This window comes from Neovison vison, chromosome 2 (genome assembly GCF_020171115.1).
Source record: "Neovison vison isolate M4711 chromosome 2, ASM_NN_V1, whole genome shotgun sequence".
In the NCBI taxonomy this organism is placed as follows: domain Eukaryota; kingdom Metazoa; phylum Chordata; class Mammalia; order Carnivora; family Mustelidae; genus Neogale; species Neogale vison.
The window spans coordinates 82,599,923-82,737,223 of record NC_058092.1 but is presented as its reverse complement, the minus strand read 5'-3'; the positions used below and the strand labels follow the sequence as shown (position 1 = coordinate 82,737,223).

The 137,301-nt window shown below is 34.4% G+C and overlaps 1 protein-coding gene across 4 annotated transcripts; it reads right to left on the bottom strand.

Moving 5' to 3' along the window:
* Nucleotides 1-23,848: 23,848 nt before the first annotated feature.
* On the bottom strand, nt 23,849-107,603 carry PTBP2 (polypyrimidine tract binding protein 2). 4 transcript variants are annotated; one of them, XM_044238738.1, is made up of 14 exons: nt 107,485-107,603; nt 105,765-105,795; nt 83,210-83,285; nt 62,399-62,571; nt 61,382-61,525; nt 55,987-56,151; nt 55,785-55,895; nt 49,582-49,777; nt 32,539-32,693; nt 31,041-31,074; nt 30,531-30,623; nt 25,802-26,018; nt 25,626-25,703; nt 23,849-25,452 (listed from the first exon to the last, which is right to left on the bottom strand). In XM_044238738.1, the coding sequence occupies exons 1-14, from the start codon at nt 107,490-107,492 to the stop codon at nt 25,320-25,322; spliced, it is 1,614 nt and encodes a 537-aa protein (XP_044094673.1). In that variant the 5' UTR covers nt 107,493-107,603; the 3' UTR covers nt 23,849-25,319. The 4 variants fall into 4 exon arrangements, with proteins under 4 accessions (XP_044094673.1, XP_044094670.1, XP_044094671.1 ...); XM_044238735.1 differs by having other exon boundaries at nt 23,849-25,449; nt 107,485-107,567; XM_044238736.1 differs by having other exon boundaries at nt 32,539-32,678; nt 107,485-107,567.
* Between the last annotated feature and the right edge of the window lie 29,698 nt (nt 107,604-137,301).

Genomic DNA, 137,301 nt, shown 5'->3' with positions numbered 1-137,301 from the left:
TACTGGCACAAAAAAGGACACATAGATCAATGGAACAGAATAGAGAGCCCAGAAATAGACCCTCAACTCTATGGTCAACCAATCTTCGACAAAGCAGGAAAGAATGTCCAATGGAAAAAAGACGGCCTCTTCAATAAATGGTGTTGGGAAAATTGGACAGCCACATGCAGAAAAATGAAATTGGACCATTTCCTTACACCACACATGAAAATAGACTCAAAATGGATGAAGGACCTCAATGTGAGAAAGGAATCCATCAAAATCCTTGAGGAGAACACAGGCAGCAACCTCTTCAACCTCAGCCGCAGCAACATCTTCCTAGGAACATCACCAAAGGCAAGGGAAGCAAGGGCAAAAATGAACTATTGGGATTTTATCAAGATCAAAACTTTTGCACAGCAAGGGAAACAGTTAACAAAACCAAAAGACAACTGACAGAATGGGAGAAGATATTTGCAAATGACATATCAGATAAGGGGCTAGTGTCCAAAATCTATAAAGAACTTAGCAAACTCAACACCCAAAGAACAAATAATCCAATCAAGAAATGGGCAGAGGACATGAACAGACATTTCTTCAAAGAAGACATCCAGATGGCCAACAGACACATGAAAAAGTGCTCCACATCACTCGGCATCAGGGAAATACAAATCAAAACCACAATGAGATATCACCTCACACTAGTCAGAATGGCTAAAATCAACAAGTCAGGAAATGACAGATGCTGGCGAGGATGCAGAGAAAGGGGAACCCTCCTACCCTGTTGGTGGGAATGCAAGCTGGTGCAACCACTCTGGAAAACAGCATGGGGGTTCCTCAAAATGTTGAAAATAGAACTACCCTATGACCCAGCAATTGCACTACTGGGTATTTACCCTAAAGATACAAACGTAGTGATCCGAAGGGGTATATGCACCCGAATGTTTATAGCAGCAATGTCTACAATAGCCAAACTATGGAAAGAACCTAGATGTCCATCAACAGATGAATGGATAAAGAAGATGTGGTATATATACACAATGGAATGCTATGCAGCCATCAAAAGAAATGAGATCTTGCCATTTGCGACGACATGGATGGAACTAGAAGGTATCATGCTTAGCGAAATAAGTCAATCAGAGAAAGACAATTATCATGTGATCTCCCTGATATGAGGAAGTGGAGATGCCACATGGGGGAGGGCGGTTAAGGGGGTAGGAGAAGAATAAATGAAAGAAGATGGGATTGGGAGGGAGACAAACCATAAGTGACTCTTAATCTCACAAAACAAACGGAGGGCTGCTGGGGGGAGGGGAGTGGGGTTGTGGACATTGGGGAGGGTATGTGCTATGGTGAGTGCTGTGAAGTGTGTAAACCAGGCGATTCACAGACCTGTACCCATGGGGATAAAAATACATTATATGTTTATTAAATAAATAAATAAATATTTTTTAAAAAGAGAGATATGCATTTGTTCTTATTTTAGTAAGTGATTTCTCCTAACATTATCATGGATATATCAAGTATTAGACTTGGCTTCAGTAAATCATGGTTGTTATAATAATCACAACTGCCAAAATAACTTCACAGTCAAGTTAATTCCAAACTGGAAAACATTTTTTTACTGAACCTAATATTATCTTTCACCGTTGTTAAATAAATGGCTGAAAATCAGCCATAATCATAGATTTTTGGGTTAATAAGTATTGTGTTCAAATCTTTTTTATTATCACTACACAACTAAAATGTGTGATATGTAGAATATGGCAAACTTCCTGAGGTATCCACAGTTAGGTAAAGGTATAGATACACATGTGAAAAAAGTATCAATACTCCAAGTACTTACCCTCAGAGAATGTTAAAATGAAATTTATATTAAGACATAAATATAATAGACAATAAAACTTCTGTGATTGACTGGTAGGCATTCCCCAAGAGTTATATGAATAAATCTGAACCCCAGAGTTAAAGTAGGATTTTAGCACTGAATGATTTCCTATGATAAAATAGATTTCCTGAGATTTAACTTGAGAATAAATGAACTTTTCTACCAGCTTCATTATAGCAATAAGACAACTTTAAGACAGCACTTCTTGAAATTATAATCATGTTTGTGAATTTCAGATAAAGCTCATGTTGAAAATGCCTCAAGGTCATGATTATATCTTTTCCTTTAAAGTAGTTTTAAAGATTGAATGAAAACCTAAGAGTCTGTAATCTGAATGCTGTTTTGGTGCCATAATATATATTTTAAGATATAATACCCTGGGAAAAACAAAATGCTGAGTAGGACAACTCCAAAGTTTCCAAACACTTTATAAATCAGATCACTAATAATATCAACGAAGCACTGCAATTTGTCAATAACTGTAAGAAATATACAGTTGCTAGTTCTTCTTATTGGTTTGAAAACTATGGAGTAACTAATGTTGTGAAATGCTTATTACAAACTTGACAGTTATACAGATATGTATTAAGAACTGGCACAAAAATTATAAACTGAACCATAGAAAAGACATTTTGAAGTAATTACTAATCAGGAAAAGATTCTAATAAATCAATCAGCATTAAGCTTGCTCTTCATCAGCTAGATTCATGGTATTGCAAATTATTTACATTTTTAAATGGCTCACCTGGCTTAGCAATGATATTCAAATAATTTCCATAATGTCTCCTGACAAGGACATCTTAGAAAATTGCTTATTTAACTCTGAGATTTTAAGGGAACAAGGAGAGTATGAAGAAAAAATGAAAGAAGGCAAAAACCCCACTAAACCAAATAAAAGGAAAATTCAAAGAAAAAAAATGCCAAATCTTAATGAATAGAATTTTAAGTATCAACAAATATAGATTCAGCCTATCTCCCTAGAATGTAGGTGTAGGTATAGAATTGTATAATTTCTCTATGAGAATATATCTGTAAGTAATTTATATCACTACAGAGTAAACACTGGTGGTCTAAGCCCTTTTTCATATACTTGGTACAAACCACATAGTACATAGACCTGTTTGTATTTTGTGGCCTTTCTGATTAGGATTTATTTAAATTTCAAAGCCAAACAATAGAAGTAACAAAGCAGCATTAACATTACTCCCCCCCCCCCAAAAAATAGTAACTTTTCTATGTTCTTGAAAAGCCTCTAAGGTGAAACTGTGTCTGACGTTATATAGTAAGTTCCACGGAGCATTCAAATTTTTCCCTGTGGTGGAATTTCATTACATTATACACCTTGCCAGAGATTACTTTCCAAATTACTCTCTGTGCTAAATTGAAGAAAGATTGCATAAGCAAAGAAAGACAAATCCTTCAAGGAAAGAGAGCAAAGAAAGGGGTAAAGTTCTTGAGCAAATACTCCTATTATTTTCTTCTGCGGGGCTCTTAGAAGCATATGAAATTTGACTCAATTTCAGCTTTTAATGGGACACAATTTATTTGGACAGAGGACCAATAGAACAGATAAAAATAAAAATCTCTTCCAACTCTCTATAGATGATCTTATCCACTCTTATTTCTTAAACTGTTACATAAAGTGTATGGCCAAAAGACTTCCGGGATATTATCTCAACTCCTACCTCTTTTCTGTGCTTCATATATGCTTTTACAACCTAAATGGGTATTTTGACAGTTCTTTTAACTGATGGTATAGAACCACACTACAAGAGCTAATTCTTTACCTACTTTGTTAATATAAATAATAGCATAACACTCTGATTATTAACTCTTCCTTTTCCTTCACATCCTTTCATTTAATTGGTTCCCCAACCCATCTCTGAAAATTGTTCCAAATTCTTTCCATTTCCACTGCCCAAGTTCACAGCATGATCTTTGGCCTATACTGTTCCAAGAGTTTTCCCAGTTGATCTCAATTACTCCAGGCTCTCTTCACAGCAATCTGTCCCTATTCTTCCTACCAGTATCTAATACAAATCTAACCACATAGAACCCCTTTGGAAATTATTTTTAATTTAAAAAATAATTTATTGAAATATAGTTGACACATAATGTTATATCAGTTTTAAATGTACAGCACAGTGATTCTACAGTTCTGTATGTTATGATAGTCTCACCACAAGTGTAGGTACTGTTTGCCACCATATGACCTATTATAATACTATTAACTATACTCCCTAGGCTGTATTTATAGCTCCATGACTTCCTCATTCCATGACTAGAACCCAGTATTTCCCACTTCTGTCACCTATTTTGACCATCCCCTTCTCCTCTGGCACCATCAGTTCTCTGTATTTATCTGTTTCTGCATTTTTTATTTATTCCTTTTTTGTTGTTAGATTCCATATAAAAGTAAAATTGTATGGTATTTGTCTTTCTCTGTATGACTAATTTCACTTAACATAATACCCCCTAGGTCCACCCATGTTGACGCAAATGGCAAGATCTCGTTCTTTTTTTATGTATGAGAAATATTCCAGAGTGTATGTTTATCTTCTTTATTCATTCATCCCTCTGTGGATGCTTGTGTTCCTTCAATATTATTATAATATAAATAATGCTGCATTAAACATAGGGGTACATATATCTTCTCATAAAAGTGTTTGTATGTCCTTTGATTAAATATCCAGTAGCGGAATTACTGGTTCATATTTTTCTATGTTTATTTTTCGGGGACACCTCCATACTGTTTTCCATAGTGCCCACACCAGTTTTCATTCCCACCAGCAATGCATGAGGATTCTTTTCTCTCCAGATCTTCACCAATACTTGTTATTTCTTGTCTTTTTGATACTAGCCATTCTGACAAGTATAAGATGATATCTCATTGTGGTTTTGATTTTCATTTCCCTGATGATTAGTGGTGTTGACATCTTTTTATGTCTGTTGGCCAACTGTATGTCTTCTGAAGAAAAGTGTCTTTTCATGTCTCTGTCTTTTTCCTCAATTATTTGGTTTTTTGTTTTTGGGGTGTTTTTTTGGTTTTTTTTTTTTTTTTTGGTTTCTTAGTTTGAGTTGTAGGAGTTCGTTATACATTTTGGATATTAATCCCTTATCACATATGTCATTTACAGATATCTTCTGCATTCAGCAGGTGGTCTTTTCATTTTGTTAATGGTTTCCTTTAGTAATCAAAGCTTTTTATTTTGGCATAGTCTTGATAGTTTTAGTTTTTATTTCCATTGCCTAAGGAAGACATCTAGAAAAATGTTGCTAAGGCTGATATCAGAGAGATTATTATCTGGATTTTCCCCTAGGAATTTTATGGTTTCAGTTTTAACATTTAGTCTTTAATCCACTTTGAGTTTATTTTTATGATGGTATAAGTGGTCCAGTTTCATTCTTTTCATGTTGCTGTCCAGTTTTTCTAGCACTATTTGTTCAAAAGACTGTCTTTTACCCATCATATATTGTTGCTTATTTGTTGTAACTGACAACATATGCATCAGTTTTTTGAGCTTTCCATTCTTTTCTATTGATCTATGTGTCTGTTTTTGTGTATCACACCGTTTTGATTCCTATAGCTTTGTAGCATATCTTGAATTCTGAAATTGTGATTCCAGCTTTGTTCTTTTCAAGATTACTTTGGCTATTTGAAGTCTTTTGTGGTTCTATACAAATTTTAGGGTTAATTTTTCTGGTTTTGTGCAAAGATGCCATTGGGGTGGTGCCTGGATGGCTCAGTCACTTGGGTGGCCAACTCGTGATTTTAGCTCAGGTCATGATCTCAGGACATTGGGCTCCACGAGGGCATGAAGCCTGCTTGGGATTCTTTCTCCCTCCCTCTTCCCCTCCCCCCTATGCACATGCTCTCTCTCTCTTTAAAAAAATGCTGTTGGCAGGGCACCTGGGTGGCTCAGTTGGTTAAGTAGCTGCCTTCAGCTCAGCTCATGATCCTGGAGTCCTGGCATCAGGCCGTATTGGGCTCCCTGCTCAGTGGGAGGCCTGCTTCTCCCTCTCGACTCCCCTGCTTGAGTTCTTTGCTCACTCTCTCTCTCTCTCTCTGTAAATAAATAAATAAATAATCTTTTTTAAAAAATGCTGTTGGTATTTTGAATGGGATTGCATTGAATCTGTAGATCGCTTTGGGTGATGTGTACATTTTAATAATATGAATACTTCCAAGAGCATGGTATATCCTTCCATTTGTTAGTGTTTTCAATTTCTTTCATCAGAGTTTTATAATTTTCAGAATACAGGTCTCTCACCTTCTTGGTTAAGTTTATTCCTAGATATTTTATTCTTCTCGGTGCAATTGTAAATGAGATTGTTTTCTGAGTTTTTCCTTATGTTACTTTGTTGTTAGTGTATAGAAAAACATTTCTGAATATTAATTTTATATCTGGCAAATATACTGAATTTAATTATTCTATCAAGTTTTTTGATGCAGTCTTTGGGGCTTTCTATGTATATTATCATGTCATCTACATATAGTGACAGTTTTACTTTTTCCTTGTCAAGTTTAATGATATTTATTTTTCTTTTCTGACTGTTGTGGCTAGGACTTCAAGTACAAGGATACTTGTACTTGATGTAGGATAAAAGTGGTGAGAGTGGACATCCTTGTCTTGTTCCTGATCTTTGAAATGCTTTTTCTGCATCTATTGAGATGATCATCTCATTTTTAACACTTAATTTTATTTAATGTGTTTTGTTGATTGATGTGCAATTATTGAACTGTCCTTGCATCGTCAGAATAAATCCCACTTGGTTGTGCTGAATGATCTTTTTAATGTATTGTTTAATTTGGTTTGTTTATATTTTGTTGCCAATCTCAGAATCTGTTTATCAGGGATAGTGGCCTGTAATTTTCTTTTTTTGTAGTATCTTCCTCTGGGCTTGGTATTAGGGTAATTCTGTCCTTGTAGAATATATATATGGAAATTTTCCTTCCTCTTCAGTTTTTTGACTTTTTGTTTTGTTTTGTTTTGATTGTTTGAATACTTTGGTGAGAGTAAGTCTTAACTTTTCTTTAAATATTTGTTAGAATTCACTTGTGAAGCTACCTGGTCCTAGAATTTTGTTTTCTGTGGATTATTTTATTACTGATTCAATTCTGTTACTAGTAATCATTCTGCTCGATTTTCTATTTCTTCTTGATTCAGTTTTGGAGACTTGTATGTTCCTAGAAATTTATCCATTTCTTTTAGGTTGTCCAATTAGTTAGCATACAATTTTTCATAGTAATGTCTTATATTCCTTTGTATTTTTGTGGTGTTGATTTTTACTTCTCCTCTTTCCTTTTTGATTTTATTTATGTTCTTTTTTTTTTTTTTTTTGGTTATGATATGTCTGGCTAAAGTTTTATCAACCTTCCCCCCCTACTCCTCCCGAGAGAACCAGATCTCGGCTTCATTAATCTTTTCTATTTTTCTATTCTCTACATCATTTATTTCTGCCTTAATATTCACTATTTCCTTCTTTATATTAACTTTGAGTTGTCTTTGTTTTCTTTTTCTAGTTTCTTTTATCAAGATTTTTCTTGTTTCTTGAGATAGGACTGTATTGCTATAAATTTCCCTCTTAGAAATAATTTTGCTGGGTCCCAAGATTTTGGACCTTTGTGCTTCATTTTCATTTGTCTCCCATGGAATTTTTCTATTTTTTCTTTGATTTATTGCTTGATCCACTGGTTGTTTAGCAACATATTGTTTAGCATGTTGTGTGTTTTTTCCCCTTATAATTGATTTCTAGGTTTGTATCATTGTGGTCAAAAAGATATTTGAAATGATTTCTATCTTAAATTTGTTGAGATTGTGTTTGCAGTGTGGCTTAACATGTGATTTATCCTGGAGAATGTTCCATTTACACTTGATAATAACATGTATTCTGTTGTTTTTGGATGGAATGTTCTGTATATTTCTCTTAGATCCACTTGTCCAGTGCATCATTCAAAGATACTATTTCCTTATTGATTTTTTGCCTGGATGATTTATCCATTGATATATAAGTGGGGTGTTAATACTATTAATACTATTCTCCACTTCTCCACTTATCTGTTAAATTTGCTTTATGTATTTAGGTGCTTCAGTGTTGGGTGCATACATATATATAGTTCTTTTATCTTGTTGCAGTGATCCCTTTATCATTCTGTAGTGCCATTCTTTGTCTCTTTTTACAGTCTTTGTTTTAAAGTCTATTTTGTCTGATACAAGTAACTCTGGCTTTTTTTGTTTGTTTCTATTTACATAGACTATCTTTTTTTTTTCAATTTATTTATTTTTAGAAAAACAGTATTCATTATTTTTTCACCACACCCAGTGCTCCATGCAATCTGTGCCCTCTATAATACCCACCACCTGGTATCCCAACCTCCCACCCCCCGCCACTTCAAACCCTTCAGATTGTTTTTCAGAGTCCATAGTCTCTCGTGGTTCACCTCCCTATCCAATTTACCCCAACTCCCTTCTCCTAACACATAGACTATCTTTTTCTGTCTCTTCAGTTTCAGTCTGAAACTGAAAAAAACTGAAAAAAAGTGTCTTTTTTTTTAAATTCAATTAATTAACATATAATGTATTATTGTTTTCAGAGATGGAGGTCAGTGATTCATCAGTCTTATATAATGCACAGTGTTCATTATATTTTGTACCCATTACCCAGTTATCCCAATCCCCTACCTCCCTCCAACAACCTTCAGGTTTTTTTCCTATGATTAAGAGTCTTTTCTGGTTTGTTACCCTCTCTGATTTTATGTTTCTCTCTCTTACCCTATGGCCCTCTGTTTTGTTTCTTAAATTCCACATATGAGTGAAATACTATAATTATCTTTTTCTGACTAACTTACTTCACTTAGCATAATACATTCTAGTTCCATCATATCATTGCAAATGACAAGATTTTTTTTTTGATGGCTAGTAATATCCTATTGTATATAAATATCACATCTTCTTTGTCTATTCATCTGTTGATGGACATCTGGGCTCTATCCATAGTGTGGCTATTGTGGACATTGCTGCTATAAACATTGGGGTGTCGATGCCCCTTCATATTACTACATTTAAATCTTGGGTGTAAATATCCCATAGTGCAAATGCTGGATCATAGGGTAGCTCTATTTCTAACTTTTTGAGGAACTTCTATGCCATTTCCAGAATGGCTGCACCAGCTTGCATTTCCACCAACAGTGAGAGGGTTCCCTTTTCTCTGTATTCTCACCAGCATCTGTCATTTCCTGACTTGTTAATTTTAGCCCTTCTGACTGGTGTGAGATGGTATCTCATTGTATGTTTCCCTGAGGCCAAGGGATACAGAGCATTTTTTCATGTGTCTGTTGGCCATCGGTATGTCTTTTTTGGAGAAATGTTTGTTTATGTTTTCTTCCTATTTCTTGATTAGTTGTTCTTTGGGTGTTGAGTTTGTTAAGTTCTTTATATATTTTGGATACTAGGCCATTATCTGACCTGGTGGCATCACAGTCCCAGACTTCAAGCTCTATTACAAAGCTGTAATAATCAAGACAGTATGGTACTGGCATAAAAACAGACACAAAGTTCAATGAAACAGAATAGAGAACCTAGAAATAGACCCTCAACTCTATGGTCAACTAATCTTCAACAAGGCAGGAAAGAATGTCCAATGGAAAAAAGATAGTCTTCAATAACTGATGCTGGGAAAATTGGATAGCCACATGCAGAAGAATGAAACTGGACCATTTCCTTACATCATACACAAAGATAGACCCAAAATGGATGAAAGACCTAAATGTTGAGACAGGAATCCATCAAAATCTTAGAGGAGAACACAGGCAGCAACCTCTTGCTAGACATGTCTCCAAAGGCAAGGGAAACAAAAGTGAAAATGCACTCTTGGGACTCCATCAAGATAAAAAGCTTTTGCACAACAAAGGAAACAGTCTACAAAGCCAAAGAACTGACAGAATGAGAGAAGATATTGGCAAATGACATATCAGTCTGCATGTATCTTTAGGTCTGAAGTAATTTTCTTACAGGGAGCATATAAATGGGTCTTGTTTTTGTTTTGTTTTGTTTTGTTTTTATCCAGTCTATCACCCTACATATTTTGATTGGAACATTTAGACCATATACCTTTAAAGCAATTATTGAAAGTTATATACTTACTTCCATTTTTGTCATTATTTTCTGCTTTTGTTGTTATTGTTTTGTATTTCTATTCCTTTCTTTCTGGTGCTCTTCTCATTAAATGTCATTTAATGGCATTTCTTTTCTTTCTTTTTTAGTGTTATACTTGGATTCCTTTCTCTCTATTGTTTGTGTACCTATTATAGGTTTTTGGACTGTGGTCACCATTAAGTTCATATATGACATCCTAAATATATAGCTGTCTGCCACATTCTAAAAGGATTTTTTATCTTCCCCTCCACATTTTATGTATGTATTGTCATATTTTACATCTTTTTATTTTTTGAGTCCCCTTAACTAATTTAGATAAAATTAATTTTACTACTTTTTTTAACCTGCATAATAGCTTTATAAGTGATTGCTATGCTACCTTTCCTGTGTGTTTGCTTTTACTCATGACATTTTTTCCTTTCCTAATTTTCGTGATTATAATTATAGCATTTCTTTTCCACTTTAAGAAGTCCCTTAAGCTGGGCACCTGGGTGGCTCAGTCGGTTGAGAGGTTGCCTTTGGCTCAGGTCATGATTCCGGACTTCCAGGATCGAGTCCCACACTGGGCGCCTGGCTTCTTGGGGAGTCTGCTTCTCCCTCTGACCTTCTTCTCTCTCATGCTCTCTCTCATTCATTCTCTCTCAAATAAATAATAAAATCTTTAAAAAAAGAAGGAGAAGGAGAAGGAGAAAAGGAGAAGGAGAAGGAGAAGAATTAGTCCCTTAAGCATTTCTCACAATGTTGGTTTAGTGATGATAAAATCTTTTTTTTTTTTTTTTTAATCTGGGAAACTCTTTAACTCATCTTTAATTCTGAATAACTTTACCAGGTAGACTATTTTTGCTTTTCTTTCTTTCTTTCTCTCTTTCTTTTTTTTTCTTGCTGCACTTTAGGGATGCTGGGCTGCAGTTTCTGTTGAAAGATAAGCTGATCACCTAATGGGATTTCCCTTGTATGTAACTAGTTGCTTCTCTCTTATTGCTTTAAAAACTCTCTCTTTAATCTTTGACATTTTAAATATTACATGGTGTGTGGACCTTATTAGGTTCATGTTTGAAGCTCTCTGTGATTCCTGAACCTAGATATCGGGTTCTTTCCACAGATTAGGGAAGTTTTTAGTTATTTCTTCCAGTTAAGTTTTCTGCCCCTTTCTCTTTTCTCCTTCTGGGATCTCTATAATGTGAATGTTTGCTTGATGTTGTCTAAGAGATTCCTTATTTTATCCTCATTTTAAAAATCCTTTTCTTTTTGCTGTTCAGATTGGATGCTTTCCATTATCTTATTTTCCAGAACATTGATCCATTTTTTCCACATTCCCTCATCTACTGTAAAATTCCCTCTAGTGTATTTTTCATTCTGGTTATTATATTCTTCAATTCTGATAGTTTTTGGTTTTATTTTTTATTTTTTATCTTTTTGTTGACGTTCTCATTGAGTTCACCCACTTTTCTTTCCAGTCTGGTGAGCAGCTTCACGACCATTACTTTGAACTCATTATCATGTAGATTGCTTGTCTTAGTTTCATTTTTTTTCCCCCCCTGAGTTCTTTTCTTTCATTTGGAGCATATTTCTTTTTCCCCATTTTGCTTGCATTTGTGTTTGTTTTGGTAAATTAGATGGAAGAGTTACCTCTCTTAAACCTGAAGGAAAGATCTTGTGTTTTGTCATCCCTTGAGTAGACTGTGTGTGCCTGGTGACTTTGGTTGGCTAGCTGGAGATGTAGCTGCATAGGCTGGGAGTCCGAGAGTATTCTGTGTTGGGGTCTCCCTGGTGGAATGGCTGGAGCTGAAGTGGGCACAGGCTGGGATAATCCCTGTGCTCTCCATGCAGGGGGCATACTGACAGGACAGCTGAAGCTGAATTGAGTATGAGCTGGCAGGTCCTGTTGCTCTCCATTCAGAGGGCGTTTTACCAGTACAGCTGAAGTTTAGGGAAGGCATGGGGCTGGAGGTCTCCTAGGGTTTTCTGTGAAGAAAATAACCTCAAGGGCAGCTGATGGTGAAGGTTCCTGAGACCACAGAGCCCCAGTTTAAAGAAGACTAAAATCCTTAGTATAAAAGAGGAAACTAACCAACTTTTCTAGACTTACCTCTTACCACTCCCCATCTCCCATACTACATTTCATCAATACTGTGCTATCATATGAGCTAAAAATAGTATGTCTTTCCATTCCTCTGTTCCTCTGCCTAAATCTTTCACCAGTAAATAGAACAAAGGATTTAGATTTTGATATCAATCTAACTCGAGATTTGCTGGGCAGGTATGGCATAAATAGACAAGTATAAGAGAAATGAAGATTGTAGTGAGGTAGTTCAGAAGAGGTATCAAAACTGGAAGAATCAAGAGACACAGGCTATTTCCAAAAGTCTCATATATTGGGATCAAGAAATTAAAGTTGTAATTTGCTGGGGCACCTGGGTGGCTCAGTTGGTTAAGCATCTGACTCTTGATTTCGGCTCATGTCGTGATCTCAGGGTCATGGGATCGAGTCCCGCATTGACCTCTGTGCTCAGCACAGAGTCTGCTTGAGATTCTCTCTCCCTCTCTCTCCCTCAAATAAATAAAATCTTTAAAAAGCCAAACGTTTTAATTTGTGGATCCAATAGGTAATTATTAAACACTTACTATTTGCCAAATACTGTTTTAAGAACAGGGAAACAGCAGGTTTTTTTTTTAAGATTTTATTTTATTTATTTGACAGAGATCACAAGTAGGCAGAGAGGCAGGCAGAGAGAGAGGGGGAAGCAGCCTCCCTGCTGAGAGCAGAGAGCCCAATTCGGGGCTCAATCCCAGGACCCTGAGATCATGACCTAAGCCAAAGGCAGAGGCTTAACCCACTGAGCCACCCAGGTGCCCCAAAACAGATTTTTAAAAAGACAAGAGTTCCCAAGGTATTTGCCAAAGTTCGTATTTTTGGAGGTAAAGCAGTTCTGGAAGATTCAAAGATCAGAGAGTGTGCCTTTGAAGAGTTGGCTGAAGTGTTGTGGTCTGGGTCACTAGAGTTTAGAAAAGCAAGAAACTCTAAGGAGAATAGATTCCCTAAGCTATAAACATGGACAGGAAATCAATCAGGACACTGTTGACACTTGGGTGTTAAGAAAAAAGCCAGGTGCAAAAATCTTCAATGAATGTAAGGGAGTGAACAGGAGGTTGCTATATTGTAGAGATGGAAATGGGCGGAAAGTATAGTGAGATACAAAAGTTTCAATGGAATGGTAATGTTTACTTGAAAGTAGTAGAAGCAGTAGTTGAAAAAAAAGAGCATGCCCTACCTTCTGACCCTGTGGGAAACATGTAAAATAAGAACCAGTTTTAATTAAGGAAGTGGAAAGACATTATATGAACTCTCTAAGGGATTTGTTGACCATGGAGTGAGGAATAAGGTTTCTACAGCCCAGTGAAAAGAGAAAGCACAGAAAAGTATGAGGATGAATATACAGCAGAATTTACACTTTGGGCAGTGTTCGAGGAATGGACTTAGCTGACTCAAATATTTCAAAAATGTCTCAAATAAGTACAACAGATTGAGTCCAGGTTCTAGAGACAGACTTTCTAAGGTAGATTTCAGCTTTCCCACTTTATATAGATTCTGTGACTGGAAATTATATAAAATGCTTTGTATGGAACTCACACAGAGCAAATCTTAATTAGGTATTATCAAGATTCTGAAGTTCAAAGAAGTTGTTGGAAGCGAAATGAAGTAGCCACAGGCCTGTTTTATAAACTGGTATAGGCTGAGGCCCTAGAAAACAAAGGTCTGATCAATAGACTTTTAAGCCAGTCCCAGATAAGGTCCCTGGTAGAAATGGAGGCCAATATTTTGAGAAACTCACAGGACTTGAGGCCTCATGATATTGATGTGAATAAAAACAGAAATAGCTTAAAGACTCAATAGCAAAGCATACCATCACCTGGACCCTGATTAAAACACTCCCACTGAAAAGTGTGCCTAATTTTGTGTTTATCTGCCCCATTACATAGCTCTGAACCTTAGAGCCCAAGGTAGGCAGGGCAATAAGACAGGCTTAAAAGTAAATGTGTTAAAACATTCATATTTATGAAGGCATATGATAAAGTACAATTGCTAATGGTTTCTGAGCTAAGATGATAGTGGATTAGTTTTTAAAACATGAGCTCAGGCTTTGCCATTTACTATGTGACTTTGATAGTAACATTGACGAATCTTCATTTTCTCTAATATGGAAATAATTGTTTCACACTGTTACCACAGGAATTAGTTGTACAAATGCATATAAGGTCAGCATATATGTGTTACTAGAAAATATTTTATAAATTCTAGCTAGTATTTACTACAGGACCAGAACTAATCAGACCTACTGGACATCAGATTTGTTTTCTGTCACCACTGCTCCAACATGTTTGTTATTTCCTAAAATTCCCCATTATATGAAAAGCAAAAACAGATGTTGCCATGCTCATCCTTTGGGAGAGAAGATGGACGGTAGCTTAGAGGAAGTTCTGACTCCCTAGTGCAAAAATCCATTTAGATCTTATGATAAAAATGTACAAGATTTACATCCAAAGGACAGAAAAAATGTTAAGTAATGTAAAATTGTGTCAATGATAAGAGGTAAGTGACCAAGACGGATAGATTCAGTAAAGGTCTTTTCTTCATCTCTCTTTGATTGAAGAGCTATCATATGGATAATTTGCTTTTAGTTATAGTTGTATAGACAAATTAAAGGAATTTGTTTTCTTTTGGCACTGTGTATCTAACAAAGTTGTAAGTTATAAGGCCCATGGTTGACTCTGATTATGTCTTTATCCAGCAAATTAGGTTCTTAAAGAATACATACTTTCTCCCTTCACTTGAAGAAAGAAATGGCAAGAAAAGAGTTCACCCTGATTTCAGATCTCCATGCATGAAGTATTAAGTACAGATATAAAAGAGGGAAAGGACACACCTAACCGTTTCTGTTCTTTTAGAAATCATTACATGATACATGACTTTGCTTCATCTGTGTCTTTATAAGCTAAATGATTTCCTAGCATTTGCTTCAATGAATCTATAAGGAAGGAACCATGTACTTCAGCTCTCCAACCCCCTCAGAAGACAATATTCTAAATACTATTGAAAAAAATTCTTGTGTACTTGTATATAATCCTTGCATATATCAGGCTCAGATTTAGAATTTAATAAAAATATATAGTAAATGAAAACAAAATTTGGATGGATTTTGCCAGTTATTTTATACTTATTAGGCCAAGATGGTCTGAAACTTATGCAGTAAATATATTAAAGAACAAACGAGAATTTTTTGATCTTCTTAGATGAAGCAGTATTAAACTTATTTACATGTAAATTACATCTGTTCAAGAGCAATTCATTTAAAGTAGGTGTCAAAAATGTGAGTCTTTTGGAGTTCCTAAACTAGAATTTGGCCTGGATATCAACTCCATACATCATCCCAGTTAAGAATGGTTAATAAAAACCAAGACACCAAAAGAGAAGATACTTGAGAGAGAATATATTGTTTAAGGAAACTTTATATGGAGTCTAAGTTAAGTATGATAACTCCGTAATCAGAAAGCCAGCAAACGCTAGCACAATTATTTTTGGACATTCTGTTTATCTATTATGAAGTTAAACATCCCCAAAGATATCTTGCTTTCTTGACTTCAAATAATTTTCACTAAACTCAATTACATATGGCTTTTGTATACAAAATGAAAAGTCAAGATAGGTAGCAAATTTAGAGACACAGGTGTAAAGAAAAGGATGTTGAATTTTCAATCATTAAACTGGTTTTGAGTGTGGTTTTAAACTCAGTATGTTGCAAATATAGTTGTACTTGAACTAAAAGATAAATTATGGTTAACATAGTCTATCTTTTCTATCCTATTAGCAAATAACATTTAAGAGACTTCCTTTTTAATGGTTAAAATGTTTTTTAAAGGGATTATTTGCTTATATACACCAACTCTTTTGAGTCAACTAAATTGACATTTCAGATTTTTAAAAAAACTTCTGTATTACTTAAGGATTCTCAGAATTCTAAAGCCAAACAGCAGCCTGAACAGGACAGAAATGTGAACCAGTATTCCTGGGTTATCACAGTCTAAAATGGTCCTTAAAGCATGGTGGCTAAAATGACTTTGAAATTTCATTTTAAGTCTTATGTTGTAACTCACAGGCCTTATGTTTTGCATTCTTCCACTGATATATCCGTGTTGGTTTTAATAGGAAAATAGTTTTAATTACCATTAAGAAAATTCAAAAACACATGGCATTCCATGGCTTTGTCTAATCCTTATATAATTAGAAAAGCATGGTCATGGGGTTTAGATTGTCAGGATAATGAATTAGAGTAAGTGTCTTTCTTTTAAAGGCATTTGACAAAAAAATTCTGTAAGTCTTAACTTTGTATTCTTTAAAATAATTTAATATCGAATTTTGAGTCTTAGATGAGTAAGTTTAAATAAATTTTATGTGTTTTTTTTAGAATTAGAAAAACTTCGTATTTAGAAGGGATATTTTTTAATAAGCAGGGTAAATTTACCAGTGTTGTCATATCATCCATATTACCTCTCTTAAATCCATGTTACCAGTAATTGTTTAAAAACCCCTGATCTGGGGCGCCTGGGTGGCTCAGTGGGTTAAAGCCTCTGCTTTGGGCTCAGGTCATGATCCCAGGGTCTCTGCTCAGCAGGGAGCCTGCTTCCTCCTTTCTCTCTGCCTGCCTCTCTGCCTACTTGTGATCTGTCAAATAAATAAATAAAATCTTTACAAAAACAAAAACAAAAAACAAAAGACTTGATCTTAGAGTCCAAATTCTTTAGAATGGCTTATCTTCTGACCTTTTCCTATCAAGACACATTTTCTCTAGCTTCCCTGTTTCATAATCTACAACCTAGCCATGTTAACTTTTAGTTTCTCTAGGGTGCCATAAGCTTGATTTGGTTATCTCTTCATTTTTTAAACACACTATTTCGGTCTTCAACAGTTCCCTTCCTCATTCCTCCCTCCAACCCAACTCTAAATTATAACTACCTTCGAGAATCCTTACCTGATAAAGGTTAAGTATGATATAATAGCACCCAGTAGTTGCTCCACAAAACATATCAATCTATCTAAGTGCTTGTTTACTTAGAGCAGACTGAAAGCCCCATGATAAAAAGGAACTGTGTTTTTTGTGCCATTTCACAGCACTTTAGGTGTGGCACATGGCTAACAGGTAGTATTTGTTGAATGAAAGAATGAATGAATTCTCAGGAGGTTAAAAGAGGTTACCAGATGAAGTATACATTCATTTATATCTCTAGTTGGTAGAAAACACAGTTTTAGGAGTTAGTATTTCATTTGAAAGCACACTTGGATTTTTTATACTGACCATCTTTAAAGCTAGAATCTACCTCTTCAAGGTGCTCTCCTGTAGTTAATTTTAAAGGTAAATTGAACTTTTTAAAAAAACAAAAGTAGTAAGAGAATAAATTAACCACAAGTAACTTATATACACTCTGTTATTACTAACCATGGTATTAAGTAAAAAGAGCATGGGCTTTGAAGTTAAAAAATACCTCCATTAGCTCAAAAATTTTTATAATTGCCCCCCCTTAAAATTGGCCCAAAAGGCAATTTTTATATACTACAGACATTCCCAAAGCTATCATTTCTACAGGTGTTGATATTTTATCCAGTGCTTGCAGAAATTATCTTGGCTGAAACTAAAAATAACAGAAACTAAAAAATAAAAGAAAGGATATGGATGAGAAAAGGGTCTCAGAAAACTAACTGGCCTTGCTCTAGCTACCATGATTAGTAAATGGTGATATCCAACATCAAATCCGGTTTCCTGATATCTCATGTCCAGTATTTTGCCATATATTGTCTTATCATGTGAATTAGACTAGAAGCTCCTTGAAAGTAGACAGTTCTACTAAAACATAGCATAAACATTTCCAGAAACTTCCCCATTATGCAAAATCACAAAATAAAAAATGGGGTTGGGGCACAATTCAAAAACTTTATCAGGAACAAAAAAGTAAACAGTAAAAAACGGCAGCACAGTTTTACATATGTTAAGTGGTTAAAAAAAATAAATACTGCTATAAATAGGACTTCATCTTGAAAAAGGTCTTAAGTTGCTTTTGTGAAAGATGGTATGGGAAGTGGTGTTAGAGCTTATTAGTTATTACTGTAAAGTGTTGGTTAAGTTACCTGAAACTAGACCAAAAGTTAACATCAAATCTGGTGTTAACTGTGGCACCTAATATATTTGGAGAACTGAGGTAGACAACAGATGTCTAAGGAGTATAGATGAGCACATTTTAAATTTCTAGATCGTTCTACACAGCTGCTTTAGCTGGCTGCAGTTTTTAGCTTTTATCAATGTTTCCCATGATGAGTGAAATTCATGTAATGTTTAAATTATTCCCTTTTATCAAGTATGTTGGAACAAGTTTGCCTTTTCCAAGTGTTATAAAGCTATATTGTGGTTCTATTTAATTCCCTACAATGCATGTAGCAAGTGTCCAATGCCTTTTGAATAAGAGGTCTAATACTTACAAAGAAAGAAAAATAAATCGTCCATAAATGGAATGCAAAAATCTTCCCCAAGCAAGGGAAAAGAAAAACTATGAATGGGATTTCACATTGTAGTTCACACAAATCTGCATAGTGCATATTTGAGGCACATGAGATCTCCATTTTACAGATGGGAAAGTTAAGGCTTGTAAAGGTCTCACAGATACTAGGTGGCAGAATGAGGCTTGAATACAGTTTGCATCCATGCCTATGCTTTATCCAAAAAAACCACCACCCAGTATCTCACATTGTAGGGAAGAGAGAGCTATTTTAATGTTATTATTTCCCTCTGGAGCTCTTTCACTTACATCTTTAGAAAATATTATTACTTCTATGATCATGTATGCTTTACTTTCTTGGAATCATGACTAAATGAATTAGAATTATCTTTTAGAAGTTTATGAGTCTCCTTCAAGGAGCTCTTTTAACCACAATTCTTTGACAGATCCCCCTCCACTAGAATTGAACATAGTGATAAATATATGAATGCTACAGGTTTCTGAAAGACTTCTAGTTATTTGAACCATCTGGAATTGTAACAATCCCAAAATTTAAAAAGAAAAATAAAGGCAAAAGGATTTTAAGCTGAACCAGACGAAAACAGGGAAACATCTGAATATTATATAGGGCACAGTATCACTTGTCAGTTCATTAACCAGAAGTAAAAAGGGATAATGTAATCAGTTATGGTTATAAAAACAAAAAGTCACATGAGCAAGAAACTTAACCGCAGGGAAGAAAAGAGAATGGATGAAAAATGAAGAAAGAAACAGTGTAAATGACAGCTAAAGCAGCAAGGTTTAGGGACAGCAATAATGATGGAAAGCAGGAAAAAAATCAAGCAGGACAGGATACTGGAGAAAACTGCTAGCCACAAAATCATTAAGAACTATGCTAAGAGTATATTAAGAGTCCCTAAAGGCATGCTATGGCAAAGCTCAATCTGTACTCAGCTCTAACTATGAGTATCAGCAATATCACTCAGCGAAGCTTAGGTATTTCACCTACAAAACTGCTATCCAGTTGGAGTCAGGAAATGGATTGAAGAGGCATTTGGTGAATAGAAAAGCTGCCTATTTACTAAAATGATCCATGGGGATAACTTTACTATACCATACTTTGAGTCAGCACTTAAAAAAAAGATTGTTCATTTCTAATTGTTTAAAATCAGTTCACATGGAATTTCTTTCCTTGTCAAGCTAAATTTGAGGTTTAGAACTAAATAAAAAAATCATACTGACTTCTACTATTAGCTGTTTAGCTTTTGACTTGTAAAACTAAATTAGTTTTGAGAAATAGCAGGACTGTATTTCCTTTAACTGGTAAAACACACTGGAGGACGGGCCTAGGAAGCCAAGAATCTGTATTCTAATTACAGGTCAGTCAAGAGAAATAGGTTGTGAAACAATTCTTTTGACTTTTCTAGAAGTCTGTATTTAAAATGAGATTTGAAACAATAACACATGTATCATAGAGTACTTTTCAGTTCCAGTTATTCCTTTAATGTTATTAACAATATTTATCTGAGTAACTTAAAATTACTAACAAATTTTCCCTCAGAAAAAAATTTCATGAAACTGGAAAAAAGTATATTCTACTAGAGTCCTTCTCAAACTTTAATGTCCAAATGGATCTGACCTGCCAATCTTGTCAAAATGTATTCAGCAGGTCAGAGACAGGGCCAGAGATTGAGTTTCTAATAAGCTCCCAGGTGATACTAATTGCTGCTGATCTGGGGACTGCATTTTTAGTAGCAAGCTTCTAGGATCTTAAGAAATTGTAATGCTGACAAGTGAGGCTATCCCAGACATTACTATACAATAGTGACTATGACCAGAAATGCAAGGAAAATATATCAGAAAGTCTGATGATGAAATATATTTGGAATTTGTGTTAATATGGGAGATGCAAAGTGGGTAGAGGAACAAGAAAAGTTGGTAAATGAAGCTGAATAACGGGGGTTATAGTCCTCTGTTATTTAAATGTTTGAAATGTTTCATAATAAAAAGTAACATGCCTTCACTAAAAAATCCTATACAACACTAACACCAATTAAAGGGATGCAAAGCACCTTTCCACTGAAATGGGGAGAGTGGGAAGAAGTTGGAAGAAGGGTGGCTTTAATGGCTACCAAGAAAGGATGTATTTTTAAGAATCTTACACATAATTTCAGCTTTTAAGATACTATCAGCAATTCCTTGCTTTTCACATCTTTATACTCCAACAACTTATTCAATATTTGTTAAAAAATGATTTAAAAGCCTTAAAATTGGTTAAATGTCATGAGATTTGGTGAGAGGAGTATAGATGTCCAAATATCTCAATCCTAAAAAATTTAGGCTACAGAATACAGAACAAATATAAGACAAGAGCAACCGCTGAATTTTTTTTAAAAAATCAAAAAACAAAAACAAACACTCAATTCAAGGTAATGATTACCTCTGGGGAAGGTATGGCGTAGGGACTATATCAGGAAGTACACAGGGATGTCAGTTCAATCTAATGTTTTATTTAAGTTATGTTTAAAATTATAAAGTATGGAAAGTGTTAGGTGTGAAACAATCAAGTGCTAAGTGCATAGCGTTCATTTTATGTTCTCTGTATTCTTCTGCGTATCTGAACACTTCTTGTCCTTAATGTGAATAATCTGATATTTCAACATGTATACTTTCATTTGCAAAACCTAAAGTGAAAAAAAAAAAACTTAAATGCTGTGTATTTAGAATAGAAAATAACTATAAAATAAGATTTTTGATAAGTACACAAATTCTAAGACTGTGGCTTAAAATATTTTTCTAGAAACATATAGCTACAAAAGAAACCTATGTATGCTCAAGTTCACTAAACAATATTGTACCCTTTTTTCCTGAATGAACAATTCAGATTCGTTTTAAAATGTGTCAGTGAGGAAACTTAGTTCTAACTAGTCATAAGAATATCTTTTCTTTTCATAGCCTTCAAAGTCTGTAAGTGTTAGAATTACGTCCAAGTTTCACAGCAACCTTTCAAGTTTTTTTTGTGTATATATATATCCCACTTATAAGTAGAGCCTATAATTAAATACATATCTATGTTCAATTATCGGGCTATCAAATAGTTCAAGCAGAAAACTTAAGAATAATAAATCTAGTCTCCTTTCATTTGGTTTTGGGATGCATTATATAGCATTCTCCATCTTTTTGCTTTACTGGACTGACACTTAAAAAATAATTTTAAGCCATTAAAAAATACTTCCTTGTAGCAAAAAAGGCAGTAGGATATGATTTATTGTTGGTAAGTTTTCTACAGGCTAATCTAGCAGTCCTAGAACTTTGGCATTGTTACATTTTCTCTTACACAGCGTTTCTGCATTTATCTTGTTTGAGCTTCACAATAATTCTGAGACCTGGACAGAGCAGAATTTATTGCCTCCATTTTATAGATGAAGGTTACTGAGGCTTAGAAAAGTGACTAGTCCTTTGCCTAGAAACTATATGGTGATCCAAACAGAACTACAAGAACAAATTAAGTTTACTGTAATTTGGTTAGACTAATTTTAAATCTTAAACTGCCTCAAAACATATTCCTAACATAACGAAAAAAATGATTTGTTACCCTTCCTGGTTAAGCCAAGGTATTCTTAGTGGCTTTCAAATGCTACATTACATTTCTAATGTTAAATATAAATACATATGAATCCATTCCTTAAGTAGATGCTTTGAAACCCATTTCCAAATAAATCTTAATGTCAAAAAACCAGGATTTCTACCACAGTCATAAAAAAACCTAACTATTCAAGGTAAGGCCTATTAACAAGTAGCTAAGTTCACTGTTCACTAGTTCACTGTAAAAGACTGAGGCATATAAAGGTAATGACAACAATGCTGACAGTATTTTCACCTAGTACTTCAACAACTTAGATATGACAAGGACTGGATTAATTTAATACACCAAATTTTAAATATTCTACAATGTCAAAATTACCACTTCACTGACTTGGTGCTTTGGAAGGAAGGCTGTGTTATCAATCACAGTGTACTCTAAGAGACTGAAGAACCTGCCATTCCCTGGGGAGGAAGAAATTTGGTGTCTGGTTATCCTCTGTCAGAAGTATTGTGAACTCTCCCCAGCTCAGCAACTGAAGCAATCCAGCTCCTGTGCACATTTCAGGACCTTCCTTTCTTCATTCAACCCAAAGCCAGCCACAAAAAGTACTTGAAAAGTGGCTAAGTACCTACTTTCAGTGTTTCAACCACCACCCAATACTGAGATAGACGTTCTCTTAGAAGAAATTTTGTTCAGTTACTATTCATTAGCCATGGTATTTATTGGTTTTTTATTTTAGGCACATCTGCTGTTGCTTTGAGTGATTCTGCTGTATAATCCCACTTTAAGAAGAAAAAAATACGAGATCACCTAGCCTCCAAAGAACCCCAAGTTGTTGACTCAAATGTAAGCAACTGTCTTATTTACTAAATTCTTCTTTCTTGGAGGTAACTGAATTGTTGTATTAATATAGCACATTTACAGTTATTGCCTACTCCTTCATTTGTTTCTTTTTTCTCCTACTATATGAGTTTTGCATAATTCTTAGTTATATCATAGCGAAACAAACCTATGGAACATGTATTAACTCCAAAGTTACCAATATATTTTTAAAAAGTGACCAAAAGTATTATGAGTTACACATAATAGCACCCTAGCTGAACTCCTTAAAAATAAAAGTAGAAGTTGTAACATCACAATTACCCTTAAGTTTTAAAAATACCTGAATGTATTATCTTCCCACCCATGGCAAAAAACAGACCAAATGTTACTATTTCTTCCCAATAACATCTAGTACCCTTTGTCAAAACTCACAAGGTAATCTAAGATTAGCAGGAAATCTTTAGCAGACACAAAAGATGAAAGATGAAACTGCAGCAAGAGAGCATGGCAAATCCAAAAGATCTATTAGTGCATAAATCTACTGGAAAAAAAAACAACAACAACAAAAGAGATAGAAAGAATTAACAAGATACAGTAAAAGTTATGTCTTTAAAGCAGTAGATTATAACAGGGTGGGAAATGTTTAATATGTGTCCTCCTGAAAAGCAGTTACCGTCTTTTAAATTAAAAAGAAAACCAGCTGGTATATTTTCACAGCATCTAGATTTATTTATGGTATAAAGCCATAGAATTGTAATAGTATTACTCCTTTCCCACCCTGGCAGAGAATAAACATGAATTCAGAAGCACAGTGGAGTGAAAAACAAAGAAGAGGAGAGAGAAAAGGCAGCAGAGAAAGACAGAAAAGGTGAATACAGAGCTACAGAAGTGTTTATTGAGCATGCTACAGAGGTAAGCAGAGTACACACAAAAGGAAATTAAACAACCATCAAACCTCCCAACTTTGTTAGAAAATTAATTTTTAATTGTGCCACTTTCAAACTATACTGAATTTTACATTTCTAAAGATGTAAAAACTCAACTAATAGAAAATATACATGACCATTCTGTCTACATAGATAACAGAATCTATGAATCTTGAAACTAAGTACATCAATTTCAAAAAGTATTGGTCATTTAAACAGAATCAACAATTCAGATTGACAAGAACTGTTCAAATTAATTTGACCTGTAGATTCTGAGCCATGTTTTTATTAAAGTCAGATCTATTCCTAAATACAAAATATTTTGAAGATTTATTAAAACTGAATATTACAATGCAAGGTAAATTAAGACTAAAGGCACATAAACTTTGGTCCCACCTGGTTGTCAGTTTTAGAAAACTGCCACAAAATTAATCTTCCTGCAAATTTTCGCAGTACACTTTCTTTATCTTTGAAAAATACATGCACCAGTTCCTGAACTAGCTAGACCAGTCTGCACATGCTCAGAAATCCACAACCATATTCCAAATCTTAATTACAAACTAAGGATGGCAATATATATTTAAATGCACGTAAGTCATGTCAACTTCAAAAACATCTACGAAAAATATTCAGCCACAAACAAGACATTACTTAGTGCTGACATTTATATGATACGTCCCACAAGAGTGTGTACAAAAAGGTTAAGATTCCACAATGCTTTCCACATAGGGCTCAAACTTACAGAAATCACTTTGTTGTCTTAAGAAATTAATACTCTGCATCTTGTTAATTTTAACTAATGCCTACATTCATAACTGAATCTAGACCAGAATTGTGAGATACAAAAGGCCAATGTTTTTTTAAAGCAATAAAGCCTAAGGTAATAAAAACTAAAAAAAATGCTGCTTTAATTCTTTCAGTATCATGTATCTTATTTGATTAAATAGAAAGAAATGTGACAAGCCAATAATTCAAAATAAGTTCCAAGCAGGAGAAACAAAACTTAACCTTTTTACACACCCCTGCCTAAACATATTGTAATTCCCATATAACAATGTGCCCTAGACAACCAATTCCTTTTTCCTAGTAAATGCACAATAGCAACACTAGTTTTCCTTTTTAAGGCACGTATGTCAACTAAGTTGAAAAAGGAAAGTATAATTAAACTATAATTAAACTAAAATCATAAACAGACAATAAAAATGGCCTCCCTATAGAACAGATGAAATACAGCAGTTAACAACTCTGCCTTTACGTATGCCATTTCATTTTTATAACCAAGGAATGATAACAGCATGGGGGAAAAAAAAAAGGAAACACCAACAAAAAAATCAAACTCTGGTCCCCACTTTTCTGAACAGTCAATAGGTGATGACACCAAACAATGTGATACACCCTCAAGCTTCACCTCCCCCTTTTTAAATTGTTGACTTAGAGAAAGACACTCTCAGATGATGGTTTTCACCAAGGTTGTAATTATGAAGATCAATCAAGGCCTGGATAGCTTCTTCCACTGTTGCCATCTGAAGAAGAGCCATTTTGTGATCTCTTCTGAAACAAAATTATGAAATTAGATACTTCATAAAAATTAGGAAGGGCTTAAATACTTGAATTTTTACCCATTCTAGAATCAACTTCCATAAACATAAAGGGTAAAAATTACTATGAAGACAGTTTTTAACTTATATGAAGTCACTAATTTAAAGACAAGAAAGCTTGCTTACTGAAAAAACTTAAATGCTTTCACAGTGCCCCCAGTGTTAGCAAACAGTGTTCGTAGATCCTCTTCTGCTACTGAAGGACTAGGAAAACAGGATGGAAAAAAAAAGGGTAAAGATTAATAATACATTTTATGTTTTACTCTTAAAATGTACTCCCTTAAAAAACTCCAAGTACTTACGGGATATTGGATAGGTGAAGGGTTGCAGAAGGAGGAAAAATGTTCTGAAAATTTTTGGATCCAGGTTTCTTAAAACGATGCAATGGGGAATTACCAAAATCCTTTGTTAGCCCTTGATCATCAAGTCCCTCTCGAGGTAGTTGTACAGTCTGATGTTTAGACAGAGTAACACGAATAATTTTGCCATACATTTTCTGTCCATTAAGATGGTTCATGGCTGTAAAAAGAAAAAATGCTTATTAAAAAACAGTATTAACAAAGTCCAAAAGCAAAAAGAATTCTTTAGAATAGCAGAAATACTGAATTCTATGATTTTTAAAATAAATCTTAAGTTTACAACAGCCCTTGGTGACAAGATGATTTAAATTTATTTGCACTAGACAAGCATTCAGGCAAAAAAGCCAGTTTTCTGTCATAGGATGAAAATCCTGATTATGAATCTCTCTCTTCCTTGCCAATCCTGCTGATAAGTCATATACTTAGTTGCTGCAGAAGGAAACTTCGTACTCATCTATAACTTTTTCTCCCTTCTGCCCCACAACCTAATTGCCAAGTCCTAGATTACCCTTCTTCCTAATTATCCCTCAATTCATCTCTCTATTCTCCACTTTTCACTGTCACAAAGTTTTGATCCGTATAAATCAGTCTCCTAATTTATCTTCCTGTTGGATTTTTTTCTACTTTTCTCCAACCCATTCTATTATACAGCAGCTAGATGAACTCTATAAATTCCAAATCTGATGTCATTACTGCTTAAAATCCTTAAGGTCAGATGAGGAAAGGTATAAGCTATATTAAAGAATGAAATCTCCTCAGCCTCTCTGAACATATTTCCTGATGATGTAAAACAATACCCACTACTTTGTTAGTACTGATAATCAAGTGTAAGACAAAACCATCCTATCCCTCATGGAACTTGTGGTTTTTTAGTACTATACTTCCTTGCACTTTAAGCTTCAGCTATATAAAACCTATCTCCTTGACATGCTAGTTTTTCTCACCTTTAGCCCTGTGTGTATGCTGTTCTATGTATAACAATTTCCCAATCATCTAAAATCATCTGAGTCCCGAATTTTCTCACTAGTTCCACTGCATTTCACATACTTTTAATTTTCACTTATAAAATCATTATTCATAGAGATGGTACATACAACTATTAAAATTAACTTGAATTGCAAAACATTTTTAAAGTTCCATCATTCTGTTGCTTATGATAAAGTGCTATTAGCTTACACAAATGTGTTTTAAGGAATGAATCTAGGGTATAAAGTGGTTTAAAGAAGTAGATTAAGGCTGTTATAAAGAAAGCTGTCTTAGTCCAGCTTTGAAAAGTTATGAAAAGACTGCACAAACAGCTGAGTTTTGATATAATGAAGGGCAGAAATAAGAAAACAATAAACTCCTAGGCGCAGTACCTCTACTATGTACCTGTACCAAGAGGAGATAGATGATGAGAGAACTGGGATTTAAATAAAGCAAAATAACCAAAGAGCTAACTCTGGAAGTAGTCAGGTAGTGAGAGGTATTCTAGTCAGTAATCTCAAGTGGATGAGGGCTCAAGATGAGGAGTCAAGCATCATGGTTTTTAAGTATTTTTAAAAAAGAAGCTTGTCAAAAACTGAGGCACAATAATAATTATCAAACAAAAAGCAGATTACTTGAATTACTAACTTAAGCGGAATCCAGTTTAAATAACAGGATTCTACCTTGAAATCGGTTTTAAGAAATATGGGGTAGGGGCGCCTGGGTGGCTCAGTGGGTTATGCCACTGCCTTCGGCTCAGGTCATGATCTCAGGGCCCTGGGATCGAGTCCCACATCGGCTGGGCTCTCTGCTCGCGGGGAGCCTGCTTCCCTTCCTCTCTCTCTCTGCCTGCCTCTCTGTCTACTTGTGATCTCTGTCAAATAAACAAAAATCTTAAAAAAAAAAAAAAGAAATATGGGGTAAATGGGCAAAGCAATCAATGATAAAGGAGGAAATGGCCAATGCTGCACAGTGGAAATGGCACTTTCGGTGGAAAATAATCTTTTACTTTTCCCTTAATCTCTGAAGAAGATATTAAAAACAAATTCAAGAGATGGTTAAAAAAAATTTTATAGATTTTTATACAGGAGTTTATAAAATGTGGAACTGAAGTTTATCAGTAAGTATCTCCTTTATAATTCAAAGTATTATTTGTGTTGCCTCTCATTTTTAAAAAAATGAATCTCAACATCCACTTCTCTATTTTATTAACTACTCAAAGACCCAGCTCCTTTTTTTTTTCTCTCAACTGTCTTTTATACCAATGATTTCTAGTCCTATCTATTATTATCATCATCTCCTTTCCTTGGGTTTATACCAACATATAAAGTTAACTTCCTATTAAAACATCACTTTCACTGTACTATACATATCTACTTTGTATAGTACCTTTGGGAAATTCTAAATATATCTTTTTGTTATCAACTCTAAATTGTGCAACAGAGAATAGGGTCTACAGGATACTTACTCTTTGCCTTACTGAAGCCTGCTTTTGTAAATATTCCCATATGCACTTAAAAAACAAATGCATAAATCTATATATGTATAATTCTGTTAAGGTAATTGTGTCATACCACTTGGAAATATTATTTCATGATATAAGTAGATTTTTTTTTATGCTTAGGAAGTAGTATGAGAGAAATACAGAGAATTAAAAGATAGTAGTGTTTAAATGTGAATGAGATTGTTGCAAACCTTTGAGGCCATGTTAAATCACTTGAGACCACAGTTTAAAGATTTGCAAACACTAAGAATTTTTAAAATAAACATTCTACCATGCCTATTTTAGTGTTTTCTTAAATTCGATGTTTTAAGAATAATTTGTATATGTTATCCTTAAATGGTATTCTGTTAAAATTCTTCTACTAAAGTTCAAAGAGTAGTAGCTCCTTCATGTTGTATTTCCAAATAGAGTCCTATGAAAACCAAAAGAACAGTGCCCAGAAATAAAGCATATTAAATTTTTAAAATTCTCACTAATTTTTTTCAATATTAAAGGTATTAATGGTGTGAGTAACATATATTTATGGTCATCTACTTCGGAAAAGCAAAATCTAGCAATTAGAAATATATTTACTATTACATATAGTTCAAAAAATATAATTTGTCAAAGCTTTATTAAACAGGTCTTAAAAGAAGCAGGCATAAAAGATTTACAAATGCTAAGTACTGTTATGCACTGAATTATATCTCCCAAAAGTCATATATTGAAGCTCTAATCCTAGAAGACAGGGACTTTGAAAGGTAAATGAGGTCATAAGGATGAGGCCCTCATTCAGTTAGATCAGTGTCCTTATAAGAGGGAGAGAAACCCAGGGAGCTCAAAAGTCCATGTGAGGACACATGGAGAAGTAAGTCAACTGCAAGCCAGGAAGAAAGCCCTTAGAAACAATCTGCTGGCACAAGTTTCTGTTGTTTAAGACACTCAGTCTGTGATATTTTGTTTTAGCAGCCCAAACAAACTAATACAATTATAGTAAAAATTAAAATGCAACTTATATGAAATAGTCCTTATATAAAAAATATCCAGAAGAGTTTGGTTAAATTCTACATCGGGTACTTCTCAACCATGATACCTGTATATCCTTTATATGAAGGGTAATGCCACCCACAGCAAAAACAGTGATGGAAAAAATGAAACATCTGAGAAAGTTTTAATGCTTTGTAAAATGCTACTTACAAACGGCCATGACTACCCCTACCAGAGCACAGACATACACACAGCAGAAGAAGAAAGAAACATTTACTAGGCATCTAGGACATGATTAGCACTTTTATAAATCTTTCACTGAAGATGGATATCTCCATTTTAAAAAGTAGAGAGCCAGATGTATAGTTTTATATGTTGTCTGAGCTACCATGATAGCTGGTAGGAAACAATGAAATTCAAACTTACTTTTCTATCTGCTACCAAAGGCCAAATATATCACACTGTTCAAGTTTATGAGTTTTACTGGGTGTTAAGAGCAAAAATACATAGCCCTCACATGAAAAATGACAAATTTCAGAATTAACAATGTGAAGACAACCAACGTGTGGCATTATCATCCCTGAATCTCAAAGAACAGAATTATAAGAACATGATATTTACAGTCTTAGCTCATTGTGAATATGCAGTTGTATTCCAGATTCATGTGATCTGACTTTGTATATAAAGACAAATGAAACATTAATTATTTACTTAAGTAGAGAATATATGTGTAATTTGACTCAAGTACATTTTAAAATTCCAAAAGGGATTACCAATGGTATATGTGGCACAAGTTTTTCATTTTGTAAAAACCCAGTATCTTTGAAATACATTTTACATGGGACTTTCTCCGTTACTAAGTTTAGACAAATACTTAGAATAATTAAAATCAGGATTCCATAGATTATATGAACAGTTAACTTCTATTATAGAGAGTAACCAGGAAAGAAAAATACTAAAGATCTTTAATGTAAGTAGTATCATTATTATGTGAAACTGTTACTGCAATTTTGGACTCCAAACCTTTTTCCATTAGATTGTACTTAAGGACTGGTAAGAAGACAGCAGAATATGCAAACATGTTCATCATGTATAAATACATTAAAATAAGAAAATTAACATGACATTTTGAGCTCAGCTATAAAAAAGAATGATTTTCTACTTCCATAAAGGGGTTTGTTTTTATTAAAAGATTCAGATTTAAAGATGTATAGCTAACACACGGTTTAATCTTACCAAGTTGTGATTGGTTTCCATCAGCCATCTGTATCAGAGCACTGTCTTTCTTATTGTACAAAATCTTCACACGCTGCACATCTCCATAAACACCTTTTTTGGAGCCACAGAGAGGTAATCCAAAAATGGAATTAATTTTACATGCAAGTCAGCTGAAGATTATCTTTCTGACATATTAATGAAACATTCAGACATCAACATGATCACTCATTCAAACTCATCATTCTCACAAATGAATAAAGAAGATCAAGATTTTGAACAGTGAATTTTGAAAAGAATAATTTTTGATAAACCCTCAAAGCTATGTGAATGATATTAAATTAAAGACCATGCAAAATAAATCAGCATGCATTAAAACAAATTTTGTGTCTATGGAGAGTTTTAAATAGCAAAGAAAAATAGCAAAAGATTTACTATTCAACTTTAAGCCAAAGTGCTAGCTACAAATAAGAATTAAGGTGAAACAAAAATCAAATCAATAATAAAAGTATAGTGCTAACAATAACATACCGAAGAGGGTAAACAGACTTTGGGGCGTAACCATCTTTAGAAGGAGAGAAGAGCAAGCAGCGTAAGACAAGAAGAGAGAAGAGTCGAGGAAGAGCGGAGATGAACAGATCATCCATAACGAAGGGTGGTTCCCGCAGAATGGTGAGGTGGTCATGGATCATGGTTCAAGGCGGTTAATTGGGGCAAGTTGGTCCGAGGAACATTTGTTCAAGCACAGAAGCATGAACATAGGGAATGGAGACAGGGAATGAAGACAAGGACAAGGAAAATAAAGGATAAGACAGGGAAGGGAATGGGCATTTGGGAAAAGACAAGGAAAGGGAAGGTGAACACACAGGGGAAAGGATGAAATGGGGAAGGGAAACAGCAATGCAGAAGAAAAAAATAAGGAATTGGGGAACAAAAAAAAAATAAAATATAGGTCAGTACATAGGAAATGCAGGAATTTGGTCAGAAAATGGTTGGTTTATGTACTGTACAAGAAAAACTGAGTAAAATGTAGTCATCCAAGACAAATATGGGTAAAGTACATCTATATCAAAGAGTAAATTACAGCATTTCATCTCAACATAGGGAAGGAAAGCATGCACAGGAATTTTAAACTTTGAACTTTAACTGCATAAGCATGGCTGGTTATGAAATGCAGGCAAAATTCTTAAAAGAAAAACAAAGGCACTCTGATTCAAACATTTTAGCATGCAGAACTGTGAATGACAACAGTATTAAATGATAAAATAAGCTTAATGTTCGTATTAACAGAGGCCAATTAAAAATGAAACATATTAAAATTGGACATTGTAAACTGATACATTGAGCTTCCCACATTTCATACCAGCTTTCATAGCAATCAAAATAAAATATACCAGACATAAAATGTACAACTAAAGAAAATAACTCAGCAATAAATTTTATTTAATGGGGGGGGGAAATAAAGTTGAAAATTATTTTTAGAAGACAATGACTAATAACTGCAAAGAAAAAATTACTAAGAAAGACTGGAAGATTGCCTCGTCAAGATCTTTGGAAGAACCTTCAAAGAAAAATGTATTAGAGTAGTTCACATAAAATAAGATTTAAAAAAATGCAATGACACATAAGCATGAAATGAACAAGCAAATAATTAGAAAAGGCAAAGAACAAAATTGTTTTACAGTTAAATCTGCAAATTAGATCACATTTGCCTTTGAGAACAACAAAAAGAAAAAGCAATACTATAGTACTTCACCATATTTTTCTTAGGAAAAATAGGTAGTTAGGTTAAAAATAATAATAATAATAATAATAGTAAATATATATATATATAGATAGATATGACTGTCTAAGGAAATATTACCTAAACAAATACATAGATTTTATTCAGAAGTAGAAACATACAGAAAATACTTTGACTAATGAATGTACATAAAAAGAAAGGCAAGTGCAAAATGAAATAAACATGAGAAACTTTCACAAATGAAATGGAGTTAAAAAATGAACATTAGAAAATTATTTTACTAACCTCTTCATTTAAATTGCTAACCAACAGGACTGTATTGCCACCAGCTGAGACTCCAGGCATACCCACTCGGCCAGCAGCAGCTGCAGCAGCTGCTGCAGCAGCATTTGGAATAGCCAAAGGACTCAGAGCTCCTGGAACAGCTGCAACAGGAAGCCCTAATTTTAAAATAAAGCATATTTTACGAAACACACACAAGTCGTACAAAAACCAATTTAAGCACGATGGCTGCATGGCTTAGGGCTGACCATTCCAAATGGTTCCTGAAAGTTAATTTTTATAACATTTAGAAAAATGGTTTGCTAATAATGTAGCAGAGAAAATTAACTGGTTTCAATGAAATCATTAAATATTAGGGCTAAGGTACATACCTGTAGTATGCTAAAAAATTAAATACACAATATTCCATTTCCTATGGAAAAGCAAACAAAGCATAAAGAATATGATATTTCTAAGTCAGAAACCTGAAAAATTCACTTCCATGGTTCATAGCAAGAAGGCACATCTAAAATAAATATCTTCAACAATAACTCAACATACTATACAAATGCTATCTTCTTCATAAATTCATATGTGAAATCAGATGATTACAGCTTATGAAACAAATATAATAAGCTCTTCAGTTCTTGGGGACATATCACCCGGAACATCATTATTCAATTCATTCAAATGACCTAAAGAAAAACTTACCAAAGTTTATTTGCCTTAATTTCACATTCAAGTAGTTAAAATGAACACAACAAATTTCTCAAACACAACATTTCCCCAGTCTGTTAATATACAAGCTTTCTCTTTCTTCCTATCTTTAGCCTACCAGTTTTAACATTTCATTATTTCTGTTGCTCTACTTTCCAGTCTTACTGTTGTTCTAGCATCTTTAAGATACTCCATTTATTCTAGAGAGAATTGTCTCAACCTTTTTTATCCACATTGTAATTAATAAACCGCAAATCCTTCCCTCCCTTCAATTCTTAGATACCAGTTTATATCTCAATAAATACTAGTTCACTAATGAATTATTTTTCTCCTTCCCATGAAAAAGGAAACATCCAACCTACGTAAAGTTAACGCATGACCTACCTGGATAGACATGACCCTGAGTACTGCTGTCCCGTTAAGTTCATGTTTTATTTCTTCTTTTCTCTTTCCACCAGCCTTCTTGTATATGTCATAAGGATGTGCTGTCGCCTTTGGTTTCAGATCTCTTTAATATTTTAGCCAAGTTTTTTAAAAAATCTTTTTACTTTATAGAAACTATGATTTCACTGATAGTCTGAAGGGTTAAGATTCACAATTCCTAATCTCTTCAGTTCCTGACTTACAAATTTTTCCCTCCAATTTCTTTTTATCTTTTCTCTCTAAGCAGTTCAACAGTGGAATAATACTTTTTTTTTCAATCTTTTTGTGGATGAGTTTTAATGCCTTTTTCCCACTTTCCAGATTCCCCTTTTTTCTTATTTCTCCATTTTCTTTTTTAGATTTTACTCTTTGTTATGGAAATTATCCAACATTAAAGAGAGAGACAGAGAGAGACACACACTAGAATAACAAACCCCACATACCCATCACACTGGTTTATCAAGTATTAACTCATGGCACTCATGGCCAATCTTGTTCCATCCACTCATCCATTTTATGTATTTATTATTTATTCTTTCATCCTTTTTATTTTAAAAGTAAATCCCAGGAAATTTTTAAAATAAAATCTTCTCATGTCGTTAGTAGTCTTTGATGCCTTTTTGGATTCACTAGTGTGAATCTTTGTAACCAACTATTCTACAGCATGTCGAACTCCCCATTTTAAATACTGTAGTTCTCATTACACCCTACAGGTTGCTTCCATTTAACATTCAATGTATATCTTAATTTGTTGCCAATGACAAGTATACAGATATATTACCAATTCTTACACATACACTCACTGTAGTTTTGTTTTTGAACACTCTTAGAAAATGACCCCTCCCCCTCCTCTTTTAATTATCATTTCTTGAAAGTATTTTTCAGATAGCTGTGGCTAAATGAATGTACATAGCATTCAACTTAAGTTGGTAACACAATTATTCAATAGTGGCAGAAACTCTAAAGGTAGGCATTGCATTGTCAAATCATTCCTTTGTTTCCCTGTGTTTAATTGGCTACTCTTCAGTAGAAAAAATAACTTAAAATTCTGTTAAATTCCTTGGTCTTAATAGGATCCAGTCAGTGGCCTAAGACAAATACCAGAACCAATACATGGTGTGCAGAAGAAAAAAGTTCGGTACTAATTCTCAAATTTCGTTAAGAATACAATATTTTTTTAAAATCCATCAAAGACACCTAAGCAGCTCTTCTCCACAACCAAAGATTAAATCAGTTTAATTTCTGGTTTCATTTCCAACTCTACCAAAGACTTTTTAGGTCTTCCTAAACCAAAATAATTTACTGAACTAATTATAATTAGATACCAAAATTAATATTCAAAATTCCTAAATCCCTAGCATTTTTCCCTGTAAATCTCTTGACTCTTACCACCGCCTTCTGTTTATTAAAACAATCCTATTTATCTAGTAGAACTGTCTTCAACTTTGTATCCCCACACTGAAAACGTTCTCAATCTTTTAGGTCTCAGGACCCCTTTACACTCTTAAAAATTACTGAGGAACACAAAGACCTTTTGTTTGAGTTATATCAATTGATAGTTAACACATCAGAAATAAAAACCAAGAACTGTTTTAAAAAGAACAAGAACACATGATCATATATTCTATTAGCCTTCAGAGAAATGTATGCTAGGTGAGAGTAAGAGTCAAAAGACAAATAATATTTTGGTATTATCATGAATATAGTTTGGACTTTGCTAAGAGTCTGAGAGATCTCCAGATATTTCGTGAACCACTGCCATGTATACTTCATATGATGTTTTATTCATATGTGGTTCTGAAGAAATACAAGGGAATTAAAAAGATACATTTATTCATTTCAAAGAAAATGCTGTAATAGAGTTTGGGTATATTAAAAAAAAAAAAAAAAGAAAGAAAAAGAAAAAAAAATGTGAGACACACAGATAGATTACAAACTACTGACACTTCCAGAATTAAGTTCTAAGTCATCTATCACTCGTCTTTCCCTGTGGACATTTCAAGGAAAATTATTAATTCATGAAATATAAAATACCAATCTACCTAAATTTGACATATCAATCTAAACAAGACAGTCTAAGCTTAATACTTCATTTTTGCAGAAAGCTTCTGAAATACATCTCTACAATGTCAATATACAACAATCTCATGAAAATTTCACCAAAATATTCAAAGGTGACAGAAAATTTGTTCAAGACAATTGTTTTTTGAAATACATTTTCTGTTGAAATTTGGGTTTCATAATGAAGATAGGTAACTTGGTGGCACAGTATTTTTTAAAACATTAAGATTTATGGAACAATGATCACTGAAGACTTGAGAGAACTGAAATTAATCTAAAATATTAACTAAAAATTAAAAGTCCAGGCTGGAATCCTTTTCAGTGTGACAGACTGCAAGACTTCTTTAAAATGCCACTTTAATTAAACAACACTGCTCTTTAGTTAACAATAAGACTGCAAATTTTCTAGTGAGAAAATGGGCTCAAAGGAGATGCAATTTACCTCCTTCCTATAAGGAGATAATGCGAAGCTTAGCAAAAAGTGGAATGTTAACTGTGAGAGCCCCACTGTTGTTACTACAATCCAAATGCTACTTCAGTGTCTCCCCAATTTTTCATTTATTATCATGGCCACTGTGCTAGTATGTCAGGTTATGATATATTCTTCTACCAAGTCATTTTTTTTTTTTTTTTCCATTTTAGGAAGCCCAGAGTATGGTGTAAGAGTAAGAGATTAGGGCAATCACTGTCCTTGATGCCATTAGAATGTACTTTTCTTCCACTATTTCCTCCCTCAGGCTGAAAACTTAGAAAAGCTATTTAAGCCATCTTTACACAGTTCTAAATCCCTGGAATTAGTCTTCAGTTTTTACTGGACTTTTAAACCTCTAATGAATGATTCCACAATTTCTCTCAGTATGCTCTTTCCTGAAAAATTACTATCAGAGAATTTTTTAAAAATTAGGTTTAACCTAAATGTTTCCTACAACAAAAACAACCTACAAAATATTTCATGATGCACTATTTATACCATAATGATAAGTTCTGAAAAATTCTGTATTGTATTTTTCATACTAACTCCTAGCTATTAAGTCAATAAATTTACCATCTTCCCTTTATAAAAACTGTTTAAAGCGTATTACATACACTGGGTCCAATAAAATTATTTTTAGCTCTAATTTTAATGATTTACATTTTAGCTAAGACATCAGGTAGGTATGCTGGAAAAAAATCATTAATGCATTTTGATGATGAGAGATCAAAAACGCTTATTCTACTTCCAGGATTGTTACAACAACAAAATAATGTTGAAGAGCTTCATAAACTGCTATACAAAGGTATCACAGGGTTAATTTTCCATGTGAAATGATCTTCATTAGGTGGGCCATCCAGCCATTTTGAGTAATTCAGCAAGTTTATAAATTTCTCATTTTAGTTCTGACACATTATTATTACTAACCCTTCCTTCACGGAAATGGATGAACACACAGCCATGTATATGATATGAAGTCCAGTGGGATGAAGTGATTTTACTTACTTATCCCTCATTCCTTAAGGTCACATAAACATTTTTCTCAGAAGAATTAAATAATTAAACTCTTTGTTAACTTACTTTAAACCATTTACAAATTTATCTATGACTTTAAATAAAGTTTATATTTTAGATTTACAGAAAAACTGAAGATTCTACAGAGTTCCTATATAACCTGGGTACTTCCTTTTCCCTCTATTATTAACATCTTACATTAGTATAGTATAGTTGCTCCAATTAATCAGCCAAAATTGATATATTATTATTATCTAAGGTCCATACTTCATCAGATTTATTTGGTGTGCATCTAATATCCTTTTTTGTTCCAGGATCCCATATTACATTTAGTCATGTCTCCTTCAAAAATGACAAACACTATTCTTTCCTGAAACAATCCACTCCTCCTCTTCTACCACCTTCCTTTCAATTCCTTATTTTGTCTGCTGGAATCCATCCTCCTCTATCATTAACAATTGCATTTTTATTCAATGTGTTCCTTAGGGAAACTTTTTAATTGAAAGCTTGCTTTATCCCAATGAAACTTTTCTTATAATTCTCTTAAAAAGTCATTTTTATCTCCCTAAACCCTTCCCCAAAGGAAGGAAAAAGGATGCATTATTCATCATTCTACCCTACCACCCAATGTTGCTTACATAACTGCAGTTCTACCACCATCAATTAAGATAGATTCTGCATCCAATCATTTCTCATCAAAACAACCATTAGGCCAACATTTTCTCTCATCACAGAAGACTTCAGCACCTGGCTTTATTTCCTCCTTCTCTCCCAGCCCATCATCATCTTGTGATAGGTCAAACACCCTTAGTCCATAATTTCTTTAAAACTTCAACTTTGACGGGCGCCTGGGTGGCTCAGTGGGTTAAGCCGCTGCCTTCGGCTCAGGTCATGATCTCAGGGTCCTGGGATCGAGGCCCACATCGGGCTCTCTGCTCGGCAGGGAGCCTGCTTCCTCCTCTCTCTCTGCCTGCCTCTCTGCCTGCTTGTGATCTCTCTCTGTCAAATAAATAAATAAAATCTTTAAAAAAAAAAAAAAACTTCAACTTTGACGATTTTTACTACATTAATCCATTTTAGCAACTTCTCTTGCCACATCTTTGATTTTTCTTTCTTTTTTGTGTTACACCATTCATTTCTAGTATTTAAAATCCCCTTTCCTGACTATTCTTCCATCTTAATTCTCCTACTACATACAATTACTGAACCCACTTTTTGGCCTCTATGTTGACTAGTTCCCTATTTTTCCTTGGCTTGATTTTACAGTATAGCCCAAGTTTTTTTATTTTTTTTTTTTTAATGTTCTTCAGTGCCAGACATGGATAAATCCAATCTTGTATTCTAGCTAAACTTTCATCGGGGTAAGTACTAGAGTGAAAACATTTCAATTTTAGTATATGTGCTGCCCAAGTGAGCACTAGAGTGAAAAAACAGATACAACACTCCAAAATTTATTCCACAAACATTTTAGTATTTAACACTAGCTGATATTCAAGTCTATTTTCAGGTCCCCTATAAATCCACCAGACTCAAGTGCCACATCCTACTCTCAATCTTGTTATGTTCAGTAAGTCTAAGAATGAGATCAGAATTTCAAGTTTTGGGGCATCTGGGTGGCTCAGTGGGTTAAAGCCTCTGCCTTTGGCTCAGGTCATGATCCCAGGGTCCTAGGATCAAGCCCCACATAGGGCTCTCTGCTAAGCCTGCTTCCCTTCCTCTCTCTCTGCCTGCCTCTCTGTCATCTCTGTCAAATAAATAAATATAAACTTTAAAAAAAAAAAAAAAGAATTTCAAGTTTCTCAACCAACTTAAAAAGTACTCCCTTCTTCAATCTGTTTCCCCTTTCTCCCTTTCTTCATAAAAACAAATAATGGTGATTAGAAAGAATATGGACTACACAGCTGATAACTTCAGATCTGGCCCTTGCTCCACCCTTGGCATTTCCCCCCGACAATTCTATGTGAGCTTGATAATAATCTCTTCTAGTTCTCAGGGTGATCCTAAGCAAGCAAGTACTTTTCTATTTTTTTAGGCTCCAGCATTTAAACTATACTCTAGAACCAATCCTCTATAATCAGTTCTAGGACTTATGCTAGCCTTAAAAACAAATACTAGGGGTGCCTGGATGGCACAGTGGTTAAGCATCCAACTCTTGGTTTTGGCTCAGCTCATGATCTCAGGGTCTTGAGATCAACCCTGTGTCAGGCTCTGCACTTAACATGGAGTCTGCTTAAGATTCTCTCTTCCTCCTCTCCTCCCCCTCCCATTCATGTTCTCTAAAATAAATAAATCTTCAAAAAACAATCCACAAAAAAACACATACCAGTTTATAAGATGAGCATTCACTGTATGCCAAGCACTATACAAATTGCACTCATTAATACATTTAATCCTCACAATGGCCTTGCAACACTGTTATTATATCCATTACAAATATGGAGGACAAGACAGTGAAGCTGAGACAGATTTTGAACTCAGGACATCTGGATTTGGAGCCCCTATGATTATATATAGTTCCTCAGTGCAAACACATCTCCTCCCACCCTGCTTTACTCCTCAACTACCATTCCATTTCTTTTTCCTTTTTTATAGCACACTTCTTCAAAGAGTAATAAATGCTTCCTTATCACACTTATATCCTTAATCCATTTTAATTTGATTTATACCCACCCCTCATGAATAACCTTATGGGGAACTACTGAACTGAATAGGAACTTCAAATTTTAATCCTATTTATTTCATCCCTCAAGTTCTTGCTTATTTTCCCCCACAATATAAATGGGCACTGCTCAAGTCTCAATTTTAATTTCAAGTCATTAATCCTCTTGCCCTCTTATACCTGAAGAATCTTAAGCCAAGCTTTTAAAATATCACATCTGTTCTCCCAATTCACAAGTTCATGGAACTACTGTCCAAGTTGTAGGCAGAATTTCCTACTGTCTAGTGGACTTCTCCCCTAGTTTAATTTTTTGTTGACATATCAATATTGATATTGACATATCAATAAAATGTCAAGTACTATTCTTTTATGTTTACTTTTTTCCATATTTGGTTTTCATTCACATTTCATGTCCCTGGATTAGACTCACAACAGTATCTTACTTAGACAGCGTCTCCAGTCTCCAATATGGCTTATTAATAACTGAATGCTTGTCACTCTCTAAACATGATATATATTTTATCACATCTGCTCATGCTCTTTTTTCTTATTCATAACCAAATCACATGGCCTTTGGCCCATTAAACCCTCCCAACTTCTCCTTCAGATAATGAATCTCATCATGCATTTCATTATGCTCTAATACCACACCAACTCTATTACAGATTTCACTTTGCCTCCCATTAGAGCTATTCATTTGTTTGCTGCCTCCACCAGATTGTAAACCAAATTACAGAACAGAAACCCTGTAATTCTTCTGAATTCCTGCAGTGCCTAAGATAGTGCTAAAATGAATGCTGAATAATTCAATAAATTATTTAACCAGGATGCCACTGAGGTGAGGCAGAATCCTATCAGGGATATGAAATACTCATGCAATTACTTAACAAGGGTATCAGAAATATCTAGGAAGTGGGGCATAGAGGAAAGGTAGAAGAATAGTATCTTTAATCTGAAATCAAGATCAACAGGGAAAATAAAGTATAGAAGATAAAAGGGAAGCTAAACATGAAGTTAGAAAGAACTCAGAGGGGAAAAGATCAAAAAAAGGAGAATCCAAATGAGATTTCCTGTATGTTTTCTAGGTGTATCTTTAGAGGAAGTAGGTAGGAAAATCTTCTGCCTAATTTTTACCTGCTTTAGATAGAGGCACATTTTATACTGTGGTCACGAACACAGTAATTCTTCTATTAATTATAGACACAACAGTAACATACTTCAGAAAGGTTTTTCTTTGGTTTAGCCATACAATGTAACTGTCAACTCTTAAAAACCAACACTTTTTCATTTGAAAATCTACAGTCTGATTTAATTTAAACCTACCTTTTATATCCAAAGGCTATAATTGATTACTAGCCTGAAAAATATGAATAACACTAGGATAAATTCAAATATCTGACAGACTATCTTGAAAATGAAGGTAAATGAAATTTCTTAAAACTATAGCTGAGAATAATATAATGGGTGAACCTAACAGATTAGTTCAAGCAAAAACTATGTGATCGTCCATTAAGAACTTTATATGAAATTTTTACCTCGGATAGTCAAAAGGCAATCTATGAATAACATTTTAGTCCTACAAGAATAAGCTTATCCTATTTGAGAATGCTAGCAAATAAGTAAATATGCACCAACATGATAATGTTATTTCTTCTAATGTTCACATCACATCTGTGGCCTGTTATACCTCCAAAGCATGCAACTACTACCAACACCTTTCCCTTGCCAAGAAAACAAAAATAATTCCAGATTTAAAACACATTCATTCAAATATTATTTTAAAAGGGCACAAAGAGTTAAACTCTCTAAAGGTTATTGTTTCAAGTTAATTTTTGATTTAGAAGTTAAAATATTATCCACTGACAGGTATTTAAAATGAACAATTCTATTTCAGCTCATTACTTATTTTCTAAAGTAAATATTTTAAAGACTGAGAAATATTTTTAAAATTTAGCCACAGCAAAATGGAGGATAGGTCAATAATCCAAAGAATTCAACATCATTTTCTAGTAATGCAAACATAAGAGAAGTTTCAACTCAACTTCTATAGTTTCTTCTTATATGTTAAAATAGAAATAAATGAGAAAGCCGAAGTTATGGGACAGTGAGTTAGTACAAGTATTTTCATAGGACTTCTGACCAAAAGTATGATTTCTACTGAACATGATAAAATACTGCTTTTCTAATTATATGGCTTTAAAAATTTTTTTTAATGTTTTATGGCATTCAGTGATACACTCTAAAAATCTATGTAGTTTATTATTTCTAGGAAATATTTCTAGAATGTTTGTGTATTTGTAAATTTAGTTTTTGTTGGACAATGACTCGCAAATGTGTAACAGATGAATTATTCAGTCTGATTTTATGACCATAACTTTCTTTGCTATAATGCAGTCTTATAATGAGATATTATAGATTAGGCTTTTGCAAAAATTAGAATTTTGGTTTTTAAGTTTTAATGTACAATTTGTGAAAACAAAAACACAAATTCAGTTTACTATAGTTTGGTTTGCATGTTATATATATATATATATATATTTTTTTTGTATCCAATTTTGAAAAGACATATGAACAATACCCTTGGTTTTACAATCATAAAATAATCAGGTTAAACATGGAATGGGCTGGGCAACAAAAAACAATCTGTCTTAGCAACAGAAAATACCTTAGTATATGCAGGAAAAAGGAAATTAGTATATGGGGGATAATTAAAATAATAGGACTTACATATTGACTACATGTATAACACTGTTCTATTATTAGCTCCAGGGAGAAAAGGAGACAGGCTAAAAGGCCCAGCTAATCTGTAGTATATTTTATTCAATTGTTTGTTAGGAGCATGAACTTTGGAGCCAGACTGCCAGAATGCCTAACTATCTCAGCCACTCACTAATTATGTTAGTTAATACTAACTAATTAGTATTAGTTAATACTAATTATGGGACTATGAGCAAACTGCTTATCTTTTTGTGTCCCACTTCCCAAATCTATGATGTGGGGGACAATAAGAATAACTTCTTTTAGGGATAATGTAAGGATTAACTCATAAGGGCTAAGAATGATACAGGCACTTAATACATAGCCAAGAAATGGCTAGTGATTAGTATCCATATGCATCAGACAAACTTTTGGTTCCAGGCATTGAGACAATTTCATTCTAAACCATATATTTTGTTTTTTGCTACAAAATATATGAAATAAAGAACTGTAGCAATTAAGGTGGCACCTAAGTAACTTCTTTCAAGCTAGTAATTTCCTAAGTATTTATTCCTATCTTAGGAATTACCCCAAAAGACAGTGCAGTCAAATTTTTATAGGCAAAACAAATAGTGGTAGAAAAAACAGCTAATTCCTTCCACCAACACCAATCATCTAAAAGACCCCACTTTTTACAAGCTGGTATAAAGTACCCTTAAAACTCATTTCTACCAGTGTTTCTTTTTAGGAAAGTCTACTTAATGGCCTACACATCACAATAACTAACTGAAAAGTAGCCTTATAAAATACTGAGAAATACTTGAAAATACCAAGTATTTGGAAGAACATAATTTTGTTCTTCCTAATCTCTGTGGGTACTGAATGGTTCAGTAGAAAAACAAGTAAGAATTTCCAAATGATATTCAACTTGGAAGATACTGAAACAGCTTAAATTTACTAAATACCTAATAAACAATGAATGTTTTATTTTCTAAAAATACACACATGGGAAAACATAGGTATCACTTAAATATAAGAAAATATATGAGTACTGCTCTATTAGCTCACTGCTACCTACTAATTAAGTTCGAATTAGTCTAGCTTTGCCGTTTCCTCACCAATCTACTGAAATAGCATATAGTAAGGCAGCAATGTTCACAAAAGATGTTTGTTTTTACTGCACATCCTACAGAATATTTAAAAAGTATAAACAGACTACACATACACATGAATACAAGGAAAAACACCACCTGAGGTATTTTAATCCTTTGAGAAAACAACTCACACTGATCTGTAGATCATTTTTTCTCACACTTAGCTACAAGAGAGAAGAGATTTATATTCTATTGGTATTTAGTAAGGAAATACTATTGCTTCCTGGTTCTTTATTTTAGGAGGATGAATTCCTTCCTAAGAGAAACATACTAAATTTTAGTTAACTTTGTTTAGTCCCTTATCTACCACCCATTCCCTTTTTTGGACCACTAGGTAAGACCAAAATAAAAAATAATTATTACATTAATAAACAAAACTACTCACCTCTGGAATAAAGTCACTATCTCAAATCACTGTGGGGCTACCAGAACCTGAAGGCAACCTGCAGTCTCTAAAGTTTAAAGGAGTACTAGGAAGAATCTAGGCTGTACCAACTCACACACTGGTTTAAATAATTAATGGAAAAAAAAAAAAAAAAAGCTGGGCATTAATTTCTTCCACCAAAAACCAACAAATAAATCCAACAATTTAACTGTCCTGTACAAATTGTATTACAAAGTAAATAGACCTAGTTGATGAAGGAAAACTCTAAGATTTTCAACTAACTAATGTAAAGAAACATGTGAATTAGAGGGGAAAGGCAACATTCGCAACTCCCAAATGAAATAAATTAAGGCACAAATCATTGGTGGATACTCAAACCATTAGTAGAAAAATATAATGGAAGGATCAGAATATCACCACCTGAACCACAATTCATCTTAAAGCATCACTAAACATGGGATAACTAGATGTTTTATGAAACACAAGAATACCTATAAAGTATTCTTGCTTGAAAAATATGAATAAATAACAGAACCTAAATCTAATGAAGCTTTTGGAGCTAAATTCCGGTTTACATAAAAAATGCCAATGGACAGAGGAACAGGTTAAGATGACACTACAAAGAACAGCCACACCAGTCAAGACTAAAGGATTTTTTTTCAAAATAACTAGGTTTCTTCATTAAGTCAGTGGAACTGAGGGTGAAGATGGAGAGGACTACCACAGATTAACAGTCTTAGGAGAAATAACAAACAAATGCTATCTATGGCTCTTGAGAAGATCCTATTCTGAACAAATCAACTCTTAAAATACATTTTTTTGAGACAAATGGGGAAATTTGAAGCTGGATTGGGTATTCAACGACATTAAGAAATCACTGTCAAATTTGATGGGTATGATAATCATATTATGGTTTGATAAGAAAATGTCATTATTTTAAAGATATTATGATGATGTTTGAGATGACATGACATGATGTCAAGGATGTGCTTCAAAATACAATAGAAAAAATGAACAGATGAAACAAGTGTAGAAACTACTAAATCAAGATGATGAGAATGTGGGATTCACTATATTGCTATATAATGACTGAACTCTGACAGTAGAAACTTTTTAAAAAATTACCATGAATAACCCACTCAAAAGTAACAAGTTTCAGAAATCACTTAAAAACAGCTTTCAAAGAAAATTTCAAAGCTTATTTGTTAATTTTATGTATCATGAACACATAGAAAACAACAAATTCAAATTATCAGCTAACCAATTAATCAGAACAACTATACCAAGATATATTTATTTGGCATGAATAAATGTAGAAAGTATAAAATACTGTTCAATGGCTATTAAAAAGTTTCTTTTGAGAACACTCTTAACTTTGCTAAAAAGCTAAAACTTAGGATCTAAAAATTACAAACTTCTCAATAGCAGTAATTATCAATTCACATTACATAGTAAAACCATCTTGAGATCTTAAAAAACTACAAACTCCTAGGAGACTCTATTCAAGATTCTCAAGTCTAGGGTAGGGCCTGGTGATTTCTGGTGCAGAAAAACCTAAGACACTATCCAATGAACTACAGATTTGCCCTTATGAACAAAGGTTTATTATACTTTCTCCATTATCAATTACTTTAAGGTCAACATATTTCTCATAAAAAATTTGTTTAGCCTTTCTGTTAAGGCCATAAGATGGCTGACTGCTACTTTATTCAACTCAAAATGCACAGAAAGCTTTAACATAATTATCCTTGTATATATTATCTTCCCTAATTTTTAAAAGGTAGACAACATGATCATGAAAAATTATTTCTAGAAATTTTTTCTAAAAGTGAGCCACCCCTTAATAAATGAACTACACTTCTTAAACATGATAAAATGATCATAGTAACAATGTCTCAATTTATAAATCTCAAGAATTTTTATCACCTTGTTCTATGAAGTAGAATATGTGAATAATTAATACACTGCCAGATTTTGATTATGTATTTAGATGTCAGATTTCCAATTAATTACAAAGCCCTCAGTCTTCCTTCCTGGAAAAAATTATATTTTCTGAGACACTGTAATCCTTAGTTACCAAAAGAAAAAAGAGAAGCTAAGTATAAAAGCTAGTCTTAAAAAAATTACTGTGTAAAATAAACCAATTAAAATGTATTATTGTATTGATTCCAAATTCAGTCAAGTTCTTAGATATAAAAATTATACAAGGAAAAGTGAATCCCCCAAAATATTTGCAGAAAAGAAGGATCACTTAAGTACTTGTGTTCTTATACAATCTTTGAAACAAAGGGAGATCTATTATTTCATTTTGAACAAGTACTGTCTGAGGAAGACTCAGCAGGAAATGGATCCCATCGATACTAGTGAGTTGTAGGCTGAAGTCACCTGACTTATTAAATTTCACTGGAGGCAAATAAGCATAGAGAAGATTTAGTTACCATTCCAGAAGACATGACCTCACTAAGGTAATACTGGATTTTGCTATAAAGTGTGTTTGAAAACTACTTTAAAAGGCAAAACATAGATGGTTCCTTATAAAGATGACAATATCCACAAATGTATGGGAAAAAAGTTAACTTCATGTTCCATAAATGGATATTTTTGGATTGAGATAATTTAAAAATAATTTTTCTATAAACTGGCTAGTCTTAAATATTGTAATATCAAGTTGGAGACTCAGCTTATACTAAGTATGAATACCCTTAATACACACTTTACATGTATTGTACATCCCAACAGAAAGAACCTAGACAACCCATTCAGAGACTTGGAAAATGTCTAATAAGCACTTAAAAACTGTAAGTTGGCTCATAAAATAATAAAGATTAAAATAATTTGACACATTCCTATTCCTATCTAATTAATATCCTAGCAAATCCAAAAAATAATACTCAATGCTGGTAAGCAAAAAAGTGGAATAGCCAGTCTCATATACCATTCATATTAGTTTAGTATCATCTTTCTAGAAAGAAATTTGCAGTAAGAATCAGGAGTCTCTAACATTTTCTTTGATCCAATAAATCTAGCTCTAGAAATCTAGTCTCAGAAAATAATCTGAAAGATAAAAATGTTATGCACAGGGTGTTTGCCACAATGCCATGTATATATTTTAAAAAGTATGGAAGTAAATTAAAATAAAGGTACTTTCAAAAGTACTACAAATCCACTAGCATGCTAGACAGCTATTAAATTTTTTTAATAGCTGTAATTACAATACAGTAATTAAAAATACAGTAATTACAATAAAACATAATAAAGAACTGCACATAGTGATTTTAATTTTGTACAAAATATGTTTTTACACAGAAAATGAAAAATTTGTTACCTCTTGTAAATTATCAAAACTACCAAAGTCCATACTATCATTTGATTTTTGAAACTTTCAACTTATCTAACATTCAAAAATTATCTGAGGATACTTAATATAAAAACCAAATTATAACAAGATGCAAAACCATTAAAACATATAAACAATAAAGTCATTTAGTAAAAAAAAAAAAAAAAGTGTTCACATATCTTCACTTTCATCTTTCTTATCAAGCAGAGTGAAGAAATAAAGATATACTGAAATATTTAAAATAGAGCTAGAAGATGAAGACAAATTTATTAAGTAGTGGGCAACTTTACTCATATGCTTTTAATGCAAAAAATGCAAAACACCTGAAAAATGAATAATGAAAGTATAGAGGAAGATAAAATTATGCCAGGGACTCATGATCTTTAATGAGAAAGACATTTCATTATTACTTAAAAGAAATTTCACTGGGGCCATGAGGTTACAAGGAAAAGAGTGATGAATTCCCTAGAAAAATCAGGTGACTTCTAACCAGGACTCCACCCAGAATCCAAACACACACAAACATGTCTAACTATACCCAAATGGGCAAAATGCACAACTCCTCTGAGTCCAAGGAAGTGACTGTTAAGGTCTGTGCTTGATGGTAACTGGAATTTCTTGATATTCTATACTTAAGTTGTTTAATGAGCTGCAGGTGAATTTTTAAACTTCTCAGAAACTGTATGTAAAACCTTGATGTTACTTATTTTGTGTTAAGGATTAAATAATGTATCTGATCCAGTAGGACTGTTGTGCCTAGCAGAATGCCTAGGACCTGGGAATTATTCAATAAATGTAGATTTTTTTTCTCTTCTATAAAATAATTTCTATCAGTAAATAATTTAAGAATCTATAGTAATAATTATAACTTTGTATCACTCATTGTCTCACTCTTAACTTTACCTTTAAAAATGGCACATTATGAAACAGTCAACTTAACAAGCCAAGCTGAGGAAATAAAGGTTTAAACTAAGCCCACACAGTGATAAGAGATTCTGTCAGAAAAGAATGTTATTAACCTAAAGAATCTTTAAAATCATGATAAACAATTATGGCTTGTGCTAGATGTATTAGAAAATTAGAATTAAAGGGTAAATTTTGTCTATTACCAGAATTAATTTCAAATATCAATTGCTTCTCTTGTGTATAAGGTGTCTCTGTTAATGGAAGTATCACTTACATTACTACATATTTATAATGGATAGTACAAGTGTTACATATCTACAAATATATATATATCTACTTGCAAGAATTACTTCATTATAATACACTTTTTCTTTTTCTGAGGGGCATAAACTAAACTCTAAGAGCTAGTTTGTAACTCATTAATCTTGGGTTCCATATGGACAGGAATGCTGATTTAAAGATAATCTTACAAATATATAAGAAATCAATTACCAAACACAGCAAATAGAACTGTAAAATTGCATCTTTAAGTTATAGATCACTCCACTCATTCTTTTTTTGCAAAATAACATTTTCCCTTATTTTTTTTTCATCTTGACTCCATCTACCAGTAGTTGCAAATTTTTGCATTGTTTTTCTTCTGTGTGTGAGGTGAGTCAAATCCATCGCAGAATGAGATGAAATATAAATGAATAAGAAAAAACATAAATGCCAAAATAAATTTAATAGAAAATTCTTCCTAGTTTACATTGTTTTTTAAGAGACACGCTATAATATATTGAAAAAGTATGACTACTTCCGTTACGTGTTTTGCCTCTTCACTTTTCACGGTTTCTATGCAGTGCTAAATTGTAACATTCAGATTAGCCCTGAAGAATATGCACAAGGACTCTAAACCTGGGCTTAGAATGTAGACAGTGTGACATCAAATTTAACATGAAATAACAACTCTACAGTATAGTATCTCTTCATTAGAGCTTTTCTTCTCTTATTTTGGGAAAGAAAATGAGGATGGTGAAAGGAATACAGCTGACAGAATTTTCATAACACTTTAGGTTTTTCTCCCAACAGCATTCAAATGCCCCTTATCTTAAAAAAAAAAAAAAAAAAAAAAAAAAGTAAAACCTAACACAATTTCTTAAATTCCAAAATGGGGTATTCGTTATACTTACTGGGAGTTTAACAGGCACCTTCCCACGTGGCAAATTGGGAGAAAAGTGGTATAGACAATAAAAATCATACCTAAGAGGGATGTCTCCTTGGCAAATGCTGCAGCAATAGCTGGGTCCAATGCAGGCTGTCCATCCCCAGATGGAAGATCAGGTCGAGTATAATCCCTACTTTTATCATTGTTGTATTTTACATTCAAATTCACAAGTTTGGAAAAATCAATCCTTAGGGTACAGCAAGCATTATAAATATTCTGACCATCTAGGGCCTGTAAAAGTGAATAAAGTATATCAGCAGTCTTAAGGAATGAAAATTAGTAAGAAACAGGACTTCGACAACAAAACCCAGCAATGAAGACCTGCATATAAAAGACACCAGGAAAGGGATCATATATTATACATTATTCTTTGTTATCCCAGTTGTACATGTATTTGTTTCCACAAATACTATCTTTTTAAAATAGAAAATGCTACTTAAATCTAAAATACAACCAGTTAAATATATGTGCTAATGCTTTTAATTCAAAAAAATCTGCAAATAATTCAATTTAAAAAAATAAACAAGGATTACAAATATAGTCAGTCCTGCCAAAAGTCATACCATAATAGCCTGCATAATACTTTAATTTTATTATACATACACATTTTTTTGCTGGATGGTAGTACTTAAAAGAATTGGTGTAATTTTATTACATAACTTTTGTTTGAGGTCACATTTTATGAAGTGCCTCAAGCCAAATAAGTATCACTATAATGCATAGTAGTAATGCAAACACTATTATTTCCTTAACTTGAGGTGTTCAACCTAGATCCAAATAGATTGTTGAATTAGAAAATGCAACATTATCCCAGGAAAGTTCAGGAATAAAGAGTGCAAGCTCTAGATCTGAAAGCCTACACTCAGATCAGGTCATCTTGAACAAGTTACTTAACCTCTTTGAATCTCGGGATCTTTCTTAATCTGGAAAACAGAGAAGATAATGGCTGCCAGGATCCTCACAAGAGTACCTTGAGGATTAAATAAAAGATCACATATGTGAAAGTACAATGTGAGTTATAATTGCTGCTGTTATGATTATTATGAGTTTTTTTTCCTGGCACTATATAATCACCATTTCTATTCCAACTGGATAGAAGGCTAGAACAAACTAAGGAACAAGGGAATATATTGTTAATTTTTTATTAGAAGAATAAACATTTACTGTATAAAATAATGGTTCAGAAATGAAAAATATGTTTACCTCTATTAATCACTGTGAAAGTGACAGTTCTTCTGATAATACATCAATAGACTTAAGCCTAATGTTTATACAGACCAAGATCCATTAGGTATGTAAAGCTAGAACTATATGATTTTAATAGTAGACCAACATGTTTTTGCATGACCTTTTTAGAAATGGGACTGAAATATACATGAACCTTAGGACAAATTCAAGAGATTGTTGAATTTTCCTCTCCAACCCTCACTACTAATACCTCCATTGTTAGTCTTTTTCTGAGTTGTTCTTCTCTTATAAAGCAAAATGCTAGGGGGCAAAATTTTCCAATTAACTGAAAATAACTGCCAAAAATTTTAACCAGTGTATAAAAAGAATTTCGTTGACTCTATCACTCTAGCTGCCTTTATATAGCAGTGGTACCCAGAGCTTTCAAAAACAGAGTACTGAGCTGCCATCCCCAAAGATTATGATTTCTTAGTTCAGGATACTGAAGAGTCCCAATGTTTTTTGTTTTTTTTTAACAAGCAATCTACATGACAAGAACCTAGGTGGGCTCTAGACCACAGAAGAAAACTATAAATTCTCTTAAACCTAAAGGTACACTTTGCCAGCTAACTGAATTCCAAGTGCTTAAGATGTATTTTTCATCTCCCACTCATATGGAACTGTCACTAAAAGATGAGACGGTAGGCTTGAGATTCTCTTTCTAAACTTGTATTCTTTGCCCATAATTATATATAACTTCTATTGTTTTTACAAACATAAAAATGTAGCAACTGAACTACAAAGTTTAGAACCAACTCATTCCATAACATACTGAGATATATAAGGATGACTGTAAAATGGGAAGAGATTTGTAACACAGCAGATGCTGGGAGAGTTGTGACATGAGAGGAAAGTTCTAATACCAACAATGTGCCATATATTGTGTTGTGTTCTAGCAATACAGCAGAGAAAAAAGACAAAGTACCCACTTTTATGTGACTTACAGTAAAACCTGGAAATACAGACATCTAACAAATACAAATTTGATTTGTGGTAGTAAGAACTAAGAAAGGAAGAGATATAATGTAGATGGAAGTTTATGGAAGACCTCTCTGAGACCTGCAAACCTGAAAGACAGGAAGAGTTGGGACATAAAAAGACAAAGAGAAAGCCGTAGAAGCAAATGGAACATCCAGCTGTTAAGCCTAAGAAATCAGAGAAAATGCTGCACATGAAAGCTATTTTTAAAAAGTCCAATACAGTAAAAGGCAAGACAAGCTGTGGACTGATTAAGTTTTGTAAGCCACGTTAAGGACAGCACTTTATACTAAGGACAAAAGTCAGTCACTAAGGGCACTGAGAATGGAAGTTATAGGACTTTTTTTTTTTTTTTTTTTTTTTTTTAAAGATTTTATTTATTCATTTGACAGACAGAAATCACAAGTAGTCAGAGAGGCAGGCAGAGAGAGGAGGAAGCAGGCTCCCCGCTGAGCAGAGAGCCCGATGTGGGGCTCGATCCCAGGACCCTGGGATCATGACCTGAGCTGAAGGCAGAGGCTTTAACCTGCTGAGCCACCCAGGTGCCCCGAAGTTATAGGACTTTAAGTTGAGATCATTCTTAGTACTCTGGAAAAACAGGAGTGGGGGAAGAAGTCAAAGTTGTGAGCTGAGTGAGAAGGCCACTGATGTAAGGATTTAAGAGATGACGGCTTGGATTGGTGCTTTACTCAAGCTGTGATGCATGGACTAGCAGCCGAAACCTATCTGCCTAAAGATAAGGAGTCTATGTCAGAATCTGTATCAATATCACACTAAACACATTATAGCTAGAAGTACGTTGACTTGTATTTTGGCAAAAGCTCCTGGTAACATCAGAGACCAGCACTCTGAGTAACACGTGGTTTAGACCAGGGTGGTGGCAAGCTGGGAGACAAAAGGATAGGTACAACAGAAATTTAGGATGAGAATCAGTAAGATTTGTTGATAGACTGAAAATAAATAAATAAATGGAATAAAAGTGTTTTCTGGCTTGTTACTGATGTGAAATTTGGTACCCTGAGACTTACTACCACAGTGAACAACACAGAGGCAGGGTTTTTTTGGGGGGAGGGAGCGAGGCGAGGGGGTGGCCAGGAAAGTTAAGTTACAGGAGTTAAACTGAACACACTAATTTGGAAGGTTCCTAATGGTCCATTAATTTCCCAGTCTGGGTCTCTTAGAAAGGATCTGATGCTAGAGAGTCATGTGGACACTGTCAGAGTCACAAAGGTGTAATTCAGCGGTGAAAACAGATGAAGTCCCCCCTGCAGAAGGGATATAATAAGATAGTCAGAGAGGTAAAATATAATCTAAGCGAGAAGTGTTAGAGACCAGGAGAAGAGATGATTTTAAGAGAATGGCTCAGAGTCAAATGTTACCTAGAGGAAGGGGACAATAAGGACTGAATAAGATTTAGCACTGTGGCAATCACTGGTGACAGTAGGAAGAACAATTTGGGTAAAGGAGGGTCGAAACCAATATGCAAGAGGTAGAGGAAATAAAAAGGAGGTAAGTATAAACAGCAAACAAAGGGCCTATTTATTTAGTAAATCTGGCTATAAATGACAAGAGAGAAGAATAGGGGAATAGCTGAAGAGTTATGTGGAGTTCAGAGTAAATTCACATACAATGAGAGATTTAAGGATGTTTGAAACGCTGTGAGAAATAGCCAACAGAGAGGAAAATATGAGAAAGAGTGGATGACAGTGCAAAGTCTCTTGGAGGGCAGAAAAGGATAGGATGGGGTGTTTACTCATCTTTGAAATAGCTATGCCTTTTAATAGAAGATAAAGATAGGGGTGGTATAAGTAGATTTTGTGAGAAAAGCTGATGGGAGTGTCCACCTATTTTTCCTAAGAAGCAGGAGGCAAGCTCATAAGGGGGAGTGTAAAGAGAGACTTGGTGGAATGAGAATTTTCTGATACAGTCACTGTAAAAATGGGACAGCATGCTGACTGGAGAAATAGGGTAAGATTTTTTCAAGTAGAGAGCCTAGTCTAGTTGTAGTTGATGATGATGAATTTCGACCGGTAACAATTGCTAGATTATAGGATATTCTCTAGGTATACTCAACATACAGGCATGAAGAAAGATTACTACAGTCAGGTGTCAGGGTTATAAAATAATGGGGCAAATTTGAGAAATAAACTTTTTTCCTTCTCTAATAATAGTGAAATGAAGTTAAAATACCAAAATAGTTCATTAATAATTAATACTAAATAATTACCTGCTCTCTTGGAATTGCAATTATACACCTTTGTGGAAAAGACCTGAGTAAGTGTATTCAATATTCACAAATACCTGATGCTTATTATCTGTACACAGAAGATTGGTTAAATGAAAACTTCAAGTATCTGATTTAAGATTATTAAAGGATAATCTTTTGTCATGATTATAGATTATTTCAGATGAAACACACACATAAACTACTTTCCCCTTGAATTATAGCCCAAATACAGTGTAATTTCAAATCAAATTCCATTTCATTGGTCTTTTACCAAATACTCTTCCCTCTGCACCAGAAGAGATGATAAAAAAATATTCCACATTAAGGAAAACATACACTATATTTAAATATGTTGTCAAGGTGGGGAAAAAAAATGCCATAAAGATCATGGCATCTAGATTTTCTCTGCTACTAACCAAACCTCATACCACATGGATTTTGGCTACACTCTAAATATAAAATATCTCCAAAGTTGGAGGGCTGGGACATGTAAAGAGAAATCATTATTTTTGGAAAAAAGAATTCCAAATGTTAATGTGTGCCTGAAAAGGAAAATATAGAAGATTAGGTAATGTAACTTAAGAACCAGTAAGTAGCAACATATTGGAGAAAAACAGGCTGAAAATATGTCTACCTCAAATAATTTAAGTTCTAGTTTTTACCTCTTTAAATATTAGCCTCCCCTTGTAACACAAGAAAAATTCCTGTTCTATTTACAACATAAAATATCAGAAATATCAGAAAAAAATGAGAAACCAGCACTTGCTAAACCATTTCAATTATGCCAATATTAACAGTACAGACTTTGTGCTACTTGAAGCTATATCAGCTCCCCAAATGAGATTCTGAGGATGGAAACACAATGAAACAATCAAAAATGGTCTAAGTTCCATTTAATCAATCTATCTTAATCTAGAGGAAGCACTGAAGTATTACACAGCATAACTGGTTTAAAGTAAGAATAAAAGGGAGAAAAAGAGTCAAGACGGAAGGTAAGTAAAGACAGTTGATGTAATGGTTTAATAATGAATATGTAATGGTTTAACAACAGAATAATAATTACAATGAGATAATATGACCCAAGAACTTAAAGAACTAGAGCGAAGGCAGATTTAAATATGATACACAAACATAAGATTAAGGCATTTAGAAGCAAAGATAGGATATGTAGTTTTCATGGGTGGCCATGATATGAGAACATACTTTACTTCTTTTAATAGTTTCTTACCCTCCATATATAACAATAAAAATATAAAGGATGTAAATAAGAAGTAGACTAGGAACCTATTTTAAAAAGCTGTCTTTTTAAAATAATCTTCAAAAAGAATATTAAATATACTGTAGTCTTACATAAACTGAGAGCCTATCATAACATCTGAGCCACATGTGTGATGATATATTTTAGCCAAACTCTCTTGACAGCTAAATTACTCTGAAACTCCCACTGGAAAACACTTAAAATCTTTACTGGTGTGCGTGTACAATTTAATCCTGCTCTATCCTCAAGAGCTTAAAACTTTGGACCTAAGTCAAACAAAAAATGCAAAATAACAAAAGTATATATTATAGGTAACTACACATATCATTATCCTTAAAAAGAAACACTTCTTTATCACAAATTTAAGCTTTCCTAATAGTATCTAAATGACACCAATTTGTGCCATCATAATGCTATAAGGTATTGCCAAGTTATGTCAGTATTACTAATGTTAGCTCTGTGTGTGTGTGTGTGTGTGTGTGTGTGTCTATTTGCCACTGAAAAATATCGCTATATCCGAAAGAAAAAAAAAAATGCTCCAGACTTACTAGTTTTGCTTGTTGAGCATTTACTGGATCACCATACTGAAGAAGAGCTTGAAACTGGTTATTTTTAGTAAATGTGATTATCTTCAATACAGCACCAAACTTAGAAAATATCTGTTAAAAACATTAAAATCAAAGTATTATTTATCTACTGTACATTATTGCTCCAGTTCATAGGTAAACATGAAAATTAAGTTAAACTTACTTGGTGAAGAACATCAAGTGTTACAGGGTAGTACATATTGTCAATAATTATTCTAAGCACTGGACTCTGGGCTGGAGTCACTGCACTCTCACTAACTGTGGTGCCACTAAGAGGTGTATTTGCTGTCTGGACAGCTGTCACAGCTTGAAGAACTGCTTGAGCACGCTGAAAATTGAAAGATAAACAAGTTAGAAACACAGTATTTCCACTTAAACTCTGCTGTATGTTATACTACTAGCTCATTTCTTTTCTAGAACATATACAGAGTAAACGAAATTTAATAGTCACTTAATAAATAATTCTGAGCATCTGCCATGAGCCAGGTACCACCTGTTTATAATTCAAGTATTCTAATAGTATTTACTTAAAAGCAATTATCTAGGGTTTGGGACCTATACTGAACAAGCAAAGACAGATAATGTAATTTATTTTCAAAAGAGAATATAGTTGGGCCGATTCACATAATCAGAAAATGTTTTAAATAGAAAATTTTAGAGAATAAAACTTCAACCTAACATTATTCACTCCATAAAAAAGGCACATGGTAAACCTCAGCAAGATTACTAGATTACCCAAAAAAACTCCCATAAAGCTTATTATTTTTAATACAATCTTTAAGGAGGAATACATATTACCATAACTTCTAAGATACTATTAAATTAAACCAGGAGAGATGTACTACTGTTAAGACACCTCTTAATTTCTGATTTTTTTTAATTTATGAGATTTTAATATGTGAAAAAAAATACAGAATAGAGTATTACTACTGTAACAGATTCCATTAAAAAGAAAATAATTTTTCTGAGTCAAAAAACCTACATAAAGGCAAATAATTGTTAATAATAATGACAAATACTGTTATATCGCTTTAGAGTTTAAAAAAGCTATATTAGCAGATGAACAGAAATATCAACTGAAACCTTGATAAAAGAAAAGGATAACACAAAAGAATTAGGCCAACACTTATAAGAATAAACAAAAATAGTGCTCCCTCTAGCAGCATATTTGCTATGGCGGTAAACACTCTGCAATATATGTGTATCAAATCAACACATTATATATCTTAAATTATACAATATATTCATTATATCTCAATAAAGCTGGAAACAAAAAATAGTTCACTGAAATATCACATAACCAGGAGATCACAGAGTTTGGAATTCAAAGGACCACATGCCTATATGGTTAAATCTCAATATTTAAATGCTAATGAAATAATATGGCCTATAAACTTCTATACTGGCTAACGTGACTCAAAGTATCTTAAATAATGTACTGCAATATTACTTCTTTCATTAGTAAACCATGTCCTTGGATATATTTATGTTACTACAAGCAAAGAAATATCACAATATAGGAAAATACTAACATCTCTTTCAAATAATGGAATGTCTTTTTAAAATAGGAATCACGTGATCATGATATATTATCCAAATGGTACAAATGGTTAAGTTTCCTCTGCAACCCTATCACCCTAGCTGCTTTCCCCAACCCATTCCTCACCAATATTATCATGGGTATCCTTCCAGAGATACCATCTACACACACGAGCATATATGTATCTAGTCTGTATAAGTACATAGGTGTATGTCTACTCCATACATTCTTCCCCAATACTATTCACTTTTCTCCATCTTCTTTTATAGCTTAATAATTAGGTTCTCCATTAACAACTTTCTGTATTTTTTTTAGTTGATAAAACAGTGCTTGCCAACCTAAGTTTTATTTAAACTTAGTGAACCATTACATACACACATAAAAGGACACAAATCAGAAGTGTATAAGCTCAATAAAACATCACAAGTTGGATCTATGAAATGACTAGATGAAAAACAGAACATTATCAAAGTTCCAAAAGCTACATTCATGTTTTCTCTCAGTTATATAAATTGTATCATAGAATACATATGATGTGTTCTACTTAGTTTTGGCATTTTTGTTTTTTGCTTTTTTGGGGGGGATTGGCTTCTTTCAGTAAATATTACTTTCATGATGTGCATCCATGTTTTGCAGGTACCAGCAGCTTGGTCATTTTTTTGTATTCTAACAAATTCCAATGAATAAATATGCCACAGCATATTCCGCTGCTGAACATATGAATCATTTCTATCTTTGCATTAGTGTTCCATGAATTTTCTCATACAGATCTTTTGATGTACATACAATGTGTTTTCTCAGGTATGTAACTAGGAGTAGATTTACTGAGTCAAAGAATACATGTATATGCTCACCTTCACTAAATATGTCAAGTTTTTAAACATGATTCTACGAACTTACATTCCCACACGTATATACGAAAGTTCTAGCTTCTCTATCTTGTTACCAAAACTCGGCATCACTATTCTCATCGATCTGATGATACATGGTAGTATCTCACTGTGATTTTAATTTGCGTTGAAGTTTTTTACTGCAAACCTAAACCACTTTTTATAGATCAAAAGATAGCCTTCTGGAGGAAACTAAGGTGAGATGTGAAGATGTGTAGCAACTGGTCATGTGAAGTGTGTGTTGGAAAACTAATACAAAAGCAGGCAGGCCATAATATTCCAGGCAAAGTAACATCACAGAAACACAGTGGTTGGAAATAAGAGAAAGCATGCAAGGTTTACAATTACTTTTGGGTAGAAGCATAGGCAAATATATAGCAAATAAAACAGAAATAGTAGCCACCTCTTCTGAGGCCCTTTATCATGAACATGAAAAGAATCTGCTGCAGGATAGTAACCGAAGTCAGATTTGTTAGACAGGGAGAGAGAAAATGAGAAAGGGGGGAAGGAAAGGAAGAGAAGGGAGGTACTAGGGAGAAAGAATTCAAGAGGGGAAAGTAAAAAAGTAGATCAGTAAGAGAGCTATTACAACAATACAGCCAAGAGGCGACTGAGTGTGTTTGAGCTATTCAAGTAACAAGAAAGATGATGAAAACTAGGCAGACATTTAAAAAGAGTATACTGAAAAGACTTAGTAATCTGATGAATGATCACAGAAGAATTCATTGTTGACTCATATTCATTTGCCTCTATTATGAATGCCCATGAAAATGCCTAAAAATGAAGTGATGGGGATGAAAGAGTACACTGATCATGATGAGCAATGAGTAATGTATAAAACTGTTGAACCACTATACTGTACACCTAAAACTAGTGTAACACCATATATTAACTATACTGGAATTTTAAAACTTAATAAAAAATGCCTGTAAATCAATACAAAATGGAATAAACCCAAATACTGAATAGAGAGAACGTCATCATTGGCTGAGAACACTTTCATCAAATTCCTGGAATACACAAAATTAATAGAAACGAATCACACAGAAGACATAGTGAACACATAGCAAACAGGGTTTGCAATGACAGCCACATGAATCATACTAGTAGAATACTTGAATTATAAACAGGTGGTACCTGGCTCATGGCAGAGAAACTGGGAGAGTTACAGAGGGTGGGGGGGGAATAAAAGGGTTAAAGTAAAGTCAGCCTAATGAACAAATAATTAAACTCCTCTTCCTCCCCTCCCCCATCATCTCTCTCTCTTTTAACCATTAAAAAACAAAAATAACAAAATGCTCCCTTAAAGAAAGAGGAATTCTAAAGAGAGTTCTATTGGCCCAGGCCTTTCTGGGGAATCCCAGTTTAGTATCCAAACTCATTACTTAATCTGAAGGAAAGTATACCAGTATAACCAGTAAAACCTAATTCTGAAATATGAATAGACTACTGGGGGAGGAGGGGCAGAAAGATGGATACATGATAAACATAACAGCTAACAGTGAAGGAAATTCAGTAATTGACACATAGTGAAGTATTTTTTTTAATACTGTTAATTAGGGGCACCTGGGTAGCTCAGGTCATGATCTCAGTGGTCCTGGGATTGAGCTTGGAATCAGGCTCCTGGCTCAACGGGGAGTCTGCATCTCCCTCTGCACACCCGCCCCCCCTCTCCGCCTTCTCCCTCTCAAATAAATAAATAAAATCTTTTTTTTAAAAAAAAGTATGTTTTTTTTTTTAAACTAATAAATAAATAATAAAACAAAGCACTGTTAATTCAAATCCTTAAAGAACTATGAAATCATAAAACATGATGAACTGCAACCAAAAAAAAGATCAGAAAAGATTAAAGGGCTTCTGAAAACTAAATGTATGGTTGCAAAACCACGTTCTTTTTTTTCCCCCCCAACAGAAGCAACTTCGCATTGATTGTTCCCTATATCTACCTGGAATAACCTAGACCAGAATAAGTACATTTACTTCTAACCACTTTTAAGTTTGTTATTCAAATGTCCCTTCTTCATGGGGCTTTCACTGTTTATCCTATTTAAGATCATAAATAAAGATGCCTTATATTTATCTTTTTCATGTTCCTTGCATTGGAAGCTTTTAAAATGAGAATGCCTTCATGAATTACTTTACTAAAAATACTAATATGTAAAATAAAATTGATACCATTTTAAATTCTAAGTAAAATGAAAACAGAGTATTTTCTTTCAGAATATTTCCAATGTAAATTTTTGGAAATACAATTTCTGGTTCAAAAGTAATAAAAATTAATACCAAATTAAAACAAAGAAAAAAACAGCAGAAAATTTAGTCTTATCTTCAGACAGAAAGTTTTAAATGCTTATTTACATATAAACTATCAAAATGATCTTGAAAGGTCACTTTTTATGATGGTTAAAAATCTATGAGGAATTATTAGTCCATTACATTTTCTGTAAGACAAAGAGTAAGACATAGTTTAGATTTTACTGAAATAGAAAAGATATAATTAGCTAAAAACTATATTAAAAGAGCTAGTTTTTCCTTCCCTGTGATGCTCTGTATTTAGGTATAAACCCATTCCTATATTACTTTTTTTAAATATTGATTTTAAGTAATTAGTATCTTCTACATCACATTTTTAAGAAATACATCAATATATTCATATACTCTCAATTCTTACATTCCCTCCCCAAGGAAAACCATTAACAGATCTTCAATAAAAATATTTCCATGAGAAACCCAAGTCCTATAAAAAGTTATAAAAATAACTAAAGGCATTAAACATCATTCTTTAATAAAAGTCTAAGCAGCAGAGTTCTACAGTTTATGTTAATAGTGAGCCCAATCTCATGAACAGTTTCTATACAGCAATCTAAACTTGCAACATGAAAATGAACATTCTGACTAGAACCTTAAGACTTTGAAAAAATATTTAACTAATTCACCAGGAACATTTAGAACATGAAAATAATAGACTGTACATACTTTTTGTAAATTAACATAATATTTAATATTTAGGGACATACTGCAAGAGAATATCTTAAAAATAATAAGAAAATACCCATAATTACATCTTTCTGTTATAAGTTTGAGATTCTTAATATGTCCATTTTATTTATGTACCTACACATACTTACTTGGTTTAATGTATTATCTGTTTTTAGTTCTTTGTGATTGGAGTACTGGATATAAATTGGTTGGTTACGGAGATGAGGTGTCACAGCAGAATAGTAATTAACCATAGTAATAGCTGCTTCCTCTGTTGCTAGTTCCAAAAATGCCTGTAAAATAAAGGGCAAAAATTGGAATACCATGAATTATATTCAAGTAAACCTCAATACCTGTGTAATCTATTCAGCTAATGAGAAAAATCAGTATCGAGAGTATAACCTTCCCAGTTACATTTAGACACCCAAATAAGTTATCTTTAGTTATCTTTATTTTCCATACACCACAAATGTGACCAAACAAAAGCTAGAGAAAATAAAATCCAAACATTTTCAGTATCAGAATTTTACCATTCCGATACTAGAGAACACAAAAAGGGATTTCAAAGTCATTTTTAAAGCAGTATAACTCAGAAAAGGGAAAAAATTAAAAATTAAATATAAGATTAGTGACATTAATTATATTTAAATGAATGTTGAATTTCATAATTTCTTTTAAATGGTATCACTAGAAATTTTAAAACCAACTCTCATTTTTAATATGTCTGCATCTTTCTGCCACAGGTACATTTATTCAATGAAGAATACCTAGGATTAGTGACTATTTTCTTCTAATGCTAGCAGATAAATATTTCCATCTGATAAACTTAAAGGATAAGATGCTACTAATGCCCCCACTAGTTTGTGTTATTACGAAGTAGAGCCACAATAAAAGAAATCCTTCATTTGTATTTTTCACAATCTCATTATAACAATCCAAAAGTGAATTCAAAAGGCAAAATGTGAAAACTACACTGGCTCATTTTGGCTCCCTAGAATTAGTTTCTCAAATAGCATTACCAGGAAAGGTCAAAATAAGACTTCTGTTATGTTCTTTTAGAAAAGTTAAGACCTACTATATTCTATTCTTTTATTAGGAATTAGCTAATTCCCTCATACGGGGTAGTTTGGGGCTTAACATTTTACAGGACCTGAAAGAAGCATTACCTGATTTTTTCCTTTCAGCATAAGGATATTGGTCACCTTACCAAAAGGCAAACCTAAAGCAATAACTTCAGTTTCTGTCACTTCACCAGGTAATTTTCGAATATGAAGTACACGAGAAGGAGCACCATCCATTTTATCTTCTCCTTTAAATTTTTTGCTATCATTACCATTGGCTGAAAGACATTTTAAAAAGTTATTAATTTTCCTCATTTGCATTAAAAACCCACACAAAACAAAGTTTAAAAAAGAACTTAAGAACATAGCTGAGTAAACCTGAATATTTCCTAAAAATTCAAAAGCCAGGCTTCCAAAGAAATAGAGAAAATCATATTCACCAATTACTATTAAATAAGATTACATTATCAATTAAGATAACTATTGGGTAAATGTTTCTGAACAGAACAGTTTCTGTTACTGTCACAGAGTAACAAATGAGAAGTAAAAATATTAAAATGCAATTTTATAAAGAAATTGTCCAATGGCTAAAGAACACAATTATCTTATAATTTAATCATTTTATTACCGACTAACAAAAATGGAAAAAAATAAGTTAAACTTCTGACCTGGCAAAAATTAAGGAGATTGTAATTTTACCTGGGAAAATTATAAATGGTTCAATTTAGAAAATATACTCAAACCTGGGAACAAAGAAGGCAATGCTATAAAAATAATTATGCAGTCAATCCACAGGCTTACCTACAATGAGCCTCTCCTAATTTATTCATAATACCACTTAATCTACCTAAATATTTTGTCACTATCAACATCTATATTCTATAAAACACTCATGGACTTGATTAACTTTTTCTGTTACTCTGACCTTAAAGTAAACTGATACATTTTAATCAAAAAATTAGTTATCTGCCTTGATTCCAAAGCCTCACCAAAAATAAAAGTCCTACTAAAGACACAATAGAATAGGTGATGTTTTATGTAAAACCATTTGAAGAACTTGCAGTCTATCCACTATCCCATATCAGTGGTTCCAAATGGTCTATGGACTAAAAGATGTTTCTGAAACTAAAACAAAGGACACTTAATAAGTTGAGAAAATACATGTACACTCCACTTGTGTGTAACTTTACGTACTTCATGGTACTCCCCAAATCAAAACTACCCATAAACCTATGTGTGCTCTGTGTGTGTGTGTGCGCGCGTTGTGTGTATGTATGTATATATACAACAACATCTATAAAATTCCAAGATCAATTTGATTTCTAAGTGTCTTTGAAGTTCATTCACACACTGATTCCTTATGAGTTACTGAGTATTGGGGCACCTGCGAGGCTCAGTCAGTTAAGCGTCTGACTCTTGATTTCAGCTCAGGTCATAAGATCCTGCCCCAGATTAGGCTCTGCACTAGGTGTGGAGCCTACTCTTAAGATCCTCTCTCTCCCTCTACCTCTGCCATTCCCCACGATTGGAGTGTGCATGCTCTAAAAATAAGTAAATCATAAACAGAAAAGTTAATTAGTATCAAGAACGTGTTTAGCACTGTTTGAGGCTCTGGGGGTACAGCAGTGAACAAGATAATTAGTAAGATCCCCAATGTTCTCTTACAGTCTATTGGTAGAGATAGACTAACTAGTACACTATACTACAGGAGGATCTCCAAAACAAATATCACATTAGATACAACTGCCAACAAAGATTTATACTTTTCTCCCAAAGATCATGTAACATCAAAACCTACATTCTCTTCATACTCTGTTATTCCCTCAGTTGGTGACTATTTTTAGAAGGGGTGGCTAATAAAAATTTTTATTTTAGTGTAAATATTGTGAAAATTTTCATTTCAGATGAGAATATAAGAACATGAAATGAGGGGAGGGCTAGCAAGATGGTGGAAGAGTTAGAGACCTAGATTTCATCTGGTCCCGGGAATTTAGCTAGAGAGTTATCAAACCATTCTAAGCACCTACGAACTCAACAGGAGATCAAAGAAAAGAAAAGCAGCAATTATGAACAGAAAAGCGACCACTTTCTGGAAATCATATTCTATCCCTTTGCTGTATTTAACCTTATTTTTTTGTATATAAGTTCTTCTTTCTTTAAAATTTTAGGATACAGTTTCTTCTAACAGACCAAAATATACCCTAAGTCTAGTGTATGGCTTTGTTCTATTTACCTGTCTGATCACATTCTCTTTTTTTATTATTAAATTTTTCCTTTCTTTGTTCAACCAACTTTTTATCTTACCAATTCTTTTTTTTAAATCTTTTCTAGTTTTCATTTTTATAGTCATATTCCATCCCTTCATTATATTTACCCTTATTTTTGTTTATCTATGTGTGTGTATATACACACACACACATATACATATACACACACATACATTTTTCTTTCTTTTAAATTTGGGAGGCAGTTTCTTCTAACAGACCAAAATACATCCCAAATCAAATCTAGTGTGTTCTATTCTCTGTTCTATAGACTCTGTTCTATTCACTAGCCTGATCATATTCTCTTTCCGTGGCCCCCCCATCAAGTGTTGGGTCTCTTATTGGTTAAGTGTGTATTTTTCTGGGGTCACTGTTACCCTTTAAGCATTTTGTTCTCTCATTCATCTATTCTTCTCTAGACAAAATGACGAAACGGAAAAACCTAAAAAAAAAAAAAAAAGAAGAACGAGGCGGTACCAACTGCCAGGGACGTAATCAACATGGACTTAGTAAGATGTTGGAACTAGAGTTCAGAATGACGATTATAAAGATACTAGCTGGGCTTGAAAAAAGCATAGAAGAAACTAGAGAATCCCCTTCTGGAGAAATAAAATCTAACACAGTTGAAATCAAAAAGGTTATTAATAAGGTATAATAAAAAATGGAGGCTCTAACTTCTAGGATAAATGAGGCAGGAGAGAGAATTAGGATAAAGAAGACCAAATGATGGAAATAAAGATGTTAAGGAAAAGAGAAATGAACAACTAATAGAACACGAAGGGAGAATTCAAGAGAAAAACTGTAAAAATTTTAGAATTGGTATCCCAGAAGAAGAGAGGGGGACAGAAGGTATACTGGAGCAAATTACAGCAGAGAACCTCCCTAATTTGGGGAGGGCAACAGGCATCAAAATCCAGAAGGCACAGAGACGTCCCTTCAAAATCAGTAAAAAATAGGTCAACACCCTGACATCTAATAGTAAAACTTAAAATCTCAGAGACAAAGAGAAAATCCTGAAAGCAGCTTGGGACAAGAGGTCTGTAAGCTACAAGTATAGAAACATTAGAATGCCAGCAGACCTATCTAGAGACCTGGTGGACCAGACAGGGCTGGCATGATATATTCAGGGTAGTGAACAAGAAAAATATGCAGCCAAGAATACTATACCCAGCTAGGCTGTCAATGAAAATAAAGAGTGATATAAAAAGCTTCCAGGACAAATAGAAACTAAAAGAATTTGTAATCACCAAACCAGCCCTACAAGAAATATTGAAAGTAGTCCTCTAAACAAAGAGAAAGCTTGAAAGTACCATAGACCAGAAAGGAACAGAGACAATATACAGTAATAGTCAACTTACAGGTAATACAATAGCACTAAATTCCTAACTTTCAATAGCTGCCCTGAGTGTGAATGGGGCTAAATGCCCCAATCAAAAGACATAGGGTATCAGATTGGATTAAAAAAAAAAAAAAAAAAAAAACAGGAACTATCAATATGCTGTCTGCAAGAGACTCATTTGGACCTCTAGATTTCAAGTGATGGGGTCGAAAACCATTTACCATGCTAATGGACATCAAAAGAAAGCTGGGGTGGCAATCCTTAGATCAATTAGATTTTAGTTAAGCCAAAGACTCTAATAATAAGAGATGAGGAAAGACACTATATCATACTTTAAAAGATTTATCCAACAAGAAGATCTAACAGTTGTAAATATTAACGCCAATATGGGAGCAGCCAATTATACAAGCCAATTAATAACAAAATCAAAGAAACACATAGACAATAAAACAGTAATAATAGGGGACTTTAACAGACCCCTCACTGAAATGGACAGATCATCCAAGCAAAAGATCAACAAGGAAATAAAGGCTTTAAATGACACACTGGACGAGATGGACTTCACAGATATATTCAGAACATTCCATCCCAAAGCAACAGGATACACATTCTTCTCAAGTGCACATGGAACATTCTCTAGAATAGATCACATCCTGGGTCACAAATCAGGTCTCAACCAGTACCAAAAGACTGGGATCATTCCCTGCATATTTTCAGACCACAATGCTTTGAAACTTGAACTTGATCACAAGAGGAAAATTGGAAAGAATTCAAACACATGTAGGCTAACGAGTATCCTACTGAAGAATGAATGGGTCAACCAGGAAATTAAAGAATTTTAAAAATTCATGGAAACAAATGCAAATGAAAACAGAACTGTTCAAACTCTTTGGGATCCAGCCAAAGCAGTTCTAAGAGGAAAGTATATAGCAATACAAGCCTTTCTCAAGAAACAAGAAAGGTCTCAAATATACAACCCTAAACCTAAAGGAGCTGGAGAAAGAAGAGCAAAAAAACCTAAACTCAGCAGAATAGAAATAATAAAGATCAGAGCAGAAATCAACGAGACAGAAACCAAAAGAACAGCAGAATGATCAACAAAACTAAGAGCTGATTCTTTGAAATAATTAATAAGATGGATAAACCCCTAGCCAGACTTATCAAAAATAAAGGATCCCCCCCCAAAAAAAGTCCTGAATGAAAGAGGAGAAATCACAAACAACACCAAAGAAATACAAACAATAACAAGAACTTATTATGAGCAACTATATGTCAACGTATTAGACAATCTGGAAGAAATGAATGCATTCCTAGGAACATATAAACTACCAAAACTGAGCTAGGCAGAAACAGAAAACCTAAACAGACCCATAATCAGCAAGGAAATTGAAGCTGTAATTTAAAAAATCTCCCACAAACGAGAGCCCAGGGCCAGATGGCTTCCCAGGGGAATTCTACCAAACTTTTAAAGAAGAATTAATACCTATTTTCTGGAAACTGTTCCCAAAAACCGAAATGTAAGGAAAACTTCCAAACTCGTTTTTTGAGGCCAACATTACCCTTGATCCCAAAACCAGACAAAGACCCCATCAAAAAGCAGCACAGACCAATATCCCTGATGAACATGGATGTAAAATTTCTCAGCAAAATACTAGCCAATAGGATCCAACAGTACATTAAAAGGTTTGTTCACTACAACCAAGTGGGATTTATTTCTGGGCTGCTAGGTTGGTTCAACATGCACATATCAACCAACATGATACAATATATTAATAAAAGAACAAGAAACATGAGATACTCTCAATTGATACAGAAAAAGTATTTGACAAAGTATAGCATCCTTTCTTGATTAAAACTTCACAGTGTAGGGTTAGAGGGAACATACCTCAATATCATAAAAGCCATATAAGAAAAACCCATATAATGAGAATATAATTATAAATGGAGAAAAACCAAGAGCTTTTCCTCTAAGGTCAGGAAGATGGCAGGGATGTCCTCTATCACCACTGCTATTCAACAGTACTAGAAGTCCTAGCCTCAGTAATCAAGACAACAAAAAAAAATAAAAAGCATCCAAATCAGCAAAGAAGTCATGAAACTCACATTCTTTGCAGATGATATATGACATATTACGTGGAAAACCCAAAATTCTCCACTTCAAACCTGCTAGGACTCATACAAGAATTCAGTAAAATGACAGGATATAAAATCAATGCACAGAAATCAGTTGCATTTCTATAAACCAACAAGACAGAAGAAAGAAAGTAGGGAGTCGAACCCATATAATTGCACCCAAAATCATAAGATACCTAGGGATAAATCTAACCGAAGGGGAAAAGAATCTGTGCTCACAAAACTATAGAATACTCATGAAAGAAATTGAGGAAGATACAGAGAAATGGAAAAATGTTCCATATTCACAGATTGGACGAACAAATATTGTGAAAATGTCCATGCTACCAAGAACAATCTACACATTTAATGCAATCCCTATCAAAGTACTGTCAACTTTTTTTACAAAATGGAACAAATAATCCTAAAATTTGTATGGAAACAGAAAAGCCCCTGCATGGCCACAGAAAGGCTGAAAAAGAAAACCAAAGCTGCAGGCATCACAATGACTGACTTCAAGCTCTATTACAAAGTTGTAATCATCAGACAGCATGTTACCGGCATAAAAACAGACACACAGATCAATGGAACAGAGAGCCCAGAAATGGACCCTCAACTCTATGGTCAACTAATCTTTGATAAAGCGGGAAAAATTGTCCAGTGAAAAAAAGACAATCTTTTCAACAAATGGTGTTGGAAAAATTGGACAACCACATGCAGAAGAATGAAAATGGACCACTTCCTTACACCACACACAAAAATAGATTAAACAATGGATGAAAGACCTAAATGTGAAACAGGAATCCATCAAAATTCTTCAGAAGAACACAGGCAGCAACCTCTTCAACCTCAGCCATAGCAATTTCTTCCTAGACACATCGTCAAAGGCAAGGAAAGCAAGGCAAAATGAACTATTGGGACTTCATCAAGATAAAAAGCTTTTGCATAGCAAAGGAAACAGTCAACAAAACCAAAGACAACCAACAGAATGGGAGAAGATATTTGCAAATGACATATCAGATAAAGGGCTAGTATCCAAAATCTACAAAGACCTTATCGAACTCAACACCCAAAGAACAAATAATCCAAGGAAGAAATGGGCAAAAGAATGAACAGACATTTCTCCAAAGAAGACATCAGATGGCTAACACATGAAAAAGTGCTCAACATCACTCGGCATCATGGAAATACAAATCAAAACCACAATGAGATCCACCTCACACCAGTCAAAATGGCTACAATTAGCAAGTCAGGAAATGACAGATGTTGGCGAGGATGCAGAGAAAGGGGAACCCTCCTATACTGTTGTGGGAATGCAAGCTGATGCAGCCACTCTGAAAAACAGGAGATTCCTCAAAAAGTTGAAAAAGTTGAAAATAGAGCTATCCTCTCATCCAGCACTACTGGGTATTTACTCCAAAGATACGATGTAGTGATCAGAAGGGGCAAGTGCACCCCAATGTTTACAGCAGCAATGTCCACAATAGCCAAACTATGGAAAAAGCCTAGATATCCATCAACAGATGAATGTATGAAGAAGATGTGAGATAGATAGATAGATAGATGAAAAGGAATGTTATGCAACCATCAAAAAAATGAAATCCTGCCATTTGCAACAACATGGGTGGAACTACAGGGTATTATGATAAATGAAATAAGTCAATCAGAGAATGACAATCATCATATGATCTCACAGCCATCAATGTGGAATTTGAGAAACAAGGCAGAGGAGCATAGAGGAAGAAAGGAAAAATGAAACAAGACAAAACCAGAGGGGGAGACAAACCGCAAGAGACTCAATCTCAGGGGTGGAGGGTGGTGGGAGGGATGGGGAGCCTAGGGGATGGACATTGGGGAGGGTATGTGCTATGATGAGCGCTGTGAATTGTGTAAGACTGATGAATCACAGACCTGTACCCCTGAAACAAATAATACATTATATGCTAATAAAAAAATATATAAATAAAAACCAAAAAAGAAGAAGAACATAAAATGAGGGAATGTGGACTTTTTAATCATATGACTAAGCATATTTCCATATATAAAAACACTCCATGCTGTGAAGTATTTAAACCTGCTGGCGATTCACAGACTGTACCCCTGGGGATAAAAATACATTCTATGTTTATAAAAAAATAAATAAAAATTTAAAAATTAAAAAAAGAAAAACACTCCATACCTGGAAAAGAAAAAGGACACAAGAAAATATATAGCCTGTATTAGTTCATTAAACACATAGGCCATTTATTAGGCTATCAGAGAATTAAGGAAGTCAGGGTGTCTCTGGGTTATAGATCTGTGATCTCTCAGAAGACAAAGTACAATAACTTGGACTTCTTTCCATGATCTTTTTCCTTCCACTCCCCAGGTAAACCCACAAACTTTTGGTATGTGAATGTAAAACCAGTAATAATTGAAATGATTTTGAAGAACCAAAGCAACAACAATGTAGTAATGCTTTTATTCATGCATATAGGTTGTATATAAATTATAGAAACTCTAATCACAACATTTCCCATGTTATTCAGCCTTCTTAAAGCTTTTTGCTTAAGATGTTCTTCCTAAATTCAAAATAATATGTTAAAAAAAAAAGAACTATTTCTATTTGAATACTTCCCAAGTGGTTTTCTACCTCAATTCTATAGTGAACATCTTCACCTCTTATCAGTCTATTCTTTCTTTGACTGACCTTTGCTCTTCAGTGGGATTTACCTACAGTTTTGACATAAAAAATGGTCTCACTCACTAATTTATCATTTGTTAAATCCATCCAGGATCAAAATATTGTGAGCCCTCTTACACTTACCAATCTCTCCGTTCTCACAACATCCTTAACAATTCATTTCTTGTTTTCTTACTTCCCTGATTCATTTTACAGCTGCTTCAAACCCTCTGCTTATGTACTCATTCCCAGTAATAGTTGCGATTTCCTCAAGCCATTTTGGCCCCCAAGTCCTAGCTTTACTTGCTCATGTGAACACTCCAGCTCTTCTGTCTCAAAACCCACCTTCTCATTTAATTTGTAAATCTATTATTTTAGTCCCACTCATTCACCAATATTCTAATTCTATGCTTCCAACTATTTATCAAACTGAAATACATTTCAAAACTTTACACTTCTACTTATTTATATAGTGGAAACTAACAAAATATAAGTACATTCTCAATCTCTTAAGTCTTTCACACACTCAAGCATTAATAAAGAGCACTGGTAGTGTCCATTATCAAACGCGAAACTGAGAAGAAAAACAGTTTCAATTCCAAGCAGTTTTAAGTTAGACTTCAGGGAAAAGCATAACGTTATAGAAGCTGTTGACTTTAGAAAAAATTTAAAAAATCAAAAGAATGTAAGTTATGAAAAATGAATGTCTGTACACTTTACTTTCCTATTTGGGAAAGGAGAAATTAAAAAAAAAAAAAAGGTTAACTAGAAATGCAGGTATATTCAGAGAGAGATTTCAGTTATTCTGCTAGCTGTTTAGTTAAGACTAACAGCCACCACACAAAAAAATCTTAGGTTTACTGTAAAAACTGGCTGTAACTGCATTTTTAAGAAGCTGCACAGCCCACTTGCCAAAAGCACCTTACGCGTGAGCTAGAAAAAATAGACACCTAGACTAAACTAGAAGTCTCATGTGCTGAAATACTCTCAAACCATTATAACAAAATGAAATGACATTACATAAAAATGTCTTCACATAGAAGTTAAAATGAAAACCCCAGAGTTTTGAGTACCATATATCAGAATCTGAGGAATGATTTCAGTTCTTTCACATAAAGCAAAATGTCACACTTTCAGCAATAATAAATCCTGCTATTATAGAATAATAATTAGCAGCACTGGCAGAAATATATATTACTTAACTTAAAGGAATATTCCATATCCACAGCTATAAAGAAAGGACTCAAAAATTTTACAGTTGCCAAGGCTCCTTCCCACTAACAAATTGTTACAAACTCCTTTCAATGAAGTCCAATCTCAGTACTAGCTGGAGCTAGTTGTTTTCTTTTTTAATGTTTCACTTTTATTTCTGAAGGAACTAACGCTTTACAATTTAATCTTAATATACTAACTTAGTAGATATTTACCGGAGACTAAGGTTCTAATGACATGAACTTTTGTTACTTCTAAAATTATTTTTATGACACAAAAACCAGGTAGGTATATATTTAGAAAGAAAGTCTAGACAGATAACGCAAAGGCCACTGAGATAGATTTTTTTAGAAACAAAATTCTACAGTAAGGTAAATTTGAGGAAATATTTTGGATAAATCTGGAATATAACAATGAAATGCTGTTCTGTGTCTGATAACCATATAAGTTTCTTTATAATATGGTCTATAAAAGTACCTTTTTTGAGACACTTAGATGACATAGCATATTTTTCGAGGCAAGTGTAATCACTAGTTCTTAAAGGTCTTTTTTGCCATTTGCTCTTATATGCAAGAATATTCAAATCAGACTCTGAGAACATAAACAGATTCTCATCTTTTTATGATAAGGGGAAAAACAAGGCTTTAAGGAATATTATTCCATCATTCCAAGAATCAATTCATTTTTTGGTCATAAAATACATTAAGTATCATTCCTAAACATGCTTTTAACAGACAATTCTTTCCACCAAAAACAAATCCCCTTTTCCACTATCTTCCCTTTGTTAATGGAACTATCATCCATCAATCCATCAAGTCTAAGCCCAAACTAATACTTCTCCGAAACTAGTCTATTTCCAAATAACTCAAAAGTTCTAATTTCTTGATACATCATTTCCTCCATATTATAAGAACATAAAACTGAGGACACCTTAATATCTCTGGAGCAGATTATTGTAAAAGTGCTTAACTGCCCTATGTACAGCAGTGACCCCCCCCCACACACACACACATGAAATACAAATGGAAGAAAAATCCTTTTTAAAATGTAAATTGGTAAAGTTTAAAGTCCTCAACAAATCAAATCCTATATCCAAACCCCTATCTGGACTCAACTTCAGTCATTCCCCCCTCTCATATTTCACATTCCAGCCAAAAAAATACCAAAAAACAAAAAACGAAGGGTAGTTGATGATTCCCAGAGATAGTCTACTGTTTCAAACAAATTTTGGATTGCACAACTTAGTTAACTGATACGGAACATGTCCAATACTGCAGAGAATTCCCTTGTACTTCTTGTTAATCCCAAAACCCATAGGCAACATTTATACTTAAAATGGATTATCTGTTCTTTATTAAACTTTATAAAAATGGAATCACAGATTCATTTCAATGATTTGTTTTCTGTCTGGCTTCTTGTGCTTCATATACTGTCTTAATATTCACTCATGTTTTTGTATTTGTTAATAGTCATTCTTTTGTTACTAATTAGTACTCTACTATATGATTATACCACAAATCATTGACCCATTTTCCTATTCTGTGTCACAGACATTTGGTAATTTCAAGTTTGGGACCATCATGAATAAAGTTTTTTATATACATATTGTACAAGTCTCCTTCATTGGGTAAAAACCTAGATGTAGAAGTACTGGGTGATAGGCCATGTTTATGTTTAACTTTATAAGATACTGACAAGCTGTTTTCCAAACTATTCTACACTTTTACCAGCCATGGTGAATTGTTCCATTTGCTATATATCTGCATCATTTATGTTGCCAATCTGTTTAACTTTAGCCAAAATTCTAGTTGGTGTGACAAGATACCTCATAGCAATTATAACTTGTTTTTTCTTGATGACTAGTACGTATTTTCATGTGCTCATTAGCCAGTCATATACCTTCTTTTATCTATTTCAAAAATTAGGCTATTTGTATTTATAGATGTGAAAGAATTATTTCAAAGAAAGAAAATTATTTATATATTCTGCAGAGAAGTCCTTTATCAAAAATAGTATTAATATGTGAATATTAGTATCTTTTCCCAATCTGTGACTTGTCTTTTCATTATCTTAACAACATCTTCTGATGAAAAGGTTTTCATTTAGGTAAGATGTGGAGTTTATAAACTATTGCTTTATGGGTAGTGATTTTCGTGTCTTCCCTAATAAATCTTTACCTCAAGTTGTGAATATATTCTATAATTATTTTTAAAAAGCTTTTCCATTTCATTTTTTAGGTTTAGGCATATATTCATTTATTATTTCTGTACTGTATTAAGTAATTTGAGTTTCTTTTTTTCATATGTGTTTCCAACTGTTTTCTGGCACCATTTCTCCAACTGAATGACCAAGACACCTTTGTAAGTAATCAGTGGACCTTAAATGTAGGTGTTTACTTCTGCACACTATTCTGTAAATACTCACCTTGCTAATACTAAACTGTTTGATTACTACAAGTTTACTGTGAATCCTGAAATTAGATCGTGTTGACTTTTTTCTTTTGGAAATGGTTTTATTTAGTTCATCTACATTCTTTTTTATTTCCACATAAATTTTAGAATCCACTTGTCAATTTCAATTTAAAAGCCTGTTGAGCTTGACTGACTTGAAGATTCAATTCCATTCAATTTAGGAGAAAATGGCATTTTAACATTGAGTTTTCTGATTCATGAACATGGTTTCTTTCTCATTTAGGTCTCTAATATCTCTCTGCCATGTCTTGTATAGTTACTGGTATTAATGTCTCCCACATTATTTGTCAAATTTATTCCTTAATATTTTGTCTTTCTCATATTTTTGTAAAAGCATTTTAAAATTTTCATTTTCCAATAATTAGCTAATAATATCAGGAAACTATTTTTGTATAATGAACTTGTATTATGTAACCCTTCTAAATTCAGTGATCAGTTCTATGAATTACTTTGTAGATTCCTTTGGGTTTTTTATTTTAAAAATCATGCTGGCACAACATGAATGGACTGGAGTGTATTATGCTAAGAAAAGTAAGTCAGAGAAAGACAAATATGTGATTTCACTCATATGTGGAATTTAAGAAATGAAACAGATGAACAAGGGGAAGGGAAGGAAAAATAAAATAAGATAAAACAGGAAGGCAAACCATGAGAGAGTGTATAGTTAAGAGAACAAACTGAGGGTTGCTAGAAGGGAAAAGAGTAGAGGGATGGGATAAATGGGTGATGAATATTAAAGAGGACACTTATGGGGATGAGCACTGGGTGTTATATGTAAGTGATGAATCATTAAATTCTGAAACCAATACTACACTTTATGTTAAATTAGTTGAATTTAAATTTTTAAAAAATTACATAGCAAACAGTTGAATCGCAAGTTAATACAAAGTCAGATATTTAAAAATAGTAACCAAATATCATATGCAGTATTGTGAATTGCCAGAAACACACTTCTCTGTAATTAATAAACAAATATAATAAATATAATAAAATTAAACTCAGTTTCAAAATAAAAACAAAATGCTGACTATGAATAAGATAGTTTGATTTCTACCTTTTTAAGACTTATGGTTTTTATTCTACATGCACTTATGTATACAAAAAGCTGGAAAAATTGTGAACACAGAAATCCTTACTTCATTCCCATTTAATTCAAGAAAAAAACATTCAGTATTTCACTATTAAAGAATGGAATTTGTTTTAGGCTCTTATTAGACCTTTATTCGCCTTGTGGAAGTTCCCTTATCTTGCTAGTTTTCTGAGATTTGTATCATGAATGAATATTGTATTTATCAAATGCTTTTTCTCTTTCTATTGACATGAAATTTTCTTCTTCATTCTATCATTGTGATAAATTATACTGAGTTCACTTGCAAATGTTAAAATTTACAATCCTCCAGTAAGCCTCAATTAATAATTATCGAGTTACTATTTACATATTGCTGGATGTGATCTGCTAACATTTTGTTAAGAATGTCTGCATTTATGGCCACGGTGGCCAAACTGTGGAGGGAACCAAGATGCCCTTCAACGGATGAATGTATAAGGAAGATGTGGTCCATATACACTATACACTATGGAGTATTATGCCTCTATCAGAAAGGATGAATACCCAACTTTTGTATCAACATAGAGGGGACTGGAAGAGATTATGCTGAGTGAAATAAGTCAAGCAGAGAAAACCAATTATCATATGGTTTCACTTATTTGTGGAGCATAAGAAATAACATGGAGGACATGGGGAGATGGAGAGAAGGGAGTTGAGAGAAATTGGAGGAGGAGATGAACCCATGAGAGACTATGGACTCTGAAAAACAATCTGATGGTTTTGAAGGGGTGGGGAGTGGGAGGTTGGGGGAGCCTGGTGGTGGGTATTATGGAGGGCACATAATGCATTGAGCACTGGGTATGGTGCATAAACAATGAATTCTGCTACACCGAAAAGAAATTAAATTACCAAAAAAAAAAAAAAAAAAAAAAAGAACGTCTGCACTTGAGGGTGGTGGGGTTATGGACATTGGGAAGGGTATGTGTTATGGCGAGTACTGTGAAGTGTGTAAACCTGGAGATTCACAGACCTATACCCCCACGGCTAATAAACATTATACGTTAAAAAAATTTTAAAATTTAAAAAAAAAAGAATGTCTGCATTTATGTTAATAAAATATATTCGTTTGAAACCTTGACTCCTTACATCTTCTTTGTTAGATTTTGGCATCAGTTATAGCAGCATCATAAAGTAGAATTTGCAGTATTCCCTGCTTCTCTATTTTCTGAAAAAGTAAACTGAAGAAAAAGTATACTTTGAAGCTTCATAACCTGACTGAAATCACCTATGCCTGCAGTAATCTTCATGGAGAAATTTTAAGTTCCATTTTCATAACAGACACAGAGCTAATCTGTATTTATTATGGAGTTTATATCACTTTTGATAAATTCGGTTTCTAAAGGATTTTGTCTATTTCACCTAAGTTGCTGAATTTATTGGCATTGTTGCTGCTTGTAATACTGCCTTATTTCCCTATTAATATTCTGTAGGATCTGTACTGGTACCTCTACTTTCATTCCTGATATCAGTATTATAGTTTTGATAGAGGATTATTAAACTTCTTGCCTAATATAAGCCTTTTCTAATATAAGTATATAGGTGTAGACATATTTTCCCCCCATGTACTTTCTTGCATTATAGCCAACAAATTTTGATATATTTTCACTTTTATTCAGTCAGAAAGATACCCTTATCCTTTCTTAATTCATGTATTGTTCAGAATTACATAGTTCAATTTCTAAATTATTTGGTAATTTCTCAGATCTCTGTTTTTGATTCCTACTTAAATTTCATTATAATCAGATACTACATGAGTTCTCAGCCATTTGAAATCTATTGAGTTTATTTTATGTCCTAAAATATAGTCAGTCTATCACAGTGCTATGTACACTTGAAAAGTTATTCTGAAGTCAAGGTACAGTTTCCTGAATATGAGTTAAGTCCAGCTAAAGGACAACACTGTTCAAACTCTCTATGTACCTATTTTAAAGATCTAATTGTCCTATCAATTACTGTTAAATCAACTAATTTTAAAATATCCAACAATGATTATAGATTTTTCTCCTTGGCTTTATATATTTAATGAATGCTAAAGTTCTGTTATTACAGTATACAAACGTTTTCCAATATATTAACCCTTTTAAACACACAAAAGATGCTTTTTTAGTATCTGGTAATACTCCTGGTCTTGAATTCTACTGACTGAAGTTAAAATAATCTCAACTTTCTTGTGCTTGTTGTTTGCACAGATAATTACTTTTCACCCTTTTTACTTTCATTCTGTGTCTTTCTACCTCAGTCTGACTCTAGTAATAGGTACTACAGTTAGCACCAGTCTGACAATCCAGTCTGACAATCTCCGCCTTTAACTGAACTTCTTAGATCAGTAATGTCTGAAAGAAATGTTCAGCAAATCACATAATCTTAAATATTCTATTAACCACATCAAAAAGTAAAAAGGAATAAAATTAATTTTAATAATATATTTCAGTTCAATATATCTGAAATACTACCGTATCAACATATAATCAATATTTTAAAAAATGAAGTATTTTGCATTCTTACTACTTCTGATTACTACATCTTTGAAACACACATGCACCAGACATACATCTCAACTGGGAATAGCACATTTCAAGTGCTCATGGCTTCATATAGCTAGTGATTACTACACTAGAATAAGGTTTTGGGGTTTTTTGCCAGTTTACTTTTACACATTAGTTTTGTGTTAAGAGATTAGTTTAACATCTATTTTTTAAACTACCCAGTGTTTTTGGTGGTGTTTTTCTTTTGCACTGCACTAATATTTGATAGTATTCCATTTTAAACTGTCTATGGGCTTTTTCTTTTTAAAGAGCCCTTTTGAGATTTATTCACATACAATAAGCTGCATGTATTTAAGGCATACAATTTTTGATATATGCACACATCCATGAAATCTTCTCTAAGAAATACTAAAAGTATACATATCCCTCACCCCCAAATTTCCTTTTACTCTTCGCAACCATGTCCCCCTTGCACTTCCCCACACCCATATCCAAACTGCTTTAGTTTGCGTCTCCTTGCATTTTATATAAATGGAATCATACTCCTTTTTCCCACTTTTTTCACACAGCATAATTATTTGGAGATTTATCCCTGCTACTACATATATCAGTAGCTTACTCTAGGCAAGTCTGGCTGGTTCAGCTGGTAGAGCATGAGACTCTTCTTGATCCTGAGGTCACGAGTTCAAGCCCCATGTTGGGCGGAAAATAGATTATTCTCTAGGGCTGAGTGGTATTTCATGATATACAATGGAATACAATGCCAAAACTACAATGTATTTATCTATTCAGCTGCTAGTAGACATCTAGATTATTTTGGGCTTTGGGTATTACAAAAAAAGCTACTATGAACATTCATCTTATTTCTTTAGTTTTTTTTTAAGTGAACATATGCCTTCATTTCTCATGCATAAATGCCTAAGAGACAAACAGCTGCATCATTTCATAGATGTCTGAATTTTAAGAAATGGCCTGATTATTTGCCCAAGTAGTTCTACAAGTTTACATTTCCAACAGTATATGAGCTATGGTTCATCCACATCCTTTCCAATACTTTTAAATCTTTTCAATCTTTTAAATTTTAGCATTGTAATAAGGGGTAATGTTACCTCACTTAAGTTTTAACCTACATTTCTCTAATGATTAATACTTGAGCATCTTTTTCATGTGCTTATTTGCCATACGTTTTTGCTCAACTATCAAGTACTTCTGCCAATTTATTACATTGGGTTGTTTAGTTTTAGAGCTTCTACAGTCCAAATTTATATATACCCTGGATCAAAGTTCTTTATCAGCTATATGCTTCAGAAAGATGTTCAGATATTTTATGGCTTAATTTTTCATTCCACTATCAATGTCTTTTGAAATACTTTAAATTTTAAAAACTCACAAAGTCCCATTTGTTCTTTTATAGATTATGCTTTTAGGGTCCTAACCCAAAGTCATAAAGATTTTCTACTATGTCTTCTAGAAGCTTTATAGTTTTGGATTTTATTTACATCATGTATGGCCCACTTAGAGATAATTCTTAACTATGGTATGAGATATAGATCCAACTTTGTTTTTTTTTGCTTTGTTTTGTTTAAACATATGGCTACCTTAGTCAAAAACTAGCTGTCCATAATTACACAGGTTTATTTCTGGATTCTATTCTGTTCTATTAATCTATTTATCTTTCTTTATGCCAATGTGACATTGTTTTGACTACTCAGCTTTATAATAACATTTGAAAATAGGAAATCGGTCCTCCAACTTTTTCTCTATTCACATTTAACTATACTTCCTTGTATCTTTTTTTTTTTTTTTTGGCAATTATCTCAATATACAGCCTTAATAGAATCTACATAAAAGAGTTAATATTCTATCATTTCATATAAATAATAAAAACCCTGTAACTGTAAAATTCTATTTTCACTTAGTGCTGTTGTCCTAAGAACATCTACATATATAAATAAACCACATAATACAAAGGTTTGTTTTTTTTTTTTTTTAGTGTACAGTCTTTCAAAGAGACTTAAAGGAATAAAAGAAAATCTTTTTAATTTACACACACACTTGCCATTCCTGGTACTCCTGGTTACTTCCTGCAAATCCAAGTTTTTACATAGTGTCATTCTATTCAATCCAAAGTTAGCTTCCCACCCTTTAGTAAAGGTGTTGGTCACCTGTAAAATGGCTTTTTCCTGACTGTAAGATTTGCTCTTTATCATTAGTTTTCAATATTTTGACTATTATGTGCCTAAGTTTGGTTCTTTTTATTTATCCAACTTGATATTTTTCTTAAAATTTTAGAAGTTTTCCTTTACTTCCTCACTAGTACTCCAATTATACATGTATTAGACAGCTTATACATATATTAGGCTGATTCATTTTCTTCTCTCCGGAAAACTTAATTTCTATCCATGTGTATTCAAGTTCAATAACTTTTCTCCAGTTGTCTCCAGTCTGTTTTTCATCTCAAATATATTTCAGAGATTTCTATATGCTACCTCTTCTTCTCTCTTAACACATACCTCTATGTGTTCACTCACTACATAGTATTTTCCTTTATAGCTTTAAAAATATTTACAGTCCTTGTCTGTTAATTTCATTATCTATCATTTTGGTGTCTGCTCCTATTTAATGCTTCTCTACTTTATGGAATGTTCATGCTTTCCATAATTTGTGATTTCTAATGGTGGATATTGGTAGATATTGTGAATGACAATGGTGGATAGTGTGAATGACAGTTCACAAAATGAAGACTGAATCATGTCTTCCTTAGGGGGTACTGTTTGGTTTAGACAAGCAATTAAAATTACTGGTGATCCTTAATGTGTTGTCAGGCTAAACTATCTCAGTTTCTTAACTTAGTCTTAAGGTTGGCACTTAATATAGTGTGTGATCCATTTTCTACAAGACTGGGCTTTCTGTAGTCTAAATTAAATGCCTGAGTTTCTCGCCAAGATGTCTGCATTCTGACTTTCCAGAACTCTAAGGTCTCAGAGCACTAAACAACCTTTTGAAACCACTATTCTAGCTCTCAGTCCCAAAGCAGGCTCAGTTCTAACGGACCATGCGGAGTTCTCAACCTGCACAGGCAGCCCAGCTATTATTCAAAAATGCTCAATCAAATGAATCCCCACACTGAATTCTGATCCCTGCTCTATGCTTAAACCTCTGGACAGCTACCTTTTCCAGGACCCTTCTCCACAAATCCCAGATGTCTGAACAGCTTTGAATTCCAAAGCTGGAATTCAAGCTCAGTAAGACTTCCATACTCTGCTTAGATTCCCCTTTCCTGTATATAACCCAAGGCAGGAAGCCAAAGTGATTATGGGATTCACCTCATGTGATAATGATCTTATTCCCTTCTTTCAGAGATCATTATCTACTACTGTCTGTTCATTAATTCCAGACAACATTTTTCCAATATACTTTATATAATTTCATAGTTTTTCATTTTGGAGGGCATCTCAGGGGGAGAAGGGAAGGCTATTACTCTGCCATAGCCCTACATATTAATTTTTAAAATGTTTCAACTATTCATCACTACATATATTGTTTTAAAAAATGAAACTAGCAAAGCACCATTACAGACATTTGAACCTGTTTAATTATTTGTATACCATACTTTGACTATCAAAAAACTATGGCCTAGTGACTTTGTTTTATAATCATGGAAAAGTCAATAATAACGATGTGTGGGCAAATACATTTCCACACCATTATGACTATATTTGGTAAGTACTTCACTACAGTTTTTATTTAACTGAACTGCCAGGCATGTGCATGTGCGTGCTGAAGTGTACATAACATAAGCAATAGCTACCTAAAGTAAATCAAAATGCTTCTAGTCTTTTACAACCCTTTTACTATCCAATACAATTAATTCCTCAAGCAAGTAATTCACGAAAGGAACTCTGATTTTAGGTAAACAATGTAAAATGCAGGGTTATAAGGTAAACTAATTCAGTTGTTGTTGTCGTCATCATCATTATCAGATTCAAATTTGGGTCTATAAAACTAAACTAGAGTTTAGTTTTTATAGACATTACAAACAACTAACAATGTTATTTCACACATATACAAGAAAAATATCCTAAGTATGAAGATCATAGGGAGAGAACATTAAGGAACTCAATTCAAGCAATTAAAATATTATTAGAGCAAAGAAAAAAGGGTGAAAACACACAAAAAAAGACAACTATGTAGCTGAATCTTTTTTTTATTTAGTTGGGCTTTAGAGCTTGTGGGATGCAGAATACTTAAAACACAGTAATTCCCTTTATCTGCAGTTTTGCTTTCCATGGTTTTAGTTACCAGTTGTCAATCACAGCCCAGGAGCAGACCTTCTGAGATACTGTACCATAACATTGTATCACAACACCTACACCATTCACCTAGCTTCATCTTATCACACAACCATCTCATCATCTCACATCATCTTAGGAAGACAAAGGGTGAGTACACCCTTCATAATACTATACGGTTATCCTTCTTCCATTTTTAGTTGTTGTTAATCTCTTAATATGCCCAGTTTATAAACTAAGCTTTATCATAGGTATGTATGTACGTATAGGAAAAAGCATAGTATATTTAGGGTTTTATACCACCTGCAGTTTCAGGCATCCACTGTGAGTCTTGGAACATATGCCTCAGGGAAGTGGGGTGGGCAGGGGGGTGGTGAGGACTATGTAAAAAATATTCTAAGACACGCAAACGCAAAAACTAAAAACAAAAGTACAAAAGGGCAAGAATGGGAGGATTTAGAACATGAAAGAAAAAGGTTTATATTTTTGTGATTTAAAAAAGGCAATAAAGGGCGCCTGGGTGGCTCAAGTGGGTTAAAGCCTCTGCCTTCTGCTCAAGTCATGATCCTAGGGTCCTGGGATTGAGCCCCACATCGGGCTCTCTGCTCAGCAGGGAGCCTGCTTCCTCTTCTCTCTCTGCCTGCCTCTCTGCCTACTTGTGATCTGTCTGTCAAATAAATAAATAAAATCTTTTTTAAAAAGGCAAAAAGACTTAGTTAGGTACTTGTCCACAGAAGTCACCAAGTTTAGGTTTTTTACTTTAATACATTCTTTACACACTTTACACAATTTTTTACACATATATACTCTATTAAAATTTTACTCTGCAGCATTTCAACCGAAACATTTAAAACACTTAACATAAATTAGAAAAGGCTATTCTCACAAAAGACTATAAATTTTAGTTTTAATATTCTGCCCCATAAAATGGTAAATAATTAAGCAACACTGTTAAGAAAGAAACACTTACCTGTAACCACCATGCTGCTCATATTAGAGTTTGGACTACTGAGAACACTGCCTGAGAGTAGTTCGTCAGATCCTCTCTATAAAAAACAAAAAACAAAAAACATTAACATAAAACATCTTTAACTTTAAAAATATGAACCTGTCACTTATCTATATTTTTCAAATATTCACTGAAAAACAAATGTCAGGTGTTATACTATTGGGAATAGCTTAAAATTTCAACCCCTAAAAAAGAAAAATTAACTCTACTTTCTTGTCAGTCTTTCTCCCTTTTCCACAAAGCCAAAGTTTTTCCTTCTTTCCTTTCACCTACGTATTGGTTCACTATCAACAATAAAAATATTTTCTTTTTGTGCTTTTATTTTTTAAGAGCAGTTTTAGGTTTATAATAAAAATGAGAAGGCAGCAACAGAGATTTCTATATACTCCCTGTCCCCAAACATACATTGTGTCCCTCATTATCAAAACCTCCCAGCACAGTGGTACAGCTATTACCAAGGATCAACTTGCAGTGACACATCATAATCACTGAAAATTCAGTTTACCTGAGGGTTCACTCTTGATCTGTACATTCAATGGGTTTGAACAAATATATAATGACATATTTCTATCATTACTGTGTTGTATACAGTATTTTCACTGCCCTAAAAAAATTCTCTATGCTCTGCTCTATTCATCCTTCCCCCAACCCTATCCCTGGTGAGGGGGAGTTACTTTAGAAAATAGTTTGGAAGTTTTATAAAACAAATATACTCTTACCACACAATCCAACAATTGTGCACCTTGGTATTTACCCAAAGGAACTGAAATTCAATGTACACACAAAACCCTGCACAGAGATATTTATAGCAACCTTATTAATAGTTGTCAAGACTTGGGCGCAACCAAGTCTTTCAGTAGATTGAATGAATAACTAAACGGTGGTATGCCCAGACAATGGGATATTTTTCTGAAGTAAAACAAAACGGGCTATCAAACCATGAAAAGATAAGGAGAAACCTTAAATCCATGGAATTAATTTTTCTTTAGAGCGTTAACTGTGTCTCAATTCATTCTTTTGCAAGTGGCTGTCCAATTGTTTCCAGCAGCATTTGTTAATGAGACTGTATATGCTCCATGGTATTGCATTTGAGCCTTTGTCAAAGATAAGTCAACTGTATTTACAGGGGGCTCTACACTGGGCTCTCTATTCTGTTCCACTGACCTATTTGTCTATTTTTTCATCAGAAAAAAATTCTCTTGATTATTGTAGCTTCACAGTAAGTGCTGAAGTTGGGTAGTGTCAAACCTACAGTCTTGTTTTTCCTCAATATTGTGTTGGCTATTCTGTATCTTCTGTGCCCCCCACAACCTGCCCAGAAACTTCAGAAACCGCTTGCTGATATCCAGAAAATAACTTGCTCTGATTTTGAATGGGACTACATTAAATCTATAGATCAAGTTGGAAAGAACTGACATCTTGACACTACTGAGGCTTCTTATCCACAAACATGGACTATCTCTCCACTTATTTTGGGTTTTATTTCATTCATCAGAATTTTGTAGTTTTCCTCACAAAGATCTTCTATATTTTGTGTTAGATTAATACCTAGCTATTTCATTTTCTGGGATGCAGTCAAGAGTATGGTGTTTTAGGCAACGCTGTTGGGACCCCTCTCACTCTTGAGAGCTTTTTCTGTATCTTCACTTAATATACTTCTATCACTTTAAAAAAAAAAAAGTATTTTTTTTTTTCATTTCAAACTACATTTGTTCACCACTGATACACAGAAAAGCAAGTGACTTGTATGTTAACTTTGTATCTTGCAATAGTGCATTAGTTCCAGACTTTTTGTCATTTCTTTCAGATTTTCTACACAGGCTATCACGTCATCTGCGAACAAAAATTTTATGTTTTGCTTCTTGATCTGTATACCTTTTGTCTCCTTTCCTTGCCCTACCACATCAGCAAAAACTTCCAATAGAATGTTTAAAGGAACCGATGAGAGGGAATGTCCTTGCCTCCTACAAAGTGCTGAGTTTCTGCACATTAAGTATGATGTTAGCTGTAGTTTCTTTGTAGAGTTTTTTAAAGATTTTGTTTATTTATTTGTCAGAGAGAAATGGCTCACGCACAAGCACAGGGAGTGGCAGGCAGAGCAGGCAGAGGGAGAAACAGGTTCCCTGCCAAGCAGAGAGCCTGATGCAGGGCTCCCTCCCAGGACCCTGGGATCATGACCTGAAAAAGCAGAAGCTTAATCGACTGAGCCACCCAGGTAACCACAGATGTTTTTTCATCAAGCTGAGGAAGTTCTCCTAAAACTAGAAGCTACTTCTAGTTTTTGTAAGTGGATGCTGGATTCCGTCAAATGCTTTTTCTGCATCTACTGCTATTATCATACGATTTTTTTCTTTTTCTGGACTGTTGATGTGAGAGATTATCCTAATTTTCATTGTTTTTACAGCCAAGAATGCAATATAGCATTAAGAAAAGGTGCTCATAGTTTAGCTTCCACCTACCAGCTATGTAACTAGGAAATTACTTAACTATTCTAAGCTTCCTCATTCATAACATGGACAGAACATTTGTATCAAAATCCTTGGGATTAAATGTTATGATCCACAAACACTGATTACCAGACAGCATGCCTGGCCCACATGGGCAGTGTTCACTACAATATTAGGTGCCAACCAAGCACAGGGCGCACATGTAATTGCTGACTAAATAAGTGAATGAATGCTTATTAACAATTGCCCTAGTTCTCAAAAAACAAAGACTCCCATACTTTTCAAAAGTATACCTGAATTCTTTTCAATAGGTCTTATCAGTTTGCTTTTTAGATGTATGAGTCAAAATGCTTCCATCCCAGTGGATTCATAAGTAAATCTGGAGATGAGGAATGAGGAATCTTAGATCTACTGAAGTATAAAAGAAAGCCTGTAATCCTGATGTGATGCATGCAGGACACCCTCTCCTTCGTACAATGTATGTAGGAAGTAGGAATGACAAAGTCTTGTTGATTTCTTAAAAAAAATCCTTTATTTGTGGGCTTTTTTTCTCCCTCAAATGATTTCACACATGCTGCTACAAGAACAGGTTTAACAGCCTTCATATCTGAGTCAGCAGAATATCAAGTTATTTGAAATTCTAGATATTTTTACCAAAATTACTGAAAATGTTTATAAACATTTTTTTTAATTATGTTGGTCTTTCCACTGAGTATAAAGCTCACCATTCTATGTATTGTACTGAAAATATTAATGTTTCCACATTAACTGATGGCACAGTTTTACTTGATCTATCTTGGCATAGACACTTAAGCTGGAAGAGAGAAAAAAATCAAATGACTGAGGGCTCTGGGTGGCTCAGTGGGTTAAAGCCTCTGCCTTCGGCTCAAGTCATGATCCCAGGGTCCTGGGATCAAGCTCTGCATTGGGTTCTCTGCTCTAAAGGGAGCCTGTTTCCCTTCCTCTCTGTTTGCCTCTCTGCCTGCTTGTGATCTCTATCTGTCAAGTAAATAAATAAAATCTTTAAAAAAAAAAACAACCAAATGACTCAACAAAATAGTGATTGATAGATGTTCCACAGTAGTGACTGCTGAAACAAAAACTGAATTAAAACTTAAATTTGGATTAACAATCCCTACTAAAAATAGGTATTCTCAAAATTCACCTAAAATGGATGTCAAGTAATGGTAGATTCAATTAAAAAGGAAATTAAGTGTTAAGATAGACACTGGTGTCCCTTTTAAAATCTGACCACAGAAACTTTTTCTCCTGTGTAACAAAAATAACCATTTCGTGAGAAGTGAACATCCCACAAATCAGGAAAATGTTAATATGCAAAGATACAATCTGCATGTAAAAGAAAAAAAATAGGTGTAAAAAATAGTATGAGCAGAAAAATTAAATGACGTTTTATATTCATTTCAGTACTTGAAAGGTTTCTAAGTACCATCTACCACTCCCAGGTAGAAGGCCTGCTGAAGCTACCCAGAAGGCAAGCAAGAACTGAAGACTGAGGTAGGTTGACTAGAATCCCTGGGCTCTGTTAGGTTTCAGGACTGAGAACTGCCCAAAGACTTTCTTTTCTGGAAAGGAAGGAACCATGACCCAAAGTCATAGGGGCAAGGATGCCAACCAACATCAAGTACATGAGAAAAGCTAGATTCTCAGAAAAGCAGGTACTCAGTGAGTATTTCTTTAAACACAGAGGTGCTGCCAAGGAGACATGCACTGGGTGCTAGCTACCTACCAGAAGCTGTGGGGAAGCACTAACTCCTACAACGCAATAAAAATACAGACTACGGATGGCAAGGATACACTGAAAGGATCAATAAAAAACAAAATTGAGTTTTAAACAAAATAAAAGAACAGACAAACCTCAGTGTGAGAATAGCAAAAGGAAAAAATAAACAGCACAATTATATATTATCAGACCATGCAGACAAGAACAAAAGCTTAGAAAATAAAGAAGCAACAAGGTGAAAGAAAGCTGGAGCAGTGAATAACCTCATCAAGGAGACTGATACCATTTTCTTAAACCAGCACGACTTTAGCTTATGAGAAATAAACTTGTCTATTTATAACACTATGTTCTGCATTTAATACAGTAACTTAGCCTTCACCCTAACATATATTTACCTAAAATGTGAAGAAATGGAACTGTAATTTTAACTGGCTATCTCTATAAAGGGGGAGGGGGGGAAGAAAAAAGATAAAAAGAAATTGGATCCTTAATACAATACACAAACAAAAAATAAATTTCTGATGAATTAGAGACCACTGTAAAAGGCATAACTTTAAAAATTTTTGTAATGTATGAAAGTATCTTCATGATCTGAATATGTGGGACTTTTTAAGTTAAAACACAAGAAAATAAACCATGAAAACTATTAATAAATTCTCCCACAGAGTGGCCACAAAATCTCTATAAAAGAAACTGTATCCCAACAAGAGATGAAAACTTAAAAACCATTATTAGAGACTGCTTTAAAGATTTCCAACAATCAACAGCTAAGATTCCCAAAAGAACAAGGGAAATATTTAAATGGGTAGAAAAAGAACACATAAATAATTTTAATTATGACAGCACAGAGAACTTATAGCCATATTAAAACTCTATCCATTAAAATTAGCAGCTTTTGTTCATCAAAACACAGCATTAAGAAGTGCCAAGGAAAACTACCAACTAGGAGAGAATATTAGCAACACATATAACCAATAGAAAATCAGTGACAATAATACATAAAAAAACTAAAAATCTGGTTAAATTCAAATTTTTATTAGGCAAAGATACAAGTAGGTATTTGACAAAATTTCACAAAAGTAGAAACACTAATGGCCATAAAGATATTGAGGGAAAAATAAAATGTAACACTTCATTAATAATGAGGAAAATATAAAGCAAGACCAAAGAAAATATTACACACTAAAATGTTAATAATTAATGAATTTAATACTTGACCAAGGGCTGATGAGAATGTGAAACGGCAAGAACTCTTATATACTGTTAACATAAATTGGAGCAATACTTTGAAAAATAATCTAGTATTACCTTGAAAAGCTCAACATACTCTACACATTATAGCACTATTTATTCTTAGATATATACTCTAAAAAACTTGCCGACATGCACCAAGTAGTACGAAAGTGTTCAGAGCAGCACTATTCTTAAGTCAAAATGGTATATGAGCCAGTTGAATTCCAACAAGAAGAGAAATACATCAGGGTATTTTCACAGATTAATACTATACTGCAATGAATATTGTTTAACTACAAAAGCATAGCTAATAATTAAAAACATCGTTAAAGTCAAAAATTAAGTCACAGAAAACATAAAATGGGCATACCATTTTCATAAGACTCAAGAAAACACCAGAATGATATATTTTTGCCATATACATGACAAATTCATATATAAAAGGATAAAATAATTCCTGCAGTCACTACTCATGGCAGGGTAGAAGGGAAATTAAAAAGAACACAAACCATATGCAATAGCATTGGTAATATTCAATTAATTACTTCCAAATATTTAGAAAACTCAAGTCCAAAAATTAGAAAATGTGAAGTTCTCCCCAGCTCAAAAATCATTAAATTTATTAAAATTCCTTTCAAAAACTTATACTTATCTGTTTCTAATATTCATAGAAGAGAATCACACCACAAATGCTGCTTCACACCGTCTTCCTTTCATTTAACAAAACAGTTTAGAGATTCTTTAAAAACTCAACACTACCAATATACTTCATTTTATCAACATTTTCATCACATTCTAGTATACTGGTGTACCATAGTTTTTTAAGTTCTCAAGCTGTTATGTTTCAGTTATATGCAATTCATCCTTGTATTTAAATACCCATGAAAGTCACAAAAGCAGATCATAAGCTACTAAACAGTAACTCAATAAATTCCATAAAGAAGAAATTGTACAGACCATATTTGCTCAAACACAGTAAGACACTTTGTTTGATGGGGAAAAAGAAAAATAAAAATTCAATTGTTTTAGCTTGATTAAATGAAATTTTGAAATGGTTCCCAAATAACTTGGATCAAAATGTGCATATAAACTTAAAATACAGACTTGAGAAAATTTAGAAAGACATTACCCCCATAAAAAAATAGGCAAAAGATTAAACTGAAAAGCCATTTCATCTTGCTTACAATAAAAACCAATTCAAATTAATACATTTAAGTGCCATCTCATGTGTTAGACTAGCAAAACCCCAATCACTGAACAATATACTCTAAAAATTGGGCAGGCTACTGGGAACAGAGACACTCATGTACTTTCTATATAGCGGTACCAGGAAAAAAAAAATTCCACTTATAACCATGGAATGATTTCCAGGATACACTTACCATTAAAAAGGAAGTTATAGCTGTTATAGCCTGTATACACTGCCTCTTTCTCTCTAGGGTGATGGGAGGGAGAATGTAAGAAGCAGTTCACGTTTGTTTATATTGGATAAGGATATAAACCAAAAATTAATGAAAATGATATCTATAATGGGATAGAAACAGCAAATTAGAGTAGACAGGAATTTAAGGATCATTATAAATGTAGTTTGTTTTACTTTCACTTGGGAAAATTAAGCCAAAAATGGGAGGGTCCTTAAAAATCAAAAGGAAAATGAAACCATTAAACCTAACTATCAACTTGGTAGTACAACCACACATAGAATTCTCTCAATAAACTTCAAAATTCTGTAATTACACTATTAGGACAAAAATAACTGCAAAGAAACCTCAAACTATATTCAGTAATTACAATGTCAGTGTAGTACTGATGTTCCTTTAAAAAAAACTAGTATACATATGCAGTATTTTGTTAATATTAGCAAGCAAAAACATTCAATGTACAAGAGGTACAAATATAAAATCAGAAAAGTAAAAATTATAAAGTTAAATGTAAGCTGAAAATAACAAATGAGCTCACAGTATTTGTCTTCAAAACACTACTAGCTCTGTCCACTAAAAGCTTTGAAGTAATAACAACCTAACAGCAATTAACACCTTTGCTCTCACATTACTGTGGTCTCTAAGGACCACTACCCACCCAGAGGAACCGGAACATTCATAAAGAAATGGCTAATAGGGGTCTGGACCAAGAAATGGTACTTCAAGCAAGTAAGTATCAAAGCTATCCATGTTACGAGTGCTTACTGGCTCAAGAAATAAGGTATGAGGAACATATCAAATGACATGGAGGTATAATCACCGAAATCAACAAAGTAGAAAATCACATAGATGACCCAGTTTCTCTTTATAAAGAGACTTAAAAGGCATTCACTAGGGGAACCTGGGTGGCTCAGTGGGTTAAGCCTCTGCCTTACATTCAGGTCATGATCCTGGGGGTCCTGGGATCAAGCCCCACATGGGGCTCTCTGCTCGGTGGGGAGCCTGCTTCCCCTTCTCTCTCTCTGCCTGCCCTCTGCCTACTTGTGATCTCTGTCAAAAAAAATAAATAAAATCTTTTAAAAAATGTTTAAAAAAATTTTTTTAAAAGGCATTAACTAAATCAACATATCGACTTCCCTTGATTCCTGATTTGAAAGGGGGGAAAGACATTTTCAAGGCAATTGAGAAATTTGGACTACTACTGGAAATTAGATTATATTAACAGACTATTTTATATTTTATTTAAGCATAACAATGGTATGAATATCATCCTGAGATTACATCTGTTAGAGACACACAATAAAATACTTAGGGATGGTATGAAATTATCTAGATTTCCTTTAATGTTCTCCAAAAGGAAGGATTTGTGTATTAACTGTACCAGTCATACCACTTTTATGTTATCTTGAATGTTTAAAAATGAAGCTTAAAAAATTAAAATGAAAAAATTGACAAATATATGGAAAGACATTTTGTGCTCATGAATTAGAAAAATCAATAGTTAAAATGTTCATACTACCCAAAACAATCTACAGTTTCAATGTAATCCCTATCAAAATTCCAGTGGCATTTTTCACAGACATAGACTACACAATCCTACTATTTGTATGGAACTGCAAAGGACCCATATAGCCGAAGTGATTTTGAGAAAGAACAAGAAAGCCGGAGGCATCGCACTTCCTGATTTCAAATTAGTAATCAAAATAGGATGGTACTGGCATAAAAACCAGATACACAGATTAGTGGATCAAAAATCCCACATATTTAGGGTCAATTAGTTTATGAAAAAAAAGCCAAAAACAGAAAATGGGGAAACAAAGTCTATTCAATAAATGATACTAGGAAAACTGAACAGCTACATGCAAAAGAATGAAACTAGAATACTACCTCATACCATACACAAAAATTAACTCAAAACAGATTAAATACTTGAACATAAGACCTGAAACCATAAAACTCCTAGAAAAAAAAACACAGGTGATAAGCTCCTTAACACAGCCTAGGTAATGATTTTTTGGATTTGACACAAAAGCAAAGGCAACCTAAAGACCTCCAGAATGCGAGAAAATATTTCCAAGTCATAAACAGTTGCCCCTCTTATCTACAATTTCAGGTACACATGGTCAACTGCAGTCTGGAAGCAGATGATCCCTCTTCGGAAGTACTGTCAGAAGGTTAATACCATCCTAATCCTACATCACAATGCCTGTGTCATTCACTCACTCCATCTCATCACACAGCCATTTTATCGAATCACCAGAAGGGTGAGTAAGTACAGTACAATAAAACATTCTGAGAGAGAGAAAGAGAGAAATCAAATTCACCTAACTATAAATGGTGCTATTTTATTAGTTATTGTTGCTAATCACTTACTGTACCTCATTTGTAAGTTAAAGTTTACAAGTATGCATGTACAACAAAAAACTCAATATATATAGAATTAGGTACTATTTAGTTTTAGGCATCCACTGGATAGAATGTACCCCCTGCGAATAAGGGGATACTATGGTACTTGATAATATTCAAGAATTATAATATAAAGAATTCATATGACTCGGAAAAAAGTAAAACAATTACAAATGGGCAGATGATCTGAATAAACATCTTTCCAAAGAAGACAAGTATATGGCCAATAAGTATGTAAGAAAGTACTCAACATCACACAGGTCATCAGAGTAATGCAATTCAAAACCTCAATGAAGTACCACCTCACACCTGTTAGAAAGGCTATTATCAAAAAGACAAGAAATAAAAAGTATTGGTGAGAATGTGGAAAAAAGAGATTCCTTGTGTACTACTGGTAGGAATGTAAACTGTGCAGCCACTATGGAAAACAGTAAAGGTCCCCCCCACCCACGAATTTTGTTAAAAGTATCATTATACAATCTAGCAATTCCACTCCTGGGAATTTACCTGAAGGAGAGGAAATCACTATCTCAAAAAAGATGCCTGCATCCCCATGTTCACTGCAAAATTTACAACCAAGCCATGGAAACTAACCTAAATGTCCTTCGATGGATGAATGGATAAAGACAATGTGGTGTGGAATATTATTCAGGCATTAAAAAAAAAAAAAAGGAAATCCTACCATTTACAACAACATGGATGCTCAGTCAGAGAAGGATATTATGCTAAGTCAGAGAAAGACAAATACTTATGTATGATCTCACTTACATGTAAATCTGATTTTAAAAAACAAAAACAAAAAACTAAAAACTGAACTCACATATACAAAAAACAGATGGGTGGTTGCCAGAGGTAGAGGATAGACAAAATGGATGAAGGTGGCCAAAACATACAAGTTATGTTTTGTTGGCAGTTACAAGATAAATGAATCCTGGAGATGCAATGAACAGCGCTGTTACTGTTTATTGCATTGTATGCGTTGAAGAGCTAATAGAGTAAAATCTTAAAAATTCTCATTACAAGGAAAAAATCTGTTACCCATAAGGGGAAAAAAAATCATTTAAACCTTGATAATACACTATATAAAAATTAAATTCCAGGTAGACTGAGGCCTTAAATGTGAAAACCAAAAATTTCAAAAAACTTTCAAAATAAAGTCACTGTATGTAAGAACCAGAGTTAAAGAAAAATTTCTTAAAACCAAAACATAAATGTGATGTTAAAATTTCCAAATTCTATTTGTCAATTAAAAAAACAAAAAACAAGCCATAGACATGAGTTAATTACAGTATATGTAAGCAACCTGGCTTTAGTATCCACAACATATAAAAACTCCCAGGAAAAAGACTAAAAATTACATTAAAAAGAAAATGGACCAACTGTATAAACAGGTATTTAACAGAGTAAAAACATTAGTGGCCTATAAACTAAGAAAATGTATCATTCATACTCAGGGAATTCAAGCTTAAACAAGACACCATTAACATGTTCCTTAGACGGACAATTAAAAAGTCCAACAATGTCAATTATCAGAAAAGATGTGCAGAAACAATTTCTCATACACTGCTAGTAGAGTATCAATTAGTACAACCACTTAGAAATGCAACACGTAACTAAATTGAAAATAGACACACACTATAATCCAGTGATTCCACCTCCAGAGAAACTTGAATAGTAACAATTATTGATATATGTACAATACTCAAAATTTGTAACAGGAAAAATTTAGAAACAACCTCAGTATTTATCAATAGGGTAATGGTACACTCATAATCACATACCAAATGGCAATGAAAGCAAATGTATTAGAGCAACATATAAGATTAGGTTAAAAAAATAAAAATAATACTAAACGGAAAGGACAAGTTACAGAATACACACAGTATGTGGCCCAGACATAAGCTAAACATGTAAAACAAAACCATATATTGCTTAATATACAAAAAGATAAATAACACACACAGGGAAAGTATACACAGGAAAGGTAAACACCAAATTCAAGATAATGTTACCTAAGGTAAAAATAGAGGGAAAGTATATGGAGGATGCAATGAACTTAACGTTAATGATGCCTAAAATTCACATGCTGAAGTTGTAACTCCCAATGTCATGGTATTTGGAAAATGGAGACTTTGGGAGATAATCAGGGTTAAATGAGACCTAACTCTATGCCCTCCAAAATTCTACATTTTCAAAGGAATCCTCCACAGAACCTTTAATACCATTAAAATGAATTCACTTTGCATCTTATTATTTTACCTTTATTCCCCCAACTTCTTTTGGATGTCTTTAATTTTAGTCACTCCCATCCTCCAAGTATCTTAGAAGTTATATGCCCTTATCTCTATTTTTACTATGCCGACCCTTACAATTTTAAAATGTAAACTTAACTGATTCACTTTGGACTTGAAATTTCCATCCTCTAGACTGGTAATGTCCCAAAGAAATGTAAGATGAGCAACACTTAAGATCTTACAAATGTTGTAATAGCCATATTTTAGAAAGTAAAAAGGATACAAATGATATTTAATTCAAAATATTGTCAATATGTAATAGATATAAAAATTACATTCTTTTTTTTATCATACTAAGTTTTGGAAATTTATGTGCATTTTACAACTGGAGACTAGTTTAGTCACACATCAAGTGTTCAATAATCATGTATGACTAGTTGCTACTATAATGGACAACACAGCTCAAAACAATACTACAATCATCAGAACTTAAACATCAGCTACTTGATACTCCCTTTTGTGTTATTATGATATAATACTTTTAGTCCTATTTTTTAAAACCCAAATCAATCACTGCCATTACTTTCTTATACTGCAATTAAATTTACCCACAGTCCTACCAATTTCTTGGTTAACCTTACTTCTCCCATCTCAAAACCTCCTTTCTGGAGTCATTGACCTACTTTCTAAAGTACAACCTCTAGAAATTCTTCAGTGGGTCTGCTGATCAATTTCCCCAATTGCTTTTCTTGACAGAGAGGAGGTGGTTGATGTGCTTCTGACAATGTCACTATTTTTTTTTTTAAAGATTTTATTTATTTGTTTGACAGAGAGAGATCACAAGCAGGCAGAGAGAGAGAGGAGGAAGCAGACTTCCTGCTGAGCAGAGAGCCCGATGTGGGGCTCGATCCCAGGACCCTGGGATCATGACCTGAGCCGAAGGCAGAGGCTTTAACCCATTGAGCCACCCAGGTGCCCCTATTTTGTTTTTCTAAGTGATAATTAAGCTGATTATAGAATAGGTAGTTATTTTTATTCAACACCTTGAAGATACTATTTGACTATCTTCTGCACCCCTATGTTGAAGCAGCATATTGTGTCTTTCCAGTTTTTATTCTTTAAGAAATCTGATTTTTCTATGGCTGCTTTAAAGAGCTCTGGGTCTGATGGTCTGCTCTTTAACTATGATGCATCTTAAGTTTTCTTATGCTTCCTAAACCTAAAAATGCGTAAAGCTCATCAATTCTGGAAAATTATGACTCTTCTATTTTAAACTTTCATATTCTGCTTCTCTTTGCAATCTTTACTTTCTCTTTCTGGTACTCTAATTAGATACTTGTTAGAATTCCTCTTTCTTTCCTCTGTATCTTTTAACCCCTCAACTATTTTCATCTTTTTGTTGCTCTTTGTTAAATCAAGTAATTTTTATCTTTCAGTTAACCAATTCTCTCTTTAGTGTTATCTGAGTATTATCTCTTTAACACAGACTCCAGGTTCTCTTAAAAATTTAAAATGTACACTTGAGAGGGCACCTGGCTGGCTCAGTGAGAGGGGCATGTGACTCTTCATTTATGGAATCATGTGTTTCAGTCCCACACTAGGCACAGATATTATTTTTTAAAAATTAATAATAATAATAAACTATTTTTTAATGATGTACACTTGAAACTAATACTATATGTTAACTACACTTCAATTTAAAAAATTTAACTTTTAGACAAAAAATTATCTCTAATAGCTATGTAAAAAATTTATATTATTTGGCATCCAGAGGTGGTGCACCTTCCAAATAAGGGTGGCTCAGTGGGTTAAAGCCTCTGCCTTCGGCTCAGGTCATGATCCCAGCATCCTGGGATCGAGCCCCACATTGGGCTCTCTGCTCAGCAGGGAGCCTGCTTCCTCCTCTCTCTTTCTGCCTGCCTCTCTGCCTATTTGTAATCTGTCAAATAAATAAATAAAATATTAAAAAAAAAAAAAAAGAAAGAAAGCAAATAAGGTATATAAAGAACTACAGTAACAATCATGATCATCATTTGATCATCATTATGTGCCCTTCTGTGCTAATAAATTTTATGTGTTATCTCATCTTCAAAATAACTTTTGAGGTAGGTCCTATTAAATTAAAACCATTTAAAAATTTGTTAAACTAAAGCTTAGAGATTACCTTCAATGTTATAGAGGCCAAAACCTAGCTTACTAGCAAATTCTAGATCACATGTTCTTAACTTGACAAAACCTCCATTGAAAAAACATTCTTGTCCACCATCAATAACTTCAATTTACATTAAATATTGTGCTTCTATTATACAAATTATAAGTAAACTTTAAGATACACTTCTTTTACATATTCTTTAAGAAAACTGATGAACGGATGTTTACTGCGCACAGACTATGCTGACCACAAACAAGGAAAAAGAAGTTATTACAAGAAATATTACTGGGAATAACACTATATATACACACACACACGCACACACACATCATGCAACACATGTCTTCTAATGAAAAAACATACCACAGCTTATAAAATATTACCAAAAAACAAACAAAAAGAGAATATGATAGTCTCTAGATCCAATACCCATGATACATGAACATTTTAAATTACAACATCAGAACACAATCAGTAGATGCAGACTGGGGCAACTCTGTGGGACCAACAAGTTTTCTTCGAAAATAAAATGCAATGTAAAACAAAACAAAACCAAAAAACCCACAGGGGTGAAAGGAGAACTTGCAGATTAAAAGAAATAAAACAGGCATATCGATATACTGAATGTGTTCACCTTACTTGATCCTGATCTTCCCCTCCCACTAAAAAAAAAAAAAAAAACTGCAAAAATACTGACTTTCATGAGTCAAGTAAAATTTTAACACAGATTTGGCACTTGATAACGTCAAGGAATTAACAGTATTGTGATTATATTTTTTTTAAAAAAGGAAACAGGAGAGAGAGAGTCCTTTCCTTTTAGAGACACACCAAAACATTTACAAATAAAGTAATAAAGGGGTGCCTGGTGGCTCAGTCAGTTAAGAATCTGACTCTTGATTTCAGTTCAGGTTATGATCTCAGGGTCATGAAATCACGTCCCATGTCAGGCTCCATGCTCACCTTGAAGCCTGCTTAAGATTCTTTCTCTCCCCTTCCTTATCCTATGCCCCTCGCCACCTGCTGAAGCACTCTCTCTCTTTAAAAAAAAATAATAGGGCGCCTGGGTGGCTCAGTGGGTTAAGCCGCTGCCTTCGGCTCAGGTCATGATCTCAGGGTCCTGGGATCAAGTCCCGCATCGGGCTCTCTGCTCAGCAGGGAGCCTGCTTCCCTCTCTCTCTCTCTGCCTGCCTCTCCATCTACTTGTGATTTCTCTCTGTCAAATAAATAAATAAAATCTTTAAAAAAAAAAAGTTTAAAAAAAATAATAGTAATAATGAAAATACAGTATTTGCAACTTGTCTCAAAATACTACGGGAAGAGAAGAGTAGAGTGGATATCACAAATTTTACCAATGGTTTATTGATGATTATTGGGACTAAGTGACAGGTTAAATATTGGTTCATGATAACTATTGCCTTTTTCTATGTTCAAAATTCACAATATATTAAATGAATCATTCTTCAAAAACACTCATCTGTCATAAGTTTTTGTGACACTTTACGTCTAAAGTAAAAATATTACTTAGCCATGTTAACCCCTACTACAGTACATCTAAAACTAAGAAAGCTATTACAATTTAGCAATACAAATCAACCAAATAAGAGATCAAAATATTAACATTTACAAAGACTCATTATTCTAATTCATAGCATTCCATGTAATACCAAAACCAATCTTCAGAGTTCATTCTCCAAATTCCAAAAACAGCGTAATAGTGCGCTATTTTTATGAATGGGAACGTAAAGGTATACAGAGTAGTGCTTACCAGATGAAATACAAATTTCATAACCTGCACTTGAGGCTTTCTACAACATATTACCATCTTCTCTTTCTCTCATATCCATACAACAAACCCTTATACGAACGAACCTATTGCTACAGAAGCTATTCTGTGTTTGTGAATTTGCGCCAGCCCATCAACACAACTTTGGCCATGTCATTCCCTCAACATATACTACTTACCTCCTATCCCAAATTACTTACAATGCATATATCACAACTCACTACTTTTGTGAACTCTACTCAGATCCTACCAAACCAAACCAATCTCTCCTATCATGGCCATATGGCACATGCTTAAATGTTAGGTACTCATCTCTTCAACTACACGAGGTCCTAAAAGACATAGCACTTTCATATTTACAGCTAAAAGGAAGAAAGTTGTAAAATAAAATTAGTGTCTATCTTTTTACTGATAAGTGGCTTACAAGATTATAAGAGTACTGAAGCCAGAGACCTTTAGGAGTCATTAATTATTTACTGAGTATGTACTACTTAACACATACTATTGATGATGGAGGAGCAATAAAACAACTTATTGTTGAATACCTCTACCCTCAATTAGCATATATTCCCTCAGCCTTTGAGTTACAAATTAACAATGTTGTCATTTAGTAGACACACTAAAAAAGTCTGCAACTGGAAATTCTAATGTAAACACCTAAGCATGAATATCTGTACAGCATTTTAAGAAACATCAGAATCTAAAATCCTGAATAAAAGTTTTCAGTAACATACCTATTATAAACAATCACTTATGTTCAATTGTTAACAATTAACAGTTGGCATTACTTCATTCCAACTATCTAAACAGCCAATGTTGATAAATTCAAGAGCTATACCAAAACTTATATAGTAAGTTCAGCACTTTACAACCAGTGCTTTCAAAACACTAGTGAAATCCAACTTGGAAAATGCTAACAACTTATTTTAACCACTAAATTCTTTACTAATTGTCCAGTCTTAAAGGCTTCCTTTAGTTCATTTAGTAAGAGAACTATAACAAATTTCACTATTTAAAATTTCCACCCAAAAAGTTAACATTTTACCATACTGAGTATCATCTGGAATTACTATGCAATCACTTCAGGAATTTTTGTTTTCCTAAGTAACAGTCCAATTACTTTGCAAAGATTTCACAGTGGCAAATGGTTAAGGGTATAGAAATGAAACCCTGAAATTACAAATTACAAGAAATGTAAAAAAACATTTTAAAGAAATGCAAATCTCTTATTAAAAATTTACAAACTTCCTTTTATACTCTCACTAGGCTAACCAAAAAAGGAGTCTCAAATCAACTGAGTAACTACAGCAAATTTATAAAGATAATGAAAAATGAAATTTCAACATATCCTAAAGCTAAAAAATTTGAATATTCTATATGTAGTGTAAATCAGTTAACATTAACTGAAGACCTAGTTGTGAAAAATACTTTTTCTACATAATCAGATTTAATCTTCAAAGCTATTATAATCCTATTTAAAAGATGGAAGAAGCTAAAAATGTTTAAGATTAAATAAACTACAAAAAAAAAGAAGAAATTATACTACTTAATTATACAAATAAATCTATATGCCCAAAACTACCTGAGGAAACCCAAAGGAAAAAAAATCCTATTAGCAATAATAGTGCCTTGGATAAACCTCATTGGATATGATACCGTCACTGCACAAAGCTAGGGAAAAAAATTCAAATAAAAGAAGAAAATGTACCTACAATGAATATGATATCAGTCAATTTTTACACAGAAATCTAACAAAGATGAACATTAAGATAGGTCAGGTATATAGAGGCAGTTCACAGGACAAGAAATATAAGGTCAAATTCTTAAAATCTCATCCATTTCAAAAACGTAAATTATAAAAAGCACTCTTTTAGCCTAAAATTAACTAACATTCTAAATTTTTCTAAAATCCAGAATTGCAAAAGGATGTGGAGAAACAGATACTCCCATACAGAAATCACCTCAATGTTATCAATAAATTTAATCTAATTGATATTTATAGAACACTACCCAACAGCAGAATACACATCCCTATTAAGTACATATAAAACGTAAGATACATATTTGGGTGATAAAACAAGTCTCAACAAACTTACAAACGATTCAAGTCTTACAATATGTTCTCTAGCTACAATGAAATTAGAGTAACAGGAACATCTATGGAAAACTCCAAATATCTGGCAATTAAATAAATAACATACTTCTGAATAATACATGGGTCAAAAGTATATCAGAATGTATTTGAGATGAATAAAAAGAAGTATGCATGTCAAAATTTGAGAGATGCCATGAAAGCTGTACTTAAAAGGGAAATACAAAGCAGTAAGCCTCTATATTAGAAAAGGTATCATATTAATGATACCAGCATCAACATAACTAAGTTGAAAAAGAAGACTAAATGGAAAGCAGAAGAAAACTAAAACAGCAGATCAATAAAACAGGAAACAGAAAACGCAGTGAAACCAAAAGATGATTTTTGGAGAATATTAACAAATTAATCTCTAGCTAAAGTGACAAGGGAAAAAAAGACAAATTATCAGTATAAGTAATGAGAGAAGTGACATCACTACAGATTCTACAGACATCAAGAGTATAAAAGGGTAGTATCATAAATGACTCTATGCAAATAAATTCAGTAACTTGGATGAAATGGACTAATTCTACGGAAGGTACAAATTTAACAAAGCTCACTTAAGAAGAAAAAGATAACCCAAATAGTCCTATATCTAATTAAATAAAGGTATCATTTAAAACTTCCACAAAGAAAACAAACATCAGGCCCACACAATTTCACTGGTGAATTGCCCCCAAACATTTAAGAAATAATATCATATAGGGGTTCACCCTGACATAAGGAACATAGTAAAGATGCTTGCTCTCATTACTTCTACTCAGCACTGCACAAGATGCCACAGGCAGGAAAAAAAGGCATCCAGACAGGAAATGAAAAAGTTAAGTATGTGTAGAAAATCTGATATCAACAAAAAAAATGTTGGTATCTACAAGTGAGTTTATTAGCAAGAGTAAAGAATACAAGAACAACATGCAAAAATATTTGTATTTCTTTACACTAGTAACAACTGGAAACAGAATTTTAAATCATCACCATTTACAATAGCACCAAAAAACATGAAATAGGGATAAATCTGACAAAAATGTACAGAAACTGTACACTAAAAACACTTCTGGAGGAAATTAAAAGAAGATCTAGGTAAAGAGAAAGAAGAGTTGTGTTCATGAGTTTGAAAACTCAAGACTGGTAGGATGTCAATTTACCTCAAACTGCTTTACGCATTCAAGTTAACTCCAATAAAATCCCAGCAAGCGTTTTTGTAGAAATTGACTCATATACAAAAGGACATGGGAAGAGCCAAAACAACTTTGAGAAAGAACAAAGAGGACCATGACTGCTAGATTTCAAGACAATTTAATATAAAATCATAGTAATTAAGACATCAAGTTTTAGGCATCTGGAAGGACAAAAATGGGTCAAAAGAAAAGGATACAGTACAGAAATAGAATCATACATACAAAGATAGTTGATTTTTGACAAAGGTGCAAAGCCAATTCAATGAACAAAGGACAGCCTTTTCAACAAATGGTGCTGGAAAAAGTTTAAGTCCACACCCCGAAACAAAAAATGCTGACTTATTTTTGCACATATTAAAAAAAATTAAATGGGGCACCTGGGTGGCTCAGTGGGTTAAGCCTCTGCCTTACACTTAGGTCATGATCTCAGGGTCCTGGGATCAAGACCCACATGGGGCTCTCTGCTCAGCGGGGAGCCTGCTCCCCCCCCCAACCCCGCTGCCTATCACTTTGTCTACTTGTGATCTCTGTCAAATAAAGAAATAAAATCTTCAAAAAAAAAAAAAAATTAACTCAAAGAAACTTAAATGCAAAACCAAAAACTGTAAAACTTCAGTCACAAATCAAAGGAGAACATCTTGTGACCTTGGGTTAGGCAAAGATGGCTTAGATATGACAACAAAAGCAGAGACCTACAAGATAAAATTGGCAAACTTCAGTTCATTAGAATTGAAAACTGCTGTTCTTCAAAAGGCATTACTAAGAAAGCTAACACAAATAGTAGGAAATATTAACCATGTATCTGATTAAGGACTTATAACCAGAATGAAGACCTCTTAAAACTCAACAGTTTTATCAAGTGATACAGAGACACATCATCCAAGATGATATACAGCTGGCAAAAAGTACATTAAAAGGGGCGCCTGGGTGGCTCAGTGGGTTAAAGCCTCTGCCTTCAGCTCAGGTCATGTTACCAGGGTCCTGGGATCGAGCCCCACATCAGCCTCTCTGCTCAGCAGGGAGCCTGCTTCTTCCTCTCTCTCTTTGCCTGCCTCTCCATCTACTTGTGATCTCTGTCAAATAAATAAATAATTTTTTTTAAAGTACATGAAAAGATAATCAACATCACAGATATTAGAGAAATGCAAATTAAAACCACAAGGAGATTACCACTCCACACCTACCAGAATGTCTCCAATCAAAAACAATCACAGGTATTGGAGAGAATATGGAAGGACTGGATATCTCATATCCTACTGGTGGCAATGTAAAATAGTACAACCACTTTGGAAAATGGTCTGCCGTTTCTTAAAACTTTAAAAAGTTAAAAGCATATGCCTACCATATGATCCAGCCATTCTAATCAAAGGTATTTCCCCAAGAGATATGAAAGTTCCCACAGACTTTTGTAAGTATATCCACGCCAGCATTATTTACAATATTCAAAAACTGGAAACAACTCAAATGTTCAAGAGCTGAAAGGATAAACAAACTGCTGTATATCCATAAAATGTAGTATTACTAAGCAAGAAAAAGTAATGGACTATTGACAGACAACATAAGTAAATCTCAAAATAATTACACTGACGGAAATAAAACCAAAAAAAAGGGGGGGGAGGTACATTTTGATTCATTTAAAATTTTAAAAAATGCAAACTAACCTGTAGTGACAGAAAGCACATCAATGGTTGCTTGAGGAAAGGCAGGGCAAACAATACTAACACAGGCTCATTATCTTTGTTGCGGTAATGGTCTCCTAAGTGTATTCACATGTCAAAAAATTGTACACTTTAGATATGTGCAGTTTATTTTATATCAAATTTTATCTCAATAAAGCTATTTTTTAAAAGCTCCGTTTTTTTGTTGCTGTTGTTTTTAAATCTTTTTTTTTCTTAAAGATTTTATTTATTTATTTGACAGAGAGGGAGATCACAAGTAAGCAGAGAGGCAGACAGAGAGAGGAGGAAGCAGGCTCCCCGCCAAGCGGAGCCTGATGCGGGCCTCGATCCCAGGACCCTCAGACCATGAGCCAAGCTGAAGGCAGAGGCTTAACCCACTGAGCCACCCAGGTGCTCCAATAAAGCTATTTTTTTAAAAAAGGCAAGATGTGAGCCAGTACACATGGTATGAACTCATCTGTATAAACAAGCAAGGATACCACTGTTTGATAATATACAAACTATTAATACTTCAGGAAAAAATGCACCCGAAAAAATTTAACATAATTAACTACACCTGAGAAACAGAGGACTAGAACTCAGGGAGAAATATTTACCACTATGAATTTTAACCATGTACATTAAAAAAAAAAAAAAAAATACATATGAAAACTTAATTGCTAATACACAGGCTTCACTCCCAAGCAGAAATTCTTAACCACTACCTCAGAAAAGTTCATAAAACAAAACTTCAGTTATTCAAGGTTTTATGTTCAACAATGGATTAAAAAATAGGTTAACAATTATTTTCATATCATTTTCCAATTTTCTTCTCCTCGAACCACTAACAAAGAAAACTGGTAAAACCAATAAACCATACCTGGACATCCAATTCTTTTTCTCATTTTTCTTACCTCTTGTCTGAGTTCCTTCTCTCCTCATCCACACTAATAGTGGGCAACTCAGACTTGTATCATTCATTCTTTTACAAAATTCCAGAGGATACCAATTTGGATGGTAAGTATACATTCTGTATTTTGCACTTTTGGCCTATTTCAGATTTCAAATCCTTCAACTACCTCAACTTAGAAAGTATCATTGCCAAATAAGAATACCTTCCCCCGAAAGAGCTCACCATTTCTCCCCCAATCTATGTAATATGAACTCAAAAAATAAGCCTAAATACTAAAGTATAGACAAATATCTAGTGCATTATAGGGCAGAGAACAGAAAAGAAAAAAACAAAATATCTCTTAAAGTATTCTAAAGAATACCACATTGTTGTGGATGAAATTTTAAGAATTCCAAAAAATATTATAGTCACCATCCTCTCTAGACTACCCACACTTGAAAGGGGGAAATGTCATTGCATCAACAAGTATTTGTGCATGAGGCCTGTAAGAATGTGTCAGGTTTGAAAAAATTTTTAAAAAGGGAAGACAAGGACCATGCCCCAACAAGGTAGACAGGTTTGCAAACAAAAATTTTAACATATTAATCTGTTAAAAGATGCAAGGATTCAAGGAAATAAAAGACCTAAGCATTAGAACTAAAGTCTAAAGGAGTATTTCCCTGGCCAGAAAGTGAGGAAAGATTCCAAATCTGTACCATAAGGCCTACTTTCCTTTAATGGAAAGCCAAACCAGCTTTTAACTTCTGACTCTAATTTGAAGCTAATTGTCTAAACAAGTTTAAGTATCAAGGTAACTGATTTCTAATGTAGTTCATTGTTGACATACATATTTTAGTATTCATAATCAAAAGTTAAAAAAAAATCTTAGATAAACAAAATTACATGATTTAGGTCAAATCATAGATCTATCCATTTAAAACCATAATTTTCCCTCAGAAAACTGGGATATCATTTATATATTCATAAAAAGCCATGTCTGATAGCGTTTTCAACCCTAAACAGCATTCATAAGTACTTTTTAAAATGTTCTCACAGACTGCTTTTCTAGAAAAACTAAGTTTCTATTTAGATTATAAACTATATAACCCAACTTTTTTAAAATTCAACAAAGCAGTTTACACTTTTGTTAACTGTAACTTCAAAAGCTAACTGAAAATTTCCATCAATGGTAACAAAAGATTCAGCAATTCAGTTTTCATTAGTTTCAATTTTTTCCTACCTTCACGCCAACTGCAACCTCAGTGACAATTCTGTGAAGAAAAAAAATAGTTTCAACCTCATTATTTTTCTAATGATCACTGTTGGACTCTAAAACTTTTTAGGGTGGTTCATCATTCATAAATCATCCACTCATCATGCAAATGGAAAACAAGTCAGTGACACCTCCCTGTACTATTTTCAACTGTTTTCTAGAAATTACTTTCAAACTTGAGATGAAATTCACTAAACTTCCTGTATTTTTTAAACAACCCTTTAAATATCAAAAAGAACAAAACCCCAAACACTATAATGCCATTTACTCAAGGCTTGTACACCTAAATTATTAATTTAAAACTTAAACCAACTCTTTATCTTGATAGAATCAGGAAACAATTCCACTGCTAAGTTCTGTCATCAATTTCCATGTTTATCTGGTGAAATAGTGAACTTCTCTAGATTTACATTTCATGTGGAAAACAATCTCTAGATAACCTCTAGGATAATGTAAGTTTTGTTACTCTGTTAACTTTGATATGGTCTATCCTTAGTATCTTTTAAAAACATTAAACTCCAAACAATCAAAATAAATTTTATTTTATTTGGCTCTTCGTATGTTGTCATTGATTCTAATAAATATGCTCTTTAAATGATACGGTTTTTACAACCCCCAGAAGGGCTGAATACAGCTATATTTTCGCCCTCAAGGGTGCCTCTTTTCTAACAATTAGCTAAATCACAATGAGTCTTTTCAGACGTGGAGCATTAAGTACCAGGGAGACCCGGGTCAGTATCATTTCCCAAAGCTCTTGCCTCACGTCCCTCAGCATTCTATCTCCACTCGGGCTCTCAAAGATGCAGCACGGGTCTTGCTTTTTGTAGTTGTTTCTGTTTTTCCGGAAACTGGTCAAAGTGACAAAAAAATGGCCCTGTGTTGACTTATCTGCTCTTGTTTCTGCCGTGGCTGTTGGCCTTTGCCCATGTGACTGATGTCGACCACAAACACTTGGTTTTTTAAGACGATTTAATTTCTGGGCCCTTTTGCCAAGCCTTGAATGTTCTTAGGCCCCCACAAAAAGACATTTCTTCTGTCTCCCGCCCCCACTACCAGACTCAAGTGAAAACAAAGGAGTATGACATCTGCCTTCCCCCTTCCTCGCGCCGCCGCACGCCCTCCCCGCCCCCCCCCTTCCCCAGCGGCTCCCACTTAGCTTTCCCCCGAGCTCCCGCCACCGGCATCTCCCCCTGCCAGGGCGGGCCGGGTGAGGCCGGGGAGGCTGGGGACGGCTGGGGTGCATACAGATGCCTCTCTTCTCTCCCCTAGCAATCCCCACACAGGCCTCTGTGGCACTACACTCGCTTCCACAGGCGCGGCTACCCAGGGTTCGGGTCCCAGGCTACGGATCGAAATGGCTCCTAAGAGGGGGCAGGGACGGGCCAGGCGTTCTAGGGTTCCCGCCCCATCCCCCGCCGTCAAACCGGTGCCTGCTCCCCCTCCGAGGTCGTCGCCCCCGCCATCGCCCCAATGCCTCTCCAGTCTACAAGCCCGCTTTCTTCTCATTTTCTCGACCGGAGCCCGCCGGGGGAAACGAAGGGAGGGGTGTGTGCGATGGGGCGGGGGTTGGGTAACGGCAGCCAAGCCCAGGGAGGGGCCGCCGGAGGGTTTCTGGACGACCCCGGACCCGGCCGAAGAACCGTACAACTCCCCTCGTACACACCTCCTCGCTGGCCCCATTACATACCCGTCCATTGCCGAACCGGACAAAGCTTCGCTCACAAGAACCGAGCCACGCAGCCAGCGAGACACACAAGCGGCGAGAAAATGGCGGCCAGGGCCTGACGGAAATTGCCGAAGGTGCCGGAGCGCACAGGGCAGCGCGCGGCAGCGGCGGTGGCGGAAAGACCCGAGCGCGCCGGCGCCCGGCTGCGGGAGGAGAGCGGCGGGGCGCGGGGACGAGGGGGAGTGGGCGCCGCCGCCGTCGCTTCCTCCGCGCCGCCGCGCGCTTGGGGCCCTCCGCCCTTCGCCCTCCGCCCTCTGGGCCCCGGCCTGCTGCTGTAGAGCGCGGCGGCTTCCTGCGTTTTGCACTGAGAAGTCCCTGATGTCTTTCCTGAGAGGCGTGGGTGGTGCACCTCTCAGCCCTCCACACCCACTGCCCTGCACCTTAGGAGGGTGGTCCTTGAACCGCACCTTAGGAGGACTACCACAGGCAGCCTCCACTTTTCACTCCAAAGCAGGTCCCAGCTTGGCTACCCTCGACCTACCCGGGCCGAGGAAAAACTATTTGATAGTTTTCCTTTTACGCCATCTTTTATTTGCAGACCCTCTCCATCCTCTAAAACAAAAACAGAAAAAACAAAACACCTTTACCCCTTTGAATGAGACCACTGTTTATTAGGGATCAGACCCAAACCTAGGCTTTTGCTTCCAGACACTTCCACGCCAGCTGGAGAAAAATGTGATTCTCACCTCAGCTGATTAGCGGGCACCTGTAGGAAATAGTCACAATGCCCTAGATGGAAAAGAAGACCGGTTGAGCTGTGTGATAAAGAGTAGGTACAAAAAATGCTATCGTAAGTTAGGATCTATCATTTGGGGGCTTCAAAGGGAAAGTAGGGATGGGAGTGGTACCTCAGTCTTCACCACTGGTTAGAGATGAAAGGAACTACAGCTAAAATGGGCTACACAAATTAACTCCCTTTTCCATGTATCTCAGTCCCCATTTTAATTCTAATACCATATTGGACCTTTTCTTCCACATGTTTTTCAGAGGTTCAACAAAGTTTGAACAAGCATCCATTTGGGGGAAATTTGCTCAGTGGGTGACTACTTTGCCAGCAATTTGCCCTCTTCTCCACCCATCACCCCCAACCACAACACAAACAGAAATGTACTTAGAATCCTGAGAAAAGAAAAATATTCCCTATATTTCTCCAGTTACTCTCAGTGTCCAGTCTGGTTTTCCTGTGCATCCTTCATGCAACACTCTTACCCCTTTATTAATTGGAATTTCGCTGTACTAAATGCTACTTTCTATATAATTCATAAAATTATATTATTTTTAAGGCGGACAAACCTTAAAGAGCATCTTGTCCAAATATTTTGCTATGGAACTATTCAAAGCACACAAATGTTAAAAATTCTTGACTTACTTCAGGGATTGGCCATCCTTAAAAATATATATTGCCACAATACCTTCCCTTTGCCTTCACCATTGACTTAACAATACATAAGGGGCCCTTTATATGCCATTAATAATCACTTTTCACCTATTTGTGATTTTGTACATGTATTTTCCTTCAACAATTAATATGTAAGCTCCCAAAGGGCAAGAACTCTAGCGTAATTTTCTGTATTCTCCACATTGACTCAATCAATATTGATCTATTGGCAAAGACAAACTATCTTATGAGGGGAGGCCTGTCCGTAGGAGCCAAAAGAAGTTACAGTATTCACAAAAACACGTTTTTCTTTGCTTTTTTCCTAATTAAGTGCAAGACTTTGAACAAACAATAGTCATATGCTTGCTTATTTAAACCCATCACCACGTAGAAGAGATTTACGATTCTTTACAAGTCAAATCATATAAAATACTAGATGAAATAACAAAGTCAAGTAAGTGGGAATAAGATAAAAGGACAAAAGTATAGTGTAAAGTCAGGAATAAGGCTAATGCAACAATGTATATCACAAAAGCACGTTGATTAAAAACTGGATTCAAATTTGAGCTCTTTTATTTAGCAGCTGTGTGACTTTAGGCATGTTCATTAACCTCTCCAGGAAAAAGTTTCCATTACTGAAAATAATGGGATTTACTTTACTAAAAATGAAAATAGGGTTAAAAATAGGGCCTTTATTCTAGATGGTGGTGAAATTGAAATGCCTTAATGTATGTAAAGCACCTCTCTAGTTCAGTGAGGGGTTACAGTAAATAGTCAATAAAGGGTGCTATAATCATATTTATTATTTTTGTTATTAACTATTATTATTCACTTGACAAGAAACTGGTAACAAATTTAGCTCTTGAATTCTTAACAACCAACAATATTGGTATAAATAAATCTATATAGAGATTTTCACAAAGGTTAAACATGTCACTGAAGTAATTAGATTGGCTGGTATCTAGTGAAATAAATCTGGGAAAATGTCATAGATAAATTTCGGAAACCTCATCCAAATCTAAATTTGTATGATTTTATGAGTTAACTATGGGGCAGATTATTAATCTCAACATTAGCAGATGGCCAACCTTTGTAATATATGACAGGATTATATTAGTGTTTATGGATTCCTAACAAAATAAGGCAATAAAAAGTGAAGTGCCTGTACAGTATTATTTTCATACCCATATCTTTTTTCAGTGTAATGATTTGTTCTTTCCCTTCTGAGTGGTAAATGTTTTGACCTTTTACAGAGATTTACACTTATGTGAACAATGATTAAATCTAAATTTCAGTGTATGCTAAGCCAGAATGAGATCTAATAGGGATGCAATAAAAGTAGGAAGTAGGCTTTTGTTCATAATGTTCTGATTTTATTCTTATCTCCACCTTTCGTCTGCTTATAGTACCAAAGACTTCCTTTAACTTTTTCATAAAGCAGTTTCTTCTTATGAGAAGAAGGAGTAATAATATGATCAATTAGATCAGGGTTTTTGGTATTTATTTTTGAATAGGTGATATAAATTCAAAATAGGGAAAGTTAATTCAAAAGATATAAAAGCATATATAAAATGCCCAGAAAGGGCAAATATAGAGAGGCAGAATTAGATTAGTGATTGCCTAGGACTGGGAGTGAAAATAGGAACTAACTATAAATGAACATAGGTTTATTTTTAGGCTGATGGAAATTTTCTAGAACTAGATTGTAGTGGTAGTTGTACAATATACTAAATATACTAAAATTCATTGACCTATACAGTTAATATTGATGAATTTCATCATAAATAAATTATTTATCAATAAAGCAGTTACAAAAAGAAAAAACATATATCTTCTACTCCTGCTCCTCAGCCACTGCATTCCAGAAATAACCCATGTTACCAGTTTATTGCATAATGTTCTAATGCATAAGTTGATTACATATATAGTTTTAGTTTTTATTTTCAAGTAATAATTACAGTACACACTTTACTGCAACTTGTCTTTTAACTTGAGAAATATGTCATAGAGATCTTCTTTCCTTATCAGTACATTTAGAACTGTCTCATTCTTTATACATGGCTACATAATATTCTACCAAATGAGTAAATCATGATTTATTTCACTGGATCTCATTGATGAACATTTAGGTTGCCTCCAGTCTTATTTTTTACAAGCAATTCTCAATCAATATTCTTGTTGCTAAGTCATTTTCCATATGTGTGAATATATCTGCTGGAAAAATACCACATACTAAATTCCTGGGTAGAATGCATTTTAATTTTTTTTAAAGACTTTATTTATTTATTTGACGGAGAGAGACACAAGGAAAGAGGAAATGCAAGCAAGGGGGGAGAGAGAGGGAGAAGCAAGCTTCTTGCTGAGCAAGGAGCCCAATGCAGGACTTGATCTCAGGAACCTGGGATTATGACCTGAGCTGAAGGCAGACACTTAAATGACTGAGCCACCCAGGTGTCTTAAAATGCATTTTTAATTTTTAAAAATGCTACCAAATTGTCTTCCAGATCCTTGAGCCCTTGTGAGAAAATACTGGTAATTCCTATTATAAAAATGAGGACTGATTTCTTTAATATATAAGGAGTTCCTACAAATAAAAAAGTCAACAACCAAACAGAAAAACAAGCATGCAAATAGAACATGAATAAATATTACAGAAAAGTAAAAACAAAAATGCTCAAACACTTATAATAAGAGAAATTCAAGATGAAACTGTACTAAGATAACCTTTTTCACCTGTCTCCCTCCCCAGCAGACATAGCACAAAGCTTCTTAAGTACTGAGAACAAGGATTCCTTTCCACACTATCACTCTGTCTAAAATAGAATAAACAACTTCTAAATATACTATATTTGTATGTCAAAAAGTTTGTTCCCTATGCATTCTTCTTGGAAATCTTCTGGAAGATGTATTTCCAAATGAGGGAATACATCAATAAAAAACGTATGGTATCCATGAAGCCAGAGGTCCAACATATAGAGAGGAAAAATAAATCAAGTATTGGTCAAAGAAGACCTAGGCCAAGAGCTATACTGTGGTACAGCAGTCCTTGGGTTCCAATACAATGTGAGACCAGAAGGCCGCAGGAAAGATCTCTCCAAGGAAAAGTATGGAACTTATATAGACCAAAAATGTCTGACTATATTGAGCAGAATTTTGTAGTGCTGTTGGCAAGGTTGGTGGGGGGGGGGGCGGGAATTAACTCTGAGATAAATAAAAAGTTGTAAGTGAATAAATCACAATGCACTCTATGGACCAATAGTAAAAATAGTTATATCTTCATAATAATGTAAGCACTGACTATTAATAAAATTAAAGTTTTGAAATAATGTCATGGGAGGATAGAAGAGATGTATGGATGTGTGCATGTGTGTGTGGTGGAAATATAAATTCTCACATTCCAAAATAGGAAGTCAACAGAATATGTCTAGAATTGATACGTGAGAAAATAGCAAATGATCATATCATTCAGACACATAGAGGTAAATACCAGGAGAATCAGGGAAAAGAGTTCAAAGTGGTTGTTTTTGGGGCATGGTACTTGGGGATAAGAAAAGGGTGAGACAGAAGAGTATAGTTTGGGTTTTGTTTATTTCATGATAAATCTTCCAGAACTATTTACTTGTTAAGCTTTGTGCATGTGTTACTTTGATAAAAATACATTTTACATTAAAAAACGAAAGGATTAGATGGCAGTGAGCAAAGGACTGTCTTAGCACAAACATTGCCTCTTTTGTATTCAGCGAAAGTGACTGCTTATCTACATGCTCACTGAAAAAAGCTCAGCATAGCTGGCTGTCCTTCCTATACTGTGCATATAATAGAGATTATTCTTGGAAGAGAACACAATAGTTTGAGTGGATCAGCAGTTTTTAGAATGATCATGCATAAAGGACTAAACTAGGAGAGAGAATGAGGAAAGTAAAGAAAAATATACAGAAAAATAAAAGATGAAAAAAATCCTAAATACAAAGGAAACAACACCATTTAGCTTTAAAATATTATAAATTATGAAATGTTATAAATATATTATAAAATCCATGTTATAAGTTATATGGCTCTATGATATAAATAACAACTGACAAGCAATTTGCAAATAAAAATACAGGTTATACCCTCATTCCTGGAATGAGTAACTCTTCTCAGATGAGTTCTTCTTTGATAACTTCACAAAGAAAGGAACAAAATAACAAATGGAAACCATCAGCCTTTTCAAAATCTTTCAATATTTTGAAAGTTTTAAAAGTAGTTTAGATACATTTGCTCCTTAACACTGGCAATGAAAAACTGAGAACTGAGAGCTGAAAAAAGTTCAGAGTTGGTTAAGTCTCTCAATTATTTTTGCAAGATGTCTCTCTTGGAGTGTTGTCATCTCTGTCTATGATTCCCTGACCCCCTATACCCATATTCTATTAGGGAAAGAAAGTGTCTTCTTAATAAAAGAAGAATGTGATTTTGTCACTTAATATGTACAATGAAGTATGTTTACCAAATTTGCAAATCACAGATAACCTATATTAGGAAGATAGAATCAGCATTCCAGATGATATTGAAAGGAATCCAACAGGAATATAGATGTGAGGTCTCCTATTTAGGTTAAAAGAAATAGCTGCAAAATACTCTACACATTAGGGGATACATGGTTTGATGACAGATTCTATAAAGAAATCATAAAGGGGTGCCTGGGTGGCTCAGTGAGTTAAAGCCTCTGCCTTTGGCTCAGGTCATGATCCCAGGGTGCTGGGATGGAGCCCAGCATCAGGCCCGGGCTCTCTGCTCAGCGGGGAGCCTGCTTTCCCCTTCTCTGTCTCTGCCTGCCTCTCTGCCTACTTGTAATCTCTGTCTGTCAAATAAATAAATAAAATCTTTTAAAAAATCATAAAGTATTGAACCAAAATAATCTTAGGATTTGTTAATGAAATGAAAGTATTGTACTCAAATTTTGCCAGCAGATTATGTTTAGTTAGAATAAATGTTAAGAAACTGTTAGACCAGAATAATTATAGAGGGCGTTATTGTTGGCAGCTCAACGTTCATTCAGTTTTTCACTGTGGAGTAGTTGAACCATCATTCCTAGCTTCATGGATAAGCCAACAAAGTAATCATTCCCCTTCCATCGTGATAGTTTCAGGTAATTCAGAGGTAAGGCCAATTAGAATATGATGTTCCTTTAAGCCCAGGGATTGGTTCAGAGGTGAGTCAATCAACATGAAATTTGCCATCATTTGATGGCGGTAATAATCATCATCTCCGGCTTGATGGACACAACTGTGGGAGTATATAGCTCTGATCATTGCAAGCAACCACACTATAATCACCAAAGAAGCTAGTTACCGAAATGTAAAGACCAGAAAAACAGAAAGAAACTCCTACCTCCCAAGAATCTATTTTGAATAGGAGCCAGGGAGGGTCTTTTAAAATGCAACTAAGATCATGTCATTCCTGGGCTCAGAACCGTGAAATGGAAACTGATTTCATTCTGAGTAAAAGGCAGGACCTTTACAAAAGTTTATAATCCTGTTATATGATCCTGTTATGATCTGTTCACCTGTCCTCTGTCTTCAATCCTGATGACGCCCCCTCACTGATTCTTTGCCATGTACTGGATTTTTTTGCTGGTCCTAGAACATGCCAGACCTTGTCTCATTTAGGGCTGACACTTAAACTGTTTCTCCACTCGGCTCTTCTTGCAAATACGTTTGCCTACTTCACATGCACCCCCCCCCAACTCTCTCCTCTTTAAGTCTTTGTTCTAATCTCAATGAGATCACACTAGTAAATATGGCCACCTGCCACCCTCCTCCAATCATCTCAGTCCCCCTTTTCTTGCTCTATCTACTCTTTTTATTAAAAGCACTCACCACATTCAAACATACCATATAATTAACTTTTATTATATTTATTGCCTACTATATGTCTCCCTCTGTTGGAATATAAGCTCTAGAACCAACAGCTTGTTTTGGACTTGATGTATCTTAAGTGCCTAGTACAAATGCCTAGCACAAAGTAGATGCTCCCCAAGCATCTGCTGAAGGATGAATGAGTAACTGAGCTGCTGGACATTCTGAAGACTGATTCTGCAGAAGCCAGTGATATGAGCCAGGGAGATTCCTTTACTGCTCTATACATTTGGAGTAGGAATATCTTTTTGAGACAATAAAAAGCAAACTAGCCACTAAAATAGGGAAGGATGAGGGATTCATATCAGAGAACGTTTGAAGGAGCTGGAGATGTTTACCCTGGGGAAAACCAGTGAAGAGCATGTTAGTCATCCTTAAATAAGTAAAGGGCTGTCATGTAAAAAGAGGAATTTAATGTATTATTTATTGTTCCACAAAGTAGAATGGATTAAAGTTATAGAGAGGCAAATTCCAGCTCAGTGCAAGAACGAACCTTCTAACAATAAAAGTGTCTCACAGTGGAATGAGTGGTGTCATGCTTTAGTCAGCTCTCTGTTATTACATGTTCAAGCAGAGGCTGAATGTATCCATCAGAGACAGGATGGAAGAGATCACTGCACAGGACAGTGGATTGAACTAGGTGATTTTTTTGAGTCCCTTTCTACACTTGAATTTGCTATGAAGTATTTTGATGTGAGCACTTATAGTATGTTTGCTTAGCCCATAAATACATGTTCTTTCTCTGGGAAATATCTCTTTCTCAATTCCTTGAGTCTCTTCACATGATGGGCTTTTGGCAGCCATATTTGTAAAGTGAGAACCCAGTTCCTTGGGACATAGCTGGTTAGACCAAGCATGGGCAACTTAGCAAAGTGTGTCAATTGGATTCTTTAACCTAGAAACTTAAATATAGGAGGAAAAACTCTTACTCGGTGTTCTTAAGTGATTAGAAAGGTAACATCTTAACTCAGAAGTAACGGACAATTACATTCTACCATGTGAGCTAAGAGGTGGAGACAACTGGCCTGCAGAAGGAATAAAGAATTGAAGCTGAAACAAAGAGAGAGCAACACTAAGTAATAGAGACTATACTTGTACAGCCTGGCTATTAGGCTTTCTAGTTCCTAGTTCCAGTACTTCCTAAGGACCGTTGGTATTTTAACTCTTTCCCTTTCTCTCTTTCTTTTCTGTAAGTCAGTCAAATTGTTTCTATTACTTGCAACCAAAGAGTTACAATCAAAAACACTTTATTTTGCTTTTAACTATTGTTTATGTGTATGAGATCTGGGTTAATTAAATCCTCTATCATTCATATAAAATGGGTAAAATAAGATTCTTTCTACACATTAACTGGAACTGCATACACTGTCAATTAATTGGGAAAAAAATACGCTGTATGAATTTTTTTTGCAATGTATTAGTTGCCTTACCTTCATTTCCATCATATTAATACTTGAAATAAAGTCTTAAAACATTGTGATAACAGTTCTAAAATGTTGAGTATTTGGGGGCTTCACAAATGTATTGTATGTTTTTATTTAGGTAACTTTTTTTTTAAGATTTTATTTATTTATTTATTTGACAGAGAGAGATCACAAGTAGATGGAGAGGCAGGCAGAGAGATAGAAGGGAAGCAGGCTCCCTGCTGAGCAGAGAGCCCGATGCGGGACTCGATCCCAGGACCCTGAGATCATGACCTGAGCTGAAGGCAGCAGTTTAACCCACTGAGCCACCCAGGCGCCCTATTTAGGTAACTTAATGCTGTTATGTCCTGCTTGCTTTTGGCGGGAGCAGAAGGTCGTAGTATTTTCCGTTCGGTCCTCCACTTAGCTTTTGGATTCTTTCAGGTTTAGTTGGTGGTGGTTCTGTGAACATGATAAAACAGGTGTTATGGACTTAAAAATTTAAAAAAATTGAAAGTGGCACAGAAGTGCCAGGGTAGTGAGGAAGGGCTTTTTCATTGATATCATTTACCAATTACTCAGAATAGCGACTACTAAGTTTACTCCCTGACCTCAAACATTGGGGGCCAGGAAAGGAAAAATAAAGAAACAACCGGAACTTTGGCTAGGACTCCACCAAGAGAACTGGTCTCACAGAAGTTGGATCTGGCCCCGAAGGAAGCTATTTCACCTCTACCACTCTCCCCTCTCTCAGTACTTGGCAACAAAGTCAATGATATGCTAAGAAATGTTTAACAACTGGCTCTCTGGGAGAAAAACTCTGATTTGTTGTGCTTGTTGATTTGCATGACATAAATACTTCCACCATGGTCACTTCAAGCTACAAACATGACTAAACACGGATTAGCATAATCTATCCAAGCACAGTTGGCTCTTAAGGGCATACCCACTGATAAAGGCTACCTTGTGTCTAGAACACACAGTCAAAGAAAGTCTGCCTCAGGCTGTGCTTTCTGTCATGAATGCTCTTCTCCACATCTGTACAGGGTTTTCTCCTTTACTTCATTCAAGTCTTGCTCAGAAGAGACCCTCTCAGATAGGCCTCCTTGGAGAGTTTTATTTAAAATAGCAACTCTATCCCATCACTCTATTACCTTCTGTATTTTATATCTCTTCTTAGGAATTAACAGCCTGACATTATATCATGTATCTACATGTTTTGTTGATTATTATTTGTCTCTCTTCCCAAAATGCAACTTACATGAGATCAGTGAATTTGCATTTTTTTTACTGCTCTCCCAACACCTAGAACAATGCCTGACACAAAGAACATCGTCAATAAATAATTATGGAATGAATTAATGAATAGACTTTGTTAAATAAAGTGGTAATCATCTCTATATCCCAAGTGCTTAGCACAGTCCCTGGACCAGAATTGGCACTCAATAAAAATGTTTGAATATATGAATAAGTAATTACATAGATATATAAGACAAATGAGCTAGAGTGGGAAGTTAGTAGAAAGTTCATTTAGGAACATTATATTTCTAGTGATATGCCTGCATACCAGATGGCAAATCTTTTCTCCCTTATCCTATTTCATAGCTCGAAAGACTGAAATACAGAAAAACAAGTTGACTTTACCTATATACATAAAATGTGCTATCTTTCTACAAGGCTAGTAGGTCAACTCAGAAATGAAAGTTTGGATTTGAACAAGTTTGATATAATGGAAAAAACAATGGACTGGCAATTCATGAGCATTTGCTCTTCCTCTAGCTGCCTAAACCAAATAGGATGAAACATTAAGGATTTTTTTTTTTTTTTAACATTAGGTGAAATATCCCATTCAAACAAAATACTTTTCTATTCCAAAGGTTTCCATTCATGTTGTGGCTGTTAGTGAGCTGAAGTTATTTAACTAATCCAAGTTTAAGTATATATAAAATAGCTGACCATATGGAATAGAAGATATTCATTCATTCATTGAACAAATATATATTATTCCATAAACATTTATTTATTCATACATATTTATTTGACCACCCTATTAATAGTGTAAATTGCCCCCTTAGCACACCTGATCGTCTTCACTCTATATTCATTTTCTCATAATATCTTCCAATATAGCAAATATTTTCCTTATATACTATGTTCATTTTTTATTTTTTATTTTTTTTTCCTCCCTCACCACTGTCTCCCCCTGGCCACTCACAAGGGAAAGAGCTTACTTTGCTCACCAGTGTACCCTGAGCACTTAGAACAGTACCTGGCACTCTTTAAATATATGTTAAATGCATGAAATTTATACTTTCTATGTTTCAGACACTATTTTAGGGACTAGAGATATAGCAGAGAACAAAACAAAAACTCTGCTCTCAAGGAACTTACATTCCAGTGGGAGAGACAGAAAAAATATTTATGCATGTATGTATGTATGTCAGGAGATGATAACTGCAATATTGAAAAATAGCAAGGCAGTGTAGAAAGAGGGTAATAGATGAGAATTGAGTGACGGGTTTCAATAGGGAGATTAGGAAAGGCCATCCCCATACCGTGACATTTAAGCAGAGACTTGAAAGAAGATAAAGAGAAGAGAATGAGACTGCAGGTATGATAATCCAGGCAGTAAATATATAGAAATAGACTGACTGTGTCTGCTCAAAATTTTTGAAAATTAAGGCATCTAACATTTATTTATTGAAAAATTATATTTCAATCCCAGTGCAAGGTACTGAAAACAAACAAACAAAAAAACCCAATTGTCCTCAGCCTGAAGTGATTTGACTTCTGGTAGAGAGGAGAGATGAGAAAATCAATTATTAAAATTCAGTGCAAAAAAAAAAAAAAATCAGTGCAGCACCAGCACAACCAGGAAAAGCACAGAAAACGTCTCCCACACATTGTTTTTTTTTTTTTTTAAATGTAAGCTGGAGAAGATTGAGGATACATGATCAGGTTTTCTGGGTGGTTGAAGTTTTAACTGTCAGGTTGCCAGGACGTGAGGCAGGAAACCAGAACCTGTACACAGAGAGATATTAATGGTGGTGAGGATTTTGGTATAAGGAATGGAGAATGAAGAGAAAACCTGGGGGCGCCTGGGTGGCTCAGTGGGTTAAGCCGCTGCCTTCGGCTCAGGTCATGATCTCAGGGTCCTCGGATCCAGTCCCACATCGGGCTCTCTGCTCAGCAGGGAGCCTGCTTCCCTCTCTCTCTCTCTGCCTGCCTCTCCATCTACTTGTGATTTCTCTCTGTCAAATAAATAAATAAAATCTAAAAAAAAAAAAAAGAGGAAACCTGATCCTGAAACGTCTGCATACACCATCCTGATGAGTTTGGATCTTAACTTAAAGGCAATGCAATAGGAAGTTGTTGGAAGGTTTTAAACAAGGGAGGAGGACACGAGGTCTTTATAAGATATTCGGGTAAACGTTAAGGGTAGACATTGAAATTTTAACTTTTTTGAAGTAAAAGGCTATTACACAAAATTGTTACCTATTTGACACTTTTGATATCTCAGAGGGATAAAAGCCAATACAATGAATTTATAGTTTCTCTTTACATTGAAATGCATAAAGGATATTTAAGCAAGATATTTATGTTAGTTGTTCTTTCAAGATACAGTATTGTCTGGAAACTATCTTTGATTTAAAGCATCTACAATAGGCCAAGAGGATATTTTTCCCATAATTTGCTCATAATTATTATTATTGCTCATAATTTGATAATAATGCCTTGTTTTTACCTTGGTAAATGCAATGGACTGATGTACTTTCTTTTGACATTAACTAGAAAAATAATTTATTTGTATCTCATCAAAAGCTATCCCTTTCTCACATTTTCTACGAATACAGAGAGGTTTGTGAAGTTTGGGCAGGAATAAGCAAAATCTTGTCCTTGAAGTGTAGAATTTGCCACTCAAAATATGCCATTTTGGCAAAAGGATGATTTTGAGCTGAAGGCAGTTGAGAAGAAGCAAATATATAAAATGTCATCTGCTCCCCTCCTATTTGTCTACAAGCAGGATGTAAATTTATAAAGATGTTCTTCCTCCCCTCCACTAGAAACAAAAAAAGTGCATCACTAGAGACAACTTCAGACCCTTATCAGCCTGGAAACAGCAAGTGAAGAATCTAGATAACAAACTTTACTAAGCAGACTTTATCTATGATTAGTTTCCCAGATACTTTCCTTCCCATGATTTAAGCCTTAGAATCTCGAGGTACTTTCTCTTTGTCTTGCTACCTCTTAAAAAATAAATATATACATAATATATTATATATATATAATATATATATATCGAGGTACCTTCCCTTTGTCTTGCTACCTCTTAAAATATATATATAATATAAAATATATTATATATATAAAATATATATATAATTCCTTTGTTATAAAGCTATATAGGCCCAAGATCTAGCCACCCATTTGAGTTATTAATCCCTGAGTTCTCTCATGTATAGATGTAATATACATGCAGTAAGCTTCTTTTGGTTTTTCTCTTATTAATCTTCTTTTGTCAGTCTAATTTACAGGGTTCCAGTTGGAGAACTTCAGGTAGGCAGAGGAAGAGATTTTTTTTTCTTCCCCTGTATCCCATAGGGCACAAGGATATAGTTAAAAAGAAGATATCAATCTGGCCACTTAAATGTTATACAGGCTGTGGAATGCAATGTGACCAATTAGGGTATATTTTAAGATAAGGTTTTAATAATTTATAGAATATGTCTTTAAACCTTTTTTTTACTCATGTCAAGTATGGGTATATCTTCTGGAACTCCCTCCCGGTATCACTACAAAGAGAAAAAAAAAAAAGAAAAGAAAGAAAAAAAGAGAATTTAAAAACTACAATAAAGCCATATACTCCATAATATTCAGATTTTGTGTAATTTACAACATGAGCTTGAGTTAAATTTAGATAAAGTTCATCTTTGTCAAAGTAATTCTTGCTTACGAACAGTACAATTTAATTGTAGAAGAGTAAGCAGTGTTTAAGATAACATAGACTATCAACTGTTTCTAAGCACCTTCAATACACTCAGTGCTTCAAAGAAGTAGTAAATTTACATTCAGTTGATATGCTAATTATAATTAATATGTGAATAGTTCTTATCTATTCATTAAATCAGTCCCCCAAGGATTTTTATTAGTCAACATATTGTTAGTTGTAAGCTTGAATTGCTTAAGACTTGATAGCTGAATGAGTAAGGCAAAATCTAACATTTTCTGCCCCTTATCTTTGTCAAATGAACTTGGATATTTTATTTTCCCTCAGCGATTATCCCAATTTGTTTGGTACTTCTTTGTTTAGGATGCAATGCCATTGTGTCTGCTGAAAATATCCACCTACAGTATACTTTTTGAAGACATAATTACTAACAAAACTAACAAAAGTATGGTTTCCATCTTATGGGGTTCAGGACATGCTACCCCAAAATATGGAAACTTGGCATATTGAATGTCTCAAGCTTGAGAAAAGGGCAGAAGCAGGAAAATCGCTTTGACCTCCCACATCCACCTCAACCCTATTCCTTGAAATAAATCTTGAAACTCCCATATAAAAGATTCTCTCCCTGTGTAAGGAAGAAGCAGATGGAGAATTTGTGGTGGAGAAATCTGTAAAAATAAATCTTGTTAAACTCATCCTTATCTTCCCAGTGACTACTTCACCACTTGCTACCCTCACTCAAACCCCTCTATTTTATCAATTCTTCACAAATGTATTGTTTCTTTTCATAAAAGGAACAACAGCTTCCTTCCTACTCTGGTCACTTCTTCGGGTCTTCATTCTCTTGTGAAGGCTTCCGTGTACATGTAAAAAGTCAATAAAATGTATATGCTTTTCTTCTGTTAATCTATCTTTACCAGTTTAATTTTCAGACCCAGCCAAGGATTCTAAGGAGGTTGAGGAAAATTTTTCCTCTCCTACACATCTCATCAGCTCCCAATATACTCTATAAAACAAAACAAAAACAAAAAGTAAACCTTGCCCAACAAATTTTCCTATACTATACTTGGAAGCCTTTCATTAAAAACAAACAAACAAATAAATAAATAAGTATGATGTCCTAGCTTTGCTGGCATCCTAAACACAAACTTAACCTGATAATTGGTTAATCCAATACTAACCGCTGTACTGACCAACCTTACAAACTTTTTCCAGACAATGACCTCAATCAGAGAGCTGAGAGCCAGCACTTACCTGTAAGAACAGATGTCTGTGGCTTTTGGTACAGAGTTGTTATAAGGGTGGCTTTCCGTGTAGCCCAGTCACAGGAATTTACAAAAGTTACTGAATGCACATATGTTTCTGGTTATACAGTCTCTCCTAGAAAATTTACATGTGCTATCACAGTATTCCAATGTTTGCAAATGTCGTGCCCTTGTTATTTGAAAATGACAGGGCTGAGCTGTGCTTTGAGTTGTTTATTTGAAGGCAGTGAAAGGTCAGAGAACCAGTCACTTTTTTTTCCTTCTGTTCCTCTTGTAAAAGGTAGCATTCATCCTTGAGAAGGATGACTCAGAATAGAGTTTATCTACTGAATGTTTCCTCTGTATAAGGCATATACTAGACAGTCAGGAGTTACAGAGGGATCAGTTTGAATCCTGTCCTTAAGAAGGTGTTGGGGGGCTTTCCTGACACCCTAGGTAAACTTGTCTTGGATAGCCAATGTCCATTTTTGGGAGCTTGAATTCTCATCTACTCTGCCTCTTGTTCCTATGTTTGTATTTCTTGCATTTGTACATTTTGCACTAACCTGTATATGAAATTCCGTCCCTTATCTAATGACATGATATATTAGTTTCTACCAAGTATTTGTTACATTGTCCCTGAATATTTAGAGGTGACAATGAGGAGTTATATTGTGCAGTTTAGATATCTGCAGCCCCTCTCTCTTCCTTCTTTCTTCTTGTTTTTGTATTCTCTCCTCTCTCTGTTAAAGCAAAGCAAAATTTCCTCCCTCTCTCATGCTTATCATTTTAGTGAGCTTCATTTATTGCTTCAATATGCAATTGGAGGTCACTCCAACAAGTAATTCTTCCAAATAATACTATACTTTGTTCTTCCCAAGAGGACCCCTGATGAATACATTTTCTTCCCTCCTTGTAGGAGATGAGAGGGAAGTTTTAAAAGGTAGGTTTTGAATATCTAAGCTTTTAATTGCTACTCAGAAAAACTCTGAACCCCTACCATCTCAACTCAATGCAACAAAAACTGAATCAGAGCTTTAATCTATCATCTCTTTCCTACACCTGAGCAGCTGAGTGCCACTAGGAGAAAAATCTCCCAGTCTTATAACTGCTGCCACCATAAAATCATAATTTCAAACTGCAGCTAGATCCTCAGCTTCTTCTACTAATCCCTTGCGCTGTATTTTGCTTCCTCTCCCTCAACTACTATTCCAAATCTGCACAAATCTCATCCAATTCTCCACTCACTTTCAGGCCACTTTCATTGACAAAATAAGGCCATAATACATAATCTCCCTGAATTTGCTGATCTCTCACCTATGAAATAATTTACATACACCATTCACACGTATTCCTTTCCTCTAGTTTTGAAGGGGAAGGGTGCCTTTTCCAGTTCCTTAATGTTATACTCTCTGGGCCCTTGATCTGTTCATTACTCCCCCTCTTCTATCAATTCCCCCCGCCAAGGGGCAGGCATTTTTTTTTTCAAAGATTTTATTTATTTATTTGACAGACAGGGATCACAAGTAGGCAGAGAAGTGGGCAAAGAGAGAGAGAGAGGTGAAAGCACGCTCCCTGCTGAGCAAAGAGCCCCCTGTGGGACTCGATCATGACCCTGGGATCATGACCTGAGCCCAGGGCAGAGGCTTTACCCCACTGAGCCACCCAGGTGCCGTGGGGCAGGCATCTTTTAACTCAATTACTCTAATAATCATTTGGCTTTTCTAACAACTGTTCTTATTTGTATCAATGCTATATTCCATGACATCTGTGCAAAAATAAGTCTGTATATGGAACTAACTTTCTTAAAATCCTCTAATGGCTCCTTTTCACTATAGGTGAAGTCCAAGTTTGTTAACATATTATACAAACTCTTCATACTGTTGAACCTCATTTCCAGGCACTGCCATTCTCCCCCTTTATGCTCCAGACAAATAGAACATCAATATCCTGCACCTATCATTCCATTTTTGCTTCAGTGCCCTTGTTTATGTCTGTTTATGACCTTTCCAACTTTCCCACACTATACCACACCACACCGCATGTGCCCTTTCCCTATTTTAATTTCTGCTTATTTTATAGTAGTAATTTAATATATCATTTCAACACAGAATCTCTCCCTTTGTACTATAATATTCTGTGGTTCTCCCTCAACCATTCTTATCTATTATTTTTGAATTATCTCTATAAGTTTGGGGCTCCCCAACTCCACCACCACATACAGCCTGTAGGTCCTTAAGTTGTAGAAACTATGTTTTTTCACCTTGATCTACCAATTCTTCTTACCATACTGCAGAATGAAATATTTTTAATCAAAATCATCATAATAATTAAAAATTTTCTCTGGATGCTTTTGGAGTTCATGGTCCATTGGCAAGTAAATTTTTATTTCTTGGCTTGTTTCTTTGCTTGCTTGTTGTTTTATGGTAGTACTGTGCCCACCAGAATGTGTTTATCTCACAATGGTTAAAATACAAATTGTGGACTTCATAATTTCAACATTTTATCCTTACTGTAAGCAAAAGTCTTAATTTGTATTGTGAAATATTTCATACATACTGCACGCAAATGTTCATAAGCAGTTTAGAGAGTGTTAATGGAATTAACCATTAATACCATTTGGGTTAAAGAAATAATGGCAAAAGTCCTGAGTGAGTCCCTGGTAGCAACAAAGTTCACCAGTCTGGGCACTTGGCTTAGCTATATTGGGGACAAGATCCTTGAGCTACAGCAGAAATAATGGCCACAAGGAGTAGGCCACTCTGTTTTCTTTTTTCTTTCCCCTAAGATTGCTATGTTCCATCTCCAGCTCTGACGAGTAAATCAAATTGAGCATACTTCTATATGATAAAATCAGGGTTCTCAACAAATATAGCAGCATGCAGAGGAAAACAGAAACTTCCCTAACAAAGAGTCAAGACATTTCAACCATAGATAAGAATCTGAGCTAGGCTCATTAGCATCCTTAACTATTAAAGAGTAACTGGGACCTGACTAGCCCTTCTACCATTAAAATGAAACTAGAGGGTCACCTGGGTGGCTCAGTTGGTTAAGTGTCTGCCTTCACCTTAGGTCATGATCTCTAGGTCCTGGGATCAAACTGTGAGCAGGAAGTCTGCTTCCCCTTCTTCCTTTGCCTCTCTTGCTCTGCTCATGCTTTTTCTCTCTCTCTCTCACTCTATCTCAAATAAATAAATAAATAAATAAATAAATAAAATCTTTTTAGAAACACAAAAATTAAATAAAATGAACACTAGAAAACTTGAAAAAATATAAAGAAACAACTGTTCTCATACATTGGACAACAGGCAATGCATAACTGAGAAAAAAGAAAATAAATGAGATGAACGTTATGAATTCTTTAGCTTTGTGCCTGAAGATAGTTTGGAATATGGTAAGAAGAGAGGTAAGCAAAGCAGAATATGACACTCTCAATAAGTTGAGGTGACAGATAAGAGACTTAAGAGAGGCTCAACACCTGAAATTTGAACTGATGAGAACTGGAAAGAAAAGAGAATAGAGAAAGAGCTCCAAAAATCTGCAAGAGTTATTCTTGAGTCTGCTAATGAATACTGATCTACACGTGCATAGGGTGAAACTCCATAAGACTCATCAAAAATGACTGAGGAGCTATAAACTAAGCAATGTCCATTACTCACACAGTGCCAAGAGATACACAAGAGTGGGGGATATTTGAGTTCTAATAAGCCATAGTACAGAGCCTTTGTTGAACTCCTTGGACATTCAACAGAAACCCCTATAAAGTTCACATCTTAACAGTAGAGCCAACTAGCACTAGTGTTAAGAATGGTTTTGACCATCCCTGACCAAGTTACAAAAAGAAAATCATGAACACCTCACATTGATCTAAAAGTAATTTAAATGCCTACCAAACTGAATTCAACACTCTTTAAAGACAACAAAACACAGAAACACAGCAACATAAAATTTGCTGTCTAGAACTCAACACAAAATTACAAGACATGTAAAGAAGCAGAAAAATGAGACTCATATCAAGAGAGTTATCAATCGTAGGAATATACCCAGAAACTGTAGAGATAAGGGGTTTTAGCACATACTTTAAATAGCTATTATAAATAAAGTCAAGTGCTTAAAGAAAAAACATAAATGTAAAGACAGAGATGAAAGCATAAAGATTATTATATATAAAATCATTATTATATAACATATATAACAAAAAAATCACATGGAACTTTTAGCATTGAAAAAGATAATATTTAAAATGAAAAACCTGGTAGATGGGCTTACTGGAGGTTTAAGAGACTGCATAAGTAAAGATCAGAGAACTCAAAGACATAGAACTCATTAGAAACTATACAAACTGATACACAAAAAGGAAGAAAAGACTGGAAAAAAAATGAAGTTTCAGAGACCCATGGTACGATATTAAATAGTCTGAAACATGTGCAATTGAAATTTTGACTTGGAGGGAAAGAGGGGAATTTTAATGGCTAAAAACTTTTCCAAATTTAATAGAAACTATAAAATCACAAATCCAAGAACTGAACAAACACAAGCAAGATAAACACACAAAAACTCACATCAAGACACATCAAAAGCAAGTTGCTAAAAATTAATGATAAAGACAAAATCTTAAAAGCAGTCAGAAAATAAAAAGAATGATTGTGGACTTTTCATTGAAAAAAAATTTCAATTCAAAAATACGATATCATCTTTCAAGCATTGAAAAAAATTGTTAATAAAACTAGAATTCAATATCCAGAGAAAATATAATTCAAAAATTAAGGGGAAAAATTCTTTTTCAGACAAAGCTGAAAAAATTTCTCAGCCAATCTATACAACAAGAAAAATGTTTCTCAGATAAAAAGAAATTACACTACAGAGAAATTGAGTCTCAATAAAAAGTTTTAGAAAAGGTAAATATGTCGGTATGTTTAAATTTTTCTATTTTTAGAATTTCTTCAAAAGATAATTCACTGCTTAAATCAGAAATTAATAACAACTTATTGTGAGTTAAAAGAAGATAAAGTCATTAATATTGGATGAAATGTTATATGAAATGATAAAATTTGGTGTTTTCATGTATTTCATTTCAATATATTTTATTTCTTTCAATAACAAAATCATTTTCCAATATTTTAATAAAAATATCACATGTAGAAGTAAACATATGACAATAATGACATGTGGGATGGAGGGGGAAGAAAGGAAGAATGATGTGAACTTTTTACATTATGCATGAAGTGGTATAATATTTAAAGGGATATTGAGATAAAGATAAATATTATAAAGCCTACAGCTACTCCTATAAGGATATAACAAAGAATTATTGCTAAACAGTCAGTAGAAAAGATGAAATGGTGTCACAAAAATACTCAGTCCAAAAGAAGGCAAGGAAACTAAAAGGCAGCCTATGGAAAGGAAGATATTTGCAAGTGATATATCTGAAAAGGTTTAGTATCCAAAATATACAAAGAACATATAAAACTCAACACCCCCAAAAAAGAAATGATCAATTAAAAAATAGGTGGAAGACATGAATCGACATTTTTCCAAAGAAGACATACAGATGGCCAAAAGATATGAAGAGACAATCAACATCACTCATCATCAGGGAAATGCAAATCAAAACTACAATGAGATATTACCTTATACCTGTCAGAACAGCTAAATTCAATAACACAAGAAACAATAGGTGCTGGCAAGGATGTGGAGGAAAGGAAACTCCCTTGCAGTGTCGTGGGAATGCAAACTGGTGTAGCCACTCTTGAAAATAGTATATAGGTTCTTCAAAAAGTTAAAAATAGAACTACCCTGGGGCACCTGGGGTTAGTTAGTTAAACAGCTGCCTTTGGCTCAGGTCATCATCTCATGGATCCTGAGATCCAGCTCCCTGAGCAGTGGGGAGTTAGCTTCTCCCTCTGCCTATCCCTGTGCTCATTCTCTCTCTCTCTCTCTCTCTCTCTCAAAAAAATAAATAAGATCTTAAAAAAAAAAAAAAATAGAACTCCCTATGATCCAGCAATTACACTACTAGGTATTTACCCAAAGATACAAAAATACTAATTCAAAGGGATACATGCACCCTGATCTTTATAGCAGGGACTTAAGACTAGAACAATTATGGAAATAGCCCAAGTGTCCACAGACTAATGAATGGATAAAGAAGATGTAGTGTATATATATAATGAAATATTAACCATAAAAAAGAATGAACTCTTGCCATTTACAACTATGTGGATGGAGCTAGAGCATATTATGCCAAGTGAAACAAGTTAGTCAGAAAAAGACAAATACCACACAATTTCATTCATATGTGGAATTTAAGAAACAAAATGAATGAACAAAGTTGAAAGAGAGAGAGAGAGAGAGAGGCAAACCAAGAAACAGATTCTTAACTATAGAGAACAAACTGATGGTTACAAGAGGGGTGGTGGCGGGGAGATGGGTGAAATAGGAGTGGGGATTAAGGAGTACACTTGTAGTGAGCACTGGGTGTTAAATGGAAGTGTTGAATCATTGTACACCTGAAACTAATATTGCACTGTACATTAACTAACTGAAATTTAAATAAACCTTAAAAGAAAGCAAACAAAAACCAAAAAGAAGGCAAAAAAAGAAAAAGGAAACGATGAAGCAGAATAGGATAAAGATAAAGATAGGATAAAAAGAAAGAAAAACTAAGGTGGTAGATTTAAATCCAATTTTATCAATACTAACATTAAGTATTAATGGCCTAAATAATTCAATTAAAAAATAGATATTATCAGTTCTGGATAAATGGCAGAACCAACTATATACTGTCTGCCAAAGATGTAGTTAGGTTGAGAAAGAAAAGAAAAGAAATTAGTTAATAGAGGGGTTCCTGGGTGGCTCAGTTGTTAAGCATCTGCCTTCGGCTCAGGACATGATCCCAGGGTCTTGGGATCCTGTCCCACATTGGGCTCCCCACTCAGCAGGAAGCCTGCTTCTCCCTCTCCCACTCCCTCTGCTTGTGTTCCCTCTCTCACTGTCTCTGTCTGTCAGATAAATAAATAAAATCTTAAAAAAAAAGAAATTAGTTAATATAGATTGAAATGCTACATAAAAATGATACTATTTGATTTTTTTAAGGTCCACTTTATTTTCAAAGTAAAATTGTTTCTAATATTGTAATAAAGAAGTCTAAAACACCATTATTATTGTCATAGTTAAACTACCTTCTCATTTCTCATTCACATAAATGAGAATTTCCCTCCATTATCATAAAATTAAAGAAATAATAAGTATCTTCTTCACAAGAAACTGTTAATTCTAATTAATGGAAGAGGCAAATTCTACCCTGTGTTTGACTGGCTGTTAGAAGACATGGGTCTGGTTTTAGTCTGCAGTATTTTGTAGAGACTCTTTCCTGATATACTGATCTTTAATTCATTATTGTTTGGTATCTTTTGAAGCACTAGCCAGAAGAAATAATTACTTTTGAAGAATTGACTGAAAGCTATGTCATCCATTTCTTTCTTTTTTTTAAAGATTTTATTTATTTATTTAACAGACAGAGTTCACAAGTAGGCAGAGAGGCAGGCAGAGAGAGAGGGGGAAGCCGGCTCCCTGCCAAGCAGAGAGCCCGATGCGGGGCTCGATCCCTGGACCCTGGGATCACGACCCGAGCCAAAGGCAGAGGCTTAACCCACTGAGCCACCCAGGTGCCCCATTTCTTTCTTTATATACTATGAAATCTATCCCTATAGTATGACAGAACATCCAAAAACATATACACCTGGACACATTACATTAGCCCCATGCTATGTTGTTAGTTTATATTAAGGCACATTGTGAATTATATACAGAGTGGCATATAGCCTGGTTTGTTTGGGACAGTTCTGGATTCCATTTCTCCCACTGTAATTGTCATTAGTGTCCTTTTCACTCTCAAAAGTGTCTGTATTTGGACAATAAATTATATGCTGATCCAGTTATAGCCAACTTTTATTTTCCTCTTTCCTTTATTGTCAGTTTTCTCCAGCATTCATGTACCAATCTTAATGCAGGGGAAAAAGCTATTAATACTATTTTAGAAAAGGAAAAAAATCTTTTATACAATTTGTATATCCTCACAAAATAACAAAATTCCTATAGAATTTTTCATCCTTCTGGCAAAAGTTACTAATTACTTGCAATCATACAACATTAGTTAAGAGTTTGTTTAAAAAACATTTTGTCTGATCACTTCATCAAATAGGTAAAGGAGGACTTAAGACTAGAAAGTTTATTTGACTGACCCATAGTCATTCAGCTAGCCTGGGGAATAGGTGAGATTATCAGTCTAGACCTGTGCTAATCATTAGCCACATGTGGCTATTTAAACATAAATTTTAAGAAATTGAATACTATTAAAAGTCAGTTTGTTGTACTAAATTAGCCACATTTCAGTGCTCAATAGCCACATATAACTAGTGGCTACCATTGGACAGTCCTGATATGATATTCCTCCACTACGATAGCCTAAAATAGTGAACTTCTCAAACACCTAATGAAAGTAACTTTGAGGGACATAAATGTATGTGACCCTCACCCTATAGGAGCCCCAAGTATGGCTACCATGGGAAGGCAATCACTGTATCAGTTAAGACTCCAATAGACATGAGAGATAGGAAACTAGACTTAAATCAACTTGACTAAAAAAAAAAATGAATTTATTGCTTCATATAACTAAGACATCTAAAAATAGAACTCAATTTAGGCCCATGTGTAGATTTCTTTAAAATCTGTCTCCAATTCTTCATGCCTCCTTGTATGCACATTTGTTCCAATGGGACTTCTATCAAGACAGAGTCTATTCCCTCTCACTTTTATCTGGGCTTGCCTTGTGACTTGTTTTGGCCAGTAGCATTTGGCAGAAGTGATGGCTCTGGCTCAGTGGGTTAAGCCGCTGCCTTCGGCTCGGGTCATGATCTCGGGGTCCTGGGATCGAGTCCCACATCGGGCTCTCTGCTCAGCGGGGAGCCTGCTTCCTCCTCTCTCTCTCTGCCTGCCTCTCTGCCTACTTGTGATCTCTCTCTGTCAAATAAATAAATAAAATCTTTAAAAAAAAAAAAAGGCTAAAAAAAAAGAGTAAACAATCCTTATACAGTCTGCTCCCTCTTTTGAAACACTGTCATTGCCATGTGCGTGAACATGGACTAGCCTGTCAGACAATGAAGGATCAGTTGTAGTTCTATTTAGCTGCAGCCTATAGACAACTCACCACCAGGTATGTAAATGAAGCCATCACAGACCAGTCAGTCCCAGACAACCACAGACATATAAGTAAACCTAGTCAAAATGAACCAGCCTGACCAGAACAACATAAGTATTCAGCTGATGCATGGACTCATGAGCAAATACAAATGCTTATTGTTTTAAGCCACTGAGCTTTGCAGTTTTGTTTTGTTGTACATAGTGGCAGATAACTGATACAGAACATGTGAAAACTTTGAGCAGAGGAGCTTGAAAGATCTTCTTAAAGAAAAAGATCTTCTTTTTCTTTAACTCTTAAGCTCTGTTTCTTCTGTGTTAGTCCCATTCTTAGAGAGGACCTTCACTGGGGCACCCAAGTAGCTCAATCCCTTAATCATCTGCCTTCAGCTCCGGTCATTATCCCAGGGTCCCAGGATGGAGCCCAGCCTCAGGCTCCCTGCTTGGCGGGGAGTCTGCTTCTCCTCTCCTTTGCCTTTCCCCACTCTCATGCATGCTCTCTCTCTCTCTCTCTCTAAAATAAATCAATAAATCTTTAAAAAAAGAGAAAGAGAGGACCTTCATCAAGTGTGTGAAGGTGATTCTGGCCTGTATTCTTTCAACTTCATTCTTTTCAACTTCATGTCCAGTGGGAAAAAGTAAGCCTCTTTTCCTGTAACTCCTTGAAAGTTTTGAGGTTCACTCTGGATGGCTTGGGTCATATGTCCATCCCTGAACTAATCATTATGGTTATTGTAATTTGATGTGAGATTTAAACAAAGAGGTGCATGCATGTCAAAACCTGGTATAACTAAAATGATAGCTATTATTAAAAGTAATATTCACCAATTCAATCAATATTTCTTATACTCCTATGTGCCATGATCTTTGGTAGGCACTTTCACATATGTTACTTTTGGCTCCTCAAAAGAGGTATTTTAGCAAAACAAGGCACCTTCCAGTGAATTTTCTTATCTTATCACTGGATTGGTGGTTTCATTAAGACAATTTAACAGAATACTTTCACAACGCAGAGTACTAACCACTAACGCAAATAGCAGAAAACTAAATTCAGTTGGCTTCAACAATAAATAGAACATACTGGTTCATGAACTAAAAAGTCCTGAGGTAGACTAAATTGATTAAAGATTAGACTTTACTTTTTTCTAATTTTCACAGCTTTGTCTTCCTCTATGTTTTGACTCTTTCCTAGGCTGGTTTTCTTCATGGTGGCAAAATGGCTGCAGCCAATTTAGGTCATAGCTGCACACCACATTCACTCAGAAGGTGGATTTTCTTTCCACAATCATTGATTGAAAATTCTGGTTTTCACTCTGGTTGGATCAACTAAGGCCACATGCCTATACTTAAACTATCACTGTAAGCCAGAAATTTTAAGAGTTTAGATTACCACGGCAGGAGTTTAAGTTTGATTCTACTGAAAGGCATGGCTAATTTGTGTGAAGCTGTGGAATATCTTTGGCAGAGGACACCAACAACGCCCTCTCCCAAAACTATATGGTTAACAACAGGCAACTTTGAGAGTTATTTAAAATTAACTCCACAATGAGAAATTTTGCTCATAACTACTATGGGTTTTCAACTGGACCATCGACCTAAAACTGCTATTTCAGGCAAGATCCTTGTTTGCAAATGACAGAAAATTCAAACACTTAAACAGTGGAATGGAACACGTTGGCTCATGAAACTGAAAAGTACAGAGATAGAAAAGATCAGGCAGTGTTGATTCAGGTACTCAAGGTTTGTCAGGAAGCGTCTCCTTTCTCTGGGCCAACTCTGCTGTCCTCTATGTTGGCTTTATTCATAGGGAGGCCCCTTGAAGTTTTAGGCTTATAATCTATTCGTTTAGTGACCCAGAGGAAAAAGGGTTTCTTTTTCTCTAGGAGTTCCAGGAAAAATCCAAAGTTGATCATGATTTGGTCACATTTGGGTCACATTCCCATTCCGGAGCTAATCACTTAGGGTGAGGGTCAGGATGACCTTTGCCCAGTGCTAGATTGCTTGTATAGCTGATTGTTGTTTCTAGATGAAAGAAAAGTACATGCAAAATTGAGGAAAAGCAAAGAAGCTGTTATATTTATCCAGCCAGTTTATTCCTTTATTCACTTAAACCAGAAGTATTTATGGAGAGCCTACAACAGGTCTGGCTAGGTGTGAGGCCCCGGGAACTGGAGAGGGAATAAGAGGGAACACAAAACAGTCCCCATGTAGTATGTATATAGCCCAGCCCAGAGGAGAGATGTTAAACAATAATTATAAGTATCAAAAGAGGCAAGCATGGGAGCATGGTTGATTCATCTTGCACAGGAACAAAAGGAGACTTTGCAATGTCTCTCTGCATTTTCAAGTGGGAAAAAAAAAAAGAGAAAGAAACCTCTATTATCTTCCTCTGATCTCTCAAATTTAGCTCTTTGCCCTTTGAAGCACAAACCTGAATTACTTGATATTTACATTGAATAGTTCCTTAGCAACCATCTCTTATATATGGAAAATGGTACAAAATTGCTTTAATAGAGCTGAAAATTAAACACATCTCAGCTATATCAAAATATTATTATATAAACATATTTCCAAAGGTTTTAAAAAGTTTTACCATGGAGTTAAACGTATAGTCAACCAAACATCATTTCAAATGGCCAACGATGTGTCAATGATTGTAAACTTTTCAAAATAATAAAAAAGAATTCAACTTATGCTAGCAAATATTCACTAAAATTCTTACTGAATGTATTGTAATGAACTATCACCCCTTCTACAGAATAGCATTTGGAAAGAAAGTTGTTAGGGATTTATGGTCAGACAACATATCAGGGGTTCAGGAAATTCAGCCAAGCTAGAAAACACAGGTGGCTGGTCTGGAAGAATTGGGTGATAAACTACAGAGTCCAGAAAATGAAGATATAATTGTTGAAAGTAGGAACACTCAGGGACAGAAGAAGGGAATGAGTTTGCTGAATGTTTCTGTTACAGGTGGTGTTGACCTCTGACCACACTTTGTGCTTCTGGCAGGGAGTGGAAAGCTATTGAGCTATAAATAAGTGATAGGAAGAATCATCACTCTGGCCCTCAAAGTGCTAGAATTGTGGAAAAGCTAGAAAGGCTGTATGAGGATTATAGGGTGGTCTTTATGTCAGCATTCTGAGAAGATACTCTAATAAAAACACATATATTCAACCTTACAAAGGAAAGAAATTTCTGATACGTGATACAACATAGGTGAACCTTGAAAACATTATGTTAAGTAAGATAAGCCAGATGCAAAAGTGTAAATATTGTATGATTCCACTTATTGGAGAGATCTAGAATAGACAAATTCATAGAGGCATAAAGTAGAATAGTGATTCCCAGGGACTGAGGGAAGGGGGAATGGGCAGTTATTATTTAATGGGTATAGAGGTTTGTTGGTTTGAGATGGTGAACAAGTCTGGTGATGGATTGTGGTGATATTTGTACAACAATGTGAGTGTACTAAGCACCACTGAGTTGTACATTTAAAGAGGTTAAAACAGTACATTTTATGTTATATGTATTTTGCCACAATAAGAAACCCACATATAAGCATTCACTCATTCATTTAACATTAGTGAACACCTGTTAGGGTTGCCATAGATAATGTAATGGCTTTCAAGGGGTGCCTGGGTGGCTCAGTCAGTCAAGTTTCTGCCTTCTGCTCAGGCCATGATCTCTGGTCCTGGGGTTGAGGCCTGCATCGGGCTCACTGCCCAGTGAGGAGTATGCTTCTCTCTCTCTCTTCCTCTGTCCCTCCCCCCTGCTCATTATCTCTCTCTCTCTCTCCCTCTCTCTCTCTCTCAAATAAATAAAGTCTAAAAAAAATGTGGTGGATCTCAAATGGTTTTTATTTGTTTTGTATTACTGAGACCCACTGTATAAGGAATGTATTTTACATTACAACTGATACAAGCACATATATGTAATACAACACAATTTTCACAAAAGCATATTTCTCCCTTACTTTGAATGGCGTAAAACTTCTTTTTTATTGTACTCTATTCTGTTCCCTACCATTCTATTTCATTAAAAGAGAATGCTAGTGTTATCCCATCAGATTGAGTCTTGACCGAATTATGGGTTATACTATTCTCCAATTGAAAACATTGCTTTAATGCTTATCTGAAATGTTCATTCCTGTATGAAGACTGTTATCCCCTAATCACCAGCCTTTCCTTTCCCTAAAGTCTGATAAGGGCTTTTTAGTATTGATGCATTTAGTAACATAAGACCTGAGGTTATAGCTATTTTCTTGCATCTTATGCTTTCTTGTAAGATTGTAAACTTCTTTAGAGTAATCTTGATGTCTTATTCATTCCATGTCCCTATTGGCACCTAGGATATGGTAGAGTCTCACTGGAAGTTAGTCAAATGAAGGAAACCTAGTATTGGTCATGATATGTCTCATCTGATCTACCCCAGAAGATTTTCTTGTCTTTTCTTTGGCTGTATCTGACTTAGGGATATTATGGGGAGATTATTCTTCAAAGTGTCCTCTATTACCTATAACCAACTTACAATGTTCTTGAGTAATTCATCCAGACATCACCCATTCTTATAAAATCTCCTATATGAGGTCATGTTTCCATGTTGTTTCCTTAAATGGGGTAGTAATTTTTATAGTACTTCCTCTTCTGATCTAATGCAGGATGAGACTGGGAAGTTCAATTCTAATTTTATAGCATGTAGGAGGAGCCCTGGTAGAGTAGCATCTTCTATCCCTCTTATTAAACCAAAATAATAAAAGGTATGGTAATAATGGGGAAAAAAATTAAAAGAAGCAAACTACTTGAGTAGAGAGTAACATTTTTTAGAAGAGCAGTGCTTAGTAACAAGAAAACATTCAAAGGGGGAAATCCTTTCAATATTGTTTTTAAAAAAACTTCAAAGAGGATACCCAAGTCATGCAACTGTTTTTTAACATGAAAATCTTCAAAGCATACATTTCCCATGCAATGCTTAAAATTCTCAAAGGGGGCTCCCTCTGGGGTAAAACTCTTTGAAGGTGAAATCTCTTCAATCATATGAGTTTTTTCAAAGAGAAGACCTTTTCCAAATTTTCTTTAAGCCAGGAACATTCTTTAAGGAGGAATTATTTCAGAAATAGAAAAACTGCCTTTTCAGTGTGTGCATTTTTAGATTCCTCCAAGTGAAATGCTAAAAATAATAAAAAATAAAATACTACCAACAGTATATACAACAGTTAGGTTTAGCAAGAGAAAGGAAACTCTGGCTGGCACTGACCGCAGTGTACTTTATTTCAATGTCAGACATATAAAGGTTTTGACTTAAGGTTGTTAGATACATAGATTTAATTAAAATGGGGAAACACGAATATTTTTTTCTATATCTTTCTTTTGGTTCAAAAGGAAGCAAGAAGAAACTTACTATGTGTGTCTCAACTTAATTTCTAGCTTTTATACTCAATGTAATCTTTGATGAGCTCTTTCTCAGTATCTCTTCAACTACCTGTTATAAGACTAATTTTTCAAATCACTATGACCCCTGAAAAGAAAAATTGAAAACACATTGGTTCACATCCGTTGTCCCCAAAGCCCAATATTCCAGTCATTGGTACCAGGAGATGTGCTTTTGTGACCTGGCTGTTAAGCCATTTACTTATTAATTCAACAAAAGTTTATTACAGTTACTGTGCGTCAAGTACTATACCATGTCACCCCCTATAACATCAATATAAGTA

Coding starts and splice junctions, on each gene's coding strand:
- PTBP2 (XM_044238738.1), bottom strand. Junction 56,152..61,381: donor CAGATAATACATTAAACCAA/GTAAGTATGTGT, acceptor TTCAATTTTCAG/CGTGCTCAAGCAGTTCTTCA. Junction 32,694..49,581: donor CAAGGAGACATCCCTCTTAG/GTATGATTTTTA, acceptor TTTTAAAATTAG/GGCTTCCTGTTGCAGCTGTT.